General features: G+C 50.2%; 3 protein-coding genes and 1 pseudogene across 4 annotated transcripts; 1 reads left to right on the top strand and 3 right to left on the bottom strand.

Moving 5' to 3' along the window:
- Window positions 1-14,450: 14,450 nt before the first annotated feature.
- Window positions 14,451-16,724, bottom strand: LOC142916526 (lysophosphatidic acid receptor 1-A-like; annotated as a pseudogene).
- A 12,846-nt stretch (window positions 16,725-29,570) lies between these two features.
- On the bottom strand, window positions 29,571-32,280 carry LOC142916584 (lysophosphatidic acid receptor 1-A-like). Its single transcript, XM_076061720.1, has 2 exons — window positions 31,545-32,280; window positions 29,571-30,590 (listed from the first exon to the last, which is right to left on the bottom strand). The coding sequence occupies exons 1-2, from the start codon at window positions 32,278-32,280 to the stop codon at window positions 30,259-30,261; spliced, it is 1,068 nt and encodes a 355-aa protein (XP_075917835.1). The 3' UTR covers window positions 29,571-30,258.
- A 15,203-nt stretch (window positions 32,281-47,483) lies between these two features.
- Window positions 47,484-65,498, bottom strand: LOC142916583 (basal cell adhesion molecule-like). 2 transcript variants are annotated; one of them, XM_076061717.1, is made up of 11 exons: window positions 65,434-65,498; window positions 60,552-60,685; window positions 59,993-60,118; window positions 59,446-59,596; window positions 58,415-58,631; window positions 57,444-57,508; window positions 56,072-56,156; window positions 55,487-55,669; window positions 50,630-50,841; window positions 48,929-49,082; window positions 47,484-48,151 (listed from the first exon to the last, which is right to left on the bottom strand). In XM_076061717.1, exons 3-11 carry the CDS (start codon window positions 60,040-60,042, stop codon window positions 47,856-47,858), a joined length of 1,413 nt encoding a protein of 470 aa, XP_075917832.1. In that variant the 5' UTR covers window positions 60,043-60,118; window positions 60,552-60,685; window positions 65,434-65,498; the 3' UTR covers window positions 47,484-47,855. The 2 variants fall into 2 exon arrangements, with proteins under 2 accessions (XP_075917832.1, XP_075917834.1); XM_076061719.1 differs by having other exon boundaries at window positions 47,486-48,151; window positions 59,446-59,570.
- Window positions 65,499-67,292: 1,794 nt separating this feature from the next.
- LOC142916545 (adhesion G protein-coupled receptor L3-like) lies at window positions 67,293-117,868 on the top strand. The gene is made up of 14 exons (XM_076061667.1): window positions 67,293-67,383; window positions 72,100-72,371; window positions 77,147-77,729; window positions 96,359-96,462; window positions 97,021-97,183; window positions 102,025-102,128; window positions 106,192-106,371; window positions 107,458-107,667; window positions 108,038-108,258; window positions 108,596-108,662; window positions 109,909-109,985; window positions 111,816-111,984; window positions 112,583-112,699; window positions 114,892-117,868. Exons 1-14 carry the CDS (start codon window positions 67,293-67,295, stop codon window positions 115,006-115,008), a joined length of 2,475 nt encoding a protein of 824 aa, XP_075917782.1. The 3' UTR covers window positions 115,009-117,868.
- The last annotated feature ends 4,940 nt before the right edge of the window (window positions 117,869-122,808 follow it).

The following is a 122,808-nucleotide window of genomic DNA, read 5'->3' as shown; positions in this document are numbered from 1 at the left end:
CACAGCCTTCGGGGCAATTGTCCCGATGGCTCGAAATTCTTCAGGATTATGATTTCACGACCACATATCGGAAGGGTGCTCGGCACACTAATGCGGATGCGCTGTCTCGCCTGCCGCCCGCCTCAGATTGCGCTTGTCTCAGGGGATCGGGGCGTTGTAAGCCGCCAGAGGATAGCCCCCCCTTAGATATCCCGGTTCTCGCTGCTGCCACTGAGGACCCCTTGCCTGAGGGTCCTGTCGGGGAGGGAGGTGCGGACTCCTTGCTGGGGTTGTCCGTTGCGGAATGGGGGCGCCTCCAGATGGAGGACGCATCCCTCCTCGCGTTGCGTCGTCGCGCAGGGGGTTCCGTGCGGGGGGTCGCGGGGATTGATTCGTACGGGCTGCTCCAGGGGCTCCTAATGCATTGGGATGGGAGGGCCTGCCGTCACAGGCTTGTGGTGCCATCCGCTTTGCGGGGTAAGGCCGTTTGGGCCGCACACGAACGACTTTTGCACCTGGGGACCCACAAGACCCTTGCCGTGCTCCAGCTGGATTTCTTCTGGCCGGGTATGGCAAGGGATGTGGATGACCTCCTGGGTGCATGCACTCAGTGCGCCCAACGAAAACCACCAGCGAAAGGCGCCTGCCCACCGCTACAATCTATCACGGTCTCTCGGGTTAACGAACTCGTTGCACTCGATATATTGGGGCCCTTCCCTGCGACCCCTAGGGGTAACAAGTACCTGCTGGTTGGCGTGGAATATTTCACCCGATGGCCTATGGCATGGCCTCTTGCTAACCAGTCAGCAGCAGCCGTTGCCGAGGCCTTTGTCCAGGACTATGTCCTCGACAAGGGTGCTCCCGAACGGCTGCTGACTGACCAAGGGAAGAACTTCTCTGGCGTCCTTCTGCACGAGGTGTGTGCGCTTCTTGGTACAAAAAAGATTCGCACTTCCCCCTATCACCCACAAACCGATGGCATGGTGGAGCGGCTGCATAGGACGCTCACATCTTTGTTGTGTCACCAGGTGTGTGACTCCCAGACCGATTGGGACCTTCACATTCCGGGGGTTTTGGCCGCCTATAGAATGGCTCCTCACGCGGCAACCGGCTTCTCGCCGTTCTTTTTGATGTACGGTCGCGACGTTGACCCACCAATTGCGAATCAGCTCCGCGTCTCGGAAACCAGCAGAAAATCGAAATTGGCCGACCACGTTAAATTTAATATCCTGAGGTTGACCGAGGCGCGGGAGGCAGCGGCCCAAAACTCTTCCTCTCGGCAGAAGGCCAACGAGAGGTTGCGATCGCGCCAATCACGCACACATGCGTGGAAGCCAGGCGATCAAGCCTGGCTGCACTGCCCTCAGGTGCCGTTGGCGACCTCGGCGAAATTGTTGCGGCCTTGGAGGGGCCCTGTGGTTATTGTGAAGGTTATGCGGCCGCAGTGCGTTCGTATCCAGTGGGGGAAACGCCGCTGGTACGTACACCCCTCGCGTCTGAAGCCGTTTGTGGCGCCGCGCGTCCCTCCACCACATTACACAGGCCGAGCATGTGATGTCTCCGCTGACTCCCGGACGGCGTCTTCGTCACCTGCCCCTGATGCTTCGCTAACTGTTCCACCTTCAGGCGCCTCAAGAATGACGGCTTCCAGCGCGCCTGCGCCACCCGGTGGGGACGGAGTTTGCCCTTCCGGGGTGACGGAAGACGGTGCACCTGCACAGCCGGTGCCCACTGCCGGGCCGACCGGACCCTCCCCCTACGATGGACCCGCAAATTGGACTCGCGCCAAAATGCGCCGCTTGTTGTAAAAATGGTTCTTGTTACTCTTGTTGTTCACTGTTAAGTTTTCTTGCTGCGTTGATGGGGGGGGGGGGGGGGGTACAATGTATATGTGTATATAGTGTAATTTTGTATGGGTGGATTGGGTTATTTATTGGGGTGTTCGTTCTTATGAGGCACGCACGGGTGGGGGTTTGTTGTGTTTATTGTTCGAGTATTGTTGCAGCCGGGACGGCTGCGGGTTACACGGGAGGGGGTGATGTAGGGGTGCTATGGGGAATAAACACATGGCACGGGAAGGTGTGGTTCACCCACACCTTGGTGGCTACAACAACGTCCGCTAAGGCTCCAGTGGGTATAAAGTGCGGGGAGCCAGGGAGCTCGGGGCAGAGTGTGGGGCCCGAGGCTGAAGCAACCAGTGAAGAAAGAAGGCCAGCTAGGTGAGACCCTGGAACTCCTGTGACCGCTGCCCTTTTCAGGGCCGGCACAGCAAGCCAGTGGTGCGGCCCCAGAGCCCCAGAGTCAGAGTCCTTCTAAGGGCCGGTCTGGTCGGCGGGGTGCCGAGATCTGTGCCTAACCAGGGCCGGATCTGATAGCCTCCCTTAGAGCCCTACCAGGAGGAACTGGGAGCCTAGAGCTTAGGCTAGAGAGCCTGGGGTGTGTTCCTGAGTTATACGGGTGGAGGGGCCGCTACCCCTTCTAGTGTAACCCTTGTTAAGGTTTAAATAAATAGTGCTGCTTCTATTCTGCCGTCTCCGTGTCCTGGAACCCACTACACATTTATAAACAAATTTCTTACATCGACATGCTAATCTCTCACGATACAATGGCCACCCCCACTGCTTCGTCTATCAAGATTTCTCCGAGCTTACATTTACATGCAAATTTCATCTCTAGCCCCGCCCACTGACCCTTAGGCCACACCCATCTCAAACCGTCATAACTCCCTGCCTTAGCAGGTGAGAGCTGCTGATGACGATTGCTTGTGTTGCGATCGAAACGTCGTGATATTGTGATTTTTTAAAATTATTTTTTCTATCTACGTGGCTTTACCGAGAGACCCAAAGAATATTAATTCCTGCAGTCACGAAAGCTTTAAGTCAAGATCTGTTCTATACATGATATGTATAAGTTATTTACTTTAAAACAAGTGTTGTGGGGGTTACATGGCTTCTTTTCATGAATGTTGTCTTGAAAACAGATTCCACTGAGGAATTCCGGAATGTCATGGAGATCACGTGTCCCAGATGTAGTGGGAATTGAAGCATTCGGAGAGCACAGAAATGTAATCAAGTGTTATTTGCGGGGATTTATGGAGTGTGTTGATGGCTGCCTTAAACATCTAACGGGCTTAATATGAGTGCTAAAGCCTATTTTATATATGTAGTTATGTACTCTAGTTTTGGTCATCAGTTGGCATGCTACAACCAAGAAATCACTTGCGAGTGTTGTTTAAAAAGAGCCACAGATTACTTGAGAATTTGGTTCAATCATAAAAGGCTTCAATCTGGATTGTAATTTCCGAATCTCAGTGCTCTGGCGGCTCGGGCCATTATTATTATGAGAACCTTGACCACCTCAAGGATGAAGAGAGCTTTTGCGTTATGGCAGAATCAACAAACGTTCTCCCACACAGAGATGCACAGCGATGCAAAGGCCATTAGCTGAGACACCTTGAGATACCCAGTAAAAAAAAACCCAGCACATAAGACCTCTCGCGGCTGTAGCAGGCGATCGTTTGCTATTAATGCTCGTATCCCCACAGCACGGTTAAGGATCTGCATTATGCTCGCTAATTTAACGTGGATAAACAGAACGTGTTCCTTTGCTGGAGTCGAAAGGAGCTGTAACTGAACAACATAATTCCCCATGTGCTCACCCATAACCTTTACGCTTGTTTTTTTTATTCTTTTGTTAAACTGCCGGCTACGCCAACATTATTTTTTGAAATTGCCAATTAAAATGAAATGTCGGGGTTTTTCATTTTTTTATGAAACGTTTCCCTAGCATTTAAAATAGCGAGAGCCCTGGTTATATATTTTTGGTTCTTTCGGTAAAGTCACGTAGAAGGGAAACAATAAAATAATACAAATATAAAACAATAAAATTCTCCCTTCTACGTGACTTTACCGAAAGAACCAAGAATATGAATCCCTGCAGTCACGAAAGCTTTAAATCAAAAGCCCTGGTTATATTAGTTATGTTCTTTTTATCATTTCCGCCAAGCTGTGAATTTGGTTGTACGTCTCACTACGGTGAGTTTCTCGAGTTGAATTTTCAATGTGGTTTAGAATCAGGGCGTTGCACGAGATGTGCGTTTTTAAAAAAATCATTTCATATTGGCTTGAACTGTGAATGTTTGTTGTTTGTGGGTAATGACAGAGGATGGGATACTGTAGCTGTGGTACAAGTAATTGCTCTGGAATTAGTTTGTGGTAATTGAAATTGCACTGTGCATATCTCTAATATAATTCACTAATGAGCCATAATAATAATAAAAAATGACTGATTCTATAAACCAATAGGTTTATTAACCAATAGGTTTATGGAATTGTAACGCACTAAGTTATAATTTCTATTTTGTTTGGACCATGGGAACACGTGAGAGATACGAAAGAGAGGGTGGATGTATATTTTAAATGCAGCTCTCACAGCTGAGCCAAATGGGTTCATGTGTGTACGTGTATGTGTGTACGTGTATGTTTGTGTACGTGTGTGTGTATGTGTGGAAGCACATTTGCGTGGGAGTGTATGTCAGTGTGTATGTATGCATGCAGGGAGCGGTAGTGTCGCAGTTAGTACGATGCACTACGAACCCGCCGATTCGGGTGGTAGCCCGATGGCTTGCAAAGAACCTCTGTCTTGGAGAAGTCAATGTCATGTGAGCCTACTGAATTATAACAGTGATCTGCCACGGCCGAGGTGTTGGTTCTACCGTGTTTAAGGTCTGCTTTGTGTTCACGAATGCGGTCTGAGACATGTCGATTGGTTTCTCCAATGTAACTACTACCACAGAGGCAACTTAGTTTGTAGACACCAGGGTACTGTATGTCCGGAATCACATCTTTTACAGACAGAACCAGATCATGGATTTTATGTTATGTGTTGAAACAGACCTGGATCTTGTGTTTATTCAAGATTTTGGAGATCTTTTTTTGTGATCCTCGCAATGTAGGGTAAAGTAATGGTTTTGAAAGGCTTCTCAAGAGGGTCCTTCTTCATGGTTTGAGTGATAGCTTTGCGGATCGCATAGTCGGAGTAACCATTAGCCTTAAGAGCTTGGTGTACGTGCTTGAGTTCACTGCCTATGTGTTCCTGATCGGATATGCATTGGGCTCTATGGTGCAGAGTCTTGATGAGAGAATTCTTCTGTGATGGATGGTGGTGGGAATCCGGTTTCAGATAAGCATCCGTATGGGTAGCTTTGTGTGAGTAGCTTTGTGTGAGTAGTCTATTGGTCTATTGGTCTCTGTGTGAGTAGTCTATGGGTCTCCGTGTGAGTACTCTGTGGGTCTCTCTGTGAGTAGTCTATGGGTCTGTGTGTGAGTAGTCTATGGGTCTTTGTGTGGGTAGTCTGTAGGTCTCTGTGTGAGTAGTCTGTGGGTATATGTCAGTAGTCTATGGGTCTCTGTGTGAGTAGTCTATGGGTCTCCGTGTGAGTAGTCTGTGGGTCTCTCTGTAAGTAGTCTATGGGTCTCTGTGTGAGTAGTCTATGGGTCTCTGTGTGAGTAGTCTATGGGTCTCTGTGTGAATAGTGTGTGGGTCTCTGTGTGAGTCGTGTGTGGTTCTCTGTGTGAGTAATCTGTGGGTCTCTATGAGTAGTCTATGGGTCTCTATGAGTGGTGTATGGGTTTCTGTGTGGTCTCCCCGCCCAGGCCCTCCCGTGGGTGTCATGACGGAGGGTCAGGCCTCGGCGGCTATCGGCCAGAACGTGGCGCTGCTGCACTGCCACCTGCGGGGTGCGGCCGCGGTGACGTTGACGCAGGTGAATTGGCTGAAGGTCGCCGGCGGTGATGACGACGGAAGAGGGCCAGCTTGGCGGTGCTCAATCCACGACACAGCATGGCGTAGCCAAACTCTCCCCTCATGGGCCGTGGCGACTTCTCGCTGGAGCTGCTGGACGTGCGGCACGGCGACGGGGGCCTCTTCCTCTGCCACGTGGCCACCTTCCCCGCCGGCAACTTCGAGGGAAGCGTCAACCTCTCCGTCGTCGGTGAGAATCGGCGCTCTCCATTGTCTCTCTTCGCCGGCACTGTGGCCACAACTTTGCCACAACTTTTTTCGTCGGACGAATAAAGTTGTGGCAAAATTGTTGTTGCGGTCGTTGTTGTTGTGGTCGTTGTGCCACACAGAGAAGCCGACGGTGGCATCGGCGTCAGCGGCGTTTACGGCCGGCCTGGTCTGCCGGGCCCCCCGGCCCGGTCAGGCCGGCAGGTCCTGCTGGGCCAGTCGTCACCGTGGGCCTCGCCCTCGCGGCAGCGCTGCTCTACCGCCGCCGGCTCCAAGTGGCCGCGTGAGTCGCCCACATCGTCACCTTCCCCGCCACCTCACCTCCTCGCTGAGCCTCTCACCTTTAACCACCGCGGCAAGTGCACCACCCCCTTCCGCTGCCCGCTTCCCCGCTCGTCCCGATGTCACTGGAATGTCGCTCGAACGTCAGCGGCGCCCCCCGCGGGCTTCCTCGTGCGACGAATCACTGCTGTGCATCCCGCCCACCCCCCCCCCCCCCCCGGCGCGTGTGTAGGGAAGAGGCCCGTGCCTCCCGCAAGCCACCACCAAGTGGCAAGGAGGACGACCGTGGCCACGTGAGTGGGGGGAGGGGGGCGCGCGGGATCGGAGCACGCGAGATCGGAGCAAGCGGGATCGGAGCACGCGGGATCGGAGCACGCGGGATCGGAGCAAGCGGGATCGGAGCACGCGGGATCGGAGCACGTGGGATCGGAGTACGCGGGATCGGAGAAAGTGGGATTGGAGCACTCGCTGCTCGTGCGTGTTGTGATGATGCTCCGTAGGTTTGCGACAACGACCACGACGTTGACAACGTCGACGACAAGGAGGAGGGAGAAGAGGAGCGGCGGGGGATGCTGTCCCCCGAGGAGAGACAGTGCGCCAAGTTGCCGGGGAGCGGCGCCACGGGTGGCCTCACGAGCAGACGAGCCCCGTGTACGACGAGCTGGCCCCTAGCGGAGACATTTTCACACCTGATGATGATTGCTTGTGTTGCAGTCAAAACGTCGTGAGAATTTTATTGTTTTATATTTTTATTATTTTATTGTTTCCCTTCTACATGACTTTACCGAAAGAACCAAGAATATCATCAACATCATCAATATCATCATCGTCATCAACATCATGAACATCAATATCATCGTCATCAACATCATCATCGTCATCATCAACGTCATCAATGTCATCAACATCATCAACATCATCAACTTCACCAACATCATCAACACGACATCATAATCATTCTGCTGGTCTAGCCTAAGGGGGCACCCCCAGAGTAAGATGGCGTTTTTGTCAACCTGAGTAAGATGGCGTTTTTGTTAACCTGAGTAAGATGGCGTCTTTATTAACCTGAGTAAGATGACGTCACGGTGAATGTTGGCTCTCGGCTGAGGATAAATAGGCGGTACTTTAGGCCATGCCCTTCATTGGACGAGGAGAGTTTGCTTGAAAATTTTAGCTATAAAATATAATCTTTAGCCATCCTTGTTATTAAAATAATCATTGATGCGTTTATGTTTTATAAAATGTATTTGATGTTCGTGAACTTGTAACAGTAGTTAACTCTTGAATTTTTGTAAATATTTTAACATCAATTAAAACATGAATAGTGAGTCCAACTGAGTGGCAGATGTTGTCTTTAGGAGCAACACTTTCATTAAACTATTAACACAACATACCCTAGGGTGGTGACCACCCGACTAACAACGCTACGGCGAACCACCCATATAGGTTTGCGATCGCGTTCCGTACCACGAGCTGGGTCCCGTACCACTTGGCTGGAGGCTTCTTTAGCTTGACGTGGATCTCCTGCCTCTCCAACAGTAAGAACCCCGCGCTCCTCTCAGGGGAACCCCCTTATATTGGGCAGGGCTGGGGCTGCCTCCGCCTCTCTCTCGCCCTTACCCGAAGGCTCTCGAAAGCTCTTCCCGGACCATGTGACCACCTACTGGCCCCCTCCACTGGTGGCCCCCCTCCAGTATCATCCGGTCACGTGTCCCCAAGTCAGCCAGAGTATCACCACCGATCGTAACCTTGGCTGACTCTCGCTCCCTCAACGGGAGCCCGCACCGCACGCCGTGCGTGGTGTCCCCATGCTTAACCAGCGCTCGCCCAAGCCCCCACTAGGGCTGGTACTACACCCCGTATCTGTGGTGTCCACAACAACAATGTAACATCTGCCGTGGCCTCGCAGGCTCGGCACCACACAGCGATATTCTCAGTCACTACACAGGTAACATTCATGGTATGAGACGTATTCCCTAAGGATTTTTAAGACGGAGAGATATTTATATGGGGAGTTGGGGGGGGGGGACAATCGTGACGCTAGCACGTTGATGTTAGAGGTTTGATATTTGTGTGTACACTTAGTTATTGGCAGTTTGCAGTGTTAATATTGTTAAACTCACCTTTTGCCCGTCCAAGGACAGGTGTATTGCAGTAAATCTGAAACATACAAGCGAAAGGCATATCGCGGCGTCTTATTAATTGCATCAATTCGTGTGCAATTTGTGAGGCCGCAGTGACACAGACCTGTTTCACGTCAAGGTTATAATCCCTTGTTTATCGTGACCACCTTTTTACTTTGATGTCTCAACAACAACGTTACGGAGATCGCGTGATGTGATGAGGGTTCTGCCTTTGTAGTGAGGGTTGTAAGTTGACGCTGAGGAGGGATGAGGCGTCTCCCCCCCCCCCCCCCCCCCCATGTGGAGTGACGTCAGCTGCTCGTGACTTTACCTATCCACGTGATTTTAACGAGAGACCCAACAATGTCGTTGATGCCGTCGTCACCAAAGTTTTAAGTCGACATTTATCGTCGGTATGTTTGGCTGCCACAATTGAGGCCTATATGCTTATTGGTTGCTTACAGTTCGGGATGAACTTTCATCTTAAGGCCTCGATCTGCTCGGCAATGTATCGTCACATTCCCGAACACAGCACGAGGTTGAGTTTCCTTACTGGGCCAACTAATCGCTCGGATGTGGACAAAGCAGTCGCAGGTGGTGACTATGACGAAGTCGCGTGATTTTCGAGAGCATTTCAATTGCAAGATTGATCTCCGTTATGTGTGTGTGTGTGGGACCCGGGTTTATGTTTGAGTCTCTAAGGCAGGGGTGGGGAACGTTCGGCCCGTGGGCCGCATGAGGCCCGCAAAATCATTTGGGTCTGGCCCTGCCAAGGCAACCGCAGGCTGGACTCAAAATTAAATACATCTAGGAGCAAACCTGGAAAAGCAGTTGCGAGTAGCAGCAACATCAATACCAGCTAACATCATCACACGCCTCACCAAAGAGAAGCAGTCCCAGCCATCGCATTATGGGCAAGTTAATAAAATGTATGACCAAATATGACGGGCAAATTTTTAAGTGGATGATTTTGTATGGCACGCGAAAAATGTTATATAAATATCCAAATGGCCCTTGGCAGAAAAAAGGTTCCTCACCCTTGCTCTAAGGCTTCCAGTGATTTCTTTTCAACCGACATTGCTTCAAGGAAGGCAAGAGGGCAGCTTTACAAGAGGCACTTAGCATAACAAGCTGCAACAATAACCTGCTATACCAGCTGGGTTGTGATGAGTGTTGTCATGGTGTCATTGTGCATGGTACGATACCAGTTCTCGCTTTTAGGTACGACGATTGTCGCGATATATGAACGTTCCGTCAAGGGAGACTATCAGAAACCACAGACTCGGTATTGATATCCGTTATTAACGTTTTAATGTTCGGTTTTGTACGACTGCAACAGACGTCAAAAAAACTTTACCATCAAAATATGCGAAATGTATAAACACTTGAACACGTGGTAGTAGTAGGAAGCTTTTGCGACCAATTTTATCCATGAGGGGGTTTTTTGGGGGGGGTTAGATCACTTAAATGTCGTGAAACCCGCCACTACCCGACAGCCAATGAGGAAGGTTTGTCACGTGAACAAGACGTGCCATTTCGTTACGAGTGCAGCATGACACCGGTTGTGTGTTGGGGAGCCAAATCTGGCTGTCGCCTGATGATGCCGGCTGTAATTACTGGTGAAACAGCGTCCTCAAATAGTAAATGTTGTGGATTTACCCTCAAACTCACCGGTGTGCTGTACTATTAAAGAATTAGCCACGTTCTAATTACCCTCAAACACACTGGTGTGCTGTACTAGTAAAGAATTGGCCACGTTCTATTTACCCTCAAACGCACCGGTGTGCTGTACTAGTAAAGAATTGGCCACGTTCTATTTACCCTCAAACACACCGGTGTGCTGTACTAGTTTTGAGGTGCAACTGACGACACGGACACGGTTCTTTAGTAGGGGCTGATGCCAAGGTTTATTAAGGGCTACTGCCGGTAACTTATTAAAGGCTTACGCCCAACAGGTGACAACCCTAATATCTCCCCAGGGGAAAGGGTACTGGGAGGTCCCCAGCTCCCCACAGGCTATACGTGATCTCCCCCCCCCAGCACCGACTGAGGGATCACCCAACTCGGTCGGCCGAGTGAAGTATCACACTCGCCTGGCGCTGATTCCCCCTACCCTGGATCCCGACCCCCCAACTCTCTCCGTTCCTGGCCCTTCACGACGACCCCCTCTACATCACGGGTTCCCCCTTATATACCCCCCATAACTTCTGACGTCATCCCTTTTCACCCCCCTGCGTGACATGACGTCCTCCACTACTCCTCTACATTACCCCCCCCCCCCCGTGAAAAAAACCCAGCCGACCCATCTGCAACAATTATGCGAACCCCAAGGACGCATGCGTATAGAGACAACCCCGGCTGCTAGTAGAACACAACACTAGGGCAGCACGGGATCAGAAAAGTCTGGACAGTCACCACCCGGCAACGTAAGTGGCGACATGGCAGGGGATCGAAGTAGACGACTTCGCGGGCCGTCAGTGTATGCGCACGCCCCTTGAGTGCGTGCCCGCCGCCTGCCCGCTCCCCCATGTGTTGTCGGCCGCCTGAGGCAACGGTGCGCCGGCCAAAGCCGAGCCAGCCGGCACGTAGCCGAGCTGAGGCGTCGCCGGCGGCACCACTGGCAGGGGCTCAGCTGGCGCCTCTAACGGCGGCCCACTGATCCCTGTGGCGTCGGTGTCTGAACCGGGCGGTGGCCTGGAGGCCGGGTCGCCGCCGGGACACCCCCCAGACGGCCCGCTGTTGGCGGCGTCACTGTCGGTGGCTCTGCGGGCATACACAAGGGCAGGACATCGCTCGCATTTCCACAACCCCCGCGGCCCGGCTCGTCGGACACAGCAATCGCCGACCGCTCCAAAAATGGGGATGAATCAGGGAGCCCCGGTGGCATCACCCGCTTGAGCCGCGACGGGTGCACAGTCCAGTGACGACGGCCCCACCGGATACGGACACATTGCGAACGGCGGACCTCCGCGACCTCGACAGGGCCCTGCCATGGGCGATGTAATTTAGGAGACGTACCCACCGGCACTTGGGGGCAGTGCAGCCACGCCAACTGGCCCTTTTCCCACGGGCGGCCGACAGCCTGGTGTTTGGGCAGACGCTCGGAGGCCGCCTGTCGGCTGGCCGAATTATCTAACGCCGCCTACTGCGCCTCGCGCAGCTGATCGAGCGCGATCCTCATCTGGATGGGAACAGGCAAACCCTTTTTGGCAGGCCCGAGGTCCAGTTGGACGTGCATCAGGGGTTCGGGTTCTCTCCCATACATGAGGCAAAATGGTGAGAACCCCGTCGAGGCATGAGGAGCTAACCTGTACGCAGCCAGCACCCCCGGGATGAACAGGTCCCAGTCCGATTGGGACGTGCTCACATGATGACACAGCATGGACGTGAGTGTGCGGTTTAATCGCTCTACCATCCCGTCGGACTGGGGGTGGTAGGGCGAGGTGCGGACCTTCGTCCCAAGGAGGTTACAGACCTCCTTGAGCAAACGGGAAGAAAAATTCTGCCCCTGATCCGTCAAGAGCTGTTCTGGCGCCCTTTGTCAAGGACGTACCCCTGAACAAACGCCTCAGTGATGGACGAGGCCGATTGGTCCACCAGAGGCCACGCCATAGGCCAACGTGTGAGATATTCCACGCCCACCAAGAGGTACCTATGGCCCCGTTGGGATGCAGGGAATGGCCCCAGAATGTCGAGTGCCACGAGCTCATTGACATGAGAAACCCGGATGGACTGCAGCGGCGCCCGATCCTGACCAACAGGGGCCTTCCTCCGCGCACAGTCGTGGCAACCTTTCAAAATCAGAGCCACATTATCCTCCACACCCAGCCAATAGTAATCCCGTTTAAGGGTCAACAAGGTCTTATGGTAGCCGAAGTGCATAAGTTTCTCATGAATGACCAGGGTCAATTTTCCTCGTAAGCCAATGGGCACCACCACACAATAGCGTTCCAACTGGGCATCCCAACGCATGAAGAGGCCGTCATGTACGACGATCACCGGGGCCACCGACGGAGCCGAGCTACGGGCCTTTGACCCAACCCGGCGTCGCAGCCTCAGCAGAGAGGAATCCTCCATCTGCAACTTGGAGCATACCTCCCGGGGGAGTCCCAGGCCAAAATCAACAGGCAATGCAATGCCACACCCGGAGGGGGTGCCGCTTCGGCCGATGCGACCAACTGGGCCGCAGTGTTCACTGGGGCCTTACAGCGGCTGGAACCCAGGGCACAAGCGCACCCGCTGTCCGGGGGCAGCCTGGAAAGGCCGTCTGCATTCCCATGCCGAGTCCCCTTCCTATGGATGACATCGAAGGGGTACTCCTGGAGCGCCTCGAGCCAGTGGGACAGCTGACCCGAGGGCTGGTCAATTCACAGGGAATACTGCAGGGCTGCATGGTCAGTCCGGACGGTGAACCGGCGATCATACAAATACGGCCGGTACAGCTGGACAAAAAAAACAAAAGCCAGCAGCTCCCTCCTGGTGACGCAGTACCGCTGCTCACTGGGAGACAATAGGCCACCACCTGTTCCACCCCATCGATCACCTGGGCCAAGACGGCTCCAATGCCCGTGTTACTGGCGTCGGTGTCAAGAAAGGTTTAGAGAAATCGGGATACCCCAAGGGCGGCGCATCCGCCAGGGCCGTGCGAAGCGCCATAAAGGCGTTTTCCTCCTCCATCCCCCAGCGAAATTTTGTACCTTTGGCCGAAAGTGTGTGCAGTGGCTTCGCAAGTCGCAAAATCGCGAACGAAACCGACGATAGTATGATGCTAAGCCGGTTCCGGCGTCGCGCCAACAATGGCGGCCGGTTCCTGCATTGCAGCGACACTGGCGGCTGGATCCGGCGGCGCATAAAAAATGGCGCCCGATTGCTGCGGCGCACCTGGCGGCGCGTTGGCGGGAATTATGGTTTTGGCGGGATTCGCGATGTCGGCGATCCCGCGGTTTTGGCGAAAATCACCGCCCGCCGAGTGTACGCGGTCCCCCACCTCTGCCAAAGCGACGGCGAGCTGCGCCATCGTGAGCTGCAGCGTCTCCAGCCTGGCCGCGATGGCGCACCACTCGTCCGACGGCGGCGCGGCAGCTCCCCCGACCGCCGCCTCTTCTGGCCCCGACTGGACCATCTCCACGGGGAACATCACCGGGCCCCCGGTCTCCGGGATCGTCGCCAGCTCGCCGACGTCCTTGTCGCCCTGGTGCACCCTAGGCGTAGTCTTTCGTTTCGCGCTGGATCTAGGCATTGTGGCGCGGAACGAAACCACTTCTGGCACCAGTTGTTGAGGTGCAACTGACGACACGGACACGGTTCTTTAGTAGTGGCTGATACCAAGGTTTATTAAGGGCTACTGCCGGTAACTTATTAAAGGCTTACGCCCAACAGGTGACAACCCTAATATCTCCCCAGGGGAAAGGGTACTGGGAGGCCCCTAGCTCCATCCAGGCTATACGTGATCTCCCCCCCGCAGCACCAACCGAGGGATCACCCAACTCGGTCGGCCGGGTGAAGTATCACACTCGCCTGGCGCTGATTCCCCCTAACCTGGATCCCGACTCCCCAACTCTCTCCGTTCCTGGCCCTTCGCGACAACCCCCTCTACGTCACGGGTTCCCCCTTATATATCCCCCGTAACTTCTGGCATCATCCCTTTTCACCCCCCTGAGTGACATGACGTCCTCCACTACTCCTCTACACTAGGAAAGAATTGGCCACGTCTATTTACCCTCAAACAAATCGGTGTGCTGTACTAGTAAAGAATTGGCCACGTCTATTTACTCTCAAACACATTGGTGTGCTGTACTAATAAAGAATTGGCCACGTTCTATTTACCCTCAAACGCACCGGTGTGCTGTACTAGTAAGGAATTGGCCACGTTCTATTTACCCTCAAACATACCGGTGTGCTGTACTAGTAAGGAATTGGCCACGTTCTATTTACATGACACCATACCAATTGGTTGGCGGGTTTAACGACACTTATATTGAAGTGATCTCACCCAGAAAATAAAACCGTATGGATATATAACTGTCTTGGCACGAAGCGTACCAAATGCCACTAGGTTTGTATTTAAATTCTAGTATGCATTATCTCCACAAGGGTGCACACACACACATACATTGTACCCAGGTTCAATGAAATCTTATCGCAAAGAGAAACATACTCTTTGGTTCTTTTTGTAAAGTCACGTAGGTAATAAAATAAAATAAATCACGACGTTTCGATTGCAACACAAGCAATCATCATCATCAGGTTGGAAAACCATGCATCGTTAGCCCAATTAGATATTAGACGACAAACTGATTCATCTTCATCGCACTTGTGGTGGTCAAGTGACTGATAGGCGTGACCAGGTTGTGATTCGCCGTGGACGTTGATTTATTGGAGACGTTATCGGAGCCATTGGTGATGATGGCTTCTGCCTTTTGGCAGTACAGGATTCGCTGCAAAGTGGCGACCATCTCTTTGTCCCGAATCGAGTAGATGATGGGGTTCATGGCGGAGTTGAGCTCCGCTATGAGCAAGAAGTACTTATCAAAGGCCAGGACATTGCAGTCCGAGCAGAACGAATCCAGCAGCAGAATCACCAGGCCTGGCGTCCAGCACACGATGAAGGCTCCTGAGAGGCGACGGCACGAGACACACGAGTCAGGCATTTTGATAGCAACGTGTGGAACAAGATCAGCGTTGTTCCCTGAAACCCGTGGAAGGTCAAGGCACAACCCTGCAATGGCTTGCTCCACGACTGCTGCAAGGAGGGCCCCTCCACTAGAGGAGAACTGTGGAGAGGCCCTTTAGAGGGTTCTTTTCCCACCTGCTTTTCCACCGTTGGCCAGACGAGGAACCACACTTTACCTCGCTACACCCAGACCTGCCGATCGACAAACTGTGGCTAGACCCCTACGTACTGCCGGGTGGACAGAGGCGGTGGGGGGGGGAGATAAAAAAAAACTTTGCCCCGTTGTTTCAACCGCTGTGCTAGAATAGTCGTCGTACGAATGATAATTCGCAGGCCTTCGTCAATCCTCTGCGTACTTCAACCTAGCCGGTGCAGTTTGGTGAAACGACTGGGGAGGTGCCGCACCTGGTGCCGATAACGACTCGCCACCGTTAGCCGTGGTTCGAAATCGAACAGCAGTCGCTGGGTTCATAGCGCCAGTACGCTAACCACTGGGCCACTGTTTCCCCTGAAGCTGTTCGGCATGCGATATGAGCCATGAATGTTGCCCACAACCAAAATCACCCAGAGAACATTCACCAAATCCGATCAGAAGCTGAGCAGAGTGTTGAGCCAAGACGGTGCTTGGTTAGGCGACTGTCACGCACGTCAGATTGATGTAGCCTGCCCCAGAGGCTACATGGTGGCCAGTGCAACAATCTCCATTGTTGTACTACACTTTCTATGCTCCCACGTCTATTTACCCCACCTTTACACAACCCACACTACAAAATGACTCCCTACACATGCACCGGATCGACACAAGGGGCTGTACACACACACACACGCTCGAAGACGAATGTGAATCGTGTTGTCGAATATGAGCACCTGCTGCCCAGACCTACAACACTTACCCAACATGATGGTGACCGTTATGAGCAAGCTCATGGTGGCCTTTTTCCTCTGGGTGGACCTGGAGGTATTCTGCGGCACGGGTATCGTGTTTCTCCACACGTGCACGAAGATGTGACTGTAGAGTCCCACCATGATCAGGAATGTGGAGAGATTGGAGCCGGCCCAGAAGATGACGTAGCTGGTGCTGTACAGGGGCGCCATGGTGGAGCACGTGCTGATGTTGCAGATGCAGTTCCAGCCCATGCTGGGAATGGCACCGGTGATGATGGACATGAGCCAGATGATCGCAATGACGACCGCGACGCGCCGCTCGCTCATCCGCGAATGCATCTGCATCCGGAACACCGTGATGTGCCGCTCTATGGCTATGGCCAGAAGGCTGGCAACGGAGGCCGTGAGGCTCGTGTTGATCAGCCCCTGGCGTAGCATCCAGGTCGGCAGCGACAGCTTGTGAGTGTTGGGTCCCGTGTTGAACATCAGGTAGACGTACGCCGCTCCCGCAAAGAAATCCGCCACGGCCAGTTGGCCATGAGGAAGTAGATGGGGTGGTGGCGTTTCTTGTTGATGTATACGGCGAGCATGACGAGGACGTTGGCCAGCATGATGAAGAGGCACATGGTGATGCCGAGCACCATGACCAGCACGCTGGTGACAGACCACTCGTCGTACAGTGGCCTTTTGATGTTGTTGTAGAAGAAGGTGATCGTCTCATTGTGGTGGCAGCTGCCGTCCATCTCGTTCTCGCGTTTTGTTTCCCACGCCGACACCCACCTGCAAAGCGAAGATTCATTAAAGTTAAGAGAAACGTTACACTCTTGTCCCGAACCAAATGTTTTTAAATGGACCGATTTATATTAAAAAAAGGCGAATTGAGTATTGTTTTTTGCCGTGTAGTCAAGTTACAAGGTAATTTATGAGGCGGCTATATTGTGCTATGATAGACGACTGTTGCCTGAAACATCGCCTGTTAGATGTTTTTTCCGTTTTTAAGGTCCACGGTGTTATTGTGACCCACTACAGCCTATACAGTATACAGTGTTTACACACAGTATACACTACAGAATAATAGTATATATACATACTGTGTACACTACAGTATACACTACAGCCTATATATATACACGTGTACCAAGGCCGTGTGAGTCTGTGGGTCTCTGTGTGAGTGTGTGGGTCTATGTGTGAGTCTGTGGGGCTCTGTGAGTCTTTGTGTGAGCCTGTGGATCCTTGTATGAGTCGGTGGGTCTCTGTGTGAGTCTGTGGGTCTCTGTGTGAATGTGTGGGTCTCTTTGTGTGTGGGTCTCTGTACGAGTCTCTAGGTCTCTGTGTGAGTGTGTGATGTTTTTGTGTGAGTCTCCGGGTCTCTGTGTGAGTCTCTGTGTGAGTCTGTGGGTCTCTGTGTGAGTCTGTGGGTCTCTGTGTGAGTCTGTGGGTTCGTGTAAGTCTCTGTGTGAGTGTGCGGGTCTCTGTGTGAGTCTTTGTGTGAGTCTGTGGATCCATGTGTGCGTCTGTGGGTCTCTGTGTGAGTCTGTGGGTCTCTGTGTCAATGTGTGGGACTCTGTGTGTGTGGGTCTCTGTACGAGTGTGTTGGTCTCTGTGTGAGTGTGTGGTGTTTTTGTGTGAGTCTCCGGGTCTCTGTGTGAGTCTCTGTGTGAGTCTGTGGGTCTCTGTGTGAGTCTGTAGGTACTCTGTGTGAGTCTGTGGATCTCTATGTGAGTCTGTGGGTCTCTGTGTGAGTTTGTGGGTTCGTGTGAGTCTCTGTGTGAGTGTGCAAGTCTCTGTGTGAGTCTGTGGGTCTCTGTGTGAGCCTGTGGGTCTCTGTGTGAGTCTTTGGGTCTCTGTGTGAGTCTGTGGGTTCGTGTAAGTCTCTATGTGAGTGTGCGGGTCTCTGTTTGAGTCTGTGGATCCATGTGTGAGTCTGTGGGTATCTGTGTGAGTCTGTGGGTATCTGTGTGAATGTGTGGGTCTCTCTGTGTGTGGGTCTCTGTACGAGTCTGTAGGTCTCTGTGTGAGTGCGTGGTGTTTTTGTGTGAGTCTCCGGGTCTCTGTGTGAGTCTTTGGGTGTCTGTGTGAGTCTGTGGGTCTCTGTGTGAGTCTGTGGGTTTCTGTGTGAGTCTGTGGGTCTCTGTGTGAGGCTGTGGATCTCTGTGTGAGTCTGTGGGTCTCTGTGTGAGTCTTTGGGTTATTGTGAGTCTGTGGGTCTCTGTGTGAGTCTGCGGGTCTCTGTGAGTCTGTGGGTCTCTGTGTGAGTCTGTAGATCCATGTATGAGTCTGTGGGTGTCTGTGTGAGTATGTGGGTCTATGTGTGAGTCTGTGGGTCTCTGTGTGAGTATCTGTGTGAGTCTGTGAATCCATGTTTGAGTCTTACATCGACATGCTAATCTCTCACGATACAATGGCCACCCTCACTGCTTCGTCTATCAAGATTTCTCCGAGCTTACATTTACATGCAAATTTCATCTCTAGCCCCGCCCACTGACCCTTAGGCCACACCCATCTCAAACCGTCATAACTCCCTGCCTTAGCAGGTGAGAGCTGCTGATGACGATTGCTTGTGTTGCGATCGAAACGTCGTGATATTGTGATTTTTTAAAATTATTTTTTCTATCTACGTGGCTTTACCGAGAGACCCAAAGAATATTAATTCCTGCAGTCACGAAAGCTTTAAGTCAAGATCTGTTCTATACATGATATGTATAAGTTATTTACTTTAAAACAAGTGTTGTGGGGGTTACATGGCTTCTTTTTATGAATGTTGTCTTGAAAACAGATTCCACTGAGGAATTCCGGAATGTCATGGAGATCACGTGTCCCAGATGTAGTGGGAATTGAAGCATTCGGAGAGCACAGAAATGTAATCAAGTGTTATTTGCGGGGATTTATGGAGTGTGTTGATGGCTGCCTTAAACATCTAACGGGCTTAATATGAGTGCTAAAGCCTATTTTATATATGTAGTTATGTACTCTAGTTTTGGTCATCAGTGAGCATGCTACAACCAAGAAATCACTTGCGAGTGTTGTTTAAAAAGAGCCACAGATTACTTGAGAATTTGGTTCAATCATAAAAGGCTTCAATCTGGATTGTAATTTCCGAATCTCAGTGCTCTGGCGGCTCGGGCCATTATTATTATGAGAACCTTGACCACCTCAAGGATGAAGAGAGCTTTTGCGTTATGGCAGAATCAACAAACGTTCTCCCACACAGAGATGCACAGCGATGCAAAGGCCATTAGCTGAGACACCTTGAGATACCCAGTAAAAAAAAACCCAGCACATAAGACCTCTCGCGGCTGTAGCAGGCGATCGTTTGCTATTAATGCTCGTATCCCCACAGCACGGTTAAGGATCTGCATTATGCTCGCTAATTTAACGTGGATAAACAGAACGTGTTCCTTTGCTGGAGTCGAAAGGAGCTGTAACCGAACAACATAATTCCCCATGTGCTCACCCATAACCTTTACGCTTGTTTTTTTTATTCTTTTGTTAAACTGCCGGCTACGCCAACATTATTTTTTGAAATTGCCAATTAAAATGAAATGTCGGGGTTTTTCATTTTTTTATGAAACGTTTCCCTAGCATTTAAAATAGCGAGAGCCCTGGTTATATATTTTTGGTTCTTTCGGTAAAGTCACGTAGAAGGGAAACAATAAAATAATACAAATATAAAACAATAAAATTCTCCCTTCTACGTGACTTTACCGAAAGAACCAAGAATATGAATCCCTGCAGTCACGAAAGCTTTAAATCAAAAGCCCTGGTTATATTAGTTATGTTCTTTTTATCATTTCCGCCAAGCTGTGAATTTGGTTGTACGTCTCACTACGGTGAGTTTCTCGAGTTGAATTTTCAATGTGGTTTAGAATCAGGGCGTTGCACGAGATGTGCGTTTTTAAAAAAATCATTTCATATTGGCTTGAACTGTGAATGTTTGTTGTTTGTGGGTAATGACAGAGGATGGGATACTGTAGCTGTGGTACAAGTAATTGCTCTGGAATTAGTTTGTGGTAATTGAAATTGCACTGTGCATATCTCTAATATAATTCACTAATGAGCCATAATAATAATAAAAAATGACTGATTCTATAAACCAATAGGTTTATTAACCAATAGGTTTATGGAATTGTAACGCACTAAGTTATAATTTCTATTTTGTTTGGACCATGGGAACACGTGAGAGATACGAAAGAGAGGGTGGATGTATATTTTAAATGCAGCTCTCACAGCTGAGCCAAATGGGTTCATGTGTGTACGTGTATGTGTGTACGTGTATGTTTGTGTACGTGTGTGTGTATGTGTGGAAGCACATTTGCGTGGGAGTGTATGTCAGTGTGTATGTATGCATGCAGGGAGCGGTAGTGTCGCAGTTAGTACGATGCACTACGAACCCGCCGATTCGGGTGGTAGCCCGATGGCTTGCAAAGAACCTCTGTCTTGGAGAAGTCAATGTCATGTGAGCCTACTGAATTATAACAGTGATCTGCCACGGCCGAGGTGTTGGTTCTACCGTGTTTAAGGTCTGCTTTGTGTTCACGAATGCGGTCTGAGACATGTCGATTGGTTTCTCCAATGTAACTACTACCACAGAGGCAACTTAGTTTGTAGACACCAGGGTACTGTATGTCCGGAATCACATCTTTTACAGACAGAACCAGATCATGGATTTTATGTTATGTGTTGAAACAGACCTGGATCTTGTGTTTATTCAAGATTTTGGAGATCTTTTTTTGTGATCCTCGCAATGTAGGGTAAAGTAATGGTTTTGAAAGGCTTCTCAAGAGGGTCCTTCTTCATGGTTTGAGTGATAGCTTTGCGGATCGCATAGTCGGAGTAACCATTAGCCTTAAGAGCTTGGTGTACGTGCTTGAGTTCACTGCCTATGTGTTCCTGATCGGATATGCATTGGGCTCTATGGTGCAGAGTCTTGATGAGAGAATTCTTCTGTGATGGATGGTGGTGGGAATCCGGTTTCAGATAAGCATCCGTATGGGTAGCTTTGTGTGAGTAGCTTTGTGTGAGTAGTCTATTGGTCTATTGGTCTCTGTGTGAGTAGTCTATGGGTCTCCGTGTGAGTACTCTGTGGGTCTCTCTGTGAGTAGTCTATGGGTCTGTGTGTGAGTAGTCTATGGGTCTTTGTGTGGGTAGTCTGTAGGTCTCTGTGTGAGTAGTCTGTGGGTATATGTCAGTAGTCTATGGGTCTCTGTGTGAGTAGTCTATGGGTCTCCGTGTGAGTAGTCTGTGGGTCTCTCTGTAAGTAGTCTATGGGTCTCTGTGTGAGTAGTCTATGGGTCTCTGTGTGAGTAGTCTATGGGTCTCTGTGTGAATAGTGTGTGGGTCTCTGTGTGAGTCGTGTGTGGTTCTCTGTGTGAGTAATCTGTGGGTCTCTATGAGTAGTCTATGGGTCTCTATGAGTGGTGTATGGGTTTCTGTGTGGTCTCCCCGCCCAGGCCCTCCCGTGGGTGTCATGACGGAGGGTCAGGCCTCGGCGGCTATCGGCCAGAACGTGGCGCTGCTGCACTGCCACCTGCGGGGTGCGGCCGCGGTGACGTTGACGCAGGTGAATTGGCTGAAGGTCGCCGGCGGTGATGACGACGGAAGAGGGCCAGCTTGGCGGTGCTCAATCCACGACACAGCATGGCGTAGCCAAACTCTCCCCTCATGGGCCGTGGCGACTTCTCGCTGGAGCTGCTGGACGTGCGGCACGGCGACGGGGGCCTCTTCCTCTGCCACGTGGCCACCTTCCCCGCCGGCAACTTCGAGGGAAGCGTCAACCTCTCCGTCGTCGGTGAGAATCGGCGCTCTCCATTGTCTCTCTTCGCCGGCACTGTGGCCACAACTTTGCCACAACTTTTTTCGTCGGACGAATAAAGTTGTGGCAAAATTGTTGTTGCGGTCGTTGTTGTTGTGGTCGTTGTGCCACACAGAGAAGCCGACGGTGGCATCGGCGTCAGCGGCGTTTACGGCCGGCCTGGTCTGCCGGGCCCCCCGGCCCGGTCAGGCCGGCAGGTCCTGCTGGGCCAGTCGTCACCGTGGGCCTCGCCCTCGCGGCAGCGCTGCTCTACCGCCGCCGGCTCCAAGTGGCCGCGTGAGTCGCCCACATCGTCACCTTCCCCGCCACCTCACCTCCTCGCTGAGCCTCTCACCTTTAACCACCGCGGCAAGTGCACCACCCCCTTCCGCTGCCCGCTTCCCCGCTCGTCCCGATGTCACTGGAATGTCGCTCGAACGTCAGCGGCGCCCCCCGCGGGCTTCCTCGTGCGACGAATCACTGCTGTGCATCCCGCCCACCCCCCCCCCCCCCCCCGGCGCGTGTGTAGGGAAGAGGCCCGTGCCTCCCGCAAGCCACCACCAAGTGGCAAGGAGGACGACCGTGGCCACGTGAGTGGGGGGAGGGGGGCGCGCGGGATCGGAGCACGCGAGATCGGAGCAAGCGGGATCGGAGCACGCGGGATCGGAGCACGCGGGATCGGAGCAAGCGGGATCGGAGCACGCGGGATCGGAGCACGTGGGATCGGAGTACGCGGGATCGGAGAAAGTGGGATTGGAGCACTCGCTGCTCGTGCGTGTTGTGATGATGCTCCGTAGGTTTGCGACAACGACCACGACGTTGACAACGTCGACGACAAGGAGGAGGGAGAAGAGGAGCGGCGGGGGATGCTGTCCCCCGAGGAGAGACAGTGCGCCAAGTTGCCGGGGAGCGGCGCCACGGGTGGCCTCACGAGCAGACGAGCCCCGTGTACGACGAGCTGGCCCCTAGCGGAGACATTTTCACACCTGATGATGATTGCTTGTGTTGCAGTCAAAACGTCGTGAGAATTTTATTGTTTTATATTTTTATTATTTTATTGTTTCCCTTCTACATGACTTTACCGAAAGAACCAAGAATATCATCAACATCATCAATATCATCATCGTCATCAACATCATGAACATCAATATCATCGTCATCAACATCATCATCGTCATCATCAACGTCATCAATGTCATCAACATCATCAACATCATCAACTTCACCAACATCATCAACACGACATCATAATCATTCTGCTGGTCTAGCCTAAGGGGGCACCCCCAGAGTAAGATGGCGTTTTTGTCAACCTGAGTAAGATGGCGTTTTTGTTAACCTGAGTAAGATGGCGTTTTTGTTAACCTGAGTAAGATGGCGTCTTTATTAACCTGAGTAAGATGACGTCACGGTGAATGTTGGCTCTCGGCTGAGGATAAATAGGCGGTACTTTAGGCCATGCCCTTCATTGGACGAGGAGAGTTTGCTTGAAAATTTTAGCTATAAAATATAATCTTTAGCCATCCTTGTTATTAAAATAATCATTGATGCGTTTATGTTTTATAAAATGTATTTGATGTTCGTGAACTTGTAACAGTAGTTAACTCTTGAATTTTTGTAAATATTTTAACATCAATTAAAACATGAATAGTGAGTCCAACTGAGTGGCAGATGTTGTCTTTAGGAGCAACACTTTCATTAAACTATTAACACAACATACCCTAGGGTGGTGACCACCCGACTAACAACGCTACGGCGAACCACCCATATAGGTTTGCGATCGCGTTCCGTACCACGAGCTGGGTCCCGTACCACTTGGCTGGAGGCTTCTTTAGCTTGACGTGGATCTCCTGCCTCTCCAACAGTAAGAACCCCGCGCTCCTCTCAGGGGAACCCCCTTATATTGGGCAGGGCTGGGGCTGCCTCCGCCTCTCTCTCGCCCTTACCCGAAGGCTCTCGAAAGCTCTTCCCGGACCATGTGACCACCTACTGGCCCCCTCCACTGGTGGCCCCCCTCCAGTATCATCCGGTCACGTGTCCCCAAGTCAGCCAGAGTATCACCACCGATCGTAACCTTGGCTGACTCTCGCTCCCTCAACGGGAGCCCGCACCGCACGCCGTGCGTGGTGTCCCCATGCTTAACCAGCGCTCGCCCAAGCCCCCACTAGGGCTGGTACTACACCCCGTATCTGTGGTGTCCACAACAACAATGTAACATCTGCCGTGGCCTCGCAGGCTCGGCACCACACAGCGATATTCTCAGTCACTACACAGGTAACATTCATGGTATGAGACGTATTCCCTAAGGATTTTTAAGACGGAGAGATATTTATATGGGGAGTTGGGGGGGGGGACAATCGTGACGCTAGCACGTTGATGTTAGAGGTTTGATATTTGTGTGTACACTTATTTGTTAATGGTTTAATAATAAATAGTTATTGGCAGTGTGCAGTGTTAATATTGTTAAACTCACCTTTTGCCCGTCCAAGGACAGGTGTATTGCAGTAAATCTGAAACATACAAGCGAAAGGCATATCGCGGCGTCTTATTAATTGCATCAATTCGTGTGCAATTTGTGAGGCCGCAGTGACACAGACCTGTTTCACGTCAAGGTTATAATCCCTTGTTTATCGTGACCACCTTTTTACTTTGATGTCTCAACAACAACGTTACGGAGATCGCGTGATGTGATGAGGGTTCTGCCTTTGTAGTGAGGGTTGTAAGTTGACGCTGAGGAGGGATGAGGCGTCTCCCCCCCCCCCCCCCCCCCCATGTGGAGTGACGTCAGCTGCTCGTGACTTTACCTATCCACGTGATTTTAACGAGAGACCCAACAATGTCGTTGATGCCGTCGTCACCAAAGTTTTAAGTCGACATTTATCGTCGGTATGTTTGGCTGCCACAATTGAGGCCTATATGCTTATTGGTTGCTTACAGTTCGGGATGAACTTTCATCTTAAGGCCTCGATCTGCTCGGCAATGTATCGTCACATTCCCGAACACAGCACGAGGTTGAGTTTCCTTACTGGGCCAACTAATCGCTCGGATGTGGACAAAGCAGTCGCAGGTGGTGACTATGACGAAGTCGCGTGATTTTCGAGAGCATTTCAATTGCAAGATTGATCTCCGTTATGTGTGTGTGTGTGGGACCCGGGTTTATGTTTGAGTCTCTAAGGCAGGGGTGGGGAACGTTCGGCCCGTGGGCCGCATGAGGCCCGCAAAATCATTTGGGTCTGGCCCTGCCAAGGCAACCGCAGGCTGGACTCAAAATTAAATACATCTAGGAGCAAACCTGGAAAAGCAGTTGCGAGTAGCAGCAACATCAATACCAGCTAACATCATCACACGCCTCACCAAAGAGAAGCAGTCCCAGCCATCGCATTATGGGCAAGTTAATAAAATGTATGACCAAATATGACGGGCAAATTTTTAAGTGGATGATTTTGTATGGCACGCGAAAAATGTTATATAAATATCCAAATGGCCCTTGGCAGAAAAAAGGTTCCTCACCCTTGCTCTAAGGCTTCCAGTGATTTCTTTTCAACCGACATTGCTTCAAGGAAGGCAAGAGGGCAGCTTTACAAGAGGCACTTAGCATAACAAGCTGCAACAATAACCTGCTATACCAGCTGGGTTGTGATGAGTGTTGTCATGGTGTCATTGTGCATGGTACGATACCAGTTCTCGCTTTTAGGTACGACGATTGTCGCGATATATGAACGTTCCGTCAAGGGAGACTATCAGAAACCACAGACTCGGTATTGATATCCGTTATTAACGTTTTAATGTTCGGTTTTGTACGACTGCAACAGACGTCAAAAAAACTTTACCATCAAAATATGCGAAATGTATAAACACTTGAACACGTGGTAGTAGTAGGAAGCTTTTGCGACCAATTTTATCCATGAGGGGGTTTTTTGGGGGGGGTTAGATCACTTAAATGTCGTGAAACCCGCCACTACCCGACAGCCAATGAGGAAGGTTTGTCACGTGAACAAGACGTGCCATTTCGTTACGAGTGCAGCATGACACCGGTTGTGTGTTGGGGAGCCAAATCTGGCTGTCGCCTGATGATGCCGGCTGTAATTACTGGTGAAACAGCGTCCTCAAATAGTAAATGTTGTGGATTTACCCTCAAACTCACCGGTGTGCTGTACTATTAAAGAATTAGCCACGTTCTAATTACCCTCAAACACACTGGTGTGCTGTACTAGTAAAGAATTGGCCACGTTCTATTTACCCTCAAACGCACCGGTGTGCTGTACTAGTAAAGAATTGGCCACGTTCTATTTACCCTCAAACACACCGGTGTGCTGTACTAGTTTTGAGGTGCAACTGACGACACGGACACGGTTCTTTAGTAGGGGCTGATGCCAAGGTTTATTAAGGGCTACTGCCGGTAACTTATTAAAGGCTTACGCCCAACAGGTGACAACCCTAATATCTCCCCAGGGGAAAGGGTACTGGGAGGTCCCCAGCTCCCCACAGGCTATACGTGATCTCCCCCCCCCAGCACCGACTGAGGGATCACCCAACTCGGTCGGCCGAGTGAAGTATCACACTCGCCTGGCGCTGATTCCCCCTACCCTGGATCCCGACCCCCCAACTCTCTCCGTTCCTGGCCCTTCACGACGACCCCCTCTACGTCACGGGTTCCCCCTTATATACCCCCCATAACTTCTGACGTCATCCCTTTTCACCCCCCTGCGTGACATGACGTCCTCCACTACTCCTCTACATTACCCCCCCCCCCCCCGTGAAAAAAACCCAGCCGACCCATCTGCAACAATTATGCGAACCCCAAGGACGCATGCGTATAGAGACAACCCCGGCTGCTAGTAGAACACAACACTAGGGCAGCACGGGATCAGAAAAGTCTGGACAGTCACCACCCGGCAACGTAAGTGGCGACATGGCAGGGGATCGAAGTAGACGACTTCGCAGGCTGTCAGTGTATGCGCACGCTCCTTGAGTGCGTGCCCGCCGCCGGCCCGCTCCCCCGTGTGTTGTCGGCCGCCTGAGGTGACGGTGCGCCGGCCAAAGCCGAGCCAGCCGGCACGTAGCCGAGCTGAGGCGTCGCCGGCGGCACCACTGGCAGGGGCTCAGCTGGCGCCTCTAACGGCGGCCCACTGCTCCCTGTGGCGTCGGTGTCCGGACCGGGCGGTGGCCTGGAGGCCGGGTCGCCGCCGGGTCACCCCCCGGACGGCCCGCTGTTGGCGGCGTCACTGTCGGTGGCTCTGCGGGCATACACAAGGGCAGGGCATCGCTCGCATTTCCACAACCCCCGCGGCCCGGCTCGTCGGACACAGCAATCGCCGACCGCTCCAAAAATGGGGATGAATCAGGGAGCCCCGGTGGCACCACCCGCTTGAGCGGCGACGGGTGCACAGTCCAGTGACGACGGCCCCACCGGATGCGGACACATTGCGGACAGCGGACCTCCACGACCTCGACAGGGCCCTGCCATGGGCGATGTAATTTAGGAGACGTACCCACCGGCACTTGGGGGCAGTGCAGCCACGCCAACTGGCCCTTTTCCCACGGGCGGTCGACAGCCTGGTGTTTGGGCAGACGCTCGGAGGCCGCCTATCGGCTGGCCGAATTATCTAACGCCGCCAACCGCGCCTCGCGCAGCCGATCGAGCGCAATCCTCATCTGGATTGGAACAGGCGAACCCTTTTTGGCAGGCCCGAGGTCCAGTTGGATGTGCATCAGGGGTTCGGGTTCTCTTCCATACATGAGGTAAAATGGTGAGAACCCCGTTGAGGCATGAGGAGCTAACCTGTACGTGGCCAGCACCCCCGGGATGAACAGGTCCCAGTCCAATTGGGACGTGCTCACATGATGACACAGCATGGATGTGAGCGTGCGGTTTAATCGCTCTACCATCCCGTCGGACTGGGGGTGGTAGGGCAAGGTGTGGACCTTCTTCGTCCCAAGGAGGTCACAGACCTCCTTGAGCAAACGGGAAGAAAAATTCCGCCCCTGATCCACCAAGAGCTGTTCTGGCGCCCCTTTGTCAAGGACGTACCCCTGAACAACGCCTCAGTGATGGACGAGGCCGATTGGTCCACCAGAGGCCACGCCATAGGCCAACCTGTGAGATACTCCACGCCCACCAAGAGGTACCTATGGCCCCGTTGGGATGCAGGGAATGGCCCCAGAATGTCGAGTGCCACGAGCTCATTGACATGAGAAACCCGGATGGACTGCAGCGGCGCCCGATCCTGAACAACAGGGGCCTTCCTCCGCGCAGAGTCGTGGCAATCTTTCAAAATCAGAGCCACATCATCCTCCACACCCAGCCAATAGTAATCCCGTTTAAGGGTCAACAAGGTCTTATGGTAGCCGAAGTGCATAAGTTTCTCATGAATGACCCGGGTCAATTTTCCTCGTAAGCCAATGGGCACCACCACAATAGCGTTCCAACTGGGCATCCCAACGCATGAGGAGGCCGTCATGTACGACGATCACCGGGGCCGCCGACGGAGCCGAGCTACAGGCCTTTGACCCAACCCGGCGTCGCAGCCTCAGCAGAGAGGAATCCTCCATCTGCAACTTGGAGCATACCTCCCGGGGGAGTCCCAGGCCAAAATCAACAGGCAATGCAATGCCACACCCGGAGGGGGTGCCGCTTAGGCCGATGCGACCAACTGGGCCGCAGTGTTCACTGGGGCCTTACAGCGGCTGGAACCCAGGGCACAAGCGCACCCACTGTCCGGGGGCAGCCTGGAAAGGCCGTCCGCATTCCCATGCCGAGTCCCCTTCCTATGGATGACATCGAAGGGGTACTCCTGGAGCGCCTCGAGCCAGTGGGACATCTGACCCGAGGGCTGGTCAATTCACAGGGAATACTGCAGGGCTGCATGGTCAGTCCGGACGGTGAACCGGCGACCATACAAATACGGCCGGTACAGCTGGACAAAAAAAACAAAAGCCAGCAGCTCCCTCCTGGTGACGCAGTACCGCTGCTCAGTGGGAGACAATAGGCCACCACCTGTTCCACCCCATCGATCACCTGGGCCAAGACGGCTCCAATGCCCGTGTCACTGGCGTCGGTGTCAAGAAGGGTTTAGAGAAATCGGGATACCCCAAGGGCGGCGCATCCGCCAGGGCCGTGCGAAGCGCCACAAAGGCGTTTTCCTCCTCCATCCCCCAGCGAAATTTTGTACCTTTGGCCGAGAGGGCGTGCAGTGGCTTCGCAATAGTCGCAAAATCGCGAACGAAACCGACGATAGTATGATGCGAAGCCGGTTCCGGCGTCGCGCCAACAATGGCGGCCGGTTCCTGCATCGCAGCGACAATGGCGGCTGGATCCGGCGGCGCATAAAAAATGGCGCCCGATTGCCGCGGCACACCCGGCAGCGCGTTGGCGGGAATTATGGTTTTGGCAGGATTCGCGATGTCGGCGATCCCGCGGTTTTGGCAAAAATCACCGCCCGCCGAGTGTACGCGGTCCCCCACCTCTGCCAAAACGACGGCGAGCTGCGCCATCGTGAGCTGCAGCGTCTCCAGCCTGGCCGCGATGGCGCACCACTCGTCCGACGGCGGCGCGGCAGCTCCCCCGACCGCCGCCTCTTCTGGCCCCGACTGGACCATCTCCACGGGGAACATCACCGGGCCCCCGGTCTCCGGGATCATCGCCAGCTCGCCGACGTCCTTGTCGCCCTGGTGCACCCTAGGCGTAGTCTTTCGTTTCGCGCCGGATCTAGGCATTGCGGCGCCGAACGAAACCACTTCTGGCACCAGTTGTTGAGGTGCAATTGACGACACGGACACGGTTCTTTAGTAGTGGCTGATACCAAGTTTTATTAAGGGCTACTGTCGGTAACTTATTAAAGGCTTACGCCCAACAGGTGACAACCCTAATTTCTCCCCAGGGGAAAGGGTACCGGGAGGCCCCTAGCTCCACCCAGGCTATACGTGATCTCCCCCCCCCCCAGCACCAACCGAGGGATCACCCAACTCGGTCGGCCGGGTGAAGTAGCACACTCGCCTGGCGCTGATTCCCCCTAACCTGGATCCCAACTCCCCAACTCTCTCCGTTCCTGGCCCTTCGCGACAACCCCCTCTACATCACGGGTTCCCCCTTATATATCCCCCGTAACTTCTGACATCATCCCTTTTCACCCCCCTGAGTGACATGACGTCCTCCACTACTCCTCTACACTAGGAAAGAATTGGCAACGTCTATTTACCCTCAAACAAATCGGTGTGCTGTACTAGTAAAGAATTGGCCACGTCTATTTACTCTCAAACACATCGGTGTGCTGTACTAATAAAGAATTGGCCATGTTCTATTTACCCTCAAACGCACCGGTGTGCTGTACATTTATTTATTTATAAAAAATAATTTATGCAAACCGACACACCTGATGATGACCGTTTGAGTTATGGTCGAAACGTCGTGAGAATTTTTTATTGTTTTATATATATTTTGTTATTTTGTTGTTTCTCTTCAACGTGACTTTACCGAAAAAACTAAGAATATGAATTACTGCAGTCACGAAAGCTTTAAATCAAAATTTAAACTGATTCATCTTCATCGCACTTGTGGTGGTCACGTGACTGATAGGCGTGACCAGGTTGTGATTCGCCGTGGACGTTGATTTATTGGAGACGTTATCGGAGCCATTGGTGATGATGGCTTCTGCCTTTTGGCAGTACAGCATTCGCTGCAAAGTGGCGACAATCTCTTTGTCCCGAATCGAGTAGATGATGGGGTTCATGGCGGAGTTGAGCTCCGCTATGAGCAAGAAGTACTTATCAAAGGCCAGGACATTGCAGTCCGAGCAGAATGAATCCAGCAGCAGAATCACCAGGCCTGGCGTCCAGCACACGATGAAGGCTCCTGAGAGGCGACGGCACGAGACACACGAGTCAGGCATTTTGATAGCAACGTGTGGAACAAGATCAGCGTTGTTCCCTGAAACCCGTGGAAGGTCAAGGCACAACCCTGCAATGGCTTGCTCCATGACTGCTGCAAGGAGGGCCCCTCCACTAGAGGAGAACTGTGGAGAGGCCCTTTAGAGGCTTCTTTTCCCACCTGCTTTTCCACCGTTGGCCAGACGAGGAACCACACTTTACCTCGCTACACTCAGACCTGCCGATCGACAAACTGTGGCTAGACCCCTACGTACTGCCGGGTGGACAGAGGCGGTGGGGGGGGGAGATAAAAAAAAAACTTTGCCCCGTTGTTTCAACCGCTGTGCTAGAATAGTCGTCGTACGAATGATAATTCACAGGCCTTCGTCAATCCTCTGCGTACTTCAACCTAGCCGGTGCAGTTTGGTGAAACGACTGGGGAGGTGCCGCACCTGGTGCCGATAACGACTCGCCACCGTTAGCCGTGGTTCGAAATCGAACAGCAGTCGCTGGGTTCATAGCGCCAGTACGCTAACCACTGGGCCACTGTTTCCCCTAAAGCTGTTCGGCATGCGATATGAGCCATGAATGTTGCCCACAACCAAAATCACCCAGAGAACATTCACCAAATCCGATCAGAAGCTGAGCAGAGTGTTGAGCCAAGACGGTGCTTGGTTAGGCGACTGTCACGCACGTCAGATTGATGTAGCCTGCCCCGGAGGCTACATGGTGGCCAGTGCAACAATCTCCATTGTTGTGCTACACTTTCTATGCTCCCACGTCTATTTACCCCACCTTTACACAACCCACACTAAAAAATGACTCCCTACACATGCACCGGATCGACACAAGGGGCTGTACACACGCACACACGCTCGAAGACGAATGTGAATCGTGTTGTCGAATATGAGCACCTGCTGCCCAGACCCACAACACTTACCCAACATGATGGTGACCGTTATGAGCAAGCTCATGGTGGCCTTTTTCCTCTGGGTGGACCTGGAGGTATTCTGCGGCACGGGTATCGTGTTCCTCCACACGTGCACGAAGATGTGACTGTAGAGTCCCACCATGATCAGGAATGTGGAGAGATTGGAGCCGGCCCAGAAGATGACGTAGCTGGTGCTGTACAGGGGCGCCATGGTGGAGCACGTGCTGATGTTGCAGATGCAGTTCCAGCCCATGCTGGGAATGGCACCGGTGATGATGGACACGAGCCAGATGATCGCAATGACGACCGCGACGCGCCGCTCGCTCATCCGCGAATGCATCTGCATCCGGAACACCGTGATGTGCCGCTCTATGGCTATGGCCAAGAGGCTGGCAACGGAGGCCGTGAGGCTCGTGTTGATCAGCCCCTGGCGTAGCATCCAGGTCGGCAGCGACAGCTTGTGAGTGTTGGGTCCCGTGTTGAACATCAGGTAGACGTACGCCGCTCCCGCAAAGAAATCCGCCACGGCCAGGTTGGCCATGAGGAAGTAGATGGGGTGGTGGCGTTTCTTGTTGATGTATACGGCGAGCATGACGAGGACGTTGGCCAGCATGATGAAGAGGCACATGGTGATGCCGAGCACCATGACCAGCACGCTGGTGACAGACCACTCGTCGTACAGTGGCCTTTTGATGTTGTTGTAGAAGAAGGTGATCGTCTCATTGTGGTGGCAGCTGCCGTCCATCTCGTTCTCGCATTTTGTTTCCCATGCCGACACCCACCTGCAAAGCGAAGATTCATTAAAGTTAAGAGAAACGTTACACTCTTGTCCCGAACCAAATGTTTTTAAATGGACCGATTTATATTAAAAAAAGGCGAATTGAGTATTGTTTTTTGCCGTGTAGTCAAGTTACAAGGTAATTTATGAGGCGGCTATATTGTGCTGTGATAGACGACTGTTGCCTGAAACATCGCCTCTTAGATGTTTTGTCCGTTTTTAAGGTCCACGGTGTTATTGTGACCCACTACAGCCTATACAGTATACAGTGTTTACACTACAGTATACACTACAGAATAATAGTATATATACATACTGTGTACACTACAGTATACACTACAGCCTATATATATATACACGTGTACCAAGGCCGTGTGAGTCTGTGGGTCTCTGTGTGAGTGTGTGGGTCTATGTGTGAGTCTGTGGGGCTCTGTGAGTCTTTGTGTGAACCTGTGGATCCTTGTGTGAGTCGGTGGGTCTCTGTGTGAGTCTGTGGGTCTCTGTGTGAATGTGTGGGTCTCTTTGTGTGTGGGTCTCTGCACGAGTCTGTAGGTCTCTGTGTGAGTGTGTGATGTTTTTGTGTGAGTCTCCGGGTCTCTGTGTGAGTCTCTGTGTGAGTCTGTGGGTCTCTGTGTGAGTCTGTGGGTCTCTGTGTGAGTCTGTGGGTTCGTGTAAGTCTCTGTGTGAGTGTGCGGGTCTCTGTGTGAGTCTTTGTGTGAGTCTGTGGATCCATGTGTGCGTCTGTGGGTCTCTGTGTGAGTCTGTGGGTCTCTGTGTGAATGTGTGGGACTCTGTGTGTGTGGGTCTCTGTACGAGTGTGTTGGTCTCTGTGTGAGTGTGTGGTGTTTTTGTGTGAGTCTCCGGGTCTCTGTGTGAGTCTCTGTGTGAGTCTGTGGGTCTCTGTGTGAGTCTGTGGGTACTCTGTGTGAGTCTGTGGATCTCTATGTGAGTCTGTGGGTCTCTGTGTGAGTTTGTGGGTTCGTGTGAGTCTCTGTGTGAGTGTGCAAGTCTCTGTGTGAGTCTGTGGGTCTCTGTGTGAGCCTGTGGGTCTCTGTGTGAGTCTTTGGGTCTCTGTGTGAGTCTGTGGGTTCGTGTAAGTCTCTATGTGAGTGTGCGGGTCTCTGTTTGAGTCTGTGGATCCATGTGTGAGTCTGTGGGTATCTGTGTGAGTCTGTGGGTATCTGTGTGAATGTGTGGGTCTCTCTGTGTGTGGGTCTCTGTACGAGTCTGTAGGTCTCTGTGTGAGTGCGTGGTGTTTTTGTGTGAGTCTCCGGGTCTCTGTGTGAGTCTTTGGGTGTCTGTGTGAGTCTGTGGGTCTCTGTGTGAGTCTGTGGGTTTCTGTGTGAGTCTGTGGGTCTCTGTGTGAGGCTGTGGGTCTCTGTGTGAGTCTGTGGGTCTCTGTGTGAGTCTTTGGGTTATTGTGAGTCTGTGGGTCTCTGTGTGAGTCTGCGGGTCTCTGTGAGTCTGTGGGTCTCTGTGTGAGTCTGTAGATCCATGTATGAGTCTGTGGGTGTCTGTGTGAGTATGTGGGTCTATGTGTGAGTCTGTGGGTCTCTGTGTGAGTATCTGTGTGAGTCTGTGAATCCATGTTTGAGTCTGTGGGTGTCTGTGTGAGTCTGTGAATCCATGTTTGAGTCTGTGGGTGTCTGTGTGAGTCTGTGTGAGTGTGGGTCTCTGTGTGAGTCTGTGGGTCTTTGTGTGAGTCTGTGGGTCTCTGTGTGAGGCTGTGGGTCTCTGTGTGAGTCTGTGGGTCTCTGTGTGAGTCTGCGGGTTCTTGTGAGTCTGTGGGTCTCTGTGTGAGTCTGTGGGTTCGTGTGAGTCTCTGTGTGAGTGTGTGGGTCTCTGTGTGAGTCTGTGGGTCTCTGTGTGAGTCTGTGGGTTCGTGTGAGTCTCTATGTGAGTGTGTGGTTCTCTGTGTGCGTCTGTGGGTCTCTGTGTGAGTCTGTAGATTCATGTTTGAGGCTGTGGGTCTCTGTGGAAGTCTGTGGGTCTCTGTGTGAGTCGGTGGGTCTCTGTGTGAGTGTGTGGGTCTATTTGTGAGTCTGTGGGTCTCTGTGAGAGTCTCTGTGTGAGTCTGTGGATCCATGTGTGAGTCAGTGGGTGTCTGTGTGAGTCTGTGTGAGTCTGTGGGTCTCTGTGTGAGTCTCCGGGTCTCTGTGTGAGTCTGTGGGTCTCTGTGTGAGTCTGTGGGTTCGTGTGAGTCTCCGGGTCTCTGTGTGAGTCTGTGGGTCTCTGTGCGTCTCTGTGTGAGTCTGTGGGTCTATGTGTGAGTCTATGGGTCTCTGTGTGAGTGAGTCTGTGGGTCTTTGTGTGAGTCCATGGGTCTCTGTGTGAGTATGTGGGTCTCTGTGTGAGTCTCCGGGTCTCTGTGTGAGTCTGTGGGTCTCTGTGCGTCTCTGTGTGAGTCTGTGGGTCTATGTGTGAGTCTATGGGTCTCTGTGTGAGTGAGTCTGTGGGTCTTTGTGTGAGTCCATGGGTCTCTGTGTGAGTATGTGGGTCTCTGTGTGAGTCTCCGGGTCTCTGTGTGAGTCTGTGGGTCTCTGTGCGTCTCTGTGTGAGTCTGTGGGTCTATGTGTGAGTCTGTGGGTCTCTGTGTGAGTGAGTCTGTGGGTCTCTGTGTGAGTCCATGGGTCTCTGTGTGAGTGTGTGGGTCTCTGTGTGAGTCTCCGGGTCTCTGTGTGAGTCTCTGTGCGTCTCTGTGTGAGTCCGTGGGTCTTTGTGTGAGTGTGTGAGTGCATACTCTTTGGTTCTATTGGGTAAAGTCACATAGGTGAAAATAAAATAACAAAAAATCACGACGTTTCGGCCACAACACAAGCGGCCTTCATCAGGTGAAGGGACGAGACTGTCTGGAGGACAGCGCTGGAGTGAGAGAAGCCACGCTTAGATCACGACCTTTAAGCTGTGTGAGAAGAAAAACACAAAGTGCCTTGACAAAGGAATTAGCATATAATTACCATTGAAATGGCTCATTGAAATAGCTAAGTTAAAGTATACACATCGGCAGAGGTACCCCTTGACAAAGGAATTAGCATAGAATTTAGCATTGAAATAACTGAGTGATTAGCTTGTAACTGGTCACAGAAATAGCTATGTTAAAGTCAGAGCATATACATTCACCGAGGCACCTAGTACTCATCAAACAGGAGAATTTAGCGAAACACAACCACGCTCAGACAGCGGACCTTTAAACTGTGTGCGAGCAAACAAGGTGTTCTGACGAAGAAATTAGCATAAAAATTAGCATTTGATTGGCGGATTTTAGGAAAGAGGTGGTGTACGTGCCGGTGGACTTGCCGTTTGGCGCGGGGGGGGGGGGGGGAGTTTACCTATTGATGGTATACAAGCACGCACACACACACGTGGGTCGGTAGTGGGGGTGGGTAGGTGGGTCGGTGGTGGGGTTGGGTAGGTGGGTGGGTGGTGGGGGTGGGTGGGGGGGCCACTCCGCCTACCGCGTACTTCATAGACGCCACGCACTCACACACGCTGACCAACCCACCCACCCCCACCCACCACCACGACCACCTAACCACAACCAACCCACCTACCCACCACCTACCCATCTACCCACCCCCACCACCCACCCACCTACCCACCCCCACCACCTACCCACCCACCCTCACCACCGACCCACTACACAGCACCCACCCACCTACCCACCCACACCACCGACGCACCCTCACCACCTACCCACCCACCCCCACCACCCACCCACTACACAGCACCCACCCACCTACCCACCCCCACCACCAACGCACCCCCACCACCTACCCACCCACCCCCACAACCGACCCACCTACCCACCCCCACCACCCACCCACCTACCCACCCCACTACCGACCCACCTACCCACCCCCCACCACCTAACCACCCACCTAACCCACCCACACCACCTACCCACCCCCACCACCGACCCACCACCGACCCACCCCCACCACCGACCCACCTACCCACCCACCTACCCACCTACCTACCCACCTACCACCCCCACCACCCACCCACCTACCCACCCATCTACCCACCCCCACCACCTACCCACCCCACCACCTACTCACCCCCACCACCCACCCACCTACCCACCTACCCACCCCCACCACACACCCACCACCTACCCACCCCACCACCCACCCACCTACCCACCCCCACCACCTACCCACCCACCTACCCACCCCCACCACCCACCCACCTACCCACCCCCACCACCTACCCACCCCCACCACCTACCCACCCCCACCAGGCTGACCCCCCCATAGTCTTCGCTGTTACAAAACTGCTTCACCACGCTGTCGCTAAACAACGCGCACTGCTACTTAAGAGGCTGTACAAAGCTACAACACCGTGCTGCTTTGTACACCACGCAGCCCCGAAACACCGCGCACTCAGAGAGGCTGACCACCCGAGTCCTCGCGATGCAGAGTCTCACGATCTGTATGTAGACTGCAGGAGGAGGAATCCGAGGAGCTATGAAGCTCTTTTCCACACACGTCCAGTAGGGGGGTCACAGGGGTCAGTAAGCGACTACAAACTTCAGCAAACTGATAACCGTGCTCTTACCAAAAGGCTCCACAAACGCCGCGCAATCGCACTCGCCCGATTAATCATTTTTTATTGCCCAGAGCATCATCCTCTGCATAGACGAAGCACACCTCTCACCCCTCCCCCAAACGCTCCCGAAGCAACACGAAAATTCCCACTTGCCGCCATCAGCTCTGGAATTCCCTCCCGTCCCCTCTTCTCCTCATCCCCACAAGTTCTTGATGACAACGACCTCGGCTCAATTCAAGACACATCGAACCCTAACTACATTCTAACTACATTTTGACATTTGCCGTTAGTTGCTGACCGCTCGTTTGACTTTTGTGCCTATGCTCAGCAACTGTTTAACAACAAAGTACCCGAAACTAACTCCTACGTATACACACACGTGTACACACACGCGTGTACACACACGTATACACACACACAGGTGTACACACACACGTGTGTACACACACACACGTGTACACACACGCACGCATGTACACACACACACGTGTACACACACGCGTGTACACACACGTGTACACACACAGGTGTACACACACGTGTAAACATACACGCGTGTACACACACACGCGTGTACACACACACGTGTACACGCACACACGTAGACACACACGTAGACACACACACATAGACACACAACAACCGCCATTCGCCACTAAGTGGCGGTGACGTCACCACGACGCTTGTGCCAGGCCATGTGCACCTTGAGGCTGCAGTCACGGGAAGTGGGAAGGACGTCTTGGATGAGTGTGATCCTTCTACAGATGTCTCTGCATTTTTCGAAGCGATTTTTTTCTTCGGATATCTCGGGATTTTGTTTGACTCTCCAGATTTCTCAGGAGTTTCGCAGACTGTATCCAAGACATTTCAGATATAGTCTCTAGATTTACCAATATTTTTTTTTACAAAGCTCTCCGATTTTCTGCAGATTTCTCTTTGCCGTACTATCTCCAGATTTCTCGATTAACAAACAAAAAAATATTCTCAAGAATTGCCAGTTACTTTTGCATCCAGATTTCACAGATTTTCGAAAGTTAATCCACAGCTGAAAAAAAACATGTAGCAGGAACGCTTAGTAAACGTCACAACGTTTATGCTCTCGTGGGGGCTGACGCCCCGCTCCCCGTGAGAGGGCGGGATGCCCCCCCCCCCCCCCAGCTGCTAAGCCCTTGTGTCAACACGGCGACCGCCCTCGAGTGGTTATTTATTAACTCGCTGGCAGCTGCAGAAACTCCGCAGCTGTACGGATACTCATTAGTTTGCGCTCTCGGGATAACCACCCAGTTTCAGTTTCATTTATTTGGTGTATAGCCCTGTGAGCCATTCGGCTCTTGAATCGGGTGCAACCGCAACAAACAAAAACGCGAACAAGAAAACATCTTAAAGTGACTTTGTGACTTTGTGGAAACAGAAAATCCAGGAAAAAATCCTGAAAAAGCACCGTACACCAACGCTGTGTGCAAAAATCCCATCAGTCTAACTCCGTACTACAACAAACATGGCCAAACCAAACCCACTAATTTATATCACCCACACACGGCAGTGTGCCAATCGCTGTTCCACCACTCTTCACACACACACAACGCGTCGACCATCAATCTTGTACCAAGGTTTTATTCCCGGCGTGAATAGTGAACCCCTGTTTATGCCCCCCCTCCCCCCCAGCGAACACTCCACGGATCTCGCCTAGCCTCTTATTTCCCACCCTTCGCGATGTGCGACTATTCTCAGGCTAGGGCTAACGGCTAACAGGGCTGAATTGAAGCAATTGGCAGGACCCCGGGGGTCTCATCACTGCCCCGGGGTGGGAAAAACCGCGTAGCGACACGAGTCTTGCCTTACCGACAGCAAAACTAGTGGTCAATCAATTGGCCTCGTTGAGAGCTACTCGGGGAACTAAGTTTCGTAAAAAGTTGAAAAATTACATAAACACGTTAAATTCACTGCGGGCGCAGGCTCGCCTTGGCATAGAAGCTGAGGATCGATGGCTGACCGGAGGGCGGACTGAAAAATAATAAATATTGACCTGATTTTTTCGGGACCCCGGGGTCACGCCAAATGAAATTGACCAACTGAACGATCACTCACCTCGCACGGTGGAAGTTGGGGAGGACGCTGGGCAGCGAAGACTCTGCCTGGGCAATGGTTCGCAGCTGCACCCAACGGGCGTCAGGCGGACGCTGAGGGCGGCTGGGATTCAGGGCGGCTCCAGGTGAACTCTGAATTCAATTTGCTCTCTCCCTCCCCTCTTATCTTCTCATAGCCTGTTAATCCCCGGGTGACATGATGTCATCTTGCACGTCCAATCGAGTTCTTTTTACGTGTCCCACCCATCACTACCTCTTCCTACCAACCCCCCAGTTGCTAAACCTCGATCCTCCACTCTGCTCACAGACATACACACATTCTTTGTGCTTTCAAGAAACAATACCAAGATCCCCCGTGTAGCCTGCAACAGACTGCCGGGGCAAGTGCTGTTAGAGAGCACCTATGAAGGTCGGTACGGCACACGAGCCGGTTGGGTGGCCAACACCACGCCCGGCCGCCTTTGTCTCCCCAGTGGTGATGTTTACGACACACCGCACAAGGTACTCATTTGAGGCTGAGTCTATCTAAGGGAGGACCCAGGATCGGTGCAGATAATTCGTCACTGATGTTGGCGGAATCGAACTCCGGTTGCCTGGGATCGTGGCTAAGTGCGCTAACCACTGCGCCATCACTCCCCCACATGTAAATAGACAGAGGTCCCCCGTGTAACATGTAACAGACTGTAGGGGCAAATGCTGTTAGCGAGTAGCAGCAGCAATGTCTATGAAGGAGACAAAGATCCCCCGTGTAGCCTGTAACAGACTGTGGGGGCAAGTGCTGTTAGCGAGAAGCACCTATGAAGGTCGGAACGGCACACGAGGGGGGGGGGGTACGTGGACAGCCTTTGTTTCACACGCACACACACACCACCACTCTGTAACGTTTGCCGGTTTGAACATTTGGCTCCGCTTTTAATGCTCCTATTATTCTTCACAGAGTCTTTGAAGAAGAGCACACGCGTGTGTGGGTGTCTGTGCGTGTGGGTGTCTGTGTGTGCCCTGTGTGTGTGTGTGCGTGTGTGTCTGTGTGTGGGGAGCGATAGTGTAGCGGTTAGCGCGCTGCGCTATGAACCTGGCGACCCGGGTTCGATTCCCGCTCACGGCCAACACCAGTGACAATTATCTGAACCGGTCCCGGGCCTCCGCTAGGTCGACTCAGCCTCAAATGAGTACCTGGTGTGGTGTGTAAACATCGCCACTAGGGAGACAAAGACGGTCGTGCGTGGTGCTGGCCACCCACCCCCTCGTGTACCGTTCCGGCCTTCATAGGTGCTCGCTAACAGCACTTGCCCCTACAGTCTGTTACAGGCTATATGGGGGATCTTTGTCTTTGTCTGTGTGTGTGTGTGGGGGGCCTTAGAAGAGCCACACCCTGTTGTTTGGCAGTCTGCTGCCCTGAGTAGAGAACTGTCCACCCCTCATGGTGGCAGGAGCCAGAACCGGTCCACCGGACCTCCTGAATGCAACAGAGATCCAGGCGGTACCGGTTCAGCTCCCGACAGAGGAGTGGCAGCTCTTCTCCGCAGTGAGTGTTCGAACATTCGAACATTCGAACATTCCACGTTTCTGGAGGAGCCCCGAGAATAGAGATTCAATCTCCTGGCTCTGCCAATTGGGGTTTGGCCAGGAGATGTCATAGACGCCTGTCCCCCCAGGGCCTCCGGCACAAGCTTATTAGTAACATATTTCAGTTTAACTCGTGGTTTAGTGGTAATTAATTGAAGGTGGAGGGGTTACCAGCCCCTCGCACCCGTCCAGAGCCCCCATTTAGCCACTGTGCTGGACACAGACGCCATGAGGGGAGGAGCCAATCGGAATTGGCCCTCCCCCCCCACAGCACTGTCCACGACAGAGTTGCCCGTCCGGCACCGCGAGGAGATAGGGGGCGTGGGAGCGTGGCGGTGAGGTGTGGGAAGCCGTAAGCCCAAGGCTACTTTGGGCTCACCTTCCCATCAACCTTAGGTGAGGAGTGGTGGTCGTGGTTAATTATGCCCCCACCGAAGACGAACATCCGTGGAGGGATGCAGGCAAAGCCGATGAGTCAGATGCCTTCTATGACCTCCTGTCACAGGTGCTGGCTAAAGCGGCACCTCGGGATAGAGTCATTATGTTGGGTGACTTCAATGCCCGAGTTGGCCATGATGCTGGCACCTGGGCTGGAGTGATTGGAGGGCATGGGCCAGATAAGCTCAATAATAATGGTAGGAGGCTGCTAGATTTTTGTGCAGCCCATGGGCTTGTAATTACCAACACGCTGTTCCGGCATCGGTGCATCCACACAACGTCATGGATGCATGCCGGGGCCAAGCAAGAACATCTGCTGGACTACATAGTGACGGACCAGCGGATGCGAGCCCATGTCCTTGACACCAGGACCGACCGTGGAGCTGATCTGCCCTCTGACCATCGATTAGTCATCTGTCAGATGCGCCTACCATTCTTCCACTCCGGTGGTGGGTGTACACCCAGGACCCCATTCCAACCTAAAGTGGTCTGGTCTCAGTTATCTGATGAAAGTTGCAAGCGAGAATTTCATCATCGCGTGTGGCTGGGATTGGCATTGTCCCCGAGTCTTCCTGATGTCGAGGGTAAATGGGCGACGTTTAGGACTGTGACTCATGCAGCTGCAATGGCTGCTTTGGGTACGCGTTCCAGACCTCCCAAGAGACCCTGGCTGACAGAGGAGGTGTTCAGGATGGTTGAGAAACAGCGACAAGCCCACTGTTATTGGCAACAGAATTCCACGTCCCTCGGAGGTTCGGAGAGCCGTGAGGCGCTGCAAGGATGGGTGGTGGTCGCGGGTTGCTGAGGAGATGAAGTCTGCCTCAGTGGCCCGCGATCACAAATCTCTATTTAACTCCATCAAAAAAGTAACCTGCAGGGCCACACCTATTACCATCATTAGGGGAAAAAACGGTGATCCAATCTCCGACCCCCAGGAACAGGTTTGTAGATTTTCTGAGCATTTCTGTGAGGTCCTGGGGGAGGGAAAATGTGGGGGCTACCGTCCCCCGCCATCACTGAATTGTCGGGGCCGTTGCCCACCGACTCCCCCGTTCCACTCATACCGCTACCCCCCAGCTGCTCTGTCAGGTCCAGACTACCGACCCCTAATGCCTCGCCCCCCTGTACCTCTGCCTGGGATGTCGACCGCGTTTGCGTAGCTTAATTAGCGGCTCGTACGCTTTACGCTCGCGATGCGCTACCCTGTTGAACGGCGGCGTGTCGCGGTGAGCGCGCTCGCAAAGTAGAACCCTGTCCTGCACGGGAATAAACAAGCGCGGCGCGCCCCCGTGGGATTCCCTCCCACCCACGCTCCACGCACTTAAGCAAAAACAAACACGCCTCGATTACTTTGCTCCGATTTAACGGGCTGTTTACACAGCTGCGTATTCGCGCACGCCAGGAGCTTAATTAGCTATTAGACAATCGCTCGAGTGCGCGCCCGCCACCCCGCCACCCCGTTACACAGGCGCGCGAGCGTAAAGCGCTACTGTAGGCTATTGCGCAGGTACGCGAGCGCTGGGCACCACCGAAGATATTCGTGTAGGTACGCGCGCGCTGAACGATACTGTAAACGATCGTACAGGTACCGGCACTAAGCACGTTCTACTCCCTTATTCGCTGCAAACAGCCGCGTATGCGCGCGAACACAAAACACTCTGTACACACTCGTACCGGTATGCGAACACCAAACACTCCATCTCCCTCCTCGCACTCACAGTGACCACGACGCGAGTATCAAACTAGACTGTGTGTGTCAGTACGGACCAGCAGGACACGTCTAACCTATCTCGCTACTGCCTGATACTTAATGGACCTGTCTGCCCTCTATTTTCTCTCCGAATTTCGTTCCTTTGTCTTACCTCTCTCCCTCGTACTTACGGTCCGACCTCGCAGCGATGGAGGTCGCGGATTGATGATGCTGTAAACAGAATCTGGCTGTTCTCTGTCTCACGGACGTGTGAGTAACAGTCAGGTGACGGCTCCTCGATCCCTCCCTCCTGTTGATCTCCAGTCAAATAAAATAAATGGCCCCGTGCTTGCCCAAAGCGTCCCTTTTTATGCTCCTTTCAAAGCCCTCGCACCACCCGTCCGCGGTGCATCACGGGTCAGGCCGTTAATCTGCGGTGCATCACGGGTCAGGCCGTTAATCCGCAGTGCATCATTGGTAGGGTCGTTAATCCGTGGTGCATCATGGGTAGAGACGCTAGCCCGCGGTGCACCATGGGTAGAGACGCTAACCCACACTGCCCTGGTCCCCACCTGTCTGCTGGTCCGTGTGTGTCCTGGGCATCTCCTCAATGCGGTTCTCAGCGAGTTCTCCGTGGTCATTAAATTCTAAGTTAAGCCACGGTGCCGCAGTGCCAGTTGGCCTGGGGGGGGGGGTGGCGGGGGAAGTGCTGTGATGGGAGCCGGGTGGCTTCTCGGTCGCAGCAGCACAGCGACGGCCCCGGTTTCGACGGAGCGGCTTCGCTGTTGTGGCACCACACACTCTCATCCCCACAGTCCACAGTTGTAATGCGAGCTTGTGATCTTTGCAGGTCTTTCTCCGGCTCAGACCACCTTGCCTTGCACATGAAGAGTGTTGTACGTGTAGAGGCGTTACGGGAGGGTGACACGCGGTTGTGTAACGGTGGCCACAAACACGTGTAGAGGTGTTACGGGAGGGTGACACGCGGTTGTGTGACGGTGGCCACAAACACGTCCACTACGGCCACCAGCCTGGGGGACTGTGGGGACGCTGTGATCACTCCCAGCCCCACCCCTCAGTGAGCGACAGTATAAAAGGTGGGACCCGGGGAACTGAGGTTTAGTTCGACTCAAGCAAGATGAAGAGCCAGTAAAGAACGAAGATCGACTAGCCAGACCCTGGAACTCCTTTGGCCCGCTGCCCTTCTGAGGGCCGGGCAAGGCAAGCCAGGGTGTGACCCCAGAGCCAAGAGGGCCGATGTCCTTCTGAGGGCCGGACTCGTGTGGCTGGTGGTCGGGACCTGCACCGAAGCTGGGCCAGGTCAGACAGCCTCCCGGGAGAGGACCAGGATAGAGGGAACCAGGGAGCTAGCGTGGGCTAAGGCTCGGGTAAATAAAAAAATGACAATGATGTAACTGCAGATACAGATAAAAGAGGCTGTGAAAAAAGAACCACATTTGTACATTACAAGTTACGTGCCTAAAGTCGTGTTCTAGGATGGACCACCGTAGTGGGCTTGAGAAAGACACTCACACCGCTTTCAGGGATGGTCAAGGCTGCTGATGGAATGGTAGCCAAAGCAGAAATGACTCCCTCAAGGATTATCACCATGGACGTGGAGTAATGTGAAACGATAACGCGCAGGCATGAGATGGATGGTATTAGCACCATCGAAAGACCATGTGGAATTGTATTAGCGTGGGAATGCTTTCATTCAGCAGTGGATATTTCTGAGCTGATGGTCTCATACTTGTTAATATTGCTCTGATATGAAGTGCATGAATATGCACATATAAAACAGTCTGCCTCAGCAGCAGGCCATGCTTCCCCACCTGATGATGGACGCTTGTGTTGCGCCCGAAACGTCGTGATTTATTTGATTTTACACCTACTACGTGACTTTACCGAAATAACCAAAGAGTATGGCTCCCATAGACTTCAATGTTAAAGTCTCCCATAGACTTCAATGCTAAATTCTCCCATAGACTTCAATGTTAAAGTCTCCCATTGACTTCAATGTTAAAGTCTCCCATTGACTTCAATGTTAAAGTCTCCCATAGACTTCAATGTTAAAGTCTCCCATAGACTTCAATGTTAAAGTCTCCCATAGGCTTCAATGTTAAAGTCTCCCATAGACTTCAATGTTAAAGGCTCCCATAGACTTCAATGTTAAAGTCTCCCATAGACTTCAATGTTAAAGTCTCCCATAGACTTCAATGCTAAAGTCTCCCATAGACTTCAATGTTAAAGTCTCCCATAGACTTCAATGTTAAAGTCTCCCATAGACTTCAATGTTAAAGTCTCCCATAGACTTCAATGTTAAAGTCTCCCATAGACTTCAATGTTAAAGTCTCCCATAGACTTAAATGTTAAAGTCTCCCATAGACTTCAATGCTAAAGTCTCCCATAGACTTCAATGTTAAAGTCTCCCATAGACTTCAATGTTAAAGTCTCCCATAGACTTCAATGTTAAAGTCTCCCATAGACTTCAATGATAAAGTCTCCCATAGACTTCAATGTTAAAGTCTCCCATAGACTTCAATGTTAAAGTCTCCCATAGACTTCAATGTTAAAATCTCCCATAGACTTCGATGCTAAAGTCTCCCATAGACTTCAATGTTAAAGTCTCCCATAGACTTCAATGTTAAAGTCTCCCATAGACTTCAATGTTAAAGTCTCCCATAGACTTCAATGTTAAAGTCTCCCATAGACTTCAATGCTAAAGTCTCCCATAGACTTCAATGTTAAAGTCTCCCATAGACTTCAATGCTAAAGTCTCCCATAGACTTCAATGTTAAAGTCTCCCATAGACTTCAATGTTAAAGTCTCCCATAGACTTCAAAGAATATGGACACAGTAACCAACCTTATTTATTCACTCTAAGCCCTGCGCAGTTTTAATGAAGGTTATACCTGATTGTAAATCAAATGCGACATCATTTAATTTCAAAGGCACAAACCAATAATGCTAATAAAACACAATGCGGGAATATAGATGAGTTCAAAATGAAAATGTGTTTTTTCTTTGCAAGCTAACTGTATGAAAAATTATATCTGTTGAAGAAATAAATTACTTACTCAAAGGATTAAATCACCTTCCATTACTCAATGTGCATCTCAGATTACTGTTTCTGTGACTAAAGACAATGCAAGTATAATCATTGCTGAGATTTGTTGCCAAGATTTGTTCCACTTGCTTGTGTACAGTATATATATATTACTTTCACGTTACTGTTTAAATAGAAGGAAGACGTCGTAATGACCCAACGCCACCTATTTCACGGCGTGACTCCACAGGTGAGCCAGGTGATAGGTTTAAGGCTTCTCGACGATTGCCTTGACCTTTGCTAAGATTAGCCAATAAGCGGATTCTTTACTCATCCATCCCTCGAAGTTGGCTGTATCACTTGGGGTAGCTAATACCCACATTAGAATGAGCCAGCACCGTTTTTAATGACAGACAGTAAAATGGAATGATGGATTGATCCATTGATATCAATATCGATTTCGCATTTAATTAAGCATGCATTGAATCGAATATGAAAACAATCGATTATTTTTATCTGAATGTTTATGCAATGGGCCCAAATTCACTACAATGTTATAAAAAACGGATAGATGATTTTATTTAAATTGCGGCAATTCATCTAATCACGAGGTGCAACTAGTGACATCATTGTTACACCTACATCAGAGAGCCACCTTGCATTTTTTGTTTCACTTAATTTGGATTCGACCAACTCTGAGAGTGAGATATAAGTAGCACATGTCAGATGACTGACACGCATTGAACTGCTCTAATGGAGCACAGGAATGTGCTGGTTAAGTGTGACCTCTTGAAGAGATGCCAGAAGATATTCTCGTGGTGTTTCTTGTGGCATCTTTACTAATTGAGACATCGATCTGCTGCCAGTAGGAATTTCCCTGCCTTGTGTATTGGCTTCGATATTACAATTCGGAACATAAATAGTTAAGCATTCAGAAAAATAGTAAAATAAAAAATACAACTGCACATTAAACATGTGCTCAGACACATTTGGCCAATCAGGGTGGAGTCTAAGGTGAAACTGGCTGTTTGCTACTGGAAAATTGATTAAGTAACTGTACTCTTTGTTTTACTGTAACCATCTCTGCGTAAAAACAAATTGCATTGTCTAAGGGTATCAGCTTTCCCTGTTCCTTGGCTGTTTGCTCAAAATGTCACGGTTAGATCCGTGTTGAAACAAATAAGAGACACTGACCTTCAAAATGTCATGGTTAGATTCGTGTTTAAACAAATAAGAGACACTGATCTTCGAAATGTCACGGTTAGATCTGTGTTTAAACAAATAAGAGACACAGATCTACAAAATGTCACGGTTAGATCCGTGTTTAAACAAATAAGAGACACAGATCTTCAAAATGTCACGGTTAGATCCGTGTTTAAACAAATAAGAGACACTGACCTTCAAAATGTCACGGTTAGATCCGTGTTTAAACAAATAAGAGACACTGACCTTCAAAATGTCACGGTTAGATCCGTGTTTAAACAAATAAGAGACACTGACCTTCAAAATGTCACGGTTAGATTCGTGTTTAAACAAATAAGAGACACAGATCTTCAAAATGTCACGGTTAGATCCGTGTTTAAACAAATAAGAGACATTGACCTTCAAAATGTCACGGTTAGATCCGTGTTTAAACAAATAAGAGACACTGACCTTCAAAATGTCACGGTTAGATCCGTGTTTAAACAAATAAGAGACACTGACCTTCAAAATGTCACGGTTAGATCCGTGTTTAAACAAATAAGAGACACAGATCTTCAAAATGTCAATGTTAGATCCGTGTTTAAACAAATAAGAGACATTGACCTTCAAAATGTCACGGTTAGATCCGTGTTTAAACAAATAAGAGACACAGATCTTCAAAATGTCACGGTTAGATCCGTGTTTAAACAAATAAGAGACACTGATCTTCAAAATGTTACGGCTCGATCCGTGTTCGCGACCTGAGCTCAAAACACAAAAGACACAAGGTGATGATGATGGTGGTGATGATGGTGGTGGTGATGATGGTGGTGGTGACGATGGTTGTGATGTTGACGACGGCGGTGTTGGCGCTGACGATAGCGATGGCGGCGGCGGCGGTGGCAAGGAGCCCGCTTGCAGGCCTGCCTCACGGCTCCGTGTGTCTTGGAGGCAGCGGCAGGCCGTCAACACCGCTGCTGCCTCGTCAGTGACGACCGCACATCTCGGCCAGCGACCTGCGGCCGTGCCTGGTGGCCGCGCCCGTGGCCCTGTGCAGCGCCAGCGTGTGGCCACCGCCCTCCTCCTCCTCGCTCACGACGAAGCCGACCGCGATCGCTGCCTCTCCTCCTCCCGATCCCTCCTCTTCCGACTCTCCCGAGCAAACGTGACGAAGGGCCAAAATGATGACGACGAGGAGGGGGACGATCATGAAGATGATGGTGAGGATGATGATGATCCACGGTAGACCACGTCCCGACTCCTCCGCTTCCTCCGCTCCTCCTGCGAGTGGAGAGAGACGGCGTGGGCAGAGAGCGCGGAGAGAGAGCAGAGAGAGTGGAGAGAGTGGAGAGAGAGTGTGAGTGGAGAGAGATAGAGAGGAGAGAACGTGGAGAGTGGAGAGAGAGAGAGGACAGAGTGCAGACAGATAGAGAGGAGAGAGATAGAGAGGAGAAAGAGTGGAGAGAGGAGAGAGAGAGGAAAGAGTGGAGACAGATAGAGAGGAGAGCGAGTGGAGAGAGAGAGAGTGGTGAGTGGAGAGAGAGAGAGAGAGTGGTGAGTGGAGACAGATAGAGAGGAGAGAGAGTGGAGAGAGAGGTGAGTGGAGAGAGATAGGAGAGAGTGGAGAGAGAGTGGTGAGTGGAGAAAGAGTGGTGAGTGGAGAGAGAGTGGAGATAGAGTGGTGAGTGGAGAGAGATACAGAGGAGAGAGAGTGGAGAGAGTGGAGAGAGAGTGGTGAGTGGAGAGAGAGTAGAGAGAGAGTGGAGAGAGATTGGAGAGAGTGGTGAGTGGAGAGAGAGTGGAGAGAGTGGAGAGAGTGGAGAGTAGAGAGAGAGTGGAGAGAGTGGAGAGAGTAGAGAGAGTGGAGAGTGTGGAGAGAGTGGAGAGAGAGTGGAGAGAGAGTGGAGAGTGTGGAGAGAGAGTGGAGAGAGAGTGGAGAGAGAGTGGAGAGTGTGGAGAGAGTGGAGAGAGAGAGAGGCGTCTCTGCTAGTGGTATGTGAGAGAGAGAGACTCAGCGTCATCGCTGAGTCTCTCTCTCTCTCCTGCCACCCCGGTTACCTTCCACTGTGACCTTGACGGATCGCGACCTCACCAGGCCCGGCACGGAGTGCGGCGAGGTGACGCACCGGGAGCGGCCGTCGCCGCCGCTCCCCCCGGACGGCCTCGCGTGCCGCGGGGCCGGCGTGGCACCGCCGGACACCGCCTCCCCGGCCTGAGGCACGCAGAGCGCCGGGAAGGCGACGGCCGTGAGGCTCCACGGAGCGTCGAGCGCTCTCTCCGCTACACCACCCCCCCCCCCCGGAACGCTCACCGACACGCGAACGCTCACCGACACGCAACGACACGCCCACACGCGTCACCGCCAAGCGGCGGTGACGTCACCGCGGCGCTCGCGCCAGGCCGTGTGCACGTCGAGGCCACCACGTGGAGTGTCGAACGCCCGCGGGCAGGAGGTCACGAGGCAGACCCAGCAGGTGCCACGGTGCCATGGGTCGACTGAGATGCCTGGCACGGTGCACCACCTGTACCCCCTACTGTGCCACTCACCTCATTCTCATCTTCGTAAATGTCACCCACCACCATCACCACCGTCACCACCGTCACCACCACCGTCACCACCACCACCGTCACCACCACCGTCACCACCACCGTCACCACCACCACCGTCACCAACGTCACCACCACCGTCACCACCGCCGTCTTTGTCTCCCCCGTGCTAGCGATGTTTACTACAAGTACTCATTAGAGGTTGAGTAGACCTAGGGGAGGCCCAGGACCGGTTCAGAAAATCGCTATCACTGCTGTTGGCTGTGAGCGGGAATCGAACTCAGGTGGTGGTGGTGGCACAGTGGTGGTGGTGGCACGCTGGTGGTGGTGGTGGTGGTGACGGTGGTGGTGGCACGCTGGTGGTGGTGGTGGCACGGTGGTGGTGGTGGTGGCACGGTGGTGGTGGCACGGTGGTGGTGGCGGTGGCACGGTGGTGGTGGCACGGTGGTGGCACGGTGGTTGTGGTGGTGGTGGCACGGTGGTGGTGGTGGCACGGTGGTGGTGGCACGGTGGTGGTGGTGACGGTGGTGACGGTGGTGGTGGTGGTGGCACGCTGGTGGTGGTGGTGGCACGCTGGTGGTGGTGGTGACGGTGGTGACGGTGGTGGTGGCACGCTGGTGGTGGTGGTGGCACGCTGGTGGTGGTGGTGGTGGCACGCTGGTGGTGGTGGTGGTTGTGGTGGTGGTGACACGGTGGTGGTGGCACGGTGGTGGTGGCATGGTGGTGGTGGTGGCACGGTGATGGTGGCACGGTGGTGGTGGCATGGTGGTGGTGGTGGCACGGTGATGGTGGTGGTGGTGGTGGCACGGTGGTGGTGGTGGCACGGTGGTGGTGGTGGTGGCATGCTGGTGGTGGTGGTGACGGTGGTGACGGTGGTGGTGGTGGCACGCTGGTGGTGGCACGGTGGTGGTGGCACGGTGGTGGTGGTGGCACGCTGGTGGTGGCACGGTGGTGGCGGTGGCACGCTGGTGGTGGTGGTGGCACGGTGGTGGTGGTGGTGGTGCTGACACGCTGGTGGTGGTGGTGGCACGGTGGTGGTGGCATGGTGGTGGTGGTGGTGGCACGGTGGTGGTGGTGGTGGCACGGTGGTGTTGGTGGCACGGTGGTGGTGGTGGTGTTGGTGGTGGTGGCACGGTGGTGGTGGTGGCACGGTGGTGGTGGTGGTACGCTGGTGGTGGTGGTGGTGGTGATCGTGACACAGCGACTGGGTACCTCTGCACACTTGTAGTCGGGTATCCCGGACGACGAGGGCGTGACCTGGGTCGCCCCGGCCGTGACCTGGGTCGCCCCGGCCGTGACCTGGGTCACCCCGGCCGTGACCTGGGTCGCCCTGGCCGTGACCTGGGTCGCCCCGGCCGTGACCTGGGTCGCCCCGGCCGTGACCTGGGTCGCCTCGGCGGGGCCAAGCCTCACGTCTTCCGGGTCTGGCGAGGAGGACAGACGACAACCCCCCGCTGAAATCTCGATTTGAAGCTTTCGTGACTGCAAGGATTCATCTCCTTTGGTTCTTTCGGTAAAGTCACCACCACGTAGAATGAGAATAAAATAATAAATCGATAAAATAAAATAACGCGATAAAATTCTCACGACGTTTCGGGCACGACACAAGCGGCCTTCATCAGGTGAAGGGACGAGACTGTCTGGACTGATGCTCCTGTTGTTTGTGGAGTGACTCATGCAGCTGGAGCTCCAGCGCTGTCCTCCAGACAGTCTCGTCCCTTCACCTGACGAAGGCCGCTTGCGTCGTGGCCGAAACGTCGTGAGAATTTTCATCGCGTCATTTTATTTCATCGATTTATTATTTTCATTCTCATTCCACGCGGCGGCGGCGACTTTTACCGAAAGGACCGAAGAAGACGACCGCCCACTTACTCGCGGCCAAGCGGCGCCGTCCGCTCGCGACGTCCCCCCCGAGGAGCCGCCGGCGGAGGAATCCGCAGAGTCGCGGGGCTCTCGGCGTGTCCCAGACGTCCAAATCGGGGTCGCCTCCACCTCGTCTCGCGGTGACGACGACGACGACGACGATACAACGAGGTGGAACGGGTGGCACGAGGTGGGACGGGGTGGAACGACGATACAACGAGGTGGAACGAGGTGGAACGACGATACGAGGTGGAACGGGGTGGAACGGGGTGGAACGAGGTGGAACGAGCCGTCGCGCCCACCCCCACCGGGATTCCCCCAACGCGCGACGCGCGAGAGGCGACGGTTTAGCGCGAGGAAAGTCGTCCCCAGGCGACGTGGGTTCGACGCCTGGGCCAGGGCATCTCTCCTGCCTCGTAGCAGCAACAACAACAAAACAACAACAAAACAACAACAAAACAACAACAACAAAATAACAACAACACAACAACAAAACAACAACAACAAAACAATAACAACACAACAACAACAAAACAACAACAACTCAAATAGTACAACACACCATTCCGTCCCGGGATGCCACCTATTGTAGATGCCACTGGTTCTTCACGTTCTGCAGATGTAGAAGCCACTGGTTCTTCACGTTCTGCAGATGTAGAAGCCACTGGTTCTTCACGTTCTGTAGATGTAGAAGCCACTGGTTCTTCATGTTCTGTAGATGTAGATGCCACTGGTTCTTCACGTTCACTAGATGTAGATGCCACTGGTTCTTCACGTTCTACAGATGTAGATGCCACTGGTTCTTCATGTTCTACAGATGTAGATGCCACTGGTTCTTCACGTACTACAGATGTAGATGCCACTAGTTCTTCGTGTTCTGCAGATGTAGATGCTACTGGTTTTTCATGTTCTACAGATGTAGATGCCACTAGTTCTTCGTGTTCTGCAGATGTAGATGCCACTGGTTCTTCACGTTCTCCAGATGTAGATGCCACTGGTTCTTCACGTTCTGTAGATGTAGAAACCACTGGTTCTGCACGTTCTGTAGATGTAGATGCCATTGGTTATTCACGTTCTGTAGATGTAGATGCCACTGGTTCTTCACGTTCTGTAGATGTAGATGCCACTGGTTCTTCACGTTCTGTAGATGTAGAAGCCACTGGTTCTACACGTTCTGTAGATGTAGAAGCCACTGGTTCTTCACGTTCTGCAGATGTAGATGCCACTGGTTCTTCACGTTCTGTAGATGCCACTGGTCTTCACGTTATGTAGATGTAAATGCCACTGGTTCTTCACGTTCTGTAGATGTAGATGCCACTGGTCCTTCACGTTCTGTAGATGTAGATGGCACTGGTTCTTCACGTTCTGTAGATGTAGATGCCACTGGTTCTTCACGTTCTGCAGCTATAGATGCCACTGGTTCTTCACGTTCTGTAGATGTAGATGTCACTGGTTATTCACGTTCTGCAGATGTAGATGTCACTGGTTCTTCACGTTCAGTAGATGTAGATGTCACTGGTTCTTCACGTTCTGCAGATGTAGATGCCACTGGTTCTTCACGTTCTGTAGATGTAGATGCCACTGGTTCTTCACGTTCTGTAGATGTAGATGCCACTGGTTCTTCACGTTCTGCAGCTATAGATGCCACTGGTTCTTCACGTTCTGTAGATGTAGATGTCACTGGTTCTTCACGTTCTGCAGATGTAGATGCCACTGGTTCTTCACGTTCTGTAGATGTAGATGCCACTGGTTCTTCACGTTCTGTAGATGTAGATGTCACTGGTTCTTCACGTTCTGCAGATGTAGATGCCACTGGTTCTTCACGTTCTGTAGATGTAGATACCACTGGTTCTTCACGTTCTGTAGATGTAGATGCCACTGGTTCTTCACGTTCTACAGATGTAGATGCCACTGGTTCTTCACGTTCTGTAGATGTAGAAGCCACTGGTTCTTCACGTTCTGTAGATGTAGATGCCACTGGTTCTTCACGTTCTGTAGATGTAGATGTCACTGGTTCTTCACGTTCTGCAGATGTAGATGCCACTGGTTCTTCACGTTCAGTAGATGTAGATGACACTGGTTCTTCACGTTCTGCAGATGTAGATGCCACTGGTTCTTCACGTTCTGTAGATGTAGATGCCACTGGTTCTTCACGTTCTGCAGATGTAGATGCCACTGGTTCTTCACCTTCTTCAGATGTAGATGCCACTGGTTCTTCACGTTCTGCAGATGTAGATGCCACTGGTTCTTCGTGTTCTGCAGATGTAGATGCCACTGGTTCTTCACCTTCTGCAGATGTAGATGCCACTGGTTCTTCATGTTCTACAGGTGTAGATGCCACTGGTTCTTCACGTTCTACAGATGTAGATGCCACTGGTTCTTCACGTTCTCCAGATGTAGATGCAAGTGGTTCTTCATGTTCTGTAGATGCCACTGGATCTTCACTATCTATAGATGTAGAAGCCAGTGGTTCTTCACGTTCTGCAGATATAGATGTCACTGGTTTTTCACGTTCTGCATGTGTAGATGCCACTGGTTGTTCACGTTCTGCAGATGTAGATGCCACTGGTTCTTCACATTCTGTAGATGTAGATGCCACTGGTTCTTCACGTTCGGCAGATGTAGATGTCACTGGTTCTACACGTTCTGCAGATGTAGATGCCACTGGTTCTTCACGTTCTGCAAATGTAGATGCCACTGGTTCTTCACGTTCTTCAGATGTAGATGCCACTGGTTCTTCACGTTCTGCAGATGTAGATGCCACTGGTTCTTCGTGTTCTGCAGATGTAGATGCCACTGGTTCTTCGCGTTCTTCAGATGTAGATGCCTCTGGTTCTTCACGTTCTGTAGATGTAGATGCCACTGGTTCTTCACGTTCTGTAGATGTAGATGCCACTGGTTCTTCACGTTCTGCAGCTATAGATGCCACTGGTTCTTCACGTTCTGTAGATGTAGATGTCACTGGTTATTCACGTTCTGCAGATGTAGATGTCACTGGTTCTTCACGTTCAGTAGATGTCACTGGTTCTTCACATTCTGCAGATGTAGATGCCACTGGTTCTTCACCTTCTTCAGATGTAGATGCCACTGGTTCTTCACCTTCTGCAGATGTAGATGCCACTGGTTCTTCATGTTCTACAGGTGTAGATGCCACTGGTTCTTCACGTTCTACAGATGTAGATGCCACTGGTTCTTCACGTTCTGCAGATGTAGATGCCACTGGTTCTTCACGCTCTGCAGGTGTAGATGCCACTGGTTCTTCATGTTCTCCAGATGTAGATGCCAGTGGTTCTTCATGTTCTGTAGATGCCACTGGATCTTCACTATCTGTAGATGTAGATGTCACTGGTTCTTCACGTTCTGCAGATGTAGAAGCCAGTGGTTCTTCACGTTCTGCAGATATAGATGTCACTGGTTTTTCACGTTCTGCAGGTGTAGATGCCACTGGTTGTTCACGTTCTGCAGATGTAGATGCCACTCGTTCTTCACATTCTGTAGATGTAGATGCCACTGGTTCTTCACGTTCGGCAGATGTAGATGTCACTGGTTCTACATGTTCTGCAGATGTAGATGCCACTGGTTCTTCACGTTCTGCAAATGTAGATGCCACTGGTTCTTCACGTTCTTCAGATGTAGATGCCACTGGTTCTTCACGTTCTGCAGATGTAGATGCCACTGGTTCTTCGTGTTCTGCAGATGTAGATGCCACTGGTTCTTCGCGTTCTTCAGATGTAGATTCCTCTGGTTCTTCACGTTCTGTAGATGTAGATGCCACTGGTTCTTCACGTTCTGTAGATGTAGATGCCACTGGTCTTCACATTCTACAGATGTAGATGCCACTGATTCTTCACATTCTGCAGATGTAGATGCCTCTGGTTCTTCACGTTCTGTAGATGTAGATGCCACTGGTTGTTCATGTTCTACAGATGTAAAAGCCACCACCGCCATCTATTGCGTGGCGGTTGAACTTACAACTCTCGTTCCGAACAGGCAACTGGACTTACAAACAGGTTTGAGCGTCTCTCTGAACGTTCAAAAGTCAAATGTTCATAGGTAGTGGTAGTCTCTGTGTTTAATTTGACCTTAACCCAATAAGATGGTCCGTCAGGCATGTATTTTCTGTTGTGCACATCACACACATGTCTGTTGTGCACGTCACACGCATCCCTTGTGCACCGGCGTCTGCCTGGTGTCCCGTGTACTCACAATGCAGCCCCACGTGGATCGTCTCCGAGGCAAAGGCCTCGCTCCTGCCGCCCGGCATCGTGTAGTTCACCACGCAGCGGTACCCGGCTCCCACATCCTGCTCCTCCGGTTTGTAGCTCAGGACGGATGTCACGGCGAAGGTGCCGTTGGCCTCCGTCGCTACCGTCCGCGCCACTTTCACGTCTAGCCACGCGCACGCACGCAAAGACAAAGATCCCCCGTGTGGACTTCAACAGACCGTTGGGACAAGTGCTGTTAGCGAGTGGCAGCCCGGCACGACACGCGAGGGGGTGGGCGGCCAGCACCACGCCCTGCCAGCTTTGTCCCCGCGGCGCTAGCGATGTTTACTCACTGCACCACGTAATAGTATACACTACGCAATACACGGCACTATAGCAGACGTATTCACCAACAGATACATTAACCGACAGATACATTCACCAGCAGATATATTCACCAGCAGATACACTAACCAACAGATATATTCACCAACAGATACATTAACCAACAGATACATTCACCAGCAGATATATTCACCGGCAGACACATTAACCAACAGATATATTCACCAGCAGATATACTTACCAGGTGATGGCAACAGGGGCAGGGAAGCCTTGTACCAGGTGATGTGGGGCTCTGGGTAAGCGTTGTGCACGAAACATTTACCAATCTGCACGAGAGGGAAACAGACCAACACACACAACAAAGAACCCCTGTATAGCCTTAACAGACTGTAGGGGCAAGTGCTGTTAGCGAGCACCTATAAAGGCCGGAACGGTACACGAGGGGGTGGGTGGCCAGCACCACGCCCGACCGCCTTTGTCTCCCTAGTGGCAATGTTTACACACCGCACCAGGTACTCATTTGAGGCTGAGTCGACCTAGGGGAGGTCCGGGACCGGTTCAGATAATCGTCACTGGTGTTGGCCGTGAGCGGGAATCGAACCCGGATCGCCAGGTTCATAGCGCAGTGCGCTAACCGCTACACTACCGCTCCTCACTCACACAGAGACACTCACACAGAGACACTCACACAGAGAGACACACATAGAGACACACAGAGACACTCACACACAGAAACACACACAGACCAACACACACAACAAAGACAAAGAACCCATGTATAGCCTTAACAGACTGTAGGGGCAAGTGCTGTTAGCGAGCACCTATGAAGGCCAGAACGGCACACGAGGGGGTGGGTGGCCAGCACCACGCCCGGTCGCCTTTGTCTCCCCGGTGCTGGCGATGTTTTTACGCACCGCACCAGGTATTTGAGGCCGAGTCGACCTAGGGGAGGCACAGGAACCGGTTCAGATCATCGTCACCGGTATTGGCCGTGAGCGGGAATCGAACCCGGGTTGCCAGGGTAGTAGCGTTATCCACGTCGGGATCGAACCCACGACCTCCTGCGTACCAGGCGAGGTAGTCAACATCCCCCTAACCAAAACTAAACCACGTTTGAATCTACGCACGAATCGGTGGCGTCTACAGCACAGCCGTTGGCGTGCGGCCGTTTTCGCGAAGGGGACGCCGTGAAGGTTAAAAAAAAGAACAACCCTTAAATGACCGTCAGCGGACGGCGCAACAGGAATTTGAAATAAAAAAATGTCAACGTATTCTAGATTTAAAGCTTTCGTGACTGCAAGGATCTCCATACTCTTTGGTTCTATTCGGTAAAGTCACCACGTAGGTAAAAAAGTAAAACAACAAAAAATCACGACGTTTCGGCCACAACACAAGCGGCCTTCATCAGGTGAAGGGATCAGGCTGTCTCGAGGACAGCGCTGGAGTGAAACACAGCCACGCTCAGACCGCGAGACAACCTGATCCCTTCACCTGATGAAGGCCGCTAGTGTTGTGGCTGAAACGTCGTGATTTTTGTCGTTTTACTTTTTTACCTACGTGGTGACTTCACCGAATAGAACCAAAGAGAATGTCAACGTAGGCCAAGGGCTCACCTCGTGGCGCTGTCCGTTGAGCAGCACGGGCCGCTTGCTCGCCGTCACGGCCACCGTGGGGGCCGCTGGAAGGGAAGCGAGGGGAGGGGCCGTCCCGTGCGTCAATTTGTCGCGGGGCCGTCATCGGCCACTTGCTCCTGAGTCCGACCTCACTCCGAAATGTGGCCGGGTAGTGCGTCATGTATAGTAGCAGCAGTGTGCACGCCGTGCAACGCGTGTGGAATCGACGGGAGTGAAGTTGGACTTACGGGCAAAATAGACTAACGAACGTGGACCCTCTGGATCCCGGCTTGTTCGTATGTGGGTAACGTTCGTAAGAAGTAACGTCGGTAAGTAGTAGAGACCACGCAAAAATGTTCGCGAGTGAGTCACTGCAGTAACGTTCGTAAGTAGAGGCGTCACGCAGTAACGTTCGTAATGTCCACTAAGGAGTCTCCGTAGCAACGTCCGTAAGTAAGGGGAGCCCTCGTAATGTCCACTAAGGAGTCTCCGTAGCAACGTCCGTAAGTAAGAGGAGTCTTCGCAATGTCCACTAAGGAGTCTCCGTAGCAACGTCCGTAAGGGGAGCCCTCGTAATGTCCACTAAGGAGTCTCCGTAGCAACATCCGTAAGTAAGGGGAGCCCTCGTAATGTCCACTAAGGAGTCTCCGTAGCAACGTCCGGAAGTAAGGGGAGTCCTCGTAATGTCCACTAAGGAGTCTCCGTAGCAATGTCCGTAAGTAAGGGGAGTCCTCGTAATGTCCACTAAGGAGTCTCCGTAGCAACGTCCGTAAGTAAGGGGGGTCCTCGTAATGTCCACTAAGGAGTCTCCGTAGCAACGTCCGTAAGTAAGGGGGGTCCTCGTAATGTCCACTAAGGAGTCTCCGTAGCAACGTCCGTAAGTAAGGGGGGTCCACGTCGTAGGGGACGTCCCCCCCCCCCCCACTGCGCGTCATTCTAAAGTGAGTAGCCCCGACCGTGAGCTCGCTTACAAAACAGCCGCACTCTTGTGGTCGCCTCTGCCACGCCGGCCCGCCCCGCAAACACCTGGCAGATGAAGTCTCGCTCATCCGCGACCACCGTCGCGTCCAGCGCCAGGGCGGAATCGTCGCGTTGGGCATCAATGCGGTCCGTGTAGCCGGTATCCGCGTCGGCCACGAAGCGTCGTGAGTCGCGGTACGATATCCTCACTCGCGAAGTTGTCGAAATCTGCGCCGGGGGGGGTTTTGGCGACGGCGGTCGGGCGTATGACAGCGTGGTGAGTCTATGGGTAGCAGTGGTGAGTCTATGGGTAGTGGTGAGTCTATGGGTGGCAGTGCTGAGTCTATGGGTAGTGTTGAGTCTATGGGTGGCAGTGTTGAGTCTATGGGTAGCAGTGTTGAGTCTATGGGTGGCAGTGCTGAGTCTATGGGTAGCAGTGTTGAGTCTATGGGTAGCAGTGTTGAGTCTATGGGTAGCAGTGTTGAGTCTATGGGTGGCAGTGTTGAGTCTATGGGCAGCAGTGTTGAGTCTACGGGCAGTGTTGAGTCTATGGGTAGCAGTGCTGAGTCTATGGGTGGCAGTGTTGAGTCTACGGGCAGTGTTGAGTCTATGGATAGCAGTGCTGAGTCTATGGTGCAGTGTTGAGTCTATGGTGCGGTGTTGAGTCTATGGGCAGTGTTGAGTCTATGGTGCAGTGTTGAGTCTATGGGCAGTGTTGAGTTTATGGTGCAGCGTTGAGTCTATGGTACAGTGTTGAGTCTATGGTGCGGTGTTGAGTCTATGGGTAGCAGTGTTGAGTCTATGGGTGGCAGTGTTGAGTCTATGGGTAGCAGTGCTGAGTCTATGGGTAGCAGTGTTGAGTCTATGGGTGGCAGTGTTGAGTCTATGGGTAGCAGTGTTGAGTCTATGGGTAGCAGTGTTGAGTCTATGGGTAGCAGTGTTGAGTCTATGGGTGGCAGTGCTGAGTCTTTTGCTCACCGTACGTATCCGCCCATGACAAGTGGAGGTGTGCGGGGGGGTGGGTGGGGGTGGCAGTACTCACGATGTACCACTGGGTGACCACGCCGCTAGCCACGGAGACGTTGTACGTGCAGGGGACCACCAGAGGGCGTCCCAGTTCCACCTCGACCAGCGGCCTCACGGAGATGGAGATCGCCGCATGGCCACCTGCCACGATCACCGCACGCAGACTCCTAGTGTAGTGTATAGTGTAGTGTATAGTGTAGTGTATAGTAGTGTATAATGTAGTGTATAGTGTAGTGTATAGTGTAGTGTACAGTGTAGTGTACAGTGTAGTGTACAGTGTAGTGTATAGTGTAGTGTATAGTGTAGTGTATAGTGTAGTGTACAGTGTAGTGTACAGTGTAGTGTATAGTGTAGTGTATAGTGTAGTGTATAGTGTAGTGTGTAGTAGTGTATAGTGTAGTGTATAGTAGTGTAGTATATAGTGTAGTGTATAGTAGTGTAGTGTATAGTAGTGTAGTGTATAGTAGTGTAGTGTATAGTAGTGTAGTGTATAGTGTAGTATACAGTAGCGATGCCCCCGCTGTGTGCTGCGGTGTGACGACGTACACGATGGCGATTATCACCTTGCAAGGAGAAGGAGGCGAGGAGGAGGAGGAGCACCACCAGACACCATGGCAACATTTGGTCGGCACCGTCCTCGCCGCAGATTGTGGAGCCGTCAAACCACCGTGGCCTTCCCGTCGCTAGTCCTAGTGTAAGTATTAAACGCGACGCATTTCACGATACAGGTCGAGCGGTCCTCCACTCATGACGGAGATGCGTTACGACGACCCTCATCGCAGGTCTAAAATATCGTTAAGTCTAAGATGGCCCTAGCCTACCCGGGAGTCTTAAAGAATGGTGAAAATTTAGCAAGACAGAGTAATTTACAGTACCGTACTGTGTAAACTATATACTGTATTGCACAGTAAAATTCAAAGTAAAAAACAAGGTAAATTCTTAGCCTACCTATGTGAACTGCAATTTCATAGAAAGTGTTTTCAGGAAACAATCCTCTGCTATAAAAACTTTTAACATGCATTAAACGTATGTATCGTAGTAACCCTAAAATGAAATCGCTAAAGCTATGTTATCATACACGCATTGAACGTATTGTAACGTATCATATTGTACTGGACTCACCAAGATTCTGTCCGTCGTCTGCACACTTGAATGATGTTAGGTTGTTGATGGCCACATTAACTTAGTTGTTGGAAGAGGAGGATGGCGATGATCAAGTTACAGTCTCGTACCTCGTAGCACGCTGCTGCGTTTGCCTGCCGCGCAAAATTAAAAATATTTTGCTATTTTGTCATATTGCTATCGCCATCGTAACTGTGGTGCCACCACAGCGGAGCAACTCCGCCGGCTATACCCTCTCCTCGCACCCCCCTCCCCATCCCACGAACGCACGCACGCCCCACTAAACACCCGCATGTACCCCCGTAGGGTCGCGAGGAGGGATCACCTGGTGCGATGGGTTTTCACCCGAGGACCCCACTAGCAGGGACGTTCCACGGTTTCCCCGGACCAGGAAATTGGCCGAGCCCCCCAGACCGGATTACATGGCGCCCCCCCCCCCCCCAAGAAGGGGGCATAGAGCTTTACAGGCCGGCCGCGATGAAGCATACACAGCACGGGGGGGTGGGACCTTCAGCCAGTACCCAGCGGTAGGGTAAACAGTGGGGTGGGAGGGAAAAGCCCCTAGGCAGATAAGAAGTTGACTTAAGTTGGAGGGAACGAGGGGATTATCGATGAGTCAACGGCGAGGAACGCAGGTACAGAGACAATGGGAAGGGGGGGGATGACGCGACCCCCCCCCCACCCAACGGCCAGAGCGCTCAAAACGTCCGTAAAGAGGATTCGATTGGATGCGCAGGATGACGTCATGTGACCCGGGGGTTAAGGGGCTTTGGAGACATAAGGGGGCCGGAGGGGCGGATTGAATCAGAGTTCTTCTGGAGCGGCGGGAGAGACCAGCCGTCCTCAGCGTCCGTTCGACGCCTGCAGGGTGGAGCTGGAAACGGTCGGCCAGAAAAAGTCCCCGAGGCGAGCATCTTCCCCAGCCCCCATCGGGCAGCTGAAGAGGTGAGTGGGTACGGGAAAGGGGGGCCTATTCAGTCAGCTCGAGCTTGGGGGATAGACGCACTCTGCGACGGGTAAGTGATAGGAGGAAGGGTGCTGGCTGGAGGGGGCCATAAACGGGGGTTCACTATTCGCTCCGGGAAATAAATCTTAGCACAGACTGACGCTGTGACGCGTGGTGCCATGTGTGCGTCTGTGAAGAGCGGTGGGAGAGCGGTCGGCGCAACGACGGTGTGTGGGTGACTTTAATCGGCATAGGCAAGACGCGCCCGCGAGCGTAGCGCGCAGAGAGTAATTAATTATTGATTCCGAGCGACGTTGGCTTGTTGACACAATGGCTTAGCAGAAGTAATTAATTAACTCTAAACAGCCGGCCAGTCAAACCATTACGTCATCCACGCGGTTAGGCCACACGGAGTGGGGGAATCACGCGGCGCCTAATCAACCCCTAGGCGGGCTGGGCCAGCCGCTAGCTATGTCGGTCCGAGAGACACAAACGCGGAGGGGACGGGGGTGGGGGAGGCAAACACCCCCCCCCCCGCGCGTGGAGGGGGAGGGGGGTACCAGCCCCCACCCATTAGACGTGGCGCCCCCCCCCCGCTCGTGGTGAGTGAGATCAGCCCCCACGTAATGGGGAGTGGGGAGGGGGGCACTAGCCCCCACATAACATCTAAATATCGTAAGTCGGACCGTCGTAAGTCGGGGACCACCTGTATAGAGACCACACACACCACACATTATGATAGAGAACACATTATTATTTATATAGAGACCACACACACACACAACACATTATTATTATAGAGAGACCCCCCACACACACACATATTCTACAAACAAAATGAAGGTACCCCCATGGGTTCTCCCTTATCAGTGGTACCAAATGTTTTCAATGAGAAATTTGAAACAGATGCCATCCAGCCATCCACCCTACGTCCTTCCTTGTGGAAGAGATACGTAGATGACACTTTCGTCATTTGGCCGCATGGCCTGCCAGCACTGAACCATTTTTTCAACCACATAATTTCCATACACCCATCCATCAAATTCACCATGGAAGTGGAGAATGACGATAAGCTACCATTCCTGGATGTTTTGATCGAGGAGAGGCCTGATGGCTCATTGGGACATTGCATCTGCAGGAAAGCCATCCACACGGGTTCCTTTCTAAAGCCTGATTCCCAACACCATCCGGCCCAGAAGAATTATCCCATTAAATCACTACACTATAGGGCAACACTGCATCTCCGACCAACATCACCGAGCCAGTGAACTGGAGCACGTACACAAGGCCCTCAAGGTGAATGGATACTCAGGCCGCACAATGAACGGGACGGATGAACGAGACGAACAGGAACAGGAACGAATGGGACTAATGAACGGGACGGATGAACGGGACGAACAGGAACAGATGTGACTAATGAACGGGACGGATGAACGAGACGAACAAACAGGAACAGGAACGAATGGGACTAATGAACGAGACGGATGAACGAGACGAACAGGAACAGGAACGAATGGGACTAATGACCGGGACGGATGAACGAGACGAACAGTAACAGGAACGAATGGGACTAATGAATGGGAGGGATGAACAGGAACAGGAACGAATCGGACTAATGAATGAGACAGATGAACAAGGTGAACAGGAACAGGAACGAATGTGACTAATGAACGGGACGGATGAACGAGACGAACAGGAACAGGAATGAATGGGACTAATGATCGGGAGGGATGAACGAGACGAACAGGAACAGGAATGAATGGGACTAATGACCGGGAGGGATGAACAGGAACAGGAACGCAGCTTTGGCGACAGGCTCCGCGACATCGCGAACGCGGTGGAGGCCGCAAGCGGCGAGCGAGGACGCAGGAGGAGGAACGACGCCGCCATTGACACAAATAAACGCGCGGCGGTGGCGAGATTGGAGATTGTATCGCCGCGGTGAAAACACTACAACTACGACCGCAACAACATCGTCAACAACAACAACGTCGTCAACAACAACATCGTCAACAACATCGTCAACAACAACGTCGTCAACAACATCGTCAACAACAACGTCGTCAACAACATCGTCAACAACAACATCGTCAACAACAACATCAACATCGTCAACAACAACATCGTCAACAACGTCAACAACATCGTCGTCAACAACATCGTCAACAACATCGTCAACAACATCAACAACATCGTCAACAACGTCAACATCGTCGTCAACAACAACATCGTCGTCAACAACAACAACATCGTCAACAACAACCAACATCGTCAACAACAACATCGTCAACAACATCATCCTCAACAACAACATCATCGTCAACAACATCGTCAACAACATCGTCAACAACGCCAACAACATCGTCAACAACCTCGTCAACAACATCGTCAACAACATCGTCAACAACAACATTAACATCGTCAACAACAACATCGTCAACGTCAACAACATCGTTGTCAACATCGTCAACAACAACATCGTCAACAACATCAACAACATCGTCAACAACGTCAACAACATCGTCGTCAACAACATCATCGTCAACAACAACAACATCGTCAACAACAACCAACATCGTCAACAACAACATCGTCAACAACAACATCCTCAACAACAACAGCAACAACATCGTCAACAACATCGTCGTCAACAACAACGTCAACAACAACGTCAACAACAACATCGTCAACAACAACATCGTCAACAACAACATCGTCAACAACAACCAACATCAACAACCAACATCAACAACATCGTCAACAACAAGAACGTCAACAACAACATCGTCAACGACAACATCGTCAACAACATCGTCAACATCAACAACAACATCAACAACATCAACAACATCGTCAACAACAACATCGTCAACAACATCAACAACATCGTCGTCAACAACATCATCAACAACATCAACAACATCGTCAACATCAACAACAACAATGTCGTCAACAACATCGTCAACAACAACGTCGTCAACAACAACATTGTCAACAACAACAACATCGTCGTCAACAACATCGTCAACATCGTCAACAACATCAACAACATCAACAACATCGTCAACAACATCGTCAACAACATCAACAACATCGTCAACAACATCAACAACAATGTCGTCAACAACATTGTCAACAACGTCAACAACAACATCGTCAACAACATCAACGACGTCGTGAGCGGCCACAGAGAGTGGCGGCGGGACGCTCGGAGCGAGCGGAATCCGAGCAGCGACAGCTGAAGATGCCCCAAGTAGCTCAAGGAGTTGGGGGGTTGGGGGGGAGCCCGGATTGATGGCAAAGGTAGGAGCTGAATCAGACGTCAAAAATATACAGCAGCAGCAGGCATTGTCAGGGTCTGGATAGAACCCACAACCTCCTGTAGACCATGCGAGGTGGTCAACATCTCATAGCCACCGTGATAATGATGAGACAGACTACAAATATACAGCAGCAGTAGCAGGCATCGTCAGGGTCTGAATAGAACCCACGACCTCCTGCCTACCAGGCAAGGTAGTTAACATCTCATAGCCACCATGATGATGATGAGAGACACATAGACTATAAATATACAGCAGCAGCAGGCATCGTCAGGGTCTGGCTAAAACTCACGACCTCCTGTATACCAGACGAGGTAGTCAACATCTCATAGGCACCGTGATGCTGAGAGACACAGACTACAAATATACAGCAGCAGCAGGCATAGTCATCGTCTGGATAGAACCCACGACTTCCTGTATACCAGGCGAGGTAGTTAACATCTCATAGGCACCGTGATGACAACAACAACCACAAGACAACTTTAGATTAAGGCCATCAGTCTAACTAACAACAAACAGTGACGAGGTGGGGGCAAAAAAATCGCAGACGTTAGCTGAATGTGTGTCGGGGGAGGGGGGTTGGGGAGAAAGTTAATGAGTTTATATTTAAACAGACTTTGTTGTAACAACTCCGCCACCACCGCCACCACCACCGCCGTGAACTTCACCGCAATACTGAACTACACGCGACCTAAGGGACCGCGGTGATTTGCGGCTCAGCGTCAGTTGCTGGACAACACGCGACCCACAGGAAGTGCCCCCCCCCCTCGAGGCTAAGGGACCGCGGTGATTTGCGGCTCAATGTCAGTTTCTGAGCTCCACGCGACCCCAGGAAGTGGCCGCCCCCCTCGAGGCTTGCCGCGACCTAAGGGACCGCGGTGATTTGCGGCTCAACGCGACTTGAGCGTGGACAATGAGAACCAAGCCAAAAAACGTAACTTGTATATAAATAAATATTGTTTACAAATATAAATATTTTTTTTATTGTCAACGATAGAATCTAGTATTGTCACGAGTGTGACGTACGTATAGCAAGTTTAACAGTAGTCGATACGACATTGGGGAAGTGTGTTAAAATTTTAGTCCTTGCCGGTAGAGGTCAGAGGTCGCTCCGTCTCACGCTGACGACGTCCCGCGGACGTTCACGATGGGCAGCTGGAGACTGCTTCAAGCACAGCTGCTGCAGCTGCTTCAAGCCCAGCTGCTGCTGCTGCTGCAGCTGCTTCAAGCCCATTTTCTGCAGCTGCTGCTTCAAGCCCAGCTGCTGCTGCTGCAGCTGCCGGGCACGAGCGGTTGGCCTCCTGCAACCGGTAACGAGGCTATTCACTATTTTTATTTTATTTAAACCAGTTAAGGCGCCACACTGAGATGTTTTTAAAAAAATATATATTGTAGCTCTCTGTTTGCACCTGGCACGCCGCATCCACACGCGCACGCACGCACATGCACACACAAAGACAAAGATCCTCCGTGTAGCCTTTAACAGACTGTAGGGGCAAGTGCTGTTAGCGAGCAGCACCTGTGAAGGCCGGTAACGGTACACGAGGGGGTGGGTGGCCAGCACCACGCCCGACCGCCTTTGTCTCCCCAGTGGCGATGTTTACACACCGCACCAGGGTACTCATTTGAGGTTGAGTCGACCTAGGAGAGGCCCGGGACCGGTTCAGATAATCGTCACTGGTGTTGGCCGTGAGCGAGAATTGAACCCGGGTCGCCAGGTTCATAGCGCAGCGTAGCGCTAACCGGTACACTATCACTCCCCACACATACACACGCACACGCACACACACGCACGCACACGCACGTACACACACACACGTACACACACACGTAGACACACGCACGCACGTACACACACACACGTACACACACACGCACACAAAGATCACCACCACCACGTGACGCCCTTTGACAGGCTGCCGTGGCGAGCGCCGTCCACGAGCAGCAGCAGCAGCACGTGAAGGCTGCTACTGTGGTACACGTGGTGGGTGAGCAGCACCACCACGTGAAGGCCACTACTGTGGTACACGTGGTGGGTGAGCAGCACCACCACGTGAAGGCCGCTACTGTGGTACACGTGGTGGGTGAGCGGCAGCACCACGTGAAGGCCGCTACTGTTGTACACGTGGTGGGTGAGCAGCACCACGTGAAGGCCGCTACTGTGGTACACGTGGTGGGTGAGCGGCACCACGTGAAGGCCGCTACTGTGGTACACGTGGTGGGTGAGCAGCACCACGTGAAGGCCGCTACTGTGGTACACGTGGTGGGCGTGGGTGAGCGGGCAGCACCACGCCCGGCCGCCTTTGTCTCCCCCAGCGGCCGTGTTCGTACACTGCATCCAGCTACGAACTAAATGCCGAGTCGACCTAGGGGCAGGCACGGGTACCGGTCGAGGTTAATCGTCGCCGATTTTGGCCGCGAGCGAGAGAGATATTCGAGCTCGTCGTCACCGGGGGTTCACGGGGACACCTCGCGATGCCCCCCACAGCCTTCGACAGGCTGTGGGGGGCAAGTGCTCGTAGCGAGCGGCACGACGTGAAGGCCGCTACGGCGTACACGAGGGGGCGTGGGTGGAGCGGGCGGGCAGCACCACCACGCCCGGCCGCCTTTGTCTCCCCCAGTTGCCAGCGATGTTTTACTACTGCACACCGCACCGGTCAAACCAAAGGGTGGAGGCCCGTGACGGGTTTAAATAATAATCGCCGCTGCTGTTGGGCTCACGTAAGCACGAATTTAGTTTGGGGTTACCGGGTTCAAAGGTCGGCGTGCTAATCGCTTGCAGTCCACCACTGACCCCGTACACTTTTTTATTGTGTGCACCTGGCACTCCGCATCCGTTACTCTATCTCGCTGCGGCTATCGGCAACTTAATCCGGGTGCATTTTTTTCTTCGATTTAAAGCTTTCGTGACTGCAAGGATTCATCATCTTCTTTGGTTCTTTCGGTAAAAGTCACCACGTAGAATGAGAATAAAATAATAAAATAACACAATAAAATTCTCACGACGTTTCGGCCACAACGCAAGCGGGCCGTCTTCAGGGTGACAGAGCTTCAATGAACGGTGTTAAGATTCGTAGCGACTTTTAAAGTGAGGCACCTTGACAAAGGGGTTTACATATCAAATAGCTGAGGGATTAGCTTGTGACTGGTCACAGGAATGGCAATGTTAAAGTCAAAACATACACATCCACAGAGGCACCTAGTATAAATCAAACAGGAGAATTTAGCATTGAAATAGCTGAGTGATTAGCTTGTGACTGGTTATAGAAATAGCTATGTTAAAGTCAAAGCCTACACATCCACAGAGGCACCTAGTACAAATCAAACAGGAGAATTTAGCATTGAAAGAGCTGAGTGATTAGCTTGTGACTGGTCACAGGAATGGCTATGTTAAAGTCAAAACCTACACATCCACAGAGGCAAACTAATCCGGGTGCCTTTTCCATTCCGCCTTGCGGACTGGAAGATGTTCGGCGTGATTACGAAACGCACAAGCGCACAAACGCACGCCCGTACCACGCCGAGCTTGAGGTAACGGCTGTCAAAACCAAACAATTCAACTGCGCGTGCGCTCACCAAAAGTTATTATAAAATCGAACCGACGGGTTCCCAACAATTTTCCAGGGTTCATTGACGGCGTGGCGACTATGTGACATCGTCGTTGCCACGGTTCGCGTAATTGCCGACCGCGTTTCTGGCGTGGCCGTCTGCGCCGTGCGTTCATAAGCCTCGGAGACTGCATTGATTGCAACCGGAACTAACGCCGTGCTTAGTACGAGCGCCTCAACGAATATTGGGAAATCGTCCCGTTGTGAAATTTGATGGCGTATCGCGAAAAAATATTTTGCGGCAATCCCAGTAACAACACCTTCAGTCGAAATTCGTTTAGGCTAAGCCTTGGCGCGTCCTGGGAAACCCCACAATTCTCTGCATGCCAGCTGTTTCTGTTGCAACAGCTGAATTGCCTGTGTCCACGACGGGTTTTATTTCACCCGAGTATTTACAGTGAGGGAAAAAAAAGTATTTGATCCCCTGCAGATTTTGTACGTTTGCCCACTGACAAAGAAATGATCAGTCTATAATTTTAATGGTCGGTTTTTTTGAATAGTGAGAGACAGAATAACAACAATAAAATCCGGAAAAACGCATGTCAAAAATGTTATAAATTGATTTTCATTTTTACTAGGGAAATTAGTATTTGACCCCTCTGCAAAACATGACTTAGTACTTGGTGGCAAAACCCTTGTTGGCAATCACAGAGGTCAGACGTTTCTTGTAGTTGGCCACCAGGTTTGCACACATCTCAGGAGGGATTTTGTCCCACTCCTCTTTGCAGATCTTCTCCAAGTCATTAAGGTTTCGAGGCTGACGTTTGGCAACTCGAACCTTCAGCTCCCTCCACAGATTTTCTATGGAATTAAGGTCTGGAAACTTCTTGAGCCACTCCTTTGTTGCCTTGGCCATGTGTTTTGGGTCATTGTCATGCTGGAATTCCCATCCACGACCCATTTTCAATGCCCTGGCTGAGGGAAGGAGGTTCTCACCCAAGATTTGACGGTACATGGCCCCGTCCATCGTCCCTTTGATGCAGTGAAGTTGTCCTGTCCCCTTAGCAGAAAAACACCCCCAAAGCATAATGTTTCCACATCCATGTTTGACAGTGGGGATGGTGTTCTTGGGGTCATAGGCAGCATTCCTCCTCCTCCAAACACGGCGAGTTGAGTTTATTCCAAAGAGCTCCATTTTGGTCTCATCTGACCACAACACTTTCACACAGTTGTCCTCTGAATCATTCAGATGTTCATTGGCAAACTTTCACACGGGCATGTATATGTGCTTTCTTGAGCAGGGGGACCTTGCGGGCGCTGCAGGATTTTAGTCCTTCACGGCGTAGTGTGTTACCAATTGTTTTCTTGGTGACTATGGTCCCAGCTGCCTTGAGATCATTGATGCCAGTTAAAAAGGGTAAAACCTATTACTATATCCTCCCGTGTAGTTCTGGGCTGAATCCTCACCGTTCTCATGATCATTGCAACTCCACGAGGTGAGATCTTGCACGGAGCCCCAGACCGAGGGAGATTGACAGTTCTTTTGTGTTTCTTCCATTTGCGAATAATCGCACCAACTGTTGTCACCTTCTCACCAAGTTGCTTGGCAATGGTCTTGTAGCCCATTCCAGCCTTGTGTATGTCTACAATCTTGTCCCTGACATCCTTGGAGAGCTCTTTGGTCTTGGCCATGGTGGAGAGTTTGGAATCTGATTGATTGATTGCTTCTGAGGACAGGTGTCTTTTATACAGGTAACAAGCTGAGATTAGGAGCACTCCCTTTAAGAGTGTGCTCCTAATCTCTGCTCGTTACCTGTATAAAAGACACCTGGGAGCCAGACATCTTTCTGATTGAGAGGGGGTCAAATACTTATTTCCCTCATTAAAATGCAAATCAATTTATAACATTTTTGACATGCGTTTTTCCGGATTTTGTTGTTATTCTGTCTCCCACTGTTCAAATAAACCTACCATTAAAATTATTGACTGATCATTTCTTTGTCAGTGGTCAAACGTACAAAATCAACAGGGGATCAAATGCTTTTTTTCCCTCACTGTAACCGACGTGCGACGATGAATCAGTCGATGTATGCCACACGCTAAGCTCCCGATGCACATGCCACATGTGCATGTTTAAGAAACGCGATCGTTCCCTGTGGACATTCGGCTTCATCAGGCTCTGCTGCGATGCAGACGGCACCCATGTTAACATACGCCCATCAGTACACGCATGCAAACGGTGGCGGGGTGTCAACTTCCTCGCCTGGTATACAGGAGGTCGTGGGTTCGATCCCAACCCTGAGGCTTGTATACTTGGAAGCTTGCACGTTAACCCTGTGGTCATGTGGAGTTCTCGCCGGGTCCTCCAGTTTCTCCCTCCGCGTGTAGAATCAACGTCACGCATTGCGAGTATTTGGACACTGCTGTGCATTTCCACATGATTAGAAACTTTCGTTGATCTGTCAATTGTGTGGCCAAGTTGCTTCGGCGAAAGAGTTTCGTGGCTCAGTGGGCCTTACCTGCTCAAATTCGGCTTCATCAGGCTCTGCTGCGATGCAGACGGCACCCATGTTAACATACGCCCATCAGTACACGCATGCAAACGGTGGCGGGGTGTCAACTTCCTCGCCTGGTATACAGGAGGTCGTGGGTTCGATCCCAACCCTGAGGCTTGTATACTTGGAAGCTTGCACATTAACCCTGTGGTCATGTGGAGTTCTCGCCGGGTCCTCCAGTTTCTCCCTCCGCGTGTAGAATCAACGTCACGCATTGCGAGTATTTGGACACTGCTGTGCATTTCCACATGATTAGAAACTTTCGTTGATCTGTCAATTGTGTGGCCAAGTTGCTTCGGCGAAAGAGTTTCGTGGCTCAGTGGGCCTTACCTGCTCAAATTCGGCTTCATCAGGCTCTGCTGCGATGCAGACGGCACCCATGTTAACATACGCCCATCAGTACACGCATGCAAACGGTGGCGGGGTGTCAACTTTCTCGCCTGGTATACAGGAGGTCGTGGGTTCGATCCCAACCCTGAGGCTTGTATACTTGGAAGCTTGCACGTTAACCCTGTGGTCATGTGGAGTTCTCGCTGGGTCCTCCAGTTTCTCCCTCCGCGTGTAGAATCAACATCACGCATTGCGAGTATTTGGACACTGCTGTGCATTTCCACATGATAAGAAACTTTCGTTGATCTGTCAATTGTGTGGCCAAGTTGCTTCGGCGAAAGAGTTTCGTGGCTCAGTGGGCCTTACCTGCTCAAATATTAAAAAAAGTTTTAATTTTTTTATTTAAAGCTTTTGTGACTGCAGGGATTAATATTCTTGGTTCTTTCGGTAAAGTCACCACATAGAAGGGAAACAATAAAATAATAAAAATATAAAACAATAAACTTCTCACGACGTTTCGACTGCAACACAAGAAGCAATCATCATCAGGTGTGAAAACCACAGCAAGAAAATTTGAAAAAAGTGGCGGTTATTTTTTTTTCAAATTTTCTTGCTGTGGTTTTCACACCTGATGATGATTGCTTGTGTTGCAGTCGAAACGTCGTGAGAATGTAATTGTTTTATATTTTTATTATTTAATTGTTTCCTTTCTACGTGGTAGTGACTTTACCGAAAGAACCAAGAATAAAAAAAACGTTTTCAGTTGATAGAATATCAACTTAGGGAGCAGCCGCGAATCCCTGACCCGACCGTTCGTTCATTCGTCTGTCCCTCGTTTTCCCTGGGCAGTCTTCCCGTGCCCGGGCAGCGTCCTCCTCATTGGCGAGGCCTCGCACCTCCTGGAGGCGAAGCAGCAGGCCGGCTCGTGGTGCCGCGACCCGCTGCAGGCCACCGACAAGGTGTACGTCATGCCGTGGACGCCGTTCCGCACCGACAGACTCGTGGAGTACGCCTCCCTCCAGGACATCCTGGCCAGGCGACCGCTCACCAACTACAAGCTGCCGCACCGCGTCGATGGCACGGGCTTCGTGGTGTACGACGGAGCTGTGTTCTTCAACAGGGTCGGTGCCCGGCGCCGGGGGGGGGGGGGGGTTTCCGCGTGAGCACCAGTGGGATGATGGACGGCAGATGGCGGTAGGGGTGGTAGGGGCGGTAGGGGCGGTCGGGGCGCCCCGGTGGAGAGATGTTAACTACCTCGTTTAGAATCCACACGCTTTTAGAGTAATTGGCCGCTATTACTTTGCCACGTGAGAAGCCGCTTGGTTGAGCTGTCATTTTGTGTGGCCAGCTCGCTTCTGGAAAAGAGCTGTATGGCTTGGTGGACCTTGCCTGGTACGACAGAGCCGTGATGATAATGATGATGACGATAGGGGCCGTAGGGGCGGCGCGGTGGAGAGATGTTCACTACCTCGCCTGGTATACAAGAGGCCATGGTTGAAAACCACTTGGCAACGTCGCCCCTTCCCCCTACTGGCAGCGTATACCCGTCTGTGAAATGGCGCCTTCATTCGTGATGGCCCCTGCGGTTCTCAGATTGGCGCGAATACCAAATGTGTTGAATTATTAATCGTGTTCATTACCCGAAGTATAGGACGGCGGTGGGGAGAGAGCTTTTGCCAGAGGGCTGGATAGAACTTTGATTTCTCTTTCCAGGTGGGGGCACCCACACATACGCTGACACTAAACTTTTATCAGGCTAGGGACTGTTGCAATGACTGGTGGAGAGATATTTTTATTATTTTATTGTTTCCCTTCTACGTGACTTTACCGAAAGAACCAAGAATATGGTGGAGAGATGTTTACGACCTCGCCTGGTATACATAAGCTCGTGGGTTCAATCCCGACCCTGACGCCTGCTGCTGTATATTTGGAGTTTGCGTGTTCTCCTCGTGGATTTTTCCTCTGGGTCTTCCGTTTTTTTCCCTCCACGTTGAGAATCGACGTCACGCGTTCAGAGTATTTGGCTGCTGTACATTTCCACTCCGTTGAGCGATCATTTAGTGGCCAGGTCGCTTCTGAAAAAGAGCTATCCCGGCTCAGTGGTCCTGACCTGTAAAATAAAAATAGTTAATAGTTTTATAGTTTGTAGACTGAGCTCAGAACTCCAGTAAACATTGCAGTTGCTGAATGCATTAACTGGGGAGCGAGAGCCCTCCAGTTGTGAGCTGTATATACAACAACAACCGCCTTTCGCCACTAAGTGGCGGTGACGTCACCACGACGCTTGTGCCAGGCCATGTGCACCTTGAGGCCACGTGAAGTGTCGAATGCCCGCTGGCAGGAGGTCACGGGGCAGACCCAGGTGCCATGGGTCGACTGACTGAGATGACCGAGATAACCGGCTGATGCACCACCTGTGCCCCCTACTGTGCCAACTTGCTGTGTTTTAGCCACCCGGCGCTCCGCTCGTTGTTGTGAGCGTCGCTCCTAAACCCTCTGTTGTTGTTGGAGGGCGACTGCCTACAACTGCCCAGTAGCGTCCTTCACAAGCCTCCTCCACAGAGGCCGATCTTGACACCGCTGGTACCAGTCATTGGCAAGTCCACTCAGCTCCACATCCTCCTGTACCACGTCACTCCATCTCTTCTCTAGCCCGTGCTGCGCCCGTTTAGCCACCTCGATCCGGCCGAACAAAAGCGATTTGGGCATGCGGGCTACATGGCCCAGCCAACGCAGCCTTGCCTGCCGGAGGAGCTCACCGATGGGACTTTGTCCAGATCTTTCGAGGAATTGTGAACTCCTCACACAATCCAGTCTGGTTAAACCCAGGATGGATTGTAGGCAGGCCAGCCTAAATGTTTCTAACTGGCGAAGGTGTTCCATTAAGGGTGTCCACGTTTCGCAAGCATAGAGAAGGGAGGGAATGACTGTGGCAGAGAAGACCTGAAGCTTCTTGCGGAGTGACAGACCAGGTAGCTTCCACACAGCTTTATGCAACGATGAAAAGATATTGCCGCTCGACTGATTCGGAGTGAGACCTCTGCTGTTAAACCGGAGCCTGTCATGAGCACACTGCCCAGGTATGGGAAACTCTCCACTCTCTCCACAACTGCCCCATCACCGATTGGGAGTTGTGGGGGTGGAGTGTCCGATGGTACAAAATACCCAGGCAGGTGCTTAGTTTTGGTGGGGCTGATGGTAAGGCCCCACCACTTCATGGCACACTCAAGTTTCAGCAGCAGCGCCTCCAATTTCTCCTCTGAGTGAGCTGCTATTACCAGGTCGTCGGTATACATAACTTGGTTGACCAATAGGGAGCCATCCCTTGACCGCACCCGGGCATCAATCAGCCTCCCATTCTACCTGTACCAGATGGAAATTCCTCGGGTACAGCTACTGAAGGCTTCACGAACTACGTGGTCGAAATAGATGTTAAATAATGTTGGAGCCAGGGGACATCCCTGTTGCACCCCAAGGTGGACAGGGAATGGCTCTGACTCCCGGCCACGTAGTTTTACCTGGGCCCGCTCACTATCATGAAGGTCCTTAATGATCATGAGCAGAGGCTCAGGGATTCCGAAAATACGAAGAACAACCCAGAGCCCAGGCCTATTGATGGTATCATAGGCCTTGACCAGGTCAATGGAGCAGAGATGCAGGTCTTGTTGGAATTCCCTACACTTCTGCTGTAGCACACGGGCAGAATATATGGCATCTGTTCAGGACCGCCCTTTCCTGAAACCGTATTGGAGCTCCGCCAGCCTCTCCTCAGTGTGCCTAGCAAGGCGATGTTGAATAATCCTTGAGATTCCCCTGTAGTTGTTACAGTCTGTGCGGTCCCCCTTCTTAAAGAGGGGGACCACCAGGGCATCCTTCCAATCCTGCAGAACCCATCCAGTGGTCCAGACTGTTGTTATGATGTCATGTAGGGCAGTCTGTGCACAAACGCCACAATCCCTCAGCATTTCGCTTGGGAGATCATTTCTGCCCGGTGCCTTTCCTGGTTTCAGGCTCTGGATCGCCTTCAGTACTTCCTCAATGGATGGCACATCAGCCAGCCACTCACAGGGGGTGACTTCTTCCTCCAATATTTGAGGCACCGCAGCCTCAGCAGGGTCATCCCCACTTTGTCCCATGATGTTTTCCAGGCTGAGGGATTCCCCCTCCCCCAGGACCTCACAGAAATGCTAAGCAAATCTGCAAACCTGTTCCTGGGGGTCAGAGATCGGATCACCGTTCTTTCCCCTAATGATGGTAATAGGTGTGGCGCTGCAGGTTACTTTTTTGATGGAGTTAAATAGAGATTTGTGATCGCGGGCCATTGAGGCAGACTCCATCTCCACAGCAACCCGCGACCACCACCCATCCTTGCAGTGCCTCACGGCTCTCCGAACCTCCGAGCGAAGGATGCGGTAAGCCTCCTCATTCTCCAACGTGGGATGCTGTAGCCGATGAGCGTGGGCCTGTCGCTTTTTCTCAACCATCCTGAACACCTCCTCTGTCAGCCAGGGTCTCTGGGGAGGTCTGGACCGCGTACCCAAAGCAGCCATACACACACACAAAGATAAAGATCCCCCATATAGCCTTAACAGACTGTAGGGGCAAGTGCTGTTAGCGAGCAGCTATGAAGGCCGGAACGTTACACGAGGGGGTGGGTGGCCAGCACCACGCCCGACCGCCTTTGTCTCCCCAGTGGCAATGTATTTATCCACCGCACCAGGTACTCATTTGAGGCTGAGTCGACTTAGGGGAGGCCCAGGACCGGTTCAGATAATCGTCACCGGTGTTGGCCGTGAGAGGAAATCGAACCCGGGTCGCCGGGTTCGTAGCGCAGCGCGCTAACCGCTACACTATCATACACACATACACACACACATACACTCAGACACTCGCACTCAAACACCTTTGTACCTTCACCTCCGCTCTCCCTCACACACTGTGAGGAGCGCCCCCACGCACTTCACTTGTGCTCATCAAAGACTAAGATCCCCTGTAGAGCCTTCAACAGACTGTTGGGGCAAGCGCTGTTAGCGAGCAGCACCTATGATGGGCAGGCGCAGCGTACGAGGGGCTGGCGTGGCCAACACCACCACCACCACGCCCGGATCTTTCATGCTCACACCTTCACCCACTCATACACGCACACACACTCACACTCTCCTCTCACGCTCACCTTTCCTCTCCCCACCCCCTCTCCCTCACACACTCACTCACTCACCTCTCTCCACACACCCACCTCTCCCCACACACTCACTCACTCACCTGTCACACCCACACTCACCTCTCACACCCACACTCACTCACCTCTCACACCCACACTCACTCACCTCTCCACCACACACACACTCACTCACCTCTCACTCTCACACTCACTCACCTCTCCACCACACACACACACTCACTTAACCTCTCACACCCACACTCACCCACCTCTCCACCACACACACACTCACTCACCTCTCACACCCACACTCACCTCTCCACCACACCCACACTCACTCACCTCACCACACACTCACTCACTCACCTCTTGCACTCACTCACCTCTCCACCACACACATACACACACACTCACCTCTCACACTCACCCACCTCTCCACCACACACACCCACACTCACTCACCTCTTACACCCACAATCACCTCTCCACCACACACACACACACACCACACTCACTCACTCACCTCTTACACCCACACTCACCTCTCCACCACACACACACCACACTCACTCACTCACTCACCTCTTACACCCACACTCACCTCTCCACCACACACACACCACACACTCACTCACTCACCTCTTACACCCACACTCACCTCTCCACCACACACACACCACACACTCACTCACTCACTTAACCTCTCCCTGCCACCCACGCTGTGCGCCGTCGCAGGAGCGAACGCGCAGCGTCGTCAAGTTCGACCTGCGCACGCGCGTCAAGGGCGGCGAGGCGTTCATCCCCAACGCCAACTACCACGACACTTCGCCCTACCGCTGGGGCGGCAAGTCCGACATCGACCTGGCGGCCGACGAGCACGGCCTCTGGGTCGTCTACGCCACGGAGCAGAACCACGGGCGCATGGTGGTGAGCCGCTTAAATCCGCGCGCGATGCGCGTCGAGGCCTCCTTCGAGACGGCCTACGTCAAGCGCTCGGCCTCCGACGCCTTCATGGCGTGCGGCGTCCTCCACGTCCTGCGCTCGACTTACGAGGACGACGGCGACGGAGGGGCGGACGCCGCGGGAGGAGGAGGAGGAGGAGGAGGAGGAGGGGGAGGAGGGGGGACGAGCGACCGCATCGACTACGTGTACGACACCGACTCGCGGCGGGACGCTCGCGTCTCCGTCCCGTTCCCCAACCCGTTCCGGTTCATCACGTCGGTGCAGTACAACGCGCGCGACCGCGCCCTCTACGTGTGGAACAACCACCACGCGCTGCGCTACGCGCTGCGCTTCGGCACGCGGGACCCCGCTGCGGGTGAGCGGGAGGGTGTCGGTGGGGTTGGTTGTGGGTTGGGGGGAGCGGGGGGGGTGGGGTGTGGAAGAGTGGGGCGGTGGGGAGAGGTTGGATTGGAGTTTGAAAGTCCGCTTTGTCTTCTTTGGTTCTTTCGGTAAAGTCACGTAGAATGAGAATAAAATAATAAATTGATAAAATAAAATAACACAATAATATTCTCACGACGTTTCGGCCACAACACAAGCGGCCTTCATCAGGTGAAGGGACGAGACTGTCTGGTAGGACAGCGCTGGAGTGAAAAAAAGCCACGTTCAGATCACGACCTTTAAGCTGTGTCAGAAGAAACAAAGCGCCTTGACAAAGGAATTAGCATATAATTTAGCATTGAAATGGCCGAGTGATTAGCTTGTGACTGGTCACAGAAATGGCTATGTTAAAGTTAAAGCATACACATCCGCAGAGGCACCCCTTGACAAAGGAATTAGCATAGAATTTAGCATTGAAATAGCTAAGTTAAAGCATACACATCCGCAGAGGCACCCCTTGACAAAGGAATTAGCATAGAATTTAGCATTGAAATAGCTGAGTGATTAGCTTGTAACTGGTCACAGAAATAGCTATGTTTAAAGTCAGAGCATACACATTCACCGAGGCACCTAGTACAAATCAAACAGGAGAATTTAGCATTGAAATAACTAGGCGAATTTAGCATTGAAATAACTGAGTGATTAGCTAGTGACTGGTCACAGAAATGGCTATGTTGAAGTCAAGGTCTACACATCTGAGCTATTCACAGTAACTGGGTATACAATACAATGTATAATGAATACTACATAGTGAACCAATAAAAAACTAAAATATAAATTACCTTAATGTTATCAATAAACTCTATATTCTCCAATCAGCTAAGCTACCAACAATGAGTCGTTATATATCACAATGCTATATGGCGAAAAAATGGGTGGATTCTTACCCTCAACTTTAGCAACACGGATAGCTACGGGCACCGTTCAGACGGACGAGTTCATCCAAGGTCGGAACAGAGGAGGGGGATAGAGACAGCTGCGAGGCGCTATTATACTCCATGTTGTAAACCATACCATTAACCGTGGTGAAAGAGCTGCGGTCTGAAGGTCATCGTAAAATACAATTAATTAAGAACGGAAATGGTTTAAAACATCTTTCCAATGGTTACTAAGCCATAATCCATCTTCTCGGTTGAAATTGTCTCTGTGCTTGTATATGTGAATGGCCTCATGAACGAATCTCTCATGGTAGCCGGTTGGTTTGCAAAGAACCTCCGTCTTGGAGAAGTCAATGTCATGTGAGCCCACTGAATTATAACAGTGATCTGCCACGGCAGAGGAGTTCGTCCTACCGTGTTTCAAGTCTGCTTTATGTTCACGGATGCGGTCCGAGATATGTCGTTTGGTTTCTCCAATGTAGCTACTACCACAGAGGCACTTTAGTTTATGAACGCCCGGGTACTGTATGTCTGGAACAGCATCTTTTACAGATGGAACTAGATCACGGATTTTATGTATTGTGTTGAATCGGACCTGGATCTTGTGTTTATTCAGGATTTTGGAGATCTTTTTAGTGACCCCTGCAATGTAGGGTAAGGTGATGGTTTTGAGTGGCTCCACAAGAGAATCCTTCTTCATGACTGGAGTGGTGGCTTTGCGGATTGTGTAGTCGGAGTAACCATTAGCCCTGAGAGCCTGGTGTACGTGCTTGAGTTCACTGGTAATGTGTTCCTGGTCGGAAATGCATTGGGCTCTATGGTATAGAGTCTTGATGAGGGAGTTCTTCTTTGGATGGATGGTGGTGGGAATCCGGTTTCAAGTGAGCATCTGTATGGGTGGCTTTCCTGTAGACAGAGTGGCTCATTGAACCATCATGTCTCCTTTTTATTACGACATCCAAAAAGGGTAGTTTGCCATCTTTTTCGACCTCCATGGTAAATCTGATGGTTGGGTGTATGGAATTGATGTGGTCGCGGAATTGGTCTAGAGCAGGCTGGCCATGTGGCCAGATGACAAAGGTGTCATCCACGTACCTCTTCCATAAGGTCGGGCGTAGAGTGGCATTCTGGATGGCGTCAGTTTCAAAATTTTCCATGAATACGTTGGCTACAACCGGAGATAGGGGGGAGCCCATTGGGGTGCCCTCAGTTTGTTTGTAGAAAGTTCCATTCCAGGTGAAGTATGTGTTGGTTAAGCAATGTCTCACCAGGGGGGGTACATCAGTGTGCAGTCCTTGATGAACCAGGTCTTCAATGATAGCGATGGTGTCAGGTACCGGGACTTTGGTGAACAAGGACACCACATCAAAACTGACAAGCAGGTCGTCTGGAGACAGGGAAATGCGTTTGATTGTCGATACCAGGTGAGTAGAATTTAGTACCGCAGAGGTGGTTTTTCCAGTGAAAGGTCACAGTATATGAGCAAGAAAACGTGCCAGTTTATAGGTGGGGGAGTTGATAGTAGAGACGATGGGACGAAGGGGTGTATCTTCTCTGTGTATCTTTGGAAGGCCATATAATCTTGGTGGTCTGGCAGCAGAGGGTTTCAACGAGAACTGTTTGGTCTCATCAATTAATGCTGTTGAATCAGAAATGATTTTGTTCGTTTTGGTAACCAGGCTGTTGGTGGGATCTCTTTTTATTTTTGTATAGCTGCCATCGTTGAGTAGTTCTTGAATTTTGTTGTTATATTCTGTTTTGTCCATGATGACAGTGGCATTGCCCTTGTCGGCTGAGAGGACGACAATATCATCCCTCTTTTTTAATTGAGATAATTCAAAACGTTCGTCTTTGCTGATGTTGCTGGGTGGCAACTTAGCGTTTTTGAGGGTTGCAGTGATTTCAGATCTTGCTACGTCTGCAGCGATGGGACTCAAGCCCTTGAGTGCAATGTCGACATGGGCAATGATATCATTAACCGGTAAGTGTCTCGGTGTGACAGCAAAGTTTAGACCTTTAGCTAAAACGGATTTCAGACCATCAGAAATGGAACTGTTACTGCGATTAATTACGACTTTGTTGACGTCTATCTTTTCGGTGTGTGGATCCGATTTTTAGCTGGAGAGGTGATTGAATTTGGAAATCAAATTGTCCCTACATTTGGTCGACATAGTGGCAGCCGAAGAGGTAGTCATATTGTCTACATTTTCCCAATCCGATGTAGACATTGTTGCTGTCAATGTTAAGTGTGATTTGTAGAGTGTCTTGTCTAACTGATCGAGTTCGGTGCGTGTAAGTCTGATTTTTTCCGAGATAAGAGCGAAGCAAGTTCTAGCTAGAATTCGTTTTGCATTGAGAGAAGTTGCAACAGCAGGGGTTAGTGTAAATGCGGTTGGTATTACCTTAGAGTTGCGGCATCTCTTCAGAAAGGTGAGAGACTCGATTAGTTGAGCCTTCTTATCCCGGAGTCTGTTGAATGATCTTAAGGATGTGTGAAATCCCTCCCCGTAGAGGTGGTTAAATTTCGATTTAAAGCTTTCGTGACTGCAAGGATTCATCTTCTTTGGTTCTTTCGGTAAAGTCATGTAGAATGAGAATAAAATAATAAATTGATAAAATAAAATAACACAATAATATTCTCACGACGTTTCGGCCACAACACAAGCGGCCTTCATCAGGTGAAGGGACGAGACTGTCTTGTAGGACAGCGCTGGAGTGAAAAAAAGCCACGTTCAGATCACGACCTTTAAGCTGTGTCAGAAGAAACAAAGCGCCTTGACAAAGGAATTAGCATATAATTTAGCATTGAAATGGCCGAGTGATTAGCTTGTGACTGGTCACAGAAATGGCTATGTTAAAGTTAAAGCATACACATCCGCAGAGGCACCCCTTGACAAAGGAATTAGCATAGAATTTAGCATTGAAATAGCTGAGTGATTAGCTTGTAACTGGTCACAGAAATAGCTATGTTTAAAGTCAGAGCATACACATTCACCGAGGCACCTAGTACAAATCAAACAGGAGAATTTAGCATTGAAATAATTTAGCATTGAAATAACTGAGTGATTAGCTAGTGACTGGTCACAGAAATGGCTATGTTGAAGTCAAGGTCTACACATCTGAGCTATTCACAGTAACTGGGTATACAATACAATGTATAATGAATACTACATAGTGAACCAATAAAAAACTAAAATATAAATTACCTTAATGTTATCAATAAACTCTATATTCTCCAATCAGCTAAGCTACCAACAATGAGTCGTTATATATCACAATGCTATATGGCGAAAAAATGGGTGGATTCTTACCCTCAACTTTAGCAACACGGATAGCTACGGGCACCGTTCAGACGGACGAGTTCATCCAAGGTCGGAACAGAGGAGGGGGATAGAGACAGCTGCGAGGCGCTATTATACTCCATGTTGTAAACCATACCATTAACCGTGGTGTGAGAGGTATTAAGAGTCAATGCTGGTGAAAGAGCTGCGGTCTGAAGGTCATCGTAAAATACAATTAATTAAGAACGGAAATGGTTTAAAACATCTTTCCAATGGTTACTAAGCCAGAATCCATCTTCTCGGTTGAAATTGTCTCTGTGCTTGTATATGTGAATGGCCTCATGAACGAATCTCTCATGGTAGCCGGTTGGTTTGCAAAGAACCTCCGTCTTGGAGAAGTCAATGTCATGTGAGCCCACTGAATTATAACAGTGATCTGCCACGGCAGAGGAGTTTGTCCTACCGTGTTTCAAGTCTGCTTTATGTTCACAGATGCGGTCCGAGATATGTCGTTTGGTTTCTCCAATGTAGCTACTACCACAGAGGCACTTTAGTTTATGAACGCCCGGGTACTGTATGTCTGGAACAGCATCTTTTACAGATGGAACTAGATCACGGATTTTATGTATTGTGTTGAATCGGACCTGGATCTTGTGTTTATTCAGGATTTTGGAGATCTTTTTAGTGACCCCTGCAATGTAGGGTAAGGTGATGGTTTTGAGTGGCTCCACAAGAGAATCCTTCTTCATGACTGGAGTGGTGGCTTTGCGGATTGTGTAGTCGGAGTAACCATTAGCCCTGAGAGCCTGGTGTACGTGCTTGAGTTCACTGGTAATGTGTTCCTGGTCGGAAATGCATTGGGCTCTATGGTATAGAGTCTTGATGAGGGAGTTCTTCTTTGGATGGATGGTGGTGGGAATCCGGTTTCAAGTGAGCATCTGTATGGGTGGCTTTCCTGTAGACAGAGTGGCTCATTGAACCATCATGTCTCCTTTTTATTACGACATCCAAAAAGGGTAGTTTGCCATCTTTTTCGACCTCCATGGTAAATCTGATGGTTGGGTGTATGGAATTGATGTGGTCGCGGAATTGGTCTAGAGCAGGCTGGCCATGTGGCCAGATGACAAAGGTGTCATCCACGTACCTCTTCCATAAGGTCGGGCGTAGAGTGGCATTCTGGATGGCGTCAGTTTCAAAATTTTCCATGAATACGTTGGCTACAACCGGAGATAGGGGGGAGCCCTTTGGGGTGCCCTCAGTTTGTTTGTAGAAAGTTCCATTCCAGGTGAAGTATGTGTTGGTTAAGCAATGTCTCACCAGGGGGGGTACATCAGTGTGCAGTCCTTGATGAACCAGGTCTTCAATGATAGCGATGGTGTCAGGTACCGGGACTTTGGTGAACAAGGACACCACATCAAAACTGACAAGCAGGTCGTCTGGAGACAGGGAAATGCCTTTGATTGTCGATACCAGGTGAGTAGAATTTAGTACCGCAGAGGTGGTTTTTCAGTGAAAGGTCACAGTATATGAGCAAGAAAACGTGCCAGTTTATAGGTGGGGGAGTTGATAGTAGAGACGATGGGACGAAGGGGTGTATCTTCTCTGTGTATCTTTGGAAGGCCATATAATCTTGGTGGTCTGGCAGCAGAGGGTTTCAACGAGAACTGTTTGGTCTCATCAATTAATGCTGTTGAATCAGAAATGATTTTGTTCGTTTTGGTAACCAGGCTGTTGGTGGGATCTCTTTTTATTTTTGTATAGCTGCCATCGTTGAGTAGTTCTTGAATTTTGTTGTTATATTCTGTTTTGTCCATGATGACAGTGGCATTGCCCTTGTCGGCTGAGAGGACGACAATATCATCCCTCTTTTTTAATTGAGATAATTCAAAACCTGCGTCTTTGCTGATGTTGCTGGGTGGCAACTTAGCGTTTTTGAGGGTTGCAGCGATTTCAGATCTTGCTACGTCTGCAGCGATGGGACTCAAGCCCTTGAGTGCAATGTCGACATGGGCAATGATATCATTAACCGGTAAGTGTCTCGGTGTGACAGCAAAGTTTAGACCTTTAGCTAAAACGGATTTCAGACCATCAGAAATGGAACTGTTACTGCGATTAATTACGACTTTGTTGACGTCTAATCTTTTCGGTGTGTGGGTCCGATTATTTGCTGGAGAGGTGCTTGAATTTGGAAATCAAATTGTCCCTACATTTGGTCGACATAGTGGCAGCCGAAGAGGTAGTCATATTGTCTACATGTTCCCAATCCGATGTAGACATTGTTGCTGTCAATGTTAAGTGTGATTTGTAGAGTGTCTTGTCTAACTGATCGAGTTCGGTGCGTGTAAGTCTGATTTTTTCCGAGATAAGAGCGAAGCAAGTTCTAGCTAGAATTCGTTTTGCATTGAGAGAAGTTGCAACAGCAGAGGTTAGTGTAAATGCGGTTGGTATTACCTTAGAGTCGCGGCATCTCTTCAGAAAGGTGAGAGACTCGATTAGTTGAGCCTTCTTATCCCGGAGTCTGTTGAATGATCTTAAGGATGTGTGAAATCCCTCCCCGTAGAGGCGGTAAAATTTCGATTTAAAGCTTTCGTGACTGCAAGGATTCATCTTCTTTGGTTCTTTCGGTAAAGTCACGTAGAATGAGAATAAAATAATAAATTGATAAAATAAAAGAACACAATATTCTCACGACGTTTCGGCCACAACACAAGCGGCCTTCATCAGGTGAAGGGACGAGACTGTCTGGTAGGACAGCGCTGGAGTGATTAAAAGCCACGTTCAGATCACGACCTTTAAGCTGTGTCAGAAGAAACAAAGCGCCTTGACAAAGGAATTAGCATATAATTTAGCATTGAAATGGCCGAGTGATTAGCTTGTGACTGGTCACAGAAATTGCTATGTTAAAGTTAAAGCATACACATCCGCAGAGGCACCCCTTGACAAAGGAATTAGCATAGAATTTAGCATTGAAATAGCTAAGTTAAAGCATACACATCCGCAGGGGCACCCCTTGACAAAGGAATTAGCATAGAATTTAGCATTGAAATAGCTGAGTGATTTGCTTGTAACTGGTCACAGAAATAGCTATGTTTAAAGTCAGAGCATACACATTCACCGAGGCACCTAGTACAAATCAAAAGGAGAATTTAGCATTGAAATAACTAGGCGAATTTAGCATTGAACTAACTGAGTGATTAACTAGTGACTGGTCACAGAAATGGCTATGTTGAAGTCAAGATCTACACATCTGAGCTATTCACAGTAACTGGGTATACAATACAATGTATAATGAATACTACATAGTGAACCAATAAAAAACTAAAATATAAATTACCTTAATGTTATCAATAAACTCTATATTCTCCAATCAGCTAAGCTACCAACAATAAGTCGTTATATATCACAATGCTATATGGCGAAAAAATGGGTGGATTCTTACCCTCAACTTTAGCAACACGGATAGCTACGGGCCCCGTTCAGATGGACGAGTTCATCCAAGGTCGGAACAGAGGAGGGGGAGAGAGACAGCTGCGAGGCGCTATTATACTCCATGTTGGAAACCATACCATTAACCGTGGTGTGAGAGGTATTAAGAGTCAATGCTGGTGAAAGAGCTGCGGTCTGAAGGTCATCGTAAAATAAAATTAATTAAGAACGGAAATGGTTTGAAACATCTTTCCAATGGTTACTAAGCCAGAATCCATCTTCTCGGTTGAAATTGTCTCTGTGCTTGTATATGTGAATGGCCTCATGAACGAATCTCTCATGGTAGCCGGTTGGTTTGCAAAGAACCTCCGTCTTGGAGAAGTCAATGTCATGTGAGCCCACTGAATTATAACAGTGATCTGCCATGTCAGTGGAGTTCGTCCTACCGTGTTTCAAGTCTGCTTTATGTTCACGGATGCGGTCCGAGATATGTCGTTTGGTTTCTCCAATGTAGATACTACCACAGAGGCACTTTAGTTTATAAACGCCCGGGTACTGTATGTCTGGACCAGCATCTTTTACAGATGGAACTAGATCACGGATTTTATGTGTTGTGTTGAATCGGACCTGGATCTTGTGTTTATTTAGGATTTTGGAGATCTTTTTAGTGACCCCTGCAATGCAGGGTAAGGTGATGGTTTTGAGTGTCTCCACAAGAGAATCCTTCTTCATGACTGGAGTGATGGCTTTGCGGATTGTGTAGTCGGAGTAACCATTAGCCCTGAGAGCCTGGTGTGCGTGCTTGAGTTCACTGGTAATGTGTTCCTGGTCGGAAATGCATTGGGCTCTATGGTATAGAGTCTTGATGAGGGAGTTCTTCTGGAATGGATGGTGGTGGGAATCCAGTTTCAAGTAAGCATCTATATGGGTGGCTTTCCTGTAGACAGAGTGGCTCATTGAACCATCATGTCTCCTTTTAATTAAGACATCCAAAAAGGGTATTTTGCCATCTTTTTCGACCTCCATGGTAAATCTGATGGCTGGGTGTATGGAATTGATGTGGTCACGGAATTGGTCTAGAGCAGGCTGGCCATGTGGCCAGATGGCAAAGGTGTCATCCACGTACCTCTTCCATAAGGTCGGGCGTAGAGTGGCAGTCTGGATGGCGTCAGTTTCAATTTTTTCCATGAATACGTTGGCTACAACCGGAGATAGGGGGGAGCCCATTGGGGTGCCCTCAGTTTTTTTGTAGAAAGTTCCATTCCAGGTGAAGTATGTGTTGGTTAAGCAATGTCTCACCAGGGGGGGTACATCAGTGTGCAGTCCTTGATGAACCAGGTCTTCAATGATAGTGATGGTGTCAGGTACCGGGACTTTGGTGAACAAGGACACCACATCAAAACTGACAAGCAGGTCGTCTGGAGACAGGGAAATGCCTTTGATTGTCGATACCAGGTGAGTAGAATTTAGTACCGCAGAGGTGGTTTTTCCAGTGAAAGGTCGCAGTATATCAGCAAGAAAACGTGCCAGTTTATAGGTGGGGGAGTTGATAGTAGAGACGATGGGACGAAGGGGTGTATCTTCTTTGTGTATCTTTGGAAGGCCATATAATCTTGGTGGTCTGGCAGCAGAGGGTTTCAACGAGAACTGTTTGGTCTCATCAATTAATTCTGTTGAATCAGAGATGATTTTGTTCGTTTTGGTAACCAGGCTGTTGGTGGGATCTCTTTTTATTTTTGTATAGCTGCCATCGTTGAGTAGTTCTTGAATTTTGTTGTTATATTCTGTTTTGTCCATGATGACAGTGGCATTGCCCTTGTCGGCTGAGAGGACGACAATATCATCCCTCTTTTTAATTGAGATAATTCAAAACGTTCGTCTTTGCTGATGTTGCTGGGTGGCAACTTAGCGTTTTTGAGGGTTGCAGCGATTTCAGATCTTGCTACGTCTGCAGCGATGGGACTCAAGCCCTTGAGTGCAACGTCGACATGGGCAAAGATATCATTAACCGGTAAGTGTCTCGGTGTGACAGCAAAGTTTAGACCTTTAGCTAAAACGGATTTCAGACCATCAGAAATGGAACTGTTACTGCGATTAATTACGACTTTGTTGACGTCTATCTTTTCGGTGTGTGGGTCCGATTATTTGCTGGAGAGGTGCTTGAATTTGGAAATCAAATTGTCCCTACATTTGGTCGACATAGTGGCAGCCGAAGAGATAGTCATATTGTCTACATGTTCCCAATCCGATGTAGACATTGTTGCTGTCAATGTTAAGTGTGATTTGTAGAGTGTCTTGTCTAACTGATCGAGTTCGGTGCGTGTAAGTCTGATTTTTTCCGAGATAAGAGCAAAGCTAGTTCTAGTTAGAATTCGTTTTGCATTGAGAGAAGTTGCAACAGAAGAGGTTAGTGTAAATGCGGTTGGTATTACCTTAGAGTCGCGGCATCTCTTCAGAAAGGTGAGAGACTCGATTAGTTGAGCCTTCTTATCCCGGAGTCTGTTGAATGATCTTAAGGATGTGTGAAATCCCTCCTCGTAGAGGCGGTTAAATTTCGATTTAAAGCTTTCGTGACGGCAAGGATTCATCTTCTTTGGTTCTTTCGGTAAAGTCACGTAGAATGAGAATAAAATAATAAATTGATAAAATAAAATAACACAATAATATTCTCACGACGTTTCGGCCACAACACAAGCGGCCTTCATCAGGTGAAGGGACGAGACTGTCTGGTAGGACAGCGCTGGAGTGAAAAAAAGCCACGTTCAGATCACGACCTTTAAGCTGTGTCAGAAGAAACAAAGCGCCTTGACAAAGGAATTAGCATATAATTTAGCATTGAAATGGCTGAGTGATTAGCTTGTGACTGGTCACAGAAATGGCTATGTTAAAGTTAAAGCATACACATCTGCAGAGGCACCCCTTGACAAAGGAATTAGCATAGAATTTAGCATTGAAATAGCTAAGTTAAAGCATACACATCCGCAGAGGCACCCCTTGACAAAGGAATTAGCATAGAATTTAGCATTGAAATAGCTGAGTGATTAGCTTGTAACTGGTCACAGAAATAGCTATGTTTAAAGTCAGAGCATACACATTCACCGAGGCACCTAGTACAAATCAAACAGGAGAATTTAGCATTGAAATAACTAGGCGAATTTAGCATTGAACTAACTGAGTGATTAACTAGTGACTGGTCACAGAAATGGCTATGTTGAAGTCAAGATCTACACATCTGAGCTATTCACAGTAACTGGGTATACAATACAATGTATAATGAATACTACATAGTGAACCTTTGCCATCTGGCCATGTGGCCAGATGGCAAAGGTGTCATCCACGTACCTCTTCCATAAGGTCGGGCGTAGAGTGGCAGTCTGGATGGCGTCAGTTTCAATTTTTTCCATGAATACGTTGGCTACAACCGGAGATAGGGGGGAGCCCATTGGGGTGCCCTCAGTTTTTTTGTAGAAAGTTCCATTCCAGGTGAAGTATGTGTTGGTTAAGCAATGTCTCACCAGGGGGGGTACATCAGTGTGCAGTCCTTGATGAACCAGGTCTTCAATGATAGTGATGGTGTCAGGTACCGGGACTTTGGTGAACAAGGACACCACATCAAAACTGACAAGCAGGTCGTCTGGAGACAGGGAAATGCCTTTGATTGTCGATACCAGGTGAGTAGAATTTAGTACCGCAGAGGTGGTTTTTCCAGTGAAAGGTCGCAGTATATCAGCAAGAAAACGTGCCAGTTTATAGGTGGGGGAGTTGATAGTAGAGACGATGGGACGAAGGGGTGTATCTTCTTTGTGTATCTTTGGAAGGCCATATAATCTTGGTGGTCTGGCAGCAGAGGGTTTCAACGAGAACTGTTTGGTCTCATCAATTAATTCTGTTGAATCAGAGATGATTTTGTTCGTTTTGGTAACCAGGCTGTTGGTGGGATCTCTTTTTATTTTTGTATAGCTGCCATCGTTGAGTAGTTCTTGAATTTTGTTGTTATATTCTGTTTTGTCCATGATGACAGTGGCATTGCCCTTGTCGGCTGAGAGGACGACAATATCATCCCTCTTTTTAATTGAGATAATTCAAAACGTTCGTCTTTGCTGATGTTGCTGGGTGGCAACTTAGCGTTTTTGAGGGTTGCAGCGATTTCAGATCTTGCTACGTCTGCAGCGATGGGACTCAAGCCCTTGAGTGCAACGTCGACATGGGCAAAGATATCATTAACCGGTAAGTGTCTCGGTGTGACAGCAAAGTTTAGACCTTTAGCTAAAACGGATTTCAGACCATCAGAAATGGAACTGTTACTGCGATTAATTACGACTTTGTTGACGTCTATCTTTTCGGTGTGTGGGTCCGATTATTTGCTGGAGAGGTGCTTGAATTTGGAAATCAAATTGTCCCTACATTTGGTCGACATAGTGGCAGCCGAAGAGATAGTCATATTGTCTACATGTTCCCAATCCGATGTAGACATTGTTGCTGTCAATGTTAAGTGTGATTTGTAGAGTGTCTTGTCTAACTGATCGAGTTCGGTGCGTGTAAGTCTGATTTTTTCCGAGATAAGAGCAAAGCTAGTTCTAGTTAGAATTCGTTTTGCATTGAGAGAAGTTGCAACAGAAGAGGTTAGTGTAAATGCGGTTGGTATTACCTTAGAGTCGCGGCATCTCTTCAGAAAGGTGAGAGACTCGATTAGTTGAGCCTTCTTATCCCGGAGTCTGTTGAATGATCTTAAGGATGTGTGAAATCCCTCCTCGTAGAGGCGGTTAAATTTCGATTTAAAGCTTTCGTGACGGCAAGGATTCATCTTCTTTGGTTCTTTCGGTAAAGTCACGTAGAATGAGAATAAAATAATAAATTGATAAAATAAAATAACACAATAATATTCTCACGACGTTTCGGCCACAACACAAGCGGCCTTCATCAGGTGAAGGGACGAGACTGTCTGGTAGGACAGCGCTGGAGTGAAAAAAAGCCACGTTCAGATCACGACCTTTAAGCTGTGTCAGAAGAAACAAAGCGCCTTGACAAAGGAATTAGCATATAATTTAGCATTGAAATGGCTGAGTGATTAGCTTGTGACTGGTCACAGAAATGGCTATGTTAAAGTTAAAGCATACACATCTGCAGAGGCACCCCTTGACAAAGGAATTAGCATAGAATTTAGCATTGAAATAGCTAAGTTAAAGCATACACATCCGCAGAGGCACCCCTTGACAAAGGAATTAGCATAGAATTTAGCATTGAAATAGCTGAGTGATTAGCTTGTAACTGGTCACAGAAATAGCTATGTTTAAAGTCAGAGCATACACATTCACCGAGGCACCTAGTACAAATCAAACAGGAGAATTTAGCATTGAAATAACTAGGCGAATTTAGCATTGAACTAACTGAGTGATTAACTAGTGACTGGTCACAGAAATGGCTATGTTGAAGTCAAGATCTACACATCTGAGCTATTCACAGTAACTGGGTATACAATACAATGTATAATGAATACTACATAGTGAACCTTTGCCATCTGGCCATGTGGCCAGATGGCAAAGGTGTCATCCACGTACCTCTTCCATAAGGTCGGGCGTAGAGTGGCAGTCTGGATGGCGTCAGTTTCAATTTTTTCCATGAATACGTTGGCTACAACCGGAGATAGGGGGGAGCCCATTGGGGTGCCCTCAGTTTTTTTGTAGAAAGTTCCATTCCAGGTGAAGTATGTGTTGGTTAAGCAATGTCTCACCAGGGGGGGTACATCAGTGTGCAGTCCTTGATGAACCAGGTCTTCAATGATAGTGATGGTGTCAGGTACCGGGACTTTGGTGAACAAGGACACCACATCAAAACTGACAAGCAGGTCGTCTGGAGACAGGGAAATGCCTTTGATTGTCGATACCAGGTGAGTAGAATTTAGTACCGCAGAGGTGGTTTTTCCAGTGAAAGGTCGCAGTATATCAGCAAGAAAACGTGCCAGTTTATAGGTGGGGGAGTTGATAGTAGAGACGATGGGACGAAGGGGTGTATCTTCTTTGTGTATCTTTGGAAGGCCATATAATCTTGGTGGTCTGGCAGCAGAGGGTTTCAACGAGAACTGTTTGGTCTCATCAATTAATTCTGTTGAATCAGAGATGATTTTGTTCGTTTTGGTAACCAGGCTGTTGGTGGGATCTCTTTTTATTTTTGTATAGCTGCCATCGTTGAGTAGTTCTTGAATTTTGTTGTTATATTCTGTTTTGTCCATGATGACAGTGGCATTGCCCTTGTCGGCTGAGAGGACGACAATATCATCCCTCTTTTTAATTGAGATAATTCAAAACGTTCGTCTTTGCTGATGTTGCTGGGTGGCAACTTAGCGTTTTTGAGGGTTGCAGCGATTTCAGATCTTGCTACGTCTGCAGCGATGGGACTCAAGCCCTTGAGTGCAACGTCGACATGGGCAATGATGTCGTTAACCGGTAAGTGTCTCGGGGTGACAGCAAAGTTTAGACCTTTAGCTAAAAGGGATTTCAGACCATCAGAAATGGAACTGTTACTGCGATTAATTACGACTTTGTTGACGTCTATCTTTTCGGTGTGTGGGTGTACCCCCCCTTGTGAGACATTGCTTAACCAACACATACTTCACCTGGAATGGAACTTTCTACAAACAAACTGAGGGCACCCCAATGGGCTCCCCCCTATCTCCAGGTGTAGCCAACGTATTCATGGAAAATTTTGAAACTGACGCCATCCAGACTGCCACTCTACGCCCGACCTTATGGAAGAGGTACGTGGATGACATCTTTGTCATCTGGCCACATGGCCAGCCTGCTCTAGACCAATTCCGCGACCACATCAATTCCATACACCCAGCCATCAGATTTACCATGGAGGTCGAAAAAGATGGCAAACTCCCCTTTTTGGATGTCTTAATTAAAAGGAGACATGATGGTTCAATGAGCCACTCTGTCTACAGGAAAGCCACACATACAGATGCTTACTTGAAACCGGATTCCCACCACCATCCATTCCAGAAGAACTCCCTCATCAAGACTCTATACCATAGAGCCCAATGCATTTCCGACCAGGAACACATTACCAGTGAACTCAGGCACGTACACCAGGCTCTCAGGGCTAATGGTTACTCCGACTACACAATCCGCAAAGCCATCACTCCAGTCATGAAGAAGGATTCTCTTGTGGAGCCACTCAAAACCATCACCTTACCCTACATTGCAGGGGTCACTAAAAAGATCTCCAAAATCCTGAATAAACACAAGATCCAGGTCCGATTCAACACAATACATAAAATCCGTGATCTGGTTCCATCTGTAAAAGATGCTGTTCCAGACATACAGTACCCGGGGGTTTACAAACTAAAGTGCCTCTGTGGTAGTAGCTACATTGGAGAAACCAAACGACATATCTCGGACCGCATCCGTGAACATAAAGCAGACTTGAAACACGGTAGGACGAACTCCACTGCCATGGCAGATCACTGTTATAATTCAGTGGGCTCACATGACATTGACTTCTCCAAGACGGAGGTTCTTTGCAAAGCAACCGGCTACCATGAGAGATTCGTTCATGAGGCCATTCACATATACAAGCACAGAGACAATTTCAACCGAGAAGATGGATTCTGGCTTAGTAACCATTGGAAAGATGTTTTAAACCATTTCCGTTCTTAATTAATTGTATTTTACGATGACCTTCAGACCGCAGCTCTTTCACCAGCATTGACTCTTAATACCTCTCACACCACGGTTAATGGTATGGTTTACAACATGGAGTATAATAGCGCCTCGCAGCTGTCTCTCTCCCCCTCCTCTGTTCCGACCTTGGATGAACTCGTCCGTCTGAACGGGGCCCGTAGCTATCCGTGTTGCTAAAGTTGAGGGTAAGAATCCACCCATTTTTTCGCCATATAGCATTGTGATATATAACGACTTATTGTTGGTAGCTTAGCTGATTGGAGAATATAGAGTTCATTGATAACATTAAGGTAATTTATATTTTAGTTTTTTATTGGTTCACTATGTAGTATTCATTATACATTGTATTGTATACCCAGTTACTGTGAATAGCTCAGATGTGTAGATCTTGACTTCAACATAGCCATTTCTGTGACCAGTCACTAGCTAATCACTCAGTTATTTCAATGCTAAATTCGCCTAGTTATTTCAATGCTAAATTCTCCCGTTTGATTTGTACTAGGTGCCTCGGTGAATGTGTATGCTCTGACTTTAAACATAGATATTTCTGTGACCAGTTACAAGCTAATCACTCAGCTATTTCAATGCTAAATTCTATGCTAATTCCTTTGTCAAGGGGTGCCTCTGCGGATGTGTATGCTTTAACTTAGCTATTTCAATGCTAAATTCTATGCTAATTCCTTTGTCAAGGGGTGCCTCTGCGGATGTGTATGCTTTAACTTTAACATAGCCATTTCTGTGACCAGTCACAAGCTAATCACTCAGCCATTTCAATGCTAAATTATATGCTAATTCCTTTGTCAAGGCGCTTTGTTTCTTCTGACACAGCTTAAAGGTCGTGATCTGAACGTGGCTTTTTTTCACTCCAGCGCTGTCCTACCAGACAGTCTCGTCCCTTCACCTGATGAAGGCCGCTTGTGTTGTGGCCGAAACGTCGTGAGAATATTATTGTGTTATTTTATTTTATCAATTTATTATTTTATTCTCATTCTACGTGACTTTACCGAAAGAACCAAAGAAGATGAATCCTTGCCGTCACGAAAGCTTTAAATCGAAATTTAACCGCCTCTACGAGGAGGGATTTCACACATCCTTAAGATCATTCAACAGACTCCGGGATAAGAAGGCTCAACTAATCGAGTCTCTCACCTTTCTGAAGAGATGCCGCGACTCTAAGGTAATACCAACCGCATTTACACTAACCTCTTCTGTTGCAACTTCTCTCAATGCAAAACGAATTCTAACTAGAACTAGCTTTGCTCTTATCTCGGAAAAAATCAGACTTACACGCACCGAACTCGATCAGTTAGACAAGACACTCTACAAATCACACTTAACATTGACAGCAACAATGTCTACATCGGATTGGGAACATGTAGACAATATGACTATCTCTTCGGCTGCCACTATGTCGACCAAATGTAGGGACAATTTGATTTCCAAATTCAAGCACCTCTCCAGCAAATAATCGGACCCACACACCGAAAAGATAGACGTCAACAAAGTCGTAATTAATCGCAGTAACAGTTCCATTTCTGATGGTCTGAAATCCGTTTTAGCTAAAGGTCTAAACTTTGCTGTCACACCGAGACACTTACCGGTTAATGATATCTTTGCCCATGTCGACGTTGCACTCAAGGGCTTGAGTCCCATCGCTGCAGACGTAGCAAGATCTGAAATCGCTGCAACCCTCAAAAACGCTAAGTTGCCACCCAGCAACATCAGCAAAGACGAACGTTTTGAATTATCTCAATTAAAAAAGAGGGATGATATTAAATTTTGATTTAAAGCTTTCGTGACTGCAGTAATTCATATTCTTAGTTTTTTCGGTAAAGTCACGTTGAAGAGAAACAACAAAATAACAAAATATATATAAAACAATAAAAAATTCTCACGACGTTTCGACCATAACTCAAACGGTCATCATCAGGTGTGTCGGTTTGCATAAATGTATTTTGAAAACGGCATATTTATTTATATATAAAAAATATAACGTTTGCGTCACGCGCAGCGATTGGCAGTTTGCCCAGGACTAGTCCATCTATTTTTTGAAAAGAGGAGGGGGGAGACGAAATTTGTTTTTATGTATGCTGTCTGAAAGAATCCACCCATATTTTCGCCATTATAAAAATATAAAAAAAACAATAAAATTATCACGACGTTTCGACTGCAACACCAAGCAATCGTCATCAGGTGTGAAAACCAGAGCAAGAAAATGTTCTTGCTGTGGTTTTTTCTTGCTGTGGTTTTCACACCTGATGATGATTGCTTTGTGTTGCAGTCGAAACGTCGTGAGAATTTTATTGTTTTATATTTTTATTATTTTATTGTTTCCCTTCTACATGGTGGTGACTTTACCAAAAGAACCAAGAATATGAATCCCTGCAGTCACGGAAGCTTTGAATCAAACCTCCTGTGTTATTGGCAGAAAGGGCTAAAACCTATTCTTATCTTTCAATACTTTTGATACTGGCAAAACAATATTTCCCGATGGTGTAGCTGCTCACCCCCGAGATATCAAGGCTCCGATAGTACCGTTGTCCTTGTCCTGGTCACCTTTCGGCATTCTCTGGTGAGACACTGATGGGACTGGGCCATTAAGACGGCTGTCTCTGGTGCAGGCCAATACGTTTCAAAGACAGTGCATCACATACTACCAGAGCGTGATGTTTCCGTTTGCAAGTTCACCACAGATATGTGCGCGGTTATTTCGGACGTGATTGCTTGTGTGAGGTTTCGTCTGTTTTAGTGTTTGAGCATCTTAACACCTCCTGTTTTAGTGCCAGAAAGGGGTCAAGCCTATTCTTGTTTTTCACACGGTGACCGACTTTGTTCGACGGTAGCGATCGGGGCGGTACGTTGGAACTTTCTCTCGCGCCCCGCGTGGCCGACTGCGCTAATCGGAGGTGCGTGAGGAGGCCTCCACCTTGGCTTTTGTCTCTGACGTTGCGCTCGCCAGCTGCCCCCCCCCCCCCCCACGGGTCGAGCATGAGGCCAGAAAACTTTGAAGCGGCTCAAGCTTTGAACTCTTTGGGACACCGGGGATGGCCTTCCTGAAACCGGGGAACGTTCGGCCAGTGCAGGACGTTTGGTAGCCCTGCGCCGCTGCGCTTGGGTTGTGAATGTTTGCACGTTGAACTTTTTCCGCGCCGTACGTAGCCGATCGTGCCAATAGGCGGTGTCGAATGGAGCGGCCGGCCGTCGCTGCTCTTGCCGCCGTCGACTGTGTAAATGTTAGCCGGTCGCGCCCGTGTCATCAATGCGGTCGTTTTGTTCTTTGCGTTTCCCACAATGCAGTGCACGAGATTTCGACGTCGGGGCCTTCCAGCGGAGGCGGCACCGCAAGTCCTCCGCGGAGCCGCGTGGCGACGGTGCCGCCCATCCCTGCGCAACTGCCGCAGGTGACGGTGGTGGTGACGGTGGTGGTAGCAGCAAGAGTGTTGGCAGTAGTGGTGGTGGTGGTGGTGGTGATAGTGGTGGGGAGCGGTGGTGCGGCGGTTAGCGCTACGCCGCGCTATGAACCCGGCGACCCCGAGTTCGATTCCCGCTCACGGCCAACACCGGTGACGATTATCTGAACCGGTCCTGGGACTCCTCTCCTAGGTCGACTCAGCCTCAAATAATTAGCTGGTACGGTGCGTAAAAACATCACCGCAGGCGGTCGGGCATGGTGCTGGCCACCCATCCCCTTGCGTGCCGTGCCGGCCTTCATAGCTGCTCGCGAACAGCACTTGCCCCTACAGTCTGTTAAAGGTTATACGGGGGGGGTGGGGGATCTTTATATTTGTTGGCAGTGGTAGTGGCGACTGTGGTGGTGGCGTTGTTGTTGCTGATGGTAGTGGTGGTGAGCGGTGGCGGTTGGCGCACCGCACCTCCGATTAGCACGGTTGGCTCTGCACGGTTGGCGAAAGAGGTTCAACACTTGCAACGCTGCGCTCCACTCTTTAACGCCACCGCAGGACACGACCGACGTGAAACCGGGAGACGCGGCGCCCGCTGACGGCGGCGAGGGCGGCACCCGCGACCCCGCATTCTGTCCCCCCACGCTCGCCCACGCCGTCCAGTGGCCCCAGCTGCCGCCGGGCAAGACGGCGGAGAGGCCCTGTCCTGCGGGTGCCGTCGGTGAGTCCGCCCGCCCTCCGCCTCCGCCCGTCTCCCTCTGTCTCCCTCTGTCTCCGAGTCTCTATCTGCGTCTCTGTCTCTCACGTCTCCCTCTGTCTCCCTCTGTCTCCGGGTCTCTAGCTGCGTTTCTGTCTCTCACGTCTCCCTCTGTCTCCCCCTGTCTCCGAGTCTCTATCTGCGTCTCTGTCTCTCACGTCTCCCTCTGTCTCCCTCTGTCTCCGAGTCTCTATCTGTGTCTCTGTCTCTCACGTCTCCCTCTGTCTCCCCCTGTCTCCTGGTCTCTATCTGCGTCTCTGTCTCTCACGTCTCCCTCTGTCTCCCTCTATCTCCGAGTCTCTAGCTGTGTTTCTGTCTCTCACGTCTCCCTCTGTCTCCCCCTGTCTCCTGGTCTCTAGCTGCGTCTCTGTCTCTCACGTCTCCCTCTGTCTCCCCGTGTCTCCGAGTCTCTAGCAGCGTCTCTGTCTCTCACGTCTGCCTCTGTCTCCCCGTGTCTCCGAGTCTCTATCTGCGTCTCTGTCTCTCACGTCTCTCTCTGTCTCCCCCTGTCTCCGAGTCTCTAGCTGCGTCTCTGTCTCTCACGTCTCCCTCTGTCTCCCCCTGTCTCCGAGTCTCTAGCTGTGTCTCTGTCTCTCACGTCTCCCTCTGTCTCCCCGTGTCTCCGAGTCTCTATCTGCGTCTCTGTCTCTCACGTCTCCCTCTGTCTCCCCCTGTCTCCGGGTCTCTAGCTGCGTCTCTGTCTCTCACGTCTCCCTCTGTCTCCCCCTGTCTCCGGGTCTCTAGCTGTGTCTCTGTCTCTCACGTCTCCCTCTGTCTCCCTCTGTCTCCGAGTCTCTAGCTGTGTCTCTGTCTCTCACGTCTCCCTCTGTCTCTCTCTGTCTCCGAGTCTCTAGCTGTGTCTCTGTCTCTCACGTCTGCCTCTGTCTCCCCGTGTCTCCGAGTCTCTATCTGCGTCTCTGTCTGTCACGTCTCCCTCTGTCTCCCCCTGTCCCCGAGTCTCTAGCTGCGTCTCTGTCTCTCACGTCTCCCTCTGTCTCCCCCTGTCTCCGAGTCTCTAGCTGCGTCTCTGTCTCTCACGTCTCCCTCTGTCGCCCCCTGTCTCCGACTCTCTAGCTGCGTCTCTATCTCTCACCTCTCTCTCTGTCGCCCCCTTTCTCCGACTCTCTAACTGCGTCTCTGTCTCTCACGTCTCCCTCTGTCTCCCCCTGTCTCCGAGTCTCTATCTGTGTCTCTGTCTCTCACGTCTCCCTCTGTCTCCCCCTGTCTCCGAGTCTCTATCTGCGTCTCTGTCTCTCACATCTCCCTCTGTCTCCCCCTGTCTCCGAGTCTCTATCTGCGTCTCTGTCTCTCACGTCTCCCTCTATCTCCGTGTCTCTGTCTCCCAAATCTTCCTCTGTATCAGTGTCTCTATCTGCGTGTCTGTTTCACATCTTCCTATCTCCATCTTTCTTTCTATTTATCTGTGTGTGTGTGTCTGTGTGTGTATCTGTGTGTGTGTCTGTGTGTGTATCTGTGTGTGTGTGTGTGTCACTGTGTGTGCGTCTGCGTGTGTATCTGTGTGTGTGTTTGTGTGTGTGTCTGTGTGTGTCTGTGTGTGTGACTCTGTGTGCGTCTGTGTGTGTGTCTGTGTGTGTGTCTGTGTGTGTCTGAGTGTGTGTCTGTGTGTGTGTCTGTGTGTGTGTCTGTGTGTGTGACTGTGTGTGTGTCTGTGTGTGTGTGTCTGTGTGTGTGTCTGTTTGTGTGTCTGTGTGTGTGTGTCTGTTTGTGTGTCTGTGTGTGTGTGTCTGTGTGTGTGTGTCTGTGTGTGTGTCTGTGTGTGTGTCTGTGTGTGTGTCTGTGTGTGTCTGTGTCTGTCTGTGTGTGTGTCTGTGTGTGTCTGAGTGTGTGTCTGTGTGTGTGTCTGTGTGTGTAACTGTGTGTGTGTCTGTGTGTCTGTGTGTGTGTCTGTTTGTGTGTCTGTGTGTGTGTGTCTGTTTGTGTGTCTGTATGTGTGTGTCTGTGTGTGTCTGTGTGTGTCTGTGTCTGTCTGTGTGTGTGTCTGTGTGTGTGTCTGTGTGTGTGTCTGTGTGTGTGTCTGTGTGTGTCGCTCTCTCTGCCCCCCGTCCCCTCGCTCTCCGTTTTTGCGTCTCATGCTTTTATTTCTGTAGAACTCTCTCTGTCTATCTCTCTCTACCTATCTATTTTCTCTGTCACCCTATCTCTGTATCTTTATCTCTTTGTGCCTCTCTCTCTCTATCTCTCTCTACCTATCTGTTTTTCTCTGTCACCCTATCTCTGTATCTTTATCTCTTTGTGCTTCTCTGTCTATCTCTCTCCGGTTGTCTATCTCCTGCTTATCTCAGTCTCTCTTTCTCTCTGTATCCACCACCCCCTACCCATCTCCCTTTGTCTCGCTGTCTCAGTCTGTGTCTGTGCCTCCCTCCGTGCGGGGTGGGGAGCGGCGGTGCAGCGGTCAGCGCTACGCTGCGCTACGAACCCGGCGACCCGAATTTGATTCCCGCTCACGGCCACCAACAGCCAGTGACCATCATCTGAACTCGTCCCGGGCCTCCGCTTGGTCGACTCGGCCTCAAATTAGTACCTGCAGCGATTAGTAAAAAAACATCTCCACTGGGGAGACAAAGGCGGCCGGGCGTGGTGCTTGCCACCCACCCCTCTCGTGTGCCTTGACGGCCTTCATTCGTTGCTTCTCGCTAACAGCCACTTGGTGCAACGGTCTGTTAAGGTTACACGCGGGGGTCCTTTTGTCTTTGTGGAGTGTGGGAGGTGGTGAGACGTGGCTAGATGGGATGTGGGGCTCAAGCACCGCTCAGCAATGTTGCCTTGAGGATATCACGTGGGAAAACCACATCCAATCACACACATTCTCACCAATAGTGGAGTTTTTTTGGGGGGTTAGATCGTGTAAATGTATCAGTGTGTGTCCTTAAACCCGCCACCACCCGACGCAACCAACTAGTAAGGGTTGTCACGTCACTTGCCAATTCGTCACTAGTACAGCACTAGTGTGTAGTGTATAGTGTAGTGTATAGTGTCGTGTATAGTGTCGTGTATAGTAGTGTATAGTGTAGTGTATAGTGTAGTATATAGTAGTGTGTAGTGTAGTGTATAGTAGTGTAGTGTATAGTAGTGTAGTGTATAGGCTCCAGAGGATTATTTGTGTGTGTGTGTGTACTAGGGAGACAATGGTCTATGTAGGCTACAGAGGGATCTGTGTGTGTGTGTGTACTGGGGAGACAATGGTCTATGTAGGCTACAGAGGGATCTGTGTGTGTGTACTAGGGAGACAATGGTCTATGTAGGCTACAGGGGGATCTGTGTGTGTGTGTGTACTAGGGAGACAATGGTCTATGTAGGCTACAGAGGGATCTGTGTGTGTGTGTACTGGAGAGACAATGGTCTATGTAGGCTACAGAGGGATCTGTGTGTGTGTACTAGGGAGACAATGGTCTATGTAGGCTACAGAGGGATCTGTGTGTGTGTGTGTGTACTAGGGAGACAATGGTCTATGTAGGCTACAGAGGGATCTGTGTGTGTGTGTACTAGGGAGACAATGGTCTATGTAGGCTACAGAGGGATCTTTGTGTGTGTGTGTACTGGGGAGACAATGGTCTATGTAGGCTACAGAGGGATCTGTGTGTGTGTGTGTACTAGGGAGACAATGGTCTATGTAGGCTACAGAGGGATCTGTGTGTGTGTGTGTACTAGGGAGACAATGGTCTATGTAGGCTACAGAGGGATCTGTGTGTGTGTGTACTGGGGAGACAATGGTCTATGTAGGCTACAGAGGGATCTGTGTGTGTGTCTGTGTGTGAACGCGTGCGTGTGTGGGTGTTTGTGCACACGCTGTGTGTGCGCGTGGATCAATCACGTGAGGTGGGGAGCGGCGACTCCACTGTTGGCGCACTGCGCTTCGAACCCGGCGATCTGAATTGGATTTTCCAGCCGCAGCATCGGTGGCGATTGATATCTGACCAGAGTCTTGGGCATCCCTTAGGTGAACTCAGACTAAATCGATGAATTACCTATATGTGCAAATGTGTACGATTGTGTATTGTGCGTGTAAATGTGTGTGCCTTCTTGTATATTTAAATGTGCGTGATTGGATATTGATTATGTGTGAGAGTGTGTATGTGTGATTGCATATTGATTATGTGTGAGAGTGTGTGTATGTGTGATTGCATATTGATTATGTGTGAGAGTGTGTGTATGTGTGATTGTATGTTGATTACGTGTGAGAGTGTGTGTATGTGTGATCGTATATTCGTATGTGTTGGTGGGCTATGAACCCATTGAACTGAGTTTGATTCCCGCTCGTGGCCAACATTGGTTCCGAACATACGAACCTACCCTGGGCTCCCCCGTGGTCTAGACGTTAACCACCTCGCCCGGTGGTCGTGGGTTCGATCCCAATGCTGACGCATTGCGGATTTAAGTTTGCATGTTTCGCTCCCCGTGGTCCCGTGGATTTTTCCCCGGGTCCTCCGGTTTTCCCCTCCACATTTGAGAATCGCCACGCATCGTTTGGGGCGTTTGGCCGCCGCTACAAATTCCCGCGCGGTGATCCACTTTCGCCAGAGCCGTCATTCGTTTGCCAGGTGACTCCTGAAACAAAGGGGCTGTACAGCTCAGTGGGCCTTACCCGGTGAACTGCTGCAGACGTTGTTGGCGGTAACGCGGCGCGCTTTGTAAACAGCAGCACCGGAGATGCAAAGGCGACCGGCCGCCCGCCCTATCGTGTGCCGTGCCGTCTCTCAGAGGCGTTCGCTAATGGCACTCGGCCCAGCGGCGTCTGTCAAGGGCCGCACGGGGGAACTTTGTCTCTGTGCGCGTGCACGCTTCAGGCACGGCTCTCTACACCTGCGATGCCGTCGCTGGAGCCTGGTCTGCCCGAGGGCCCGATTTGAGCAACTGCACTTCCGCCTGGGTGAACAGAATCGCGCAATGGGTGAGCCGTCAACTCCCTGCTGCCTCCTTCACTGGCCTGCCTCTCCTCCCTGCCTCACCTCCCTCCCTCCCTGCCTCTCCCTTCCCCCCATGTGAGACACCAATCGAGTCGTCATCATCGTCGTCACGGCCGTCGCAATGCCCGCAACGCCCCCCCCCACCCACCATCTCGTCTCCTCCGCTCCGTCTGTTCGGCGGTCTTCACCCCCCGCCTCGTCCGTCGCCTTCGGCTGCCGCCGTTCCGTCACGCCCGGCTGTCGCTCATCCGCCGGGCGTCGTTCCGTCACGGGGATGGCGTCCGTCAGCGAGCCCGTTCGTCCACTCCAAATCGAAATCGGACGCCTTCCGTGAATGATGAGAAAGTGAATCAAAAGAGAAGAAAAACTGTCTGAGCCGGCTAAACTATAGGGGATAGTAAACCTGATACAGCCACCGCGTTCAGCTTCACTCTGAGCTGGTGGTCTAGACAAGGCTGAGAACACCGTGACGTGCACCCGGGTGCACGTCACGGTGTTCCGTCAATCACGCTCCATGTTCCGTCAATCACGCTCCGTGCCGTGTTGTGCAGCAATGCACTGCACACCACAGGGCTCCGCTCCATGTTCCGTCAATCACGCTCCGTGCCGTGTTGTTGAGCAATGCACTGCACAACACAGGGATCCGCTCCATGTTCCGTCAAGCACGCTCCGTGCCGTGTCGTGCAGCGCACCTTGCACGCGCATCATAGAGACTCGTTACGTGCGGTCAGAGACTCCGGAGGGAGCGATGGTTGACAACCGGGACCGGTCAAACGGAAACCGGGCAGCTGGCAAACAAAGCCCGATTGCTCGTCGGCAGCAGCAGCAGCAGCAGCTGTTGTTGTTGTGTTGTTGTTGTGTGCGAGTCTGGAAATCGCGCGGTGTCTTTATATGATGCCACCTTCCCCCCTTACCCGCTCCCCCTCCTTTATGCCCCCCTCCCCCCCCAATCTCTTCACTCTCAGCTGCTCTGTGATGACGACGACGTTCCCCTGCTCTGTGATGACGACGTTCCCCTGCTCTGTGATGACGACGTTCCCCTGCTCTGTGATGACGACGTTCCCCTACTCTGTGATGACGACGTTCCCCTGCTCGGTGATGACGATGTTCCCCTGCTCTGTGATGATGACGTTCCCCTGCTCTGTGATGACGACGTTCCCCTGCTCTGTGATGACGACGTTCCCCTGCTCTGTGATGATGACGTTCCCCTGCTCTGTGATGACGACGTTCCCCTGCTCTGTGATGACGACGTTCCCCTGCTCTGTGATGACGACGTTCCACTGCTCTGTGATGACGACGTTCCCCTGCTGTGATGACGACGTTCCCCTGCTCTGTGATGACGACGTTCCCCTGCTCTGTGATGACGACGTTCCCCTGCTCTGTGATGATGACGACGTTCCCCTGCTCTGTGATGACGACGTTCCCCTGCTCCGTGATGACGACGTTCCCCTGCTCTGTGATGATGACGTTCCCCTGCTCTGTGATGACGACGTTCCCCTGCTCTGTGATGATGACGAAGTTCCCCTGCTCTGTGATGATGACGACGTTCCCCTGCTCTGTGATGACGACGTTCCCCTGCTCTGTGATGACGACGACGTTCCCCTGCTCTGTGATGACGACGTTCCCCTGCTCTGTGATGATGACGACGTTCCCCTGCTCTGTGATGACGACGTTCCCCTGCTCTGTGATGACGATGTTCCCCTGCTCTGTGATGACGACGTTCCCCTGCTCTGTGATGACGACGTTCCCCTGCTCCGTGATGACGACGTTCCCCTGCTCTGTGATGACGACGTTCCCCTGCTCTGTGATGACGACGTTCCCCTGCTTTGTGATGATGACGACGTTCCACTGCTCTGTGATGACGACGTTCCCCTGCTGTGATGACGACGTTCCCCTGCTCTGTGATGACGACGTTCCCCTGCTCTGTGATGACGACGTTCCCCTGCTCTGTGATGATGACGACGTTCCCCTGCTCTGTGATGACGACGTTCCCCTGCTCTGTGATGACGACGTTCCCCTGCTCCGTGATGACGACGTTCCCCTGCTCTGTGATGATGACGTTCCCCTGCTCTGTGATGACGACGTTCCCCTGCTCTGTGATGACGACGTTCCCCTGCTCTGTGATGACGACGTTCCCCTGCTCCGTGATGACGACGTTCCCCTGCTCCGTGATGACGACGTTCCCCTGCTCTGTGATGACGACGTTCCCCTGCTCTGTGATGATGACGTTCCCCTGCTCTGTGATGACGACGTTCCCCTGCTCTGTGATGACGACGACGTTCCCCTGCTCTGTGATGACGACGTTCCCCTGCTCTGTGATGACGATGTTCCCCTGCTCTGTGATGACGACGTTCCCCTGCTCTGTGATGATGACGTTCCCCTGCTCTGTGATGACGACGTTCCCCTGCTCTGTGATGACGACGTTCCCCTGCTCTGTGATGATGACGTTCCCCTGCTCTGTGATGACGACGTTCCCCTGCTCTGTGATGACGACGTTCCCCTGCTCTGTGATGACGACGTTCCCCTGCTCTGTGATGACGACGTTCCCCTGCTCTGTGATGATGACGTTCCCCTGCTCTGTGATGATGACGATGTTCCCCTGCTCTGTGATGATGACGTTCCCCTGCTCTGTGATGATGACGTTCCCCTGCTCTGTGATGACGACGTTCCCCTGCTCTGTGATGACGACGTTCCCCTGCTCTGTGATGATGACGACGTTCCCCTGCTCTGTGATGACGACGTTCCCCTGCTCCGTGATGACGACGTTCCCCTGCTCTGTGATGACGACGTTCCCCTGCTCTGTGATGACGACGTTCCCCTGCTTTGTGATGACGACGTTCCCCTGCTCTGTGATGACGGCGACGTTCCCCTGCTCTGTGATGACGACGTTCCCCTGCTCTGTGATGACGATGTTCCCCTGCTCTGTGATGACGACGTTCCCCTGCTCTGTGATGATGACGTTCCCCTGCTCTGTGATGACGACGTTCCCCTGCTCTGTGATGACGACGTTCCCCTGCTCTGTGATGATGACGTTCCCCTGCTCTGTGATGACGACGTTCCCCTGCTCTGTGATGACGACGTTCCCCTGCTCTGTGATGACGACGTTCCCCTGCTCTGTGATGACGACGTTCCCCTGCTCTGTGATGACGACGTTCCCCTGCTCTGTGATGATGACGATGTTCCCCTGCTCTGTGATGATGACGTTCCCCTGCTCTGTGATGATGACGTTCCCCTGCTCTGTGATGACGACGTTCCCCTGCTCTGTGATGACGACGTTCCCCTGCTCTGTGATGATGACGACGTTCCCCTGCTCTGTGATGATGACGTTCCCCTGCTCCGTGATGACGACGTTCCCCTGCTCTGTGATGACGACGTTCCCCTGCTCTGTGATGACGACGTTCCCCTGCTCTGTGATGACGACGTTCCCCTGCTCTGTGATGATGACGTTCCCCTGCTCTGTGATGACGATGTTCCCCTGCTCTGTGATGACGACGTTCCCCTGCTCTGTGATGACGAAGTTCCCCTGCTCTGTAATGATGACGACGTTCCCCTGCTCTGTGATGATGACGTTCCCCTGCTCTGTGATGATGACGACGTTCCCCTGCTCTGTGATGATGACGACGTTCCCCTGCTCTGTGATGACGACGTTCCCCTGCTCTGTGATGACGAAGTTCCCCTGCTCTGTGATGATGACGACGTTCCCCTGCTCTGTGATGATGACGTTCCCCTGCTCTGTGATGATGACGACGTTCCCCTGCTCTGTGATGATGACGACATTCCCCTGCTCTGTGATGACGACGTTCCCCTGCTCTGTGATGATGACGACGTTCCCCTGCTCTGTGATGATGACGACGTTCCCCTGCTCTGTGATGATGACGACGTTCCCCTGCTCTGTGATGAAGACGTTCCCCTGCTCTGTGATGACGGGGTGGGTGGGGGGCGGTGGGGGGGCACGGGGGGAGGGGGGTTGTGAGCTTGGGGGTCGTTGTTGAATGACGAGTTGGGTGCCGTCCTCCTCCTCCCCGTACACCACCCCCCCGCCCCCAGACGTTGGACCACTTGAGCCCCAGCTGCTCCTTCTGGAGCTACTCGTCCCACACCACGAGGGGCAACTGGTCGAGCCACGGCTGCGAGCCGCTGCCCAGCAACAGCAGCAGCGCGCACGCCGCCTGCTCCTGCGGCCACCTCAACAATTTGGCGGTGCTCGTGGCGAGGGGCCACGTCGAGGTGCCCAGAGATTCGGGAGGGGGGGGGTGATGGTGGTGCCCCTCGGCCCGCTGGTGGTGGCGGTGGTGATGGTGGTGGTAAAGTTTAGATGTAGTGGTGAGGGTGGTGAGGGTGGTGATTGGAGGTGATGGTGGTGTTGTTGGTGGTAAAGAGGTGGTGATGAGGGTGGTGATTGGAGGTAATGGTGGTGATGGTGGTGGTAAAGAGGTGGTGATGAGGGTGGTGAGGGTGGTGATTGGAGGTGATGAGGGTGATGGTGGTGGTAAAGAGGTGGTGATGAGGGTGGTGATTGGAGGTGATGATGGTGATGGTGGTGGTAAAGTGGTAGTAAAGAGGTGGTGATGAGGGTGGTGAGGGTGGTGATTGGAGGTGATGGTGGTGGTAAAGAGGTGGTGATGAGGGTTTTGAGGGTAGTGATTGGAGGTGATGGTGGTGATGTTGGTGGTAAAGAAGTGGTGATGAGTGTGGTGAGGGTGGTGATTGGAGGTGATGATGGTGATGGTGGTCAAGTTTAGATGTGGTGGTGAGGGTGGTGAGGGTGGTGATTGCAGGTGATGGTGGTGATGTTGGTGGTGGTCAAGTTTGGATGAGGAGGTGGTGGTAGTTGACTTGATAGTGGTAATGTTTATGTTGTGGGGGAGCGGTGGCCTGGCGGTTAGGGCGCTGCGCTACGAACCCAGCGACCCGAGTTCAATTCCCACTCATGACCACCAACTAATTATCTCAATCGACTCGGCCTCAAATCAGTAACTATTGCGGTGTGTAAACATCGCCACTTGGGAGAGAAAGGCGGCCGGGCGTGGTGCTGGCCACCCACCCCCTCGTGTGCCGTTCCGGCCTTCATAGCTGCTAGTCGCTAACAGCACTTGCCCCTGCAGTCTGTTAAGGGCTATATTTGAAATCTCAATTGACAACTAATTTCTTTAAGCACTTTTTTCCGTTTAGTTTCCTTCCCCCGCACCCCCCACGAGCACGGCCGGCTACGGTACTTGGCCAAAGAAGTTCCCGATGCATGCGTACGGCTGCCCACGGCACCCTCACGCCCCTCCGTGTGTCCCGTGCCCGCGTCTTGCCCGTGCGTGCCAGTACGGGCACCGCGCCCACGAGCTGCTGCTGCTGGTGATCACGTGGGTGGGCGTGCTGGTGTCCCTCGTGTGCCTCGCCGTGGCCACGTTCACCTTCTGCTTCTTCCGCGGCCTCCAGAGTGACCGCAACACCATTCACAAAAACTTATGCCTCAACCTGCTGCTCGCCCAGCTGCTGTTCCTTGTGGGCATCGACAAGACTCAGTACACGGTGCGCCCGCCCGCCCGCTCACGTTTAGTCACTTGCTTACCACTTTCTCTATTTTGCACTCGCTCCTGAAACAAATTGTTTAACAGCTCGGGGGGGGGGGGGGGGCTTTGCCTGGGAAAATAAAAAAAATAGTTGATTTTTGTTCATGATTTGTTTACCTTTCCTCTACTTTGCACTCCTACCGCGTTGTTTTGCTTTAAGTAAACTCGCTGACACCTGTGACCCCCCCTAACCGGTGGACGTCTGTCAGAAAAGAGCTTCTTGGCTCATCGGATTCCTCCCTCCACGTCCAAATAAAGATTCAGATTCCGTGTAACGCCACCGCCGCCCGCCCGCCCGCCTGCCCCCCGCCACCGCGCCGGCTCCGCAGGTGGCGTGCCCCGTGCTGGCGGCGCTGCTGCACCTGCTCTTCCTGGCGGCGTTTGCGTGGATGTTCCTGGAGGGCGTGCAGCTCTACCTCATGCTGGTGGAGGTGTTCGAGGGGCGCCGCTCTCGCCGCAAGTACTTCTACCTCCTGGGCTACGGCCTGCCGCTCGCCGTCGTCGGGGTCTGCCTCGCCGTCGACCGCACGGGCTACGGCACCGAGCGAGCGTAAGCCCCCTGTCGTCCCTCTTCGCCGCCGGGCCGGCCGGCGCGCCGGGCTTACTAACCGGAGCGCGGTGTCGCCGGTTCACGCCTGGTGTTGCCACCTGGCGCCCGGGCTTACTAACTGGTGCCCGGCCTTGCCGGCTGGCGCCCGGTCTCACCAGGTGTCCTCGCATACAACAAATGACACAAATGTCCCCCAATGTTACCAGATGGGGGCTCAAGTGCAACTGAACGGTGGCAAATGTTACCAGATGCCGGCGAATAAAACCGGATGCATGGACGCGCTATCCCGGCCTGTCAGGCTAACCAGGCGATCGTTTGTCCTCTGTTTCGCCTGCAGCTGTTGGCTCCGGACCGACAATCATTTCATCTGGAGTTTCCTTGCGCCCGTGGCCACCATCATCCTCGTGAGTTCCGTGCGTGCGCGTCGTGCCGGGGGGCGGGAGGTGGGCGGGCGGGCGGGTCGCCGTGTCTGCTGCTCGACGTGCGCATAGCGTGACGGGTCCCGCGATGAATCTGATGCGATTCCCACGTTCGTATTGAGCGTGAATTCCCGAAATCGTCTCGTGCCAAAATCCCATCTCGTGCCCAAATTGCAGGCGGGCACCTCCGATTGCCGCACTAACGCCAGTACTTACGTACGTGCGTTGAACTTCTTTCCCACCGTACGTAGCCAACCGTGCTAGTCGGAGGCGCTAGCTCGCCTGCAACAGTCCAGCGCACGTGCGCGCGTGCTCTGCTTCGTGCGCGTGTCTGTTTCCCGTCCCATTTGTCCCCATGTTGATGCCTCCCTGCCGGTTCTAAAATTGTGACGTGAGCGTATCATTGGGGGACGAGTTGCAGACGTGCCAGCAGCTTTCGTACCTTTGGGGGTGTTTCGAGGATGCAACGTCGCTCCGTGCGGGTAGGGAACCAGAGAACCCGGAGAAAAAGCCGCCTTGTATACGACGAGGGGATGATGCTGCAACAACAACAACAAAACTCAACGCCACACAGGTGGATTCAATCCACTTGCACTCTACATCTGCAGAACGTGAAAACTACTGCAAATTTTCTTGCCGTGGTTTCCACACCTGACGATGATTGCTTCTGTTGCGGTCGAAACGTCGTGAGAATTTTATTGTTTTATATTTTTACTATTTTATTGTTACCCTTCTGCGTGACTGTTCATGATTATTAATGAGGGGGGCTGGTCGACGTGGAGTGACGTCACGAGCGTTACGGGCAGACATGATTATTGTAGGTAGAGGCATCCACTGCTATTTACATCACTCAATTCACCCCCCTCTGATATTCGCACCTGATAGGCTCAGTGACGACATCACCTCTACGCCTCCATTTAAGACCAAAACAGCAGGAGGAATCCTCCGCAATTCTGGCTATCGCCTGACGATGGTGGCTGTTGTTGTTGTAATTACTGGCGAAACGTCACGCTGCTCGAATTGTAAATGTTGCTGTGGGTTTACTCTCGAACACACCCGGTGCGCTGAACTAGCGACGAATTGTCAGGTTCTGTTTACGCGACAAAGCTTGCTGATTGTCCGTGGTCGGGTGGGGGTGGTGACGGGCTTAACGACACGTAATCTAACCCAACAAAAAACAACGTCTTATGGACTTTTGACTCGTATGCGCGGTGCGTGTGCGGTGTCACAGGTGAACTTCGTGTTCCTGCTGATGACTCTGTACAAGATGGTGCAGCATTCGGCGCCACTCAAGCCCGAGAGCATTAAGTGAGTGAGGTGGCCGGGTGTGGGGGGGGGGGGGTTGGGGTTAGGGGGGAGAGGGGCGAGGTAGGGGTTCATCACTTAAAGCGACCGCATTTTCCGTGAGGTTCAGCCGGGACACACGGTGGGTGAAGCTGGCTGTTCCCGCGCCAGCCCACTCTTCACATTAGGGCCCTCCCTTGCCTTTTCATTTGACCAACTGGGCCCCAGCCACCCGTGATTGCACCTGGAGTGTTCCGGTGTCGCGAGCGAATGTTGGTGGTTCTCAGCCGCGGTCGCCAATGACCCCTGCGCAAAAATGGAACCGTCGTTTAAAATTCGGGTTTCGCTTTTAACGAGCTCCGTCCAGCTCTCGGGGGACCATCGGTTCGCTTTGACCCACCGTGTAACGATCGCCCTTTGCAAGGGATTTATAATCACGCGCCTGCTTGCATTAGTTTAAACCTTTCCCGTTCCGGTGACGTACGTAGGTGTAACGTCATCCGGTTTTTCTTCCGATTCCGTTCCCATGACCTAGGTGTGTGTCGTCAAAACGAAACCGGAAGAAAAACTAAAATAAAATAACTTTATCGAGACCGTTGCTCCCACAAGGCCATTCATCCCTTTGTCCTTCCAATCAGTCTGACTCGTCATCCAACCCGTCTCGTGTAGCAAATGAGCTTTCCTGCACAGCGACAGAACTCCACGCAGTGGCGATGTCGGAGTGGGCCCTCGGTGCCCACAGATGATGCCCTCTCAAAAGTGCTCGCGTTCGGTGACACCGACTGACAGCGCTGGCATTCCCGCTGGCGGTGTGACTCCCGTGTCCGTGGGGCAGACGGTTTAATCGCTCCGTATGCGTTTCGTCTCTCCAGCCATGCATCTGTCCGTTTGTCTGCTCGTTCATCCAGCGATCCGTCCATTTAACGGTCAGTCTGATCCACCTCCCGAAACGTCAATCTGTCTGTCCATCCATCGTGGTGGCTAGGAGATGTTAACTCCCTCGGCTGGTATACAGGAGGTCATGGGTTCGAACCCGACCCTGACATTGCCTGCTGCTGCTGTATATTTGGAGCTTGAATGTTCTACCTCTGTCTCATCATCATCATCATCACGGTGGCTAGGAGATGTTAACTCTCTCGGCTGGTATACAGGAGGTCATGGGTTCGAACCCGACCCTGACACTGCCTGCTGCTGTATATTTGGAGCTTGAATGTTCTCCCCGTGGTTGCGTGAATTTTTTCTCGGGGTCCTACATGTCTTTTCCCTTCACGTTAAGAAGCGTGTGCTTAGAGCGTTTGGCCGCTATAAATGTCCACGTTTTGCTCACGTGACAAACCTTACCAATTGGCTTGTCTTACTCATGGGCACTCATACAGTTAGTTAGTTAGTCCTTCCCCCGCACCTCCGATGAGCACTGTTGGCTACGTACGGCGCGAAAGAAGTTCAACGTTCAGAGCGAAACCTTGGATTGCGAGTAACTTGGTCTGCGAGTGTTTTGCAAGACGAGCAACACATTGTTTAAATATAAATATTCACTTGATGAACGTGCGAGGGTCTTAGCAATACGAGCGGCAGCACGTGTAGACGCTTCGTGCTGCCGAGCGTCACGTGATCACAACTGACGTACGAGTGCTTTGGATTACAAACACGTTTCCGGAACGAATTGTGCTCGCAATCCCAAGGTTTTACTGTACGTCGATACGCACGTAACGTGTCGCGTGGGTCGGTAAGTTCACGACGACGACGATAATAACGACGATGACGACAACGCTACGCGATGGCAAATATTCACCACGGCGCTCGCTTTTTTGCCGGCCGTTGTTATCGTTCCTTTTTGTTCTTCCTTGCCCACAGGTCCTGTGCGCTGGGCGGCGTGGCGCTGCTGTGCCTCCTCGGCCTCACCTGGGCGTTCGGGTTCCTCTTCATCGACAAGGCCACTCTGGTCATGGCCTACCTCTTCATCATCTTCAACTCCTTCCAGGGCACGTTCATCTTCATCTTCCACTGCGCTCTGCAGATGAAGGTGCCCAACCCCCTCTTCGACGTGGAAGTGCGCCCAGAAATCTTGACAACTCGTGAGGCCCACTGAGCACTGTGGCTCTTTTTCAGAATCTTAAACAATTTTAAACTGGAGGCGGAAGCCAAAGAGCCATTAAGCTCTTTCTCGCAGATGTACAGTCAGGGCACGGGGTCAGAGCATGACAACGCAAACTGTAAATATGCGGCGGCAGCAGGCGTCGTCAAGGTCGAGATCGAACTCTCGACCTTCTGTAGACCAGGCGAGGTAGTTAACATCTCATAGCCACCGTGATGATGATGAGAGAGACACAAAAAACTCCAAATATACAGCAGCAGCAGGCATCGTCAGGATCTGGATCAAACCCACGACCTCCTGCGGACCAGGCGAGGTAGTTAACATCTCATAGCCACCGTGATGATGATGAGAGAGAGACGCAGACTCCAAATATACAGCAGCAGCAGCAGCAGAAGCGTCGTCAAGATCTGGATCGAACCCTGACCGTAACCCCCGACTCTAAACGCAAACTTCAACACCGTATAACCCTAACTCTAGGCCTGACTTGAACTCTGACCCCCAACCCCTTGCCCCTTACCCGTGCAAGGTGTGCAAGGAGTACAGAAAGTGCTTGGGGCACGCCGAGTGCTGCCGATCCTGGGGCAACCACTTCTCTTACGACTCGTGGCTCTCCAGCAGCAAACGCTGCTCTTCCAACGCGCAGGTACGCACGCACGCTGCACGCACTACACACCATACACACACTACGCACACTGCAGCAACAACAACAACCGCCGTTCGCCACTAGGTGGCGGTGACGTCACCACAGTGCTTGTGCCAGGCTTTGTGCACCTTGAGGCCACGTGAAGTGTCAAACGCCCGCCGGCAGGAGGTCACGGGGTAGACCCAGGTTCCACAGGTCGACTGACTGAGATGAGTGGCTGATGCACCACCAGCTGTACCCCCCTACTGTGCCATCTTGCTGTGCTTTAGCCGCCCGGCGCTCCGCTCGTTGTTGTGAGCGTCGCTCCTCCCCCCTTCGTTGTTGTTGGAGGGCGACTGCCTCCAACTGCGAATAGCGGTTGTTGTTGTTTTGGCTCTGTTTGTTTTGGTTCATGTGTTGTATGTACAGTGCGTTGAAGTTTTTTCGCACCGTATGTATCCAACCGTACTAATCGGAGGTGCGGGGGAAGGACAACAAACTAACACAACGTGTCCGTTTGTGTGTCAGTTGGATGTCGGTTCGTGTATCAATCTCCCTAACCCTCAATTCCTCGATCCCTCTATGCACACCGGCCTACGAACCCAGTGACCTGAGTTTGATTCCTGGTCTCGGCCAACATCAGTAGCGAGTGACATCTGGGCCTCCTTTTAGCTCGACTCGGCCTCAGGCGAGTATTTGTCGCGGTGTCGTCTAAACATCGCCGCTGGGGAGACGAAGGCGCCGGGCGTGATGCGGGCCACCCCACCCCCATGCCGGCCTTCAAAGGTGCTCGCTAACATGATAAATAGTTCACAATTCGTGGCAACCCACCGTCGTTGTTGTTGTGAAGCCGATTCACTGCTGGCAACTGCCCGACAGCGCCGGTTGCGCGCAGCTACCCGTGGCACGTCTGCTGCCCGTTTTTATTTGGCGTCTTGCGTGGATCGCTCGCCAACGGCGACGAGATCACCGGCGGTGCTGCCGAGGCAGCGATAAATTGGCGACGTTTGTTCACCACGAGAGAGAGGTTTTGTTAAATTGGCTGTCGTTCCGAGTGGAGGGAGGGTGCATGGCGCAACGCGTTACACGTGCGGCGATCCGACCCCCTTGAAAAATCAATCACGGCGGCTTTGCGATGATATTCTGCCCACTGTTTTTTGTCGAAACTTGTTATCAACGGTGTGATTGTTGTTATTATTGTGAGCATTACTATGATGATATACCATGGACTGAGTGGTTCCGGCTTGACGCATCCCACACCGATCCCGTGCGCCTACTCAAGATGGCGCTCGCACATTTTCCCCCTCCCGCCATTGTTGATATTACGTGAAATTGTGATTCTTGTTTAAACCTGTATTTCCTATAAACAAAAAGATAAAATTAAGCGCGCTGTCGTCGTGAATTCCCACGTGCGGTCAAGGGAGCGACGGAGAAAGATCAAGAGCTTTCCTTTGATATTAACTCCGTAATTGTAGATAACGCGTGTACAACGGAGAGTGAGGCACACATTATAAATGTGGATTACATTCCCAACAGCATATGCGAGCGTATTATACAGTGACGTGGCAGCGATTTTGTTGGTTGTTGCAGATGTCCGGGTATATTGCTAAGTCTAACAAAAGGGTCAGAGACAGGGTCAGAGTTCAAGTCAGGGCTAGAGTTTAGGGTTGTGGTGTTATGGTTGGCGTTTAGGGTTAGGGTTCGAGTTGTAGTTGGTTATGGTTAAAGTAACGGTTCGTGTTGGGGTTAGAGTTAGTATCCGACTGGAGTTAGGTTAGGGTTAATGTTAGAAACTAAACTAAATTATTTTAAATTTTGATTTAAAGCTTTCGTGACTGCAGTGATTCATATTCTTGGTTCTTTCGGTAAAGTCACGTTGAAGGGAAACACCAAAATAATAAAATACAAACAGTCATCATCAGGTGACTGATGATGACTGTTTGTGTTACAGTCGAAACGTCGTGAGAATTTTATTGTTTTATATATTTTTTTTATTTTGTTGTTTCCCTTCAACGTGATTTTACTGAAAGAACCAAGAACGTAATTGATTTTATTTTACCAGGTAAGGCCCACTGAGCCGTTTCAGCTCTTTCGCAGAAGAAGCCTGTCCATCACAAACGATGGTTCAACTAAGCTGTTTATCGCCTATCACGTGGACGTTTATAGCGGCAGCCAAATACCCCGTTACTTTTATTTTTTTATCTCCCCCGCAGATCGTCTGGCGACGGGCCCGAGAGACGCCGGCGCCCTGGCGATCGCGCCGCACGACGGCGACAAGTGCCGGCGGCGAGCCGTCGCCCATGGCGGCGGCGGCGGCCACTTCCACCTGAGCGGCCGCGACTTTGCGGCGCCGGGCAGCGACGCCAAGCCGGGGAGGAGGAGGACGACGAGGAGGAGGCGTCGGAGGAGGAAGGGATGCCGAAGCCGAGGGGGTGAAAGCAAGCGAGCCGACGAGGGTCGACGTCGACATCGGCGGCCGTGGCGGCGGCCGTGTTGGCAGCCCGATCCGGATCCCTCTGCGAGGTCGCTCGCCGGCGGAGCGCCCCGGCTCGGGCGCTCCGCCGCCACCACCGCCGCCGTGACGGACCGACGGACGCGCTCGCTGGCGCGGGCTTCCCCTCCGCCCCCGCCTCCGCCCTCGGCGATCGTCGCCAGGGAGGACGTCCGCTCTCCTCCTCCTCCACCTCCTACTTCCCCCTGCTCGCCAGGCGGCCGAGCTCTACGCTAGGCGGAGGGCGGCGGCAGGGGACGCGTAAATGTCTCGCGCTGATGATTCACCGGTGACGTTACGCAAACGACGCATTTACTAATGCAGACGTGTGTGCGTCGTTACGGGACACGTTGTACGTGATTGTACGTGAAGAATATTCAGAACGTTGGGAATAATGTCTTCTATTTGTATATAATCGTTTATGTATATAATGTGCACTACCTCACTGCATTATGTCGTGTGTCCTGCATTGCGCAGTTAATATTGGTAATTGCGTACAAATGCACATTTTGCATTAAGCAAGCAAGGGGTGGTAACTATTGCAAATAATGCGTAATTACGTTTAAAAAATTCACGTTTACAAATTCAATAAAGTACCAAATGACAGTTTGCAAATATTTGATTGATATTGATTGACTTTAAAATTCTTGAATAGACACTCATTGTTTATGGTCTCATCAATATCAGAAATAAGTTTACACTGATTGCATTGTCCAACATATTTCACGCTGATCAGATGATGCACAACTACTACGCCTTGCAATAAATCACGACCGAGGAACGGTCCGTTTGCGGCACTTCGCTACAAACCTCGCGGCCTGAGTTCGAGTCCAGGCCACGGCTAACATCGGTGGCGAGGGATATCTGAACTGGCCCTGGGCTCCCACCTTCACCAACCTGCAATGTCACTCATGGGGAAATGTGAATACAGTGTAATTTTAGTCTGGCAGGCTATCGGCCATTCCGAAACTTTCATCAACCAGCAGTGTGTTTGTTTTTAAGGTCTCGGCCCTTCTGGGGCTGATCAGAAGCGTCACGCTCGCTCAACACGTGCTGCTGGCTTTGTGGTTCGCATTGTCATAATGCGCTCCCTCAAATTAAATGATGAGGCCCTGTCAGCACAAAACAACCAGACGATGTTTTGTCACGATTTATGACCCAGAGTACCCCGCAACAGCACAATAAATGTTTAACCATATCCACCAGAATGGTTGGGCGGTGCATGAGGGTAAATTTTATATTTTTTCAAAATGTTTTGCTAAAAACGTGAAACAATAATTCACTGTGTAACAAAAACAGATTTTTTTGGGTTCCTGGGTGATGTGTTATTTTACAATTGCTTACGCCTCAAAAGTATATAAAATGGCTATTATTATTCCCCACAAACTTTGCTTTTGTGACCAGGACACAAAAGCAAAGTTAATAATCCACTCCCATTAATAACACTGTTTAACAAATTTATTATGTTCTTGTTCCTGGGTAATAAGTATTATTTCCTAGTTGCTTATACCTCAAAAGTACAGAAAATTGCTATTATTCTACACAAACTTTGCTTTTGTGAACAGGACGGTGATATTTTGAAATGTATCTACTTTCAATGGGAAAACGTGGTGTGCATTTGTGTCATTCCTTTACATCAAGTCCTGGTCACAAAAGCAACGTTTGTTGGGCAAAGAGGCCAGCAAAGCACTCAAGTTGGTAGCACAGAGGATGCCATTCTTTATACTGACGCACTGCCTCGGCGACTCATTTAAGACTGAGTCGACCTAGGAGAGGTCCCAATCAGGTTCAGAAACCGAATACCGCCGGTGCCACGGTGGCTAGGAGATGTTGACTACCTCATCTGGTATACAGGAGGTCGTGAGTTAGACCCTGACGCCTGCTGCTGCTGTATATTTGGAGTGTACATGTCTCTCATCATCATCACGGTGGCTAGGAGATGTTGACTACCTCACCTGGTATACAGGAGGTCGTGGGTTAGACCCTGACGCCTGCTGCTGCTGCTGTATATTTGGAGTCTGCGTCTCTCTCTCATCATCATCATCACGGTGGCTAGGAGATGTGAATTACCTCGCCTGGTATACAGGAGGTTGTGGGTTAGACCCTGACGCCTGCTGCTGCTGTATATTTAGAGTCTGCGTGTCTCTCTCTCATCATCATCATGGTGGCTAGGAGATGTTGACTACCTCACCTGGTATACAGGAGGTCGTGAGATAGACCCTGACGCCTGCTGCTGTATATTTGGAGTGTACATGTCTCTCTCTCATCATCACGGTGGCTAGGAGATGTGAATTACCTCGCCTGGTATACAGGAGGTTGTGAGTTAGACCCTGACGCCTGCTGCTGCTGTATTTTTAGAGTGTACATGTCTCTCTTTCATCATCATCATCATCATCACGGTGGCTAGGAGATGTTGACTACCTCACCTGGTATACAGGAGGTCGTGAGTTAGACCCTGACGCCTGCTGCTGCTGTATATTTGGAGTGTACATGTCTCCCTCCCCGTAGTCGCAGTAGATTTTTCTCCAGGTCTTCCGTTTTTTCCCTCCACATTGGAAATCAACGTGCGTTTAGGGTACTGTATTTGGCTGTGATACATTACCTCATTAAAATGCAAATCAACGTATACAATTTTTGACATGCGTTTTTCTGGATTTTCTTGTTGTTATTCTGTCTCTCACCGTTCAAATAAACCTACCATTAAAATGATAGACTGATCATTTCTTTGTCATTGGCTAAACGTACAAAATCAGCAGAGGATCAAATACTTTTGGGTGAAAGAATCAAGGAGTGAAGTTCACGATAACAAGTAACCACGGTAAGTAGCGATAGGAGGGCGATGAGGAGGTTGACCATCGGTAAGCGAGTGCCAGGAGCAACAGTGGAGAATCATGAATCACGATGATTGCTTCACACAAATAAAAACACTCAACACGCGTCACTAACCGCTGTGCGCCCTTCAAAGGAAAATATCTCGCATGAAGTCGAGGATGTCCCTTCTTGACAGCACAGAACGACTGTGACCAGTCACAAGCTAATCACTCAGCTATTTCAATGCTAAATTATCCTGTTTGATTTGTACTAGGTGCCTCTGTGGATGTGTAAGCTTTGACTTTAACATAGCTATTTCTATGACCAGTCTCAAGCTAATCACTCAGTTATTTCAATGATAAATTCTCCTGTTTGATATGTAAACCCCTTTGTCAAGGTGCCTCACTTCTCTAAACCAGCTTAAAAAGACGCTACGAATCTTAACAGCGTTCATTGAAGCTCTGTCGTCCCGACAGGTTTGTTCCTTTCACCTGAAGAAGGCCACTTGTGTTGTGGCCGAAACGTCGTGAGATTTTAATTGTGTTATTTAATTAATTTATTATTTTATTCTCATTCTACGTGGTGACTTTACCGAAAGAACCAAAGAAGATGCTTTACAAGTGCCGCGAGGTAGGAACTAGCTGACCCAGCGCGATGGCCGTGGCCATGGAGTCAAGATTTGTGGGGGGCACCAAATCTTAAGAGGTCTCCCACCCACCAGAAAAAATAAATCTAAATTTGAAAACTAATTTCCTGCCTTAAATATGAAAAAAAATTCACGAACACATGGGACGGACTTGTTATTTGTTTATTACAATAATGTCTAATAGTGGTGTTGTATTATTACATTGTTCTGTTTTTATTTATTTATGACCTTTGCTTGTATCATCGTATGTAATGGCAGAGATTAGGGATTTAAAAAGTACAACCATAACCACAATCACGCGAACTGAAATCTATGCGTTGTTACATGAAGACAAGTCCAGATATTGTGGCCAAGGTTTAGCAAGTTGTCGTTTTTATTTACATGGCATAGCAATTATAATTTTTTGTAAAAAATATTGTTTATAGCAATATATTATAATTAGTACGGCCTTGCCCTGCACACATCATCAGTGGGTTACCGCTCACAGTCCAGGCACGTGGTGTCCTACGGGCGCTGTGGGCACTGATTGGCGCCACAGGTCACGACGTCATCCTCATTAACATAACGAGCGCCGCGTGCGCTTTTGGCGGGAAACTGCAGCGCGAGGGTGGGGAGGGGGAAGGGGCCGTCACGTGACGGTCGGTGGCAGTTGGCGGGAGACGCCGTTGCCAGGGCAACGCCCCCAGTCGGTAGTCGTCATGGAGAACATCGGCGCCTCAGTGAGACTCGTTAGAGATTAACTTAGTAAGAGATTAACTTAGTAAGTTATTAACTTAGAGATTAACTTAGTAAGAGATTAACTTAGTAAGAGATTAACTTAGTAAATATTAACTTAGTAAGATATTAACTTAGTAAGATATTAACTTAGTAAGAGATTAACTTAGTAAGATATTAACTTAGTTAGAGATTAACTTAGTTAGATATTAACTTAGTAAGAGATTAACTTAGTTAGAGATTAACTTAGTTAGATATTAACTTAGTAAGACATTAACTTAGTTAGAGATTAACTTAGTAAGAGATTAACTTAGTAAGAGATTAACTTAGTAAGAGATTAACTTAGTAAGATATTAACTTAGTAAGATATTAACTTAGTAAGAGATTAACTTAGTAAGATATTAACTTAGTTAGATATTAACTTAGTAAGAGATTAACTTAGTAAGATATTAACTTAGTAAGATATTAACTTAGTTAGATATTAACTTAGTAAGAGATTAACTTAGTAAGAGATTAACTTAGTAAGAGATAAACTTAGTAATATATTAACTTAGTAAGAGATTAACTTAGTTATTAACTTAGTAAGATATTAACTTAGTTAGATATTAACTTAGTAAGATATTAACTTAGTAAGATATTAACTTAGTTATATATTAACTTAGTAAGAGATTAACTTAGTAAGATATTAACTTAGTAAGATATTAACTTAGTAAGAGATTAACTTAGTAAGAGATAAACTTAGTAATATATTAACTTAGTAAGAGATTAACTTAGTTATTAACTTAGTAAGATATTAACTTAGTTAGATATTAACTTAGTAAGATATTAACTTAGTAAGATATTAACTTAGTTAGATATTAACTTAGTAAGAGATTAACTTAGTAAGATATTAACTTAGTAAGATATTAACTTAGTAAGAGATTAACTTAGTAAGAGATAAACTTAGTAATATATTAACTTAGTAAGAGATTAACTTAGTAAGATATTAGTAAGATATTAGTAAGATATTAACTTAGTTAGATATTAACTTAGTAAGATATTAACTTAGTAAGATATTAACTTAGTAAGATATTAACTTAGTTAGATATTAACTTAGTAAGATATTAACTTAGTAAGATATTAACTTAGTAAGAGATTAACTTAGTAAGATATTAACTTAGTTAGATATTAACTTAGTAAGAGATTAACTTAGTAAGATATTAACTTAGTAAGATATTAACTTAGTTAGATATTAACTTAGTAAGAGATTAACTTAGTAAGAGATTAACTTAGTAAGAGATAAACTTAGTAATATATTAACTTAGTAAGAGATTAACTTAGTTATTAACTTAGTAAGATATTAACTTAGTTAGATATTAACTTAGTAAGATATTAACTTAGTAAGAGATTAACTTAGTAAGATATTAACTTAGTTAGATATTAACTTAGTAAGATATTAACTTAGTAAGATATTAACTTAGTTAGAGATTAACTTAGTTAGAGATTAACTGAGTAAGATATTAACTTAGTAAGATATTAACTTAGTTAGATATTAACTTAGTAAGATATTAACTTAGTAAGATATTAACTTAGTTAGATATTAACTTAGTAAGAGATTAACTTAGTAAGATATTAACTTAGTAAGATATTAACTTAGTTAGATATTAACTTAGTAAGAGATTAACTTAGTAAGAGATTAACTTAGTAAGAGATAAACTTAGTAATATATTAACTTAGTAAGAGATTAACTTAGTTATTAACTTAGTAAGATATTAACTTAGTTAGATATTAACTTAGTAAGATATTAACTTAGTAAGATATTAACTTAGTTAGATATTAACTTAGTAAGAGATTAACTTAGTTAGAGATTAACTTAGTGAAATATTAACTTAGTTAGATATTAACTTAGTAAGAGATTAACTTAGTAAGAGATTAACTTAGTAAGATATTAACTTAGTAAGATATTAACTTAGTAAGATATTAACTTAGTTAGATATTAACTTAGTAAGAGATTAACTTAGTTAGAGATTAACTTAGTAAGATATTAACTTAGTTAGAGATTAACTTAGTAAGAGATTAACTTAGTTATATAATAGCTTAGTAAGAGATTAAATTAGTAAGATATTAACTTAGTAAGAGATTAACTTAGTAAGATATTAACTTAGTAAGATATTAACTTAGTTAGAGAATAACTTAGTAAGATATTAACTTAGTAAGAGATTAACTTAGTAAATATTAACTTAGTAAGATATTAACTTAGTTAGATATTAACTTAGTAAGAGATTAACTTAGTTAGAGATTAACTTAGTAAGAGATTAACTTAGTTATATAATAACTTAGTAAGATATTAACTTAGTAAGATATTAACTTAGTTAGATATTAACTTAGTAAGAGATTAACTTAGTTAGAGATTAACTTAGTAAGAGATTAACTTAGTTATATAATAACTTAGTAAGATATTAACTTAGTAAGATATTAACTTTGTAAGATATTAACTTAGTAAGAGATTAACTTAGTAAGATATTAACTTAGAGATTAACTTAGTAAGATATTAACTTAGTTAGAGATTAACTTAGTAAGATATTAACTTAGAGATTAACTTAGTAAGATATTAACTTAGTTAGAGATTAACTTATTAAGATATTAACTTAGTAAGAGATTAACTTAGTTAGAGATTAACTTAGTAAGATATTAACTTAGTTAGAGATTAACTTATTAAGATATTAACTTAGTAAGAGATTAACTTAGTTAGAGATTAACTTAGTAAGATATTAACTTAGTTAGATATTAACTCAGTAAGAGATTAACTTAGTAAGAGATTAACTTAGTTAGATATTAACTTAGTTAGATATTAACTTAGTAAGATATTAACTTAGTTAGATATTAACTTAGTAAGATAATAACTTAGTAAGAGATTAACTTAGTAAGATATTAACTTAGTAAGAGATTAACTTAGTAAGATATTAACTTAGTTATTAACTTAGTAAGATATTAACTTAGTAAGATATTAACTTAGTTATTAACTTAGTAAGAGATTAACTTAGTAAGATATTAACTTAGTTAGAGACCAACTTAGTTAGAGATTAACTTAGTAAGATATTAACTTAGTAAGATATTAACTTAGTTAGAGAATAACTTAGTAAAATGTTAACTTAGTAAGAGATTAACTTAGTAAATATTAACTTAGTAAGATATTAACTTAGAGATTAACTTAGTAAGATATTAACTTAGTTAGAGATTAACTTAGTAAGATATTAACTTTGTAAGAGATTAACTTAGTTAGAGATTAACTTAGTTAGATATTAACTTAGTAAGAGATTAACTTAGTAAGAGATGATCTTAGTAAGAGATTAACTTAGTTATAGATTAACTTAGTAAGAGATTAACTTAGTAAGAGATTAACTTAGTTAGATATTAACTTAGTAAGATATTAACTTAGTATGAGATTAACTTAGTTAGATATTAACTTAGTTAGAGATTAACTTAGTA

This window comes from Petromyzon marinus, unplaced genomic scaffold (assembly GCF_048934315.1).
Source record: "Petromyzon marinus isolate PM22_M1 ecotype Great Lakes invasive population unplaced genomic scaffold, UKy_Petmar_22M1.pri1.0 PM_G_Scaffold_4, whole genome shotgun sequence".
NCBI classification, from domain to species: domain Eukaryota; kingdom Metazoa; phylum Chordata; class Hyperoartia; order Petromyzontiformes; family Petromyzontidae; genus Petromyzon; species Petromyzon marinus.
This window is presented reverse-complemented; position numbering and strand designations above follow the sequence as displayed.

Bases quoted from the DNA above. Each gene is read 5' to 3' on its own strand.
- LOC142916584 (XM_076061720.1), bottom strand. From the start codon at position 32,280: ATGGACGGCAGCTGCCACCACAATGAGACGATCACCTTCTTCTACAAC. The intron at 30,591-31,544 runs GTAAGTGTTGTG...GTCGCCTCTCAG, and splicing joins AACGGTCACCATCATGTTGG to GAGCCTTCATCGTGTGCTGG.
- LOC142916583 (XM_076061717.1), bottom strand. From the start codon at position 60,042: ATGGTGTCTGGTGGTGCTCCTCCTCCTCCTCGCCTCCTTCTCCTTGCA. The intron at 59,597-59,992 runs GTGATAATCGCC...ACACTACACTAG, and splicing joins CGCCTCCTTCTCCTTGCAAG to GAGTCTGCGTGCGGTGATCG. The intron at 48,152-48,928 runs GTAACCGGGGTG...CTCCACTCGCAG, and splicing joins CGTCAAGGTCACAGTGGAAG to GAGGAGCGGAGGAAGCGGAG.
- LOC142916545 (XM_076061667.1), top strand. From the start codon at position 67,293: ATGCCCCCCACAGCCTTCGACAGGCTGTGGGGGGCAAGTGCTCGTAGC. The intron at 96,463-97,020 runs GTGACGGTGGTG...ACGCCACCGCAG, and splicing joins TCCCTGCGCAACTGCCGCAG to GACACGACCGACGTGAAACC. The intron at 111,985-112,582 runs GTGCCCAACCCC...TACCCGTGCAAG, and splicing joins ACTGCGCTCTGCAGATGAAG to GTGTGCAAGGAGTACAGAAA.